This window comes from Protopterus annectens, chromosome 5.part1 (genome assembly GCF_019279795.1).
Source record: "Protopterus annectens isolate FY-2018-M chromosome 5.part1, PAN1.0, whole genome shotgun sequence".
NCBI lineage: Eukaryota > Metazoa > Chordata > Ceratodontiformes > Protopteridae > Protopterus > Protopterus annectens.
In genome coordinates this window covers 666,330,173-666,474,351 of record NC_056736.1, presented here as the reverse complement: position 1 = coordinate 666,474,351, position 144,179 = coordinate 666,330,173, and positions in this window count along the sequence as shown.

Sequence of the window (144,179 nt, the reverse complement as noted above, 5' to 3'; positions counted from 1 at the left end):
TCTTCAAAACTAAGTATCTAGATATTCCAATACAACTTAAGATCACAGTCCTGTAATTCTACATAGGTTCATAGGTTCATGCTAGGCTATCTGCCCTGGGGCAATTATAAGCCTAGCCCGATTCTGTATGGCTTACGCCACCCCTTGATTTGAGTATACTGTGCCCTTTTTAAGGTTTAGTTTACTGTCCCTCTGTCTAATAGTGACACGGGAGTAATCCCTGGGACAAACCTATGATCCCCCATCCACCTATCGAAATTCTTCTTGAAGAGATTCAGTGAGGTGTTCTGCCTCACATGAACTGGAATTCTATTCCAGAGTGAAGGGAGCCTCTGGGTTATGAACCTGTCCCTCCAGCAAGTTCTATTTATTTCTGTGCTGAGGTTCAAGTCCCTCGAGCGTGTGGCTCTAAGGGATTTAGATTTACTGAGGTGGAGCATGTCCATTAATTCTGGATTTGACATAGCTTTGTATGTCAGGCATAGATTGCCTCGAAGTAGGCGGTATGCAACTGAGTAGAGCTGGAGTTTTTTTAACCGAGCAGCATATGACATCTGTTTGAGACCCTTGATCCTCTTGGTGAGATACTTTTGGGGTCTTTCTAATTGCTGCAGGTGTCGGGTAAGGTACATCCCAAAAGGGGCATTGTATTCTATGATGGGCCTGATGAGGGATGAATAAAGGGGCACGATTACCTCTCTTGATCTAGATGTGAAACCCTTCGTGATGAGGTGGGCTATGTAGAAGGTCTTTCTAACCACTTTGGCAATGTGGTTTTCAAAGGAGAGATTGCTATCAACTTGGGTCCCCAGGTCCCTAATAACTTTCTCTGTACTTAATGGGTTTCCACCTATGTGGTAATTTGTGGGCACATTGTTTTTGCCAAAGGGTATGACTATACATTTTTTGGCATTTAGCTTTAAACCATGGTAGTTATCTGTCTCTGTGAGACCTTTTTGAAGGATGTTTGTGTCAGCTGGAGAGTTGATTATGGCACCCAGTTTGCAGTCGTCTGAGAACTTGGTGAGCCATAGTCCTCCCATGTTTGCCTGTACCTCGGAAAAGTATATACTGAACAAGAGTGGTCCCAGGACAGAACCCTGTGGGATGCCACTTGTGACCGGTTTCGAGTCTGACATGGCTCCAGCAACTCTCACTCTGTGGGTTCTGTCTTTGAGCCAGTTTAAGCTGGATAGCTTATCTATGATGCCCGAGTGGGGTATTGTGTCAAATGCCTTTGCAAGGTCCAGATAGGCTGTGTGGACTACCTTCCCTTCATCAATGGCTTTGGTGACTGTTTTGAAGAAGTCAACCAGGTTCAAAAGGCAGGATCTGCCCTTGACAAAGCCGAACTGGGTAGGATCTAGTGTCTGTAGGTCCCCAATGTCTTTGTTTATGAGCTCCATGATGATCCTCTCCATAGCCTTGCAGACTAAGCTAGTCAGGCTTATGGGGCAATAGTTACCAGGGTCCGTAGAGGCTCCACCTTTGTGGAGTGGGACCACTGTTGCTGTACGCCATTCTGTGGGCACATATCCTGTAGTGAGGCTGAGATTGTGTAGCTGTTTTATTTGAAGGATTAGTTCCTCTTGGAGTTCATGTAGGACGCAACCTGAGATGCCATCTGGTCCCATGGAAGCAGTGTTTTTTGCTTTGGAGAGGGCAGCCTTCACCTGAGCATCAGAGATGTTTGGGAGGCAGCCTTCTGCCGGGATAGATACTTGCTCTTTTGGGGGGGGGGAGAAGTTTGCACTGAACCTGTCTGCCAGGATATTGGCAATGTCTGTGGGTTCAGTGTATTTTTTGTCGTTTAGAATCAACTCAGAACAAGTCTGGGAGTTGCATCCCAGGTTTCTAACATAACTGAAAAAAGCCTTATGATTGTCTTTGGTGTCCTGTGCAATTTTTCTCTCGAAGCTGGCCTTGGAGGATTTTATGAGGGATCATAATTTTTGCTAGTACTGATCAGAGATGCCTTCCCTATTAGGGATTTTGCTCTATCATGTAGTAGCTTCCTCCTTCTGTTGTACAGTTTATTTATGGCAGGGGTCCACCAGACTGGATGCCTGCCTTTGGATGATTGGGTCTTGGTTTTGTTTGGGATAGCATGATCCATGCATTCCTGGAGATGTCCATAGAATGCATTTATATAGGATTCTGCAGTTTGGGCCGTAGTTTCCACTGGCCCTGGGGCCTTGAAGGATTCCACTTCGGTTTTGAGAAGTGAGAAGTTCACTTTTGAGAAGTTTTTCACTGTGGTTTTCTGGGCTGGGGGTGGGGTTGGGATGTGGACATCCAGTAAAATTAATTTATGGTCTGATCTTACCAATGAGGGATATAATTCTGGTGTGGAGCATAGAGTCCCCATGTTGGTAATGATCAGGTCTAGTATGTTGTCCACTCTTGTGGGAGTGGTGACTAGTTGTTCCATAGCATTTGAGTTTATAATTTCCAGGAATCTTTGGGCTAAGGTGCTGGGGCTTGAGTAGTGCTCCCAGTCAATGTTTGGGTAGTTGAAGTCACCCAATATAATGGTGTTCGGAGAGATCTTCACGTTCTCCAATGTTTTCAGGAAAGCCGAGTGGGATTCCTGACTTTGAGAGGGTGGTCTGTAGGATGCTATAAACTGAAAAGCAGTCTTGCCCACTGTTAGTTGCACATGGATGGACTCCGATACTTTGTGCAATGCCACTAACCTGGAGGTGTGGATATCCTTGATAAATATGGAAACTCCCCCTCCTTTTGTGGTTCCGTCTGGGTTTTGGGGCCGAAAAGCATGATATGAGGTATAGCCTGGTAGTGCTGAGGTGCTCTCTGGAGCCTTGAATCAGGTTTCTGTCACTGCACAGATATCAATGTTCTCCATACTGAGGAGAGCTTCGAGTGCGTGCATCTTGAGGTTAAGACTTCTGGCGTTTAGCAGCATTACCCTTAGTCTCTTGTTCCTTGTTCTGTCTATGGGGGTGGGTTTGACTTTTGAGCCTTGCCTAAAAAAGGCACTATGGGGTGGCAAGAGCCTTTGCCAATATCCGAAAGCCCAGTGGTGACAGGTGCAAGCCATCCCTAGCGAAGCAATGTGGCTTGTCGAGCATGTCATCCCAGGCTGACAGACACTGGATCCCCTTTGAATGACACCAAAATTTTAGCCAATTGTTAAAATCGATCATTTTGTCTTTGTACTGTGGCATCATTCTAGGTGAGGGTAAGATGCTGCTCAAGGTCAGGGTCATACCAGCCTGGGCTACATGATCAGAGAGCTCCTCTATGTCTCTTTTCATGTAGTCCAGGGAGGTATGTCTCAGGTCATTCACACCAGCATGTACAATGACTGATTCATATTTGTATTTGCTTTGGAGTGACCTGAGTGCTTGCGTTATGTGGCGGATCCTAGCACCCAACAGGCAGCTCACCATGACCTTCTCTTTATTCAGCCTGGTGAGTGGGACATCAGTGTGTCTGACAATAGAGTCACCTATTACAAGAGTATCAGGTGTGTTATTCAGCCTTAAGGGCTGTGACTGCTTGGCACACTGACTTTGTGGGCTATGTGTTGTGCGTGTTTTGTTTTGAGGTAGCGTTTGCTTGGATGTCTGCTTTGGAGGTCTCTGTTGCTTAGGTAGATTTTTATTTAGAGCCTCCGAGTATGTTTCTGTGTATTTATGTGTTTGGTTCGCTGATGAGGTGGGACTATGTGATACTTGAATTGTGTTGTGTGAGGTTACCTTCTCCTCCTGACTGGTTACACCAGTTTTGAGATGAGAGAGCTCAGCCTCCAGTTTGGCTAAATAGTTGCATCTCTCACGTATATTTGAACCTGTTTGGAGGAGGAGAGGGTTGTCCATGTACATGAGACAGTTGTAACATTGCCTCAAAATTCCCAGATTCACCAGCTGGACTGGAGAGGAAACCATTGACTGACCTTTGGACATGCTAGAGTGATATAGGGAAACTGAATTTAAGACGGACCAATAGAGGACAGGGTAATCGTAGAGAGTATAAGAGTAAGTAGTGCTTATGGTTTAATAGTGCTTATGGTTTAATAGTGCTAACTTGTAGAATTACTTAATTGGACCAGTGAAGGGCCTTAGAATGAGAATATGGTGTTTAAATTGAGAGATAGAGCAGTTCTAAGGGAAAAAGTGAAGAGCAGACTTTGTGGAGCCAGGAATAGTTTAAACCCAATTAGGCGGCGCTGCAGCGGCAACCAGGTTTTAAGAGAGGAAGATGAAGGAGTTTTGGAATTGACCCAAAATGGCCAATAAAACTACAGTTTCAAGTCAGTAACCACTCCCACAGGGGCAGGCAGGCTGCTCAATGTTTTTCACTGCCACTGATCAACAGAGAGACTTCCCTTTACCCAAGCAAAAAATGGCCTCACAGAAACGTACAAACAGTTCAAGAACAGCAAGCCTGTAACTGAACTTTTTTAAATCTCAGAAAAGTGGGAAAAAAGCAAGATTTTTTTTTTGTTTTTTCAGAGATAGCAGAGGTTCACAAGTATCAACAAGTTATAACAGTGCAGTAAATGACCCTACACAAGAGTGCTAGGCCAAAGACAGATAAAATGCAAGTTTTGAGAAAAAAACGATTTTAAAAATAAGTGCAAACAGGAAATTCAGTAAACAGCTCTAGGTTGTGCTCTAAATACAGTTACTAATGCAGAAATCAAGTTTAACAAGCCAGAAAATGCTCAAAATAGGCGGCTATGCAGAAAAACTTAGCAAATAAACAGAGGAAAAATACTTAAAATCTCAAAAGTGTCTCCTTTCTTCTCTCAGCATTTTCTCCTCTTGGTGGGTGCCTCACCAACAGCCAACAAGCCTGAAAAGACACCAAAACCACGAGGCAACCAGGTTTTAAGAGAGGAAGATGAAGGAGTTTTGGAATTGACCCAAAATGGCCAATATAACTACAGTTTCAAGTCAGTAACTACTCCCACAGGGGCAGGCAGGCTGCTCAATGTTTTTCACTGCCACTGATCAACAGAGACTACATAACTAAATAAACACCCTATTAACCTTTGAAAACAAAATAAATTCTTTACATGCCTTCAAACATTAAACTCACTTACAGTAAACTAATAATCAAAGACAAAAATCACATTTGCTCAAAGTAGTTGTAGTTTTGTGGGTTAGATACAAATGCAAAGTAATATAAGCAGTGATAACTGTATCAGTAGAGAAGTCATTATATGCAGATAATTTTATATACACTTGGTCAGTGTATAACTTATTATATATAAAGTGCACGTCTAGATATCATAAGTAAATATGCTGAACTCAGAGAAATACTTCCGGTCCATTACCCTAGAATAAAATGCATTTTTTACAAGAATGCACTGTAAACTTGACAATAAACAGAACCTCAAGACAGTGATTTTGAACACATTTTCTCTTCAGTAATCAGTTTACCAATAATAAAAGTCCAGAAAAACAATGAATGTATACAGCACATTTCATAATCTGAAATTTTGTGGCTCATGGAAACATTTGGACAGTACTTCTATTAATTTATTTATTTAATTATTTGTTAGCCAGGTAGGTAAGCTTGTCAAAGAAACATTTCAGCCACAACCTTCATAATTCATAATAAGACAACAATGATTGTAATCCATTAAAATCAAGTAAAATATAAAATATATATCAAGTATAACTAAAGAATTTAAGAGAATTATAATAACCATACAACAATCAGTATTTAAAATGCATAAATACAAGCTCATAATCCTGAAAGAAACCAGATAAAGTGAAACAAATGTTCATAGATTTGTCTTGGTTAGATATCCTCTCTAATGTTTGACACAGCATCTTTACACACACACACACACACACACACACACACACACACACACACACACACACACACGCACACACATATTTTAAAGAAATGTTAATCCACCTTTGGCATTTTCCTGGGAAGGGGAGGTAAATATCCATGTGGATATAGGGAAGATGTATAGATTCTACACAGAAGGCATGCAAGCTAAGAATTAAACTGGAGAATCAAGCACTGAGAGCAATCATTGCTAACCAATGCATCATTGTACCACCATACAGCATTACAGCTGACTTCTGTTGTTATACAGATGGAGCAGAGATGGACCACATGACACTGACTGACTGTGTGGATACTTCAGACTGAAAAAGCAGGTACCTGCAGATAATTCTGTCTCTTGTGCATGCTTACTTCCTTGCAAGGCCAAGAATATCTGTGACTATGCAAGGAAAGCTTTTGACCCTTGACAAAACTTATTTGATAGGTCATTAAAATAGAACCTGATAATCTGAGGTACTACCTGCAGAATTGCTGGAACTAACACTGTGACACTGCTACCCTGATGGCTTATAATTTGTTTTGTGCTAGGCCTGAAGAATTTATTTACGTAGTGCACCCACAGATGTAGCTGAAGTAGATATGGGTTCCTTCCTAACTGACTCTGGTAACACCCCTATTAGGCCTAACACACCAAGGTGGCAAGAGTGACAGATTTTTTTCAAGGTGACACATCCAGATTAAAAGGCAATAGCACATCCACAAACTATTTCAACATTCAACAGTGCACCAGTTAGCAATAAGGCAAGGTGAGATATGCATGAAATGAAACCATACATCCACCTCTTCCCCAGAACTCAACAGAAAAGGTCTTGACATTCAAACATGCACAAAGAAGGCAATATCACTGAGCAGTAAAGCGTTATAATGCAGCAATACAAACACAGGAGAAAAATGCAATGTCATTAGGCAATAAAAGAGTTATAATACAGCAATACAGATATGAGAAAATGCAATGTCATTCAGCAGCAATATTCTTGACGGCAACCGTACTAATACGAGAAAAATGCAATGTCATTGAACAATGAAGATTTATAATACAACAATACAAATATGAGAAAATACAATGTCATTGAGCAGAACTAATACCTTCAACCCCCTTGATCAATTCTAAAAAAAAAAAAACAACTATGAAACACTCTATTGTGCCCTGTTCACTGGCCAGTGACTACTTACAGCCTTGCTGCTGGCATGATGGGGCCCAAGTTGTAGCTCATACGGATCCCAGTTATTTGCAATCTACAAAGCATTTGGGGGGAAATCCACAATCTTATAAAAATATAAAATGATGGCCAAAGCCTTTCACCACTCCATCCAAAATATCCTAGTGACCAGGCAGCATGCTCCCTCTGATGAGAAAAGTAGAAAAATCACCTGCCAGAACTCTGGTAATCACCTATGGCTTCTCTGTACTAGGCTCAAAGGAACTCCTTTCTTGCTGAATCATATGCAGGTGTGGAACTACTGGTTTCAGACTTCTCTCCTGATTCCACAAAATACCATCATCCAAGATTTCAGAAAAAGACAGACACAATCTGCTACTTCACTTCTCCCCAAAGCACTAGAAAAGAAAATCCAGTCATGCTGCAAGGCCCATGTTCCCTTCAGCTCACTGTTTCAGTCTTCCCTCCTTCAGCTAGTATTCCAGTCTCGTCTTTCACTTTCAAAATTGTCTTTTATATTCCTGAAAAGAGCTCCACCTTGTGGTGTAATGAAAAACTACAGTCTATTACTTCTACAATGAAATACAGTGGGAGCTACACTCTCACCCCACTTGAAAATCTTGGATCCCTCCAAGTCAAAGGTAGATTAACAGCAAAATATTTAGAAGCACTAATGCACCATCAACTGAACAATATTTTTGCATTCAAAAGGTACATTCCACCAAGGGTAATCAGCCTTATGCGTAACTTGGGAAGGGGTGTCACCACTGGAGTAGGAGGCATAGGGATTATGGGTGCAGACTCTATGATGAGCTGTGGTCACAGGATTCTGTGTACTATGTCCCAAACTGTTATATGGCTCTGCAGTTTTGTTTCGGAAGAGACAGCTAAGGGATTTTGCTCAGAAGGTTTGTCACCCACATCACATTCAGTGTCCAGTTCTTTAGTAGGCATATTGTCTGCTTCTAAGATCTCCTCTTATATGACTTCACTTTCATTTTCCATAACGGCATGACTGTCCTTGGCACTATTTTCTGAAGTTTGCATAGCAGGGCCTCCATCAGTATCAGGTTCTGTACGAAACACAGAAACATTACTCAGTCTATTGTTAGGTCTGGGCTGCTCAAAATGATAAGGAACAAATTCCGGTGAATTTACATTGAGATTACAGCCCATGGGGTCTTGAACATCCTCATAAAAAAAAACTCACTGAAACCCCAGTCATCATCACTGTCCTTCTCTCCTTCAGCAGGAGGGAGCATAGGCTCTTGAACATTGGTGGGGATAGTTCCTCTCCACCTTAGCCTTCTGGATCGCCTTGAGTTAGGCTTCCGCTGAGCCATTCTGGTTTCTGGATTCATGAGTCTCACTGATTTTGCCAAAGGCATTAATTTGTTGTGGTGCCAGGTTTTAATGGGTCCTTCTTTCCCCTCAGGGCAAACTTTATAGACAGGGATATTAGGTAGCTGAGAACAAATTATGTAAATCTCCGATCCCCAGTTATCAGCTAGTTTATGCTTTTCTTGTAGTTCCATATTTCTCAAAAGAACTCTGTCCCCTGGCTTCAAGTCATGCATCTTTACTTTTTTTTTGTCATAGTGAGCCTTGTTTCACTGATGTCTTTGTCCTGTTGATTTTTCAGCAAGCTCATAAGCCTGTCTGAGGGTCTTCTTGAGTCTCTCCACATAACTGCCATGAGATCGCACTAGTGTATCATCAGCTGTGACTCCAAAGGTGACATCAACAGGAAGATGAGCTTCTCTTCCAAACATTAGGAAGTAAGGCGAGAGTCCTGTAGCATCATTTTTAGTACTGTTGTAAGCATGCACCACTGTGGCTACATGTCTACTCCATTGACTCTTCTTCTCAACAGATAGTGTCCCCAGCATGTCTAGTAAAGTTCTGTTGAAATGCTCAGGCTGAGGATCCCCTTGAGGATGATAAGGAGTGATGTGGCTTTTTTGGACTCCCAACAGAGTGAGTAGTTCATGGACAAGCTTGCTCTCAAAATCATGTCCTTGATCAGAATGTGTTAGAAAAATATGTATTTAAATATATGTGAAATGCTAGTTTAAAAGCAAGGTAGTTTATAATGCATTTTATTCTATTAATCATATAACAGAAGGGATAAAATTCATGTGTAAATGCAAGTAGCTTCTGAAACTGCAGTGTGCTTTGACCCCTGACCCTGGCAGCTGCCAGCTCAGCAAGCTTAATGTTATGCTTTTCATAAGTGATTATCTGCTGGGTCAGGAAATTAAAATGTGTAAATCTTCCGCTCCTTCCTGATAAGATAACGTGTCCTTGTAAATAATTAAATCTTCCTTTCCTGATGTAGTAACTTGTCCCTGAAAGATAAAAACACAGCTGGTGGGAAAGTGAAACAGTGAACAAAGAGGTGAATTTAAAGTCTGAATCTGCTATTGTATTCAAACTGATATGAGACCTTTAAGAAGTAACTTTACAGAAAGACATTATGACTGGCCAGCTGGATAGCAAGGCCGTATTGTATCTAAAGGAAAAGTTTTTTTTAAATGTACTGCATCAGCATTATTAGATGAATAGAATACTGTTAGTAAAAGTGATGTAGATGCCTTGTGACTAACCACGTCAGTAAGGTGGGCATAACTTGAATGTAAACACTATAAAATATTCTGTACTTCCTGCATCATGTCAGACAAAATTCTGTACTTGTATGGTTTTTTGCCTCCTGGTGTACACTAGTAAACTTTTGAATCTGAACCTCCTGTGTATTGAATTCTGATTTTTTATTTAACAGTTTGGTCCTTTCGAGACGGAATTCCCTTGGTAAGCTGCAGATCAGAGTGTATCGGTGGTCGAATACTGCGCAGGAGAAGTTACCAAAATGGTTCTTCTTGAGTGAAAAGACCTCCGACTGAATTGTCGTGTGTAAAGAGGCTGGCCACTTTCTGATCTGTGGCCGAAGAGTGGAATTAGAATGAATTTCAGAACCAGGAGGCTCAGGTAGGAAGAATTTGCCTTTTTTCTCTTTTAGATCAGGGACTAGGTTACAGTATATTATTGTCAAGATTTGTTTTGCAGATCAGGGACAAAAGGAAGTACTGTATATTTTGTCATAGATCAGGGTAACAGAATAAGGTAGACAGTTATTCTAGATAAACTGTAAACAGGAACTAAGAAATTGACATCACGTGATAAAAAAGGGTTACGTAACATTTTCTTTGACATGGGTAATCAGTGCACTAAAACCTCACAAGATCCGCCCCTAACCGAAGACGCAAAATACATGCAATTACAGCGTGCTGATAATGTTAGGTATTATACGAAATGGGTTAACAAATATGAATTTGATGGTAAACTAGATAAACTTACACTAGTTAAACTCCTTAAACAGCTTAAATCTGATGCAGGAGGTCAGGCAAAAAAGCAACGCCAACTAGGCATACCTCAAGCACACAGGTGGATTGAGGAAGCAAATCGTAGGGAACAGAAGCTTAAAAATTCAAAAACATTATTTTTAGACAAAGAGGATAATAACTTGGTAATAGCTACAGCTCCTCCTCCTCCTCCCTTACCCCTCCTTACCCTTTTCAGGATATGAAGCGAGTGGACAGGCTGGTCCGCCTCCGTTATCCTGAAGTTTCAGTAAGACCACAACCATTTGTTAGAGATCCTATTGAGACTAGGTCTCGAACACGTAAAACACATAGGGACACAGAATCATACCAAATAGAGAGAAATCTACAGGATGAGAGTGAGGAAGAAATATGCCCACTTATAGAAGTTCCAAATCCTCAGGCAGGACAGGAAGGGCAGGATCCAACACTCTTAGTATATAGACCATGGACACCGGAAGATATCCGGAAGGCTACTGAGGGAATCCCCCATCCGAAAGTTAATTTTACGAAATTTTTAGAAGATTTACAAGGCATGAGGTTAAGTTACCACTTGAATGGGGAAGAAGTAGAAAAGTAGTAAGACAAATTATAGGTCCAGATTGGCACATGATTTGTGGCACCTGGAATCCTCGTAATGCAGAACTTAGGCCACTCCCACATAGTGACGCAGAGTTAGACAACAGAGTGAAAGGTCTGACAGACAGAATCTCTGAGAAATGGAAACCTAGAGCAGACTGGACTTGCATTAATCAATGCATACAACAGGAAAATGAGACAATAGATGGATATTATGCTAGATTATTAGAATGCTTTAATAATCATAGCGGTATGTCGGTTCCTGAGAACCAAACAACTGATTCCCGTATGAACAACAATTAAAAATGCATTTTGAAAGGTTGCATTGCACCTATTAGTAGCTTCATTACGAAGCATATGATAGATCATCGAACAGGAGGCTACAAGCCTTACTCGAATACGCTAGACATGCTGAGAGACATTTTAATAGTAAAAAGAAAAGAAGGCAAGTCTTCACTGCTGAAGATGGAGCTGAAGTATTTGTATTGCAGTCAGGTGAAAAGGGCAAGAAGAAGAATGCCCAGGGAAACAAGCAGTCTGACAAACGATCAGAAGATTTTGAAGAGAGGAAAAAGAGAGGTGAATGCTTCAAGTGCGGAAAGAAAGGGCATCTAGCTAGGGACTGTAAACAAAATAAGAAAGCAACGACGGAAGATAAAGGGGATGAGGACTGACTATATGATAGTGAGGATACATCATATGAAAGTCAGGAATCACCAGTAACAGCTAGAATAGAAAAGACAAATGCCAATGTAGTAGAAGGAGTAGAGGAAGTACAAATTGACTTAGATGAAAATGGAAATGAAATTTTAGATTTAGCATTGTTGAGCCTGGAGCTCTACCTAGCAGATACAAAACCAGAAGTGACACTTCTGGTGGAGGGAAGGGAAGTCAAATTCCTGTGTGACTCAGGATTGTCACGGACTTTGATACACCCCTCCAAGTTACCAGAACATTCCGAATCACCTGATTATATATTAGTAAAAGCAGCAAACGGACAGCTATACAGGGAGCCACTCTCCCATGATATAGCAATAACTGACCCTGTTTCAGGTATGACCCAGAGAAGTAAAATAGTTGTTTCTGCAAAGTGTCCAGTAAACCTATTGGGCAGGGACCTTATGCAGATATTTGGCATAGCAGTAGTTCCAACTGTACAAGGTATGGAGGCACAGAGACAAATGGATACCTTTGTAGTGCGATCGGAGGGTGAAACCTTTTATTGGTACAGCCAGGACCTAGTCACGACTGGTCCAGGGGCAGTGACCGAGGAGCTGATGAACGTAGCCATCAGTAAAGCCCCCTCCCTTGACACTGATCAACAGCATTTGTTACACTGTACTCTATATTACTGTACCACACCAGGACCTGATAGAGAGTATGAGCAAAAACTGTTTAGAAATCGTGCAACTAGATTGGTTTTGCGTACTTTGTACTGGGATACTGAGGGGAACAGTGTAGTTAGCTGTTCATTACCTCAAGAATTCCTTGCATTGTATAGATCAAATCGGTTGCCACATGTCAGCCTGACAAAGAACAAAAGTGTTAAATGGGCAGACTTAGGAGAAAAAGTAGCAAGATGGGAGAAACAGACTGATTTAGAACTGTCAGGACAAGGGATACAAAAACAAAAACTGAATTGGTTGACACAGACACATCCAGCTGTACACTTGCAATCTAGCGAGGACAGCTGATTAGCATTTTTATTAGAAGAAGAAGAAAAGGCCTTGTGTGAAATTCCAACAACTCTGTGGTCAACAGGCAAGTCAGATGTAGGACTTATTTGAACAGCAGGACCAGTTACAATTACCCCAAAGTCAGCTTTTAGACCACAGAAAAGACAATACCCTTTGAGAAAGGATGCAGAAATAGGAATTAAGCCTATAATAGCAGCATTACTCAAAGAAGGAGTACTGGTAGAATCTCCTGATTCACCATGTAATACACCCCTATTTCCTGTTAAAAAGCAAATGGGGAATGGCGGATGGTACAAGATTTACAAGCTGTGAAAATAATGCAGTAATACCTAGAGCACCTATGGTGCCAGACTCACATACCTTGTTAAATGATTTAGAACTGCAACAGAAGTATTTCTTTGTGGTAGATATTAGCAATGCTTTCTTTTCAATACCTATACATCCTGATAGTCAATATTGGTTTGCATTTACATTTCAGGGTAAAAGGTATACATATACTCGACTACCACAGGGATATTGTGAGAGCCCAACAATATTTGCACAAGAAATGGCTAGCAACCTGGCAGGGTTTACCCCACCGGGAGGAAGTCAAATTCTACTTTACGTAGATGACATCTTGCTAGCAGCCCCACCCAGCAACAGTGCAGGGAGGATACAGTAGCATTATTGAAATTTTTAGCAATACAAGGACACAAAGTAAACAAAAGTAAGTTACAACTTTGGAGAAAACAAGTTAGATACTTGGGATATGTAATATCCAATGAAGGTAGAATACTAGATGAGGAAAGAAAAACAGCAATTTTGCAAGCACCCAGACCAACAACCAAGAAAGAAATGATGTCTTTCTTAGGTACAACTAATTTTTGTCGGAGCTGGATACCAAATTATGCTTTGGAATCTGCTCCACTGACTGATTTGATATATAAGACACCAATGGCAGCACAAGATATTTTACAATGGACAACAGAAGCAGAAACGTCTTTCTGCAGGTTTAAGCAGTTGATAGCTTCTTCATTAGTTTTAGGACTTCCAAATTATCACAAACGTTTTTTTCAGACCGTAGATTGTAAGCAAGGGTACATGATGTCAGTATTGACGCAACAACATGGGGACAAGCAACGCCCCATAGCTTACTATTCATCACAGTTAGACCCAGTGGCGATCTTTGCCTCACTGTGTACAAGCAGTAGTTGCAGCTGCAATGGCAGTACAGGCTTCGGCCTCAGTGGTGTTATTTCACCCTCTCACATTGAGAGTGCCTCATGCAGTTGCAATAATTTTACTACAAGAGAAAATGGCATACCTTTCTCCTGCTAGACATCTTTCATGTATGACTATACTGCTGAGCCAACCTCATATGACAATTGAACGATGTACGACATTGAATCCATCAACATTACTTCCAACTCCTGCGGAGGGCACACCACACAGCTGCCTGCAGGAAATTGAACAGTTAGCTTTACCTAGACAAGATCTTACAGATATGCCCTTGGATAATGCTGAGGTGACATATTACGTGGATGGCTCATGCAGAAGGGGTCCTACAGGGAAGAATCTGGTGGGATATGCAGTAGTTACAGACACTGAAATTTTAGAAGCTCAATCCTTACCACACAACTTATCTGCACAAGCAGCAGAGTTGATAGCTTTGACGAGCATGTACTTTAGCAAAAAACAAGTGTGTAAACATATATACTGACAGTCAGTATGCTTTTTCTACAGTACATGTATTTGCACAACAATGGAAAAATAGAGGAATGATTACATCCAGTGGAAAACCTATTAATCATGCGCAATTTATTTTGGAGCTATTAGAATCTATTCAGTTACCTACCAAAGTAGCTATTTGTAAATGTGTAGCTCATACAAAACAACAGGATAAGATTTCAAAAGGTAATGCACGAGCTGATGCAGCTGCAAAGCAAGCAGCCTCAGACTCAGAAACTTTACTTTTAAATGAGGAATTACAACCCTCTGAGATTTTAGATTTAGACATGTTAAAAACAATGCAGATGCTTACTACAAAAGCAGAAAAACAAAAATGGGTAAAACGAGGTGCAATTCTTGAGAATGGACTGTACATTTCCAAAGAAAGAAAACCGATATTGCCGTCTAATTTATTTAGATATGCAGCTTTGTTGAGCCATGGGCAGTGCCATGTCTCAACAGGGGGGATGGTACAGTTAGTAAATTGAATATTCCAAACATACGGATACATAAACTACACAAAAAAATTTTGTGCAGCTTGTCATACTTGTAACAAGCACCATGCACAAGGAGCATTTAAAACCAAGCAAGGAAGTTTTCCTATACCACCATACCCATTCCATACTATTTGTATGGATTTCATAGAATTGAATAAATGTGAAGGGAAGAAGTTTTGTTTAGTTATTGTAGACATGTTTTCTAAATGGGTAGAAGCTTTTCCAACCAAAACCCGGATGCAGCAACAGTGGCAAAAGCCCTGATAAAATAAGTAATCCCTAGATTTGGCATTCGGAGAGGATTTATAGTGACAATGGCACACATTTTGTGAATCAGACGATTCACCAGCTTGGAAGATTTTTTGGTATCTCCTTAAAGAACCATTGTGCCTACCACCCACAGTCAGCAGGACTGGTGGAAAGGTACAATGGTACCCATAAAAGTAAACTTAGGAAGCTAGTAGAGGAGACCCAAAAGAATTGGATATACTGTCTGCCTTTAGCACTGCTGAGTATGAGAACAGTTCCAAATGTAAAGGGTTTGACTCCCTTTGAAATGGTTTTTGGGAGAGCATATTATGTGCCTCAGTGGAAAGCTCTCATGCCTGCAGAGCAGGAGGCTGACAGTTCGTTAGCAGAATATATGAAAAAATTGTTAAGGAATAAATCTGTTTTGCAGTTTAACTCTTTTTCAGATAAGGAACAGACCAGACCGGTGGAAGCAGTCTTGGCCCCAGGGTCGTGGGTCTGGCTGAAAGTGACGAAAAGGAAAAACTGGGCGAGTCCAAAGTGGGAAGGTCCATACCAGGTTCTGTTGGCAATGCCTACTGCAGTCAGAGTAGCTGAGAGGACGTCCTGGGTTCATTTGACGCATTGTAAACCGGTAAAGAACTTTCAACTTGATAAAAACTTTGAGACTGATACACAACCAGACCAAGATGGCCAAAAGCAAAGCGAATAGAAGTTTAGATCAACCCCAGAGATGTTGCATAATCATTTTGTTGTGTGTACATTTATTAACTGTAATTGTGACAATTTTTCTCTTGCTGTGGTTCATCCTACACACAACCACACAAGTGAAAGTGGGAAGGCGTGATGAAACGTCTATAGACTGGCATCCAAATTTTAACACATACCTGGCCATGAAACGTGTGTATGCAGAGACTATGAACATTTCAAATTGCTGGGTTTGTACAGCTATACCAACAGCATATGGAGGACTGATAATGTCTGCTGTCCCTTTGGGGATAAATGAGACTTGGGAGAATTTACTTTTCGACACAGGAACTGTGAGATCACAGGACAAAATAGCTTTATTTTTACCTGTTACACAAAAGAGAATTGTGTGTTTTTTTAAAAACTATACCCTCCAAGTAGGATGGAGTAATTGTAATATTACGATATCCTACAAGTGTTACATTAAAGTTAAAAGTGGAGGTACTGTTTGTAATACTAACTATGATTCATATTTGAGCACAATGAAAACAACATTGAATGAAGTACGACAAAACCCTGTTTTGTTTAAACAATTGTCAGTTATAGATCAAAAAATGTTTCATGCAGGGCTGATGCGTATTAGTACTAAAGTAGAAAACTGTTATTTTATTTGTGGGAAAAAGGCATATAAATGGTTACCTGAGAATTGGTCCAGCAGTTGTTTTTTGGGTTATCTGGTTCCAGCAATAAGACATACTGCAGAATTACCTTTGGGTAAGATATGAAATGTAAGGGAAATAGCTCGAAAATCTGAAGGTCCAGTTAAGAAACCTGTGAATCCAGTTGGGAAGATCGAAGCTGGTTGGAAAGACCATAATTCAGTAAAAGACAAAAGTGAATTGACTCATATGGACTTGGGTGACAGTGTTATATCCTGGGCAGGAATACTACCAGCCTATGGAGCAGTCAAATCGATCTGGGAGCTGAGGAAGTTGTCGAAACTTCTCGAAGTAATGAGTAATGCAACTTTTTCTGCCCTAGATTTGGTGACTGATGAACTGAATGCAATGAGAACTGTTGTGCTACAAAATTGGATGGCTCTTGACTTCACCCTAGCGGCGAGAGGTGGTACGTGCGCGCTTATCAAAGAAGAATGCTGTGCTTTCATCCCTGACAATCGCCACAAGATAAATAATCACCTAGAGGTAATTCAGCAAGTATCAGCCATGACTGAACCAGGCCCAAACCCACTGACGGACTTCTTCCAGAATCTGTTTGGGGGGTGGGGTTCCATCCTAATGAACATTCTAATTGCTATTTGTGTGGGTATACTCCTAATAGGAGCATGTGTTTGCTGTGGAATTCCCTGCATGAAAAGATTAATCAAAGATTTTGTTGATGTATCTGTTACTGAAACTTTCTACCAAGATATTGAAATTGAAAGATTGATTTCAGATGACGCTTTTTCTGAAGTATAGATTAAATGACTCACCTAGCTGAAAATCCTGAGTGGAAAGGCTAGGAGATGAAATGACACTATGCATACTTCAAAATAGAATAAAAAGTATTAATAGGGGGAAAATGTTAGAAAAATATGTATTTAAATATATGTGAAATGCTAGTTTAAAAGCAAGGTAGTTTATAATGCATTTTATTCTATTAATCATATAACAGAAGGGATAAAATTCATGTGTAAATGCAAGTAGCTTCTGAAACTGCAGTGTGCTTTGACCCTGACCCTGGCAGCTGCCAGCTCAGCAAGCTTAATGTTATGCTTTTCATAAGTGATTATCTGCTGGGTCAGGAAATTAAAATGTGTAAATCTTCCGCTCCTTCCTGATAAGATAACGTGTCCTTGTAAATAATTAAATCTTCCTTTCCTGATGTAGTAACTTGTCCCTGAAAGATAAAAACACAGCTGGTGGGAAAGTGAAACAGTGAACAAAGAGGTGAATTTAAAGTCTGAATCTGCTATTGTATTTGAACTGATATGAGACCTTTAAGAAGTAACTTTACAGAAAGACATTATGACTGGCCAGCTGGATAGCAAGGCCGTATTGTATCTAAAGGAAAAGTTGTTTTTAAATGTACTGCATCAGCATTATTAGATGAATAGAATACTGTTAGTAAAAGTGATGTAGATGCCTTGTGACTAACCACGTCAGTAAGGTGGGCATAACTTGAATGTAAACACTATAAAATATTCTGTACTTCCTGCATCATGTCAGACAAAATTCTGTACTTGTATGGTTTTTTGCCTCCTGGTGTACACTAGTAAACTTTTGAATCTGAACCTCCTGTGTATTGAATTCTGATTTTTTATTTAACAGAATGTATCCTTTTTGGCAGGCCAATAATGTACAAAGAACTTCTCAACTAGTAGTTTTGCCACTATAATAGCTTTCTGATCGCAAGTTGGAAATGCTTGAGTGTATCTGGTATAATGGTCTGTCACCACCAGCACATTACTGATCCCGCCTTCATCCAGTTCAATGCACAGAAAATCTATACAGACCAGTTCTATGGATCCACTACTTTCCATTTGACCCAATGAGGCAGCTCTGGTTGGCAGAGTCTTTCTGTGTATGCAACGAAGATAAGTACGACAATAATCTGAATGGAACAAAGACATGTATGACAATAATCCTCAACATCTTGCTTCATGCATGGCCAGTAGAACCTGTCTCATACCAGACCCATAGTTCTGTCATAACCAAGATGACCATGTTCATCGTGCAATGACCGGAGTACTACTTCTCTATACTTCTGAGGAAGCAACCATTTTTCACTGCCGAGTGCACTTGGAGATCTCCTATACAATAGTCCATTCTTTATCTGGAGTCGGTCCCATTCTTTGGTCAAAAGTCTTGCCAGAGGATGAATATCCATGTGAAGCATATTAACTTGTTTCTTCTCTAAAGCAGCTACCATCAGCTGACCTAAGGGGTCTTCTCTTTGATCTCGCCTGAGGTCACTGTTATTCAAAGCTGGTAGCGATGAAGCCTGTAAAGTGACCAGATTACAGTAAGCTTGGGGTATGCTTTTTGCAGACAGACCCAACTTCTGGGCCCAACATTCCGTGTGTTGATAGGTTGCAATCTGACACATAGCTCTCACCCCTGATGCTGGAATTTCTACCCACTCATCGTCGGGGTGTAAATCTCCCTGAGGTCTTCTGGATAGACCATCAGCATCTCCATTTTCATGTCCTGGGCGGTATTTCAAACTGAAATTATAGTTGCATAGAGCTGCCATCCATCTGTGGCCAGTAGCATCTAGCTTTGCAGTGGTCTGGATGTATGTCAGAGGATTGTCAGTCTGCACTTCAAATTCAGCCCCATAGAGATAGGTATGCAGCTTGTCCACTACTGCCCACTTCAAGGCAAGGAATTCCAACTTGTGTGCAGGGTAGTTTCTTTCTGTGGGGGATAAACTCCGACTAATAAAAGCCACAGGTCTCAGCTTCTTGTCATACTCCTGGTAAACAACTCCTCCTAAGCCATCCCTGCTAGCATCCACATGTAAAGTATATGGCTTGGTTGAGTCAGCATATGCCAGTACAGGGCATGTGTGAGGCAATACTTAAGCTGTTCAAATGACTCTTTGCATTCAGGAGCCGAATGACTCTCAATGAGTTCTTTAGAACCTCTCGGTCCCTTTGTTTTTTTCACAAGGATATCTTCATCTGTTTCATCTGCTTTCTCATCATTTCAGAGCAAATGGTTGAGGGGTTTTGCTATCTTTGAAAATCCTTCCACAAACCTTCTATAGTAACTGCAGAATCCCAGGAAAGATCGCAGCTTTGTGATAATTTTGGGTCTGGGCCAAGATGTCACCACTTCAACTTTGCTAGGATCGGTGGATATTCCATTTGCAAACACTACATGTCCCACATAGGTCACTGAAGGTTGGAAGAACTTGCATTTGTCCAATGACAACTTCAAGTCTTCCTTCTCAATCCTGTCCAATACCTTTATCAGTCTTTCTTCATGCTCCTGTAGGGTCCTCTCAAAGGCAATGATGTCATCCAGGTAGACTAAGACTTCCAGGAGATGCATGTCTCCAACTATTCTTTCCATGATTCTCTGGAAAGTTGCCGGTGCATTTGATAAACTTTGAGGTAGGCGATCAAACTCATAAAATCCCAAAGGGTTGATGAAGGCAGTCTTCTCTTTATCTTCTGGGTGCATAGGGATTTGATAGTATCCACTCCTTAAGTCTAGCACACAGAACCACTTACTGCCCACCAGGCAGTTTAGAGCATCTTCAGTCTGGGGGGCTGTGTACTAGTCTGGAATGGTTCGCTGATTTAGAGTATGATAGTCAACACACATGCAAATTGACTCATTCTTTTTCCTGACAACGACAATGGGAGAGGCATATGTACTTCTTGATTCTAAAATTATCCCTATGGCTTTTAGTTCTTTCAAATGTTTTCTTAAGTCCTCCAGGTCTCCTGGAGCTACTCTTCTGGGACGTTCCCTGAAAGGCCGGCCCTCTTTTACTCTTATTCGGTGTTCTGCACTTTTTGCACAGCCCACATCTAGTTCACTAGTAGAAAAACAACTTTGCTTTTTCATTAATAGCTCTTTAACTCTGCTTAGCCACTCAGGGGGCAAGAGACCACCTCCTATCTCAATATCTTCCAGCTTCAGCTCATTGGCTCTGCTCTCACTCCTTGTCAACACAGAAGCAGGTAAGGGAGTGGCAGCATAAACATTTCCCAAATGCACTTGTGAATGCAGGACAATAGGAGTACTTCCTTTATTCTTTAACCCCACAGGCAAAGTGTCATAAGGATGCTTTAACTTGTCCGCAGGCCAAACTTCTGAGAGTAGTTCCGGCCCCAGTGGCAAGTCACTTTCTGGATCCATTTCCATCATGAGATGAGAGGAAACTGTTTGTCCACACATCCTCACTTTGGCTCTCAAGCAGGTGACCTGACCAGGATGAATTATATGCTCTTTCTCCAACAGGGTCCACACATGACCAGTTTCATCTTTCTTACTATCCTTCTCCCTTTGAAGGGCACAGAAAACTGATCTCAGGAGAGGATGTAGTGTTGGGTGTTCCTGGGTCAACTGAAGCATTAGCATTCTTCTGATGAGGTCAGTATTTGTCCCCACTAAAATAGATGCTGAATCCCTTCCTTTTGGCCTGGAGCACACAACAGCGAGTGTTTCAAAAACTGCTGTTGACCCAGCAACTGAAATGGAAAATTCTAACTTGAGTGAGACATAACCATCATAAGGGAACTTCATGTCACTTAGACCACAATCTCCAAATCTTCTAACTTTGCAAGTGGTAAATGCTTTAAGTATTTTTGGTAGAAGTCTCTGTACAAAATGGTTATTTGTGCACCAGTATACAACAGTGCTTTACTATACACTCCTTCTATTTTTACTGACATGACAGGGGACGGTCCCAGTAGGCCATCAGGTAGTTTGTTTCTGGTGCTGTTCAGCTGTACGGCAGTCAACATGTGATTGAGGTACCACCGGTTGACCTTGCCATTTTAACGGATAAGTCTCTTGCTTAGTAATGCTTTGCAGTCTCAGATGCTGAGATTTTGGCTGAGATGGCTTTCCAATTCAGTTGTTCACCTCAGATGAGCTAGAAGTATGCATAGTAGGTAGTTTCTCTCCCCTATTGCAAGGGTTTGTGGGGAAATGATTCAGGATGCTGTCTCTTGATGTTAGATTTTATGGAGCTCTTTGTAACTGGGCACTCACCTGGCTCCTTCACTGAGGCCCTTTGAAGTTTCCCTGCATTGCACTAGCCAATAATAGTTTGTTCAGTTTTTTCAAGTTTTCTGCATTAGGACACTGTCGCTTTATATGCCCTGCATCCCCACAGTGAAAACAAAACCCAGTAGGAATGCTGAACATTGGCTGATTCGGTTCTTCCCTGAGTCCTTTTGCGGAGGTTCTAGCTGGTGTATTTCTCCCTTCAGCTAAAGTTACCATGGCTTTCTGCAATTCTGCAACTGTCTGGGTGACTTGAGCTATGGCATCAGTCAGGGAAGACATCTGCATCTGCAAATGTGACACCTGTACATTGTGGACACTCTGGGCCATGACTCCTGTTTGAGTAGTGAGCATGGCTATAGGCTCCTGCTCGTGTTCACTCACTGTTTTAGTTGCTGTTGAACACTGAGATTTGGCTTCTGACAGGGCTTCCTCTTCCCTCACCTCTTTAACCAACTGAGAATAAGTTAGAGTCTCTTCCCTATTTCTCATCCTCATTTTCCACACAATGGGGTCCATAGCTTGAGCTCCCTGTAAAATTTGTCTGATCCGTACTTGGTCAGCTACTTTCAGATCCACCCCCTTCTTTTGGACGATCTGGATGAATATTTTATCTAATTGCTTAATGTAATCAGATAGTTTCTCACCAACTTCTTAGTATGTATGTTCAAACTGATACAGTAGGTCAGCAGCACTCTCAGTCATTCCAAATACATCCTGCAGTACTCCTAAATAGTCCTTGGCTGTGCAGTGTTGCTTACCCATCCTTAGGTTGCGTACAGTATCCGCATCTAATCCCTTTGGACTTTAAGCTATCCACTGCTTCTTCTGAGATTCTGGGATATCCCACTCCTCTAGGGCTTGTGAAGCTTGATCCATCCAGGATTCAAAATCTTCCTCTCCCTGAGGTGTGGGTTGTTTTCCAGAAAAGAAACACAATTTGTGGTAGCCAAACCCAGTGAATGGCTGTGTAGGCTTTAAGCATTTTTTTACAATACTTCCCAAAGCATTCAAAACTTCAGGCCCTATAGTATTTACGGGCAGTGAAGCTGCAGCTTCTGGTGTAACGTTCTGACCTACTTTGATAGCTTCCACAGATATTTTCTCTGTTGCTGAGGTAGTGCAATTCTCAAGCATTACCACACGGACTGCACTCTCACCTATAATTTGTACACTCGAAGGTATGTGCTCATACACTAAAGGACTTTTCCATTCTAATAAGGCCAATGTGCTCTGCTCAGTAGGGTCCATAGTGCTGTCTAATAAAAATCCATGCCCTACAACTGGTAAGGATCCTGTGATTTGATGTATTTGCATATCAGTCCATGTGAGCCCTTGCAACACCAGAACTAAGCAATGCTCTGAGCATTGTGTTGTTTGCATCACTTACTTCTGGGTCCATGTTTCTGCTAGATTTGCTTTCCACAAACACAGGGGAGTAGGGTGGAGTCCAAGGCAGGACAGGCAATCCTAGATGAGCCCCCAAATGTAGCGCACCTGCAGGTGTAGCTGAAGTAAATATGGGTTCCTTCCTACCTGACTCTGGTGACACCCCTATTAGGCCCAATACACCAAGTTGGCAAGAGTGACAGATTTTTTTCTAAGTGACACATCTAGTTTAAAAGGCAATAGCACATCCACAAACAAATTATTTCAACAGTGCACCAGTTAGCAATAAGGCAAGGTGAGATATGCATGCAATGAAAGCATGCATCCACCCTCTTCCCCAGAACTCAACAGAAAAAGGTCTTGACATTCAAACATGCACAAAGAAGGCAATATCACTGAGCAGCAAAGCTTTATAATGCAGCAATACAAACACAGGAGAAAAATGCAATGTCATTAGGCAATAAAAGAGTTATAATACAGCAATACAGATATGAGAAAATGCAGTGTCATTGAGCAGCAAAATTCTTGAAGGCAACAGTACTAACAAGAGAAAAAATGCAATGTCATTGAACAATGAAGATTTATAATATAATACAAATATGAGAAAATGCAATGTCATTGAGCAGAACTAACATCCTCAACCCCCTTGATCAATTCTAAAAAGACCAACTATGCAACTCTCTATTATACCCTGTTTACTGGCCAGTGACTACTTACAGTCTTTCTGCCGGAATGATGGGGCCCAAGTTGTAGCTCATACAGATCTCAGTTATTTACAATCCACAAAGCATTTAGAGGGGGAATCTACAATATTATAAAAATATAAAATGACGGCCAAAGCCTCTCACCACTCCATGCAGAATATCCTAGTGACCAGGCACCATGGTCCCTCTGATGAGGAATGTAGAAAAACACCTGCCAGAACTCTGGAAATCATCTATGGCTTCTCTGTACTAGGCCCAAAGGAGCTCTTTTCTTGCTGAATCATATGCAGGTGTGGAACTACTGGTTTCAGACTTTGCTCCTGATTCCACAAAATAATATCATCCAGGATTTCAGCAAAAGACAGACACAATCTGCTACTTCACGTCCCTGTCCCCAAAGCACTAGAAAAGAAAATCCAGTCATGCTGCAAGGCCCTTTTTCCCTTTAGCCATAGCCGGCCTTAGGCATAGGCCAACTAGGCGGCCACCTAGGGTGCCAGTCTAGCAGGGGCACTTTTCTAGTATTTATTTGATGTAGTTAGACCAGGATGGGGGCACCAGGTAGTGTGGTGGGGGGTGCCGTGGAGCTCTTTTGCCTAGGGCACCAGTTGACCTAAGGCCACTGCTGCCTTCAGCTCCCTGTTTCAGTCTTCCCTCCTTCAGCTATTGTTCCAGTCTCCTCTTTCACTTTCAAAATTGTCTTTTATACTCCTGAAAAGAGCTCCACCTTGTGGTGTAATGAAAAACTACAGTCTATTACTTCTACAATGAACTACAGTGGGAGCTACACTTATTTATTGACATTTGTTGACCAGGAAAGTCCACTGGGTCAGAATAACCCATTTTCAGTGGAGGCCTGGGGAGAAAAGCTCCAGCAACAAATTAAAAATTATTACAGCAAACAACTAAAAAATTATTATACATCAGGATAAGATTTACAGTAATAAGAAACCATACAAATATAAATATCATTTCTTAGTGATAGAAATATGCAGAGTACAATGTCATTATGCAGTGAAAATAAATGACAGTAGAACTTGCACAGTATATGAATGGATAACTTGTTGAGGACATTCAATATAAACAATCATGACACACAGTATATTCTGTGCAATATGAAGGAGATTATACTTTTGCCTTCCGGAAGTTTCTTAAGGATTAAACATTGATTAGTATACTTTGTTTAAAAGAAAGTCACAGACGTATAGTTGGTTTACTAGTATTTCTGTTGATCTAAAAAAGGGGTATTCTAGTCAGTAAACTCATTGGTATTGGTTTATGGTGGTATGAAGTTCTGAATGATAAGCTCAATGGACATAACTGTTCCTTTTCAGTGATGACCCAGGAATACTGTCTGATCAAGCAACTAGTTCAGTCATACCACAGGTAAATGGTGGTGGAAAGAATCAAACCTTGTACCTTAACCAAAAGGAGCAGCTTATTAATAGCTCAGAACTTTACTCCTCTTCACTAGCTAACAAACTCAAAACAATCTATGAGCATTAATATTCTTTAAAATGAAAAAAAAAATTGAAAGACAAAAACACAAACAAATAATGCTTTTATAACAGCTCTGATAATATGGATGGTTATAAATTCATAAGAAATATAAATATTTTTAATATACCCAGTCTGAATTACATTTATCAAGCCTTTGGTCATGATACTAGAACACTAATTTATAATTCTTGTTTTAATGCAGTGTAAAATAATGTTCTATCACTTATTTAACACTAATGTCGCTCACAATAAATGTTACATATTAACACATGCTTAGGCTAATACAAACATTTATTTGCTCATCTGAAAAAAATCACTTACTTAATTTGCTATTTCAAATTACTACTCTCTGAAACAGAATTCAGTGCTAAAATTATTTCAAAGCATGTCTTAAATCATTTGGAATAGCATACATTTAGGAAGCCTGTTTGCTTTTCTTGTTAGTCAATGAACAGTTAAGTAGTCTGTTGACAAGAGAAGCAGTGAAAGTAAAGGTCACTAATGATGGTATTTTTAGACAAACACAGCTAAGCAGTATGTTCATCAATAGAGCTTACATTCCCGTTTTATATAGTCCTTGCAGAGGTAACACTGAGGTTTTATCTGTTTCTCAAGGGATAGTGAAAGAAGCCATAGAGTTAAATAAGTGCCTTACATTAATGTTATCTTAAGTACAAGTGGGAAAAGGGTGCTGCAGATCAAATTTACTTGCTCTATGGCCTAAAGGCTTAAACATATAAATATGCTTTCTAAGGAGGCAGCAAAGCTCTTGAATAGTATTGTTGACCGAACAATTAATGGTGTCCTAAGATAAAACTTTGCTTCACAGAAGAACAGTTTTATTTTTTTTTTAATGTTAGGTTCAGTAAATGTATATAGTATATGTTTAAGTATAAGCATTTCACTTTTATAATATACATGCTAAACTGTCATTAAATAAATCAGCAAATATTCCAGAATTAGGAGAGATTAGATGCATTACCTGCTCTTTTAGTCCGATGCATTACTGTGAATATGTGTTGTATAATAAACAGGTTTGATATATATGTATTTTTTGCCATATTAAATAGTGGAACACATGGTCTCTTCTCTTCTCTTCTCTTTTCCAAATAATTCAGCATATTTTCTTTGACTTGTGAATTATGATGCATCCCCTTTCTAATTCATAAGACACAAACATTTTAAATGACCTATTTCTCGCAAGCCTCAAAGATTTCATTTGTCACTTGACAACACACAGAGACACTTATGCTCTGCTGTCTGCATCACACATCTAAAATATTCCCTTCCCTCTCAGATGGTGATCTTCCTCACACCTTCCCCAACCTTATGGAATACATTTCCTAGTTCTAGTATGCCTCCTCAAAATTATGCAGACCAGAACTACAGTGCTCAATGGCAAGTGCATAAAACATCACAGTTATGCAATCTGCACACATATACTCAATGCTATATAGGTTTGTGAAAACACAATATATATATATATATATATATATATATATATATATATATATATATATATATATATATATATACATATATGAATTGAATACTAAATAAGTAACCTGAGAAGTGACCACAGAACCATTCAAATGCCAGGATAATCTTGTCTCCAGACAGTGGTGTGAATTAAATAGTCCAAAAAGGAAAAAAATACTGAACGTAGTACCGGCATTTAAAATAAAACTGAAAATGTTTTATTAAAGCATGCTACAGGTAAGCACTTTTACAAAGGCTTTGTCAGACCATTAAAATTCAAAAACATTCAATTAAAGGTTTTTATATACAGATTAATCACATGTAGTGTCACCTGATTAAACCAATTCAACGTTTAAAGTTACATCCTAATCTTCGAGCTAATGAACTTTCTAAATTTCAAAAATACATCCCATCTAACATAATATATTAAAACTTAGCTGCAATATATAAATTTGTATCCCGCTGTCTATGCATATAAAGAGCATCATAAATACTCAAGTGTAAAAAGAAAATTAATTGTTATATAGAAGGCATAAATATGTCCGATATCTTCATGGTGTAAACTTTGCATCCATCCTGTAGGGATCGTTAAAAGTTAAATCTTGGCATAAGCCTAAAAAACAAATTGGAATGTGCACCAGACAGCACTCTAACAAGTCTGAAATGCTGTGAATTATCAGGTGGATAATCCATCTACCCAATATTTAAACTTCATACAGTGCATTGATCAAATAGAGTGGTAAACCCGTACTTCCGTCCTTAAGGATATGTTTCTATGTAAAAAATGGAATAGCATTAGCTATTATGCTTACAAATACTAAATGATAAATACGAAAAAGCAAAAAGCCACCAGCTGGAATCAAATGAATTTATTTTACTTAAACAAACTATAAACGCACAAACGTTCAAAAACAAATATAAAATAGAGTAAAAGTAAGCGCTTTCGTTTAATTAATATTAAACTTCCTCAGACACTACCTTAAATTACTTCACTTCCTTTTATAAACTTTCCTAAATTCAAACAGAACCACATGACTCATAAAGCCAATGCATGCCTACTAATAGCATTTTGACACTCTAAAAATATATGCCATGATCCATTCTATTTCTTCATAACAAATCTAGCCAAATTACATTATAAATAAATTTCACATTTTATATTAAAAAACTTATAAAAACATAAATAATATAACAAGTATATGTTATATAATAAATATTTTGAATATTAAATAAATAATTATATACTAAAACTTATATTATTTAATTTAAATGTTTATATATTTTCATTTATTATCTTCTAAATCCATTATATTCATTAATTATTTAATTTAAAAATATTTTACTAATAATCGCCTTAAATATCATGAATATTATGATAATTATTGCACAAATACTTATTAAAATAATGTTACCAGCCTTATAAGTGTGGACAAATCTATTTTTATCTATTACTATTAATAAGTACTTAAAATATTGAAATATATTAAAAAATATATATAAAAAGAATTTTATTCAAACATTAAAATAATATCTATTATATATTGTACATACTTAAACAATAGGGGGAAGCATATATATCTTCTATACTTATCATTAAACAATTATAAATATTAATTAATAAGTGCTATTTAATCTTTAAATTTCTTTCTATTTAATGCCATTAATTTTAATATAGGGGCTATTGTACTTCTTTCATTTATTCCCGGCCATGTATCCGCTTGTAGTTTAATTTGCCATTGTAATTCTTTTTGTTCAAGTATTAAGCCCCAAGGACTTCTGTCTTCTATTTCAACATGATCTATAACTGTAAAATAAAATTGATGATTATTAAAATCATTGATATGTTTTGCTAAAGCATTATTTATTTTGTTTTTCTTTATAGAATATTCATGTTCATAAATCCTTTGAGATAAAGCTCTTGCTGTTTTTCCTATATAAAATATAGGACAAGAGTCACACATTGCTAAATAAACTATTGCTTTCGATTTACAGTTATATTTATTTTTAAAAAATATTTTTTGTTTCTCAAATAGAAGGATTGCCCTACTTTAATTTTAAGACACCAATTACAAGCTCCACATTTATTCCTTCCATTAGATAAGTTATTATTTTTTATATTCTACTTATTTGATTTTAATATATCTTTAAAGCTTCTCCCTTTTCTATATACACTTTTAGGTATATGTTCTATATATTTTTTACATTGGGGGTCATCCACTAATATTGCCCAATTATTTACAAATATTTCTCTTAAAATTTGATGCTCTTGGGAAAAAGTGATTATTAGGGCTCTTGTAAATTTATTTTTATCTTCCTTGAGTCTCATTGAATTATCTTGCACTATAATATTAGTCATAATTTCATCATTTATACTCACTGTGAGACTTTTATTTTCATTATTTATATTTATTCCAGTATTTTGCTTATGTAGAATAGGGCAAAAATGGCCATTTAGTCTTTTTTGTGTTACTTCTGCTATTAATCTATCTATTAGAGCTGGTGGATAACATTTATTTATAAACATACTTCGCAAGAAATTATATTCTATCTGAAATTGTTCAAAATTAGTGACCATACGTGCCGCTCTAACTAATTGTCCCTTTACTACAGATTTCTTCTGGTATTCGGGGTGAGAACTACTATAGTGAAGAAAACTATTAGAATATGATTCTTTTCTATGGATGACCGCAATGTACGTTTCATTTACATAATCTTTAATAAGATTAATATCTAGATAATTAATCCTCTGTTCATTTATATTCCATATAAATTTAAAAAAGAAGTAGTTTCATTAATATAATTTAAAAATGAATTTAAAACATGTTTAGTGCCACTCCAAATAAGGCTGATATCATCTTGAAAGCGATGATAAGATTTAATAAATTTATAATATTTACTACTAAAAATACATTTTTTCTCCCAAAACGCCATAACTAAATTAACGTATGTGCCTCCACACGGTGAACTCATTGCAATTCCTTTTTTCTGTAAAAAATATTTCTTATCAAATATTATATAATTATTGCTCAAAACTAGTTCTAAAAGTTTGATTATAAGGTTAGTTAATTCATGGTTTATACTATATTGAATTAATAATTCATTAACCCATTCAAGCCCTATATCTTGGGGGATCACTGTGTAGAGGTCACATACATCGATAGTTACTAAAATATCTTGTTTATTAAATTCTACTTCATTCACGTGTTCTAAAAAAGTCCATGAGTCTTTACAAATATATTTTTCATTTTTCACAATCTTTTTTAACTCATATTCAACATATTTAGCACATGCTGAAGTAATAGAATCCCTTCCGTCTACTAACGGATGCATTGGGGGATCATTTATATCTTTATGAATTTTTGGATTTCCAAAAAATATGGGAATTCTGGGTGATATAATATTAAGATAATTATATAAATCTATATCAATTCACCTTTCTAAAAACATATAATTTATTTGTGCATATATCTTTTTATATGCCAAATTTAATTCATTTAAAGATAGCTGTTCATATGTATCAGTTTCTAAAATAGAATTTAATTTTTGATTATACAATTCATTACTCATTATAACTGCCCCTCCTCCTTTATCAGGCTTCATAATTCTAATTTTTTCTTTCTGCAAAGCCCTTAATGTATTTTGTTCATCTGTATTTAAATTTGAAGGGTAACCAGTCATTTTACACATTTTATCCAAACTTTTTAGCTGATATTCACACATTTTCTCATACAATAATAATTTCGGATATAAAGGCGGATTAAAAGTACTACTGATGTTAAACTTATTAGACTCACTATAAATGGTATCATGATACATCAAGGAGAAATTAATTTTCCTTAGAAACAATTTCATATCAATCATAACAGTAGTAAAATCAAATGGTTTTGAGGGAACAAAAGTGTAGCCCTTAGATAGTAAATTTGCTACATCTTGGTTAACTTCAATATGGGAGAAATTAAAAACTTTAAAATCTCCACCATTATTTGCTATAATATGTTTAGGTTCATCATTCAGTATTTCATCATTACTTATTTGAAAATCATTTGAATCATTGCCATCATTTAAGTCCAATAAGAAATTATTATTTAAGTTCTCCATTGTTTGTCCTTGGGTCTGGCCCCTTGAAACCCCGCTGCTTGATGGTTCAAATATGGGGTTTTATTTTTCAGTCTTTCGGACCTTCTCAGTTCTGGAAATTCTTCATTATACACCAAATCATTGTGTTGTCCAATGTCACTATGATCTTTTATTCTAATTTCATTATTTGATTTGTTATTACTATAGCCATAAGGCTTAATTCTTCTTTGCCCTTCAGGAGGCTTAGGATAAGCTAACCTGTTTGCATACTGATTCATGTCTCTCTCTAATTTATGCATTTTCCCATTCTTTAACTTAAATATTTGCTGTTCGATACTATTATAGATTCTCAGCATATCATATTGAATATTGTCAAAAGAAATGTCAGCTCTAATAGTCTAGTCGTTCCAAATCAACCATATGCTGATCTATTTCTAATTGATTATATTTAATTAATAAATTCAATAATTCCCTGCTGCTTCTATCAAACAGCTGCAATAATTCAGTATGCAATGGAGAATTGTAAACTAAACCAGTAGGGTAACGCCAAAAGCATAACCCTTTTGGTATAATATTGTCTTTAATGCATTCTTTTAAATAAGCATTCTCCAATTGTAACTTTCTACATTTAAGTAGCTTATAGTCATAGTCATTAAGCTTTGAGTCTATTGAATCAGTACCTTGAGTTGGGTTTCCTGAAAATGCAAAAGACGATTTCAACCATTCGGTTAGGACTGGAATTGTTTTCCGTGTACCTTCCTTATGCACCGGAATATGTTCCTGACTGCGATGCAATGGTACCTGGTGTATTCTATTATTCGAATTTCCATGTGTACCAATATTTTCTTTTGAAGAGTCCACACCATGTCTAAAATTTTTTCCATTAGAGATGTTCCCGTTGTCAAGGCATGCTGGCGTTAAATTAAAGTTAAAAGAACTGTTTGTTTTTGAACCATGCAAGCTTCTGCTTGCATTATTAGCTTCTGAGCTGTTCAGTCTCTCATACAAGCCATCTACTCATTGTGTAAGTTTCATAATTAGAGCTGTTAAATTCCCAATCAACCTTTCGGTCATGTTGATGGAATCATCCAGTTGTACGGCACTTTTGCTTGGATTAACTGACAACATAACTCCCAAAACAAACAAACCAATAAATACGAAAAAGCAAAAAGCCACCAGCTGGAATCAAATTAATTTATTTTACTTAAACAAACTATAAACGCATAACCATTCAAAAACAAATATAAAATAGAGTAAAAGTAAGCGCTTTCATTTAATTAATATTAAACTTCCTCAGACACTACCTTAAATTACTTCACTTCCTTTTATAAACTTTCCTAAATTCAAACAGAACCACATGACTCATAAAGCCAACGCATGCCTACTAATAGCATTTTGACACTCTAAAAATATATACCATGGTCCATTCTATTTCTTCATAACAAATCTAGCCAAATTACATTATAAATAAATCACCCCTTGGAATTAAATTCCTTCTTTGCAACAATTAATCATCCCTTCGAGCAATTTCTGTTTTTGTAGCAATTAATCACCTATCTTTACAATATTAAATCAACCCTTGTTTTTAAACTTCTACCTTTACAACAATAAATCACCCCTTGAAGTAGAACTCATATATTTACAGCAATTAACACTCTTTGGAGTTAAACCCCTATTTTTACAAAAAACAAGTCTGCATTGTGCAGCCATATCTTTGGCTAACTGTTCCATAGGTGCACTAGATTGTGCTGAGTATACTGCATAGCACTGTTATATACCGTGCAACTCAGTACTGCTCTCTGCTGCACACACCAGCTGTAGTTTGTAACACCGAACAACAAGATGGCTGGCATTCAGGTACTACATTGTGTTGGATTTATTTGTTAAGCCTTCCTTAACAGTGTTGCTTCTTTGCCTCCTAAGGCTGCCTGTTCTGATGATCTAATGTACTATTGTACTGGACTATAGTATGTTATACTGTAATGTGTGTAATATTATGGTCCATGAGCCTAAAGATTGTAATGCTCTTGTAAATTGTGCTGTGTTGTATCCTAACACTGTTATACAGTTATTTGTTATATTGCATTGCAGTGTGTATTATCCACTAGCTGTGTCATGCAAGCCAGCTTGTTCTGCTGTACAATAAAGTGCTATACTGTTTCACATTGTACTGTATTGCATATAACCTGCCTGCTGTGGCACCCAAGCCTACATAAATTCAAAGGTAGGTACTAGGCTAGCCATGTTGTTATGACCTGGTAATATTGTGCTGTGTCATACAGGGATATACTGCTCCTTCTCACATTGTACTGTATTGCAGATTATCTGCTTTCTGTAGCACCCAAACCTGCATGCTTTTATTACCTGGTATACTGTGTTATGTTGTGCCATACAGGGATATACTGCTTGCATTACTGTGCACTGTATTGCTTGTTATCTGTAATCCTGTTACATAGCACTGTGCAATATTCTAGTGTTTTGTACATCATTCACATTTTGTGCAGTGCGAGTACTGTTTCATTATTCACGGTATCGTGCTACCAACACTTTTTATTGTGCTGCTTAGTATCTAGTACTTTGTTGTCTAGCCTGAATGAGTTTGTATTATATTTCTGTGTATATCTATTTCACAGGCCATTTGTTTTTGTGTGCCCCCAAGCCTGTAGAAAGCCTCATATTCTTTATGGCCATATTGTGTTTTACAATTTTTTATTTATTTATTCATTTTTGAGTATAGCTTCTACCTGAGGTCTGTCCTTACATTATGGATCTCTGATATTATGGAATCATAGTCAAGTCTTACTTCATTTGCTGCCAGCCAGCTAGCAGTAAGCATCATGTTGCAATATAGCAACTTCCTTATGTATAAAAAGAAATGAAAAAAAACAACCAAAGAACTAAAAAGCGGTATTGCTGAGCTCATACTGTGAATACCATAGTTATAACAACAGGATATTAATATATATATATTAGAAGATTAATATAACAACAGGATATTAATATATATATATATTAGAAGATTAATATAACAACAGGATATTAATATATATATTAGAAGATTAATATGACAACAGGATATAAATTCGAAAATCCATTAATGCACTTTTCATAACATTAAAAGTGAAAAACATAAAGTTATCAAGAACACCAAAAACGTGATATAAGCGCTTTCGTTTAAATCATGTTAAACTTCATTAGGCATACAACATTAAAAATCACAGATTTAAATAGCAGCAGCAAGCATCCGATTGGCTCTCAGACTACCCACCTTTCATTTCATCATAAAATTAACTCAAACTGATCCAGTTTTCTTATAACGTGTTTCTCACCATAATAAATAATAATACAAATATAATATAAGAAATATATATCAAATCTTTTCTTTTATAATTTCTTTCTTTTTAAGGCTTTTAACTTAAATATACAAGAAATGGGACACTGTTCGTTTATGCCTGGCCACCTATCAGCATTAAGCTTTACCTGCCATATTAATTCTTTTCTCTCCAAGTATAATTTCCATAGGCTCCTTTCATTTTTCTCTTCTACTCTATCTATAACCATATACTTAAAATGATGGCCCGGGTTGTTTTGAACATGTTTGGCCAGGGTGTTATTGAGATTGGATTTCCTAATATTATATTCATGTTCGTAAATCCTCTGATTAAACCTCCTTTCCGTTTTACCCACATAAAAACTTGGGCAATAAATGCACATTGCAATATAAACTACGCCCCTAGTATTGCAATTATACTTCTCTTTTAACTCATATTTAACATCCCTAACAGTAAAACTGGCTCCTGTATTCACTTTTGAACAATAATGGCAGATTCCACATTTCACCATGCCAGTATTGATACCCAATCTTTTTTGACCCATACACTTGAATAAATTCTTAAAATTTAACCTTCTACGAAACACTGTCTGTTGATATTCTCCCACTCTATTTCTTATATGGGGGTCATCACTCAAAACAGGCCAATTTTTATTTAAAATCCATCTTAAAATCTTATGACCCCACAGTATATTGTAACAAAAGCATTATTAAAATTATACTTTCCCCTTATATTACTATGAAAAATAGTCACCTTCCCATAATTAGGGTCCAAGTGTTTATTAAACCTATTAATTGCATGGATTTCTTCTACTTGGTCAATAACCACCTCCTTTCTATGATTAAAGGAAAACAATGATTTAAAATATCCATTACCTCTATTTCTTTTCACCTCTCCCACCAATTCTTCCAGCAACCGATCAGGGTATCCCCTCTTTTGGAACATACCCATCAAATTTCCACATTCACATAAAAAAATGACTGTCTTTAGAAACCATTCGGGCAGCCCTTACTAATTGTCCTTTGACCACCAATCTCATTTGGTGGTCTGGATGTGAACTTGTAAAGTGCAAGAAACTATTAGAGTAAGTTTCCTTCCTATGAATGTGTGAAATATATCCACCATTAATTCTATCTTTAATGAGACACACATCCAAATATACAGTAGTTTCTGTATAAATAAAGTGTTCCATTTCTTGTATATTAAAGTTAAAAGGCTTAGAAAGAAAGAAATTATAAAAGAAAAGATTTCACATATATTCTTATATTATATTTATATTATGATTTATTATTGTGGAAACAAGTTATAAGAAAAGGGGATTGGTTTGAGTTAATTTTATGATGAAATGAAGGATGGGTAGTCCAGGAGCCAATCAGATGTTTGGTGCTGCTATTTAAATCTGTGATTTTTAATGGTGTGTGTCTGATGAAGTTTAACATGGTTTAAATGAAAGCACTTATATCACGTTTTTGGTATTCTTAATAATTTTAAGTTTTTTCACTTTTAATGTTGCGAAAAGTGCATTAAAGGATTTTTGAATTTATATCCTGGTGGTATATTAATCTTCTGACTATGGTATTACAGTATCAGCTCAGCAACTTCCTTATGTACACTGGCAACCACATGTTGCTAACACAGAATCTACTTGTGGGAAGTGTAAATGCTTGTTCAAATTGGAGTCCAACTTCTGTTTCAATGTTATTCAGTCTTATCAGCCTTCTGTATTATGTTAGGACATTCCAAAGTAGTTCTCAGTATTTTACCAAGATGATCTCTAATTCTGCTAAAGTTTCAGATCTGGAATGCATTGCCAATGTATTTGCAGACAAATTTATTCTCAATTTCTCCCCACACTTTCTGCCTGCTTACCCACCATTTTTAACACAACCTTGCTGTCTTTCAGAATTATTTTGGGAAAGGTCTCAAACATTCTCCAAAATCAGATACACTAGGCCTTTGGGATGCAACAACATACTCTGCTGTCTCTTGGTCAGTACTAAGCATAGCTTCACTGATCTCTGTAAACCTTTTTTTAACTTTTTTGTCAAGCACAATATGTGAAACTCAATCGACTGAAAGCAGAGCATCAGACATGCTCCTCTTTCCAGATCCATGAAAAAGTGTGTCAAGGAGGTGATTGCAAGCCAAGAGCGGGAGATGCTCCTCCAGCAGGGCACATGGCAAAATTCATCTCAGAGATGTGATAGGCTGTAGCTCGATCATATTGTTTCGGTCAATTTCATTTCAATTAACTGCAGTTTGGTCAAACAATATTCATATCTATCTATATATTTTATACACACACACACACACACACACACACACACACACACACACACACACACACACACACACACACACACACACACACACACACACATTCAGAATCTAAAAACTGAGCCATTGACATGGTACATAAGGTTTAATTTGAAACATTTTATGCACATTACTACGTCTTCTATTAAGCACATTTCATCCTGTGTTTAAAATTGAAAATGTTATTACTGATGGAGGTAATTTTAGTTACATTGTACGGAAGAACATTGTGCTATATGATCACAGTTAAAAACAGGATCCAGGAAGCTGAAAAAAATGCTGACAGTGGTATGATAAAACCAAAAGAAGGGGGCATTGTCATTTCATTATTTGAGATGGCACTGGAAAACAGTTTTTATGTTTCAAAGTGGGTATTCTGAACCAGTCACAAGCATAGATGTGGTGGGTCACAGTGGACTCCAGATTTGTTAATTTATTCATGGAACACATACATCTCAATCTCTTATTGCAAGAAATCTGGACAAAGCCTAAAATAATTAGGGGACAAATGCCCCAAAATAGGGTCACATTTTATATATTGCTCTTATAAACTTAAAAAAAAGGTTCCTAGAATAAAAGTATTTGTGTTACCATGTATTTTCTGAAGAATATGCAGTTGTTGTTGTTGTCTTTCGACTTTTCCTGGTTAGGGGTCGCCATAGCAGAACTCCGGTCCACTAATGATTGGCAGTAGATTTTCACGGTGCCGAGTTGCCAGCTTGATGCTCAACCTTCAACGAAGGCACGCCCATTCACGCATGTCTTTCGGAATGCCACTCGACCCACAGGGAGGACATGCAGACTCCACACAGAAGGCACTCCCCGCACACTAGCTGAGAATCGAACGGGAGAACCTCTTGCTGTGAGGCAACAATGCTACCGCTGCACCACTGCGTGATTGTCAAATGTATGTCATTATTTAATTGCTTCAATCCATAGTGATATGGCTGAAGAAACTAAAATTTTATGAGGAACAGTCCTAAAATATGAGGCAAAAGTCCGGATATTCTGTGAAAATCTGGACAGTTGAGATGGCACAGTGGGAGGACAAAGTTTTGTTTTTTGTCATATTTGCATTCATCTAATACTACAGGTGTTTTATTGACTATTTATCTATGGTTTGACAAGATGTATATAATATTGTAAACATTTTCATTGAATATAGGCTATTACTACTTTTTTAGGACTTTCTGCCATTACAATATGGTCATACTATCCTGAATGTGTCTGATCTCATCTTATCCAGGATCTGTACAGAACTGGGCTTAATTCGTACTTGGAGGGACAGGTGGTGTGTTCTAAGGCCTGTTACTGCTGACCTACAGGTTAATGAGTTTTTGGTGTTTTACCATAACTAATTGGATTGTTTTTATATGTCGTCCTTGTTTCATTTGGGTTTGGATCTAATAGTGGGTGAATGACTTTTGTTTTGTATATGATGAATGTGGTCTTAAAAAACTTCTTTTGACTAAGGAAGCAGTTTACATTTTGAAATTCAACACTCTGCACTCATTTGGGTTGAATGAGGAATTAAATTGGAGTTTGTTTAATTACTTGATTATCTCATTGTTAATTACATATAGTGTTTAGGTTAGTAGTTTTAGGATGTTCTTCACTCCTTGAAGGCTTTTCAGCCGAGACGTCAGAGAGAATTTTCTGTGAAGATAATTTTGGTGCAATAAATTTCTTGGATCTGTGGCTGATCGTATTTTTATTCAGTTGCTTTTGTTTGGTGGTATTCCAGAGTGACTTTGGTTTGTCTGTTGCTGACTTTTGGGCCTGGTGGTTGTGGTAGCTCTATCGAGTGAGAGGAGGAATGATTCCATGCCTAGCTGCCTGAGTTGGTTGCTGGCTTTTCATCAGCTGACTTACAAATTGGAAGTTTGCTGCTCCTTTTTTGTTTTTGATTGGAGATTTTGTTTGTTTATTTGTTCTTTTTGCTGCTGATTGGAGAATGTGTTTGTCACCTGTTGTTCTTTTTGTTGTTGATTGGAACTTTCTCATTTAGATGGGGATTGTCTGGCTTATAAGGAGCTAGTTTGTATGGCCCCGTACCTTATAGTGCAGATTACTAAGCTCACTAAGCTTGTTGGAGTTTTGATGTACTAAGCGCCTTGTTCATAGTTTCATAGGTAGGTACTAGGCTATTGGCCCTAGGGCCTATATAAGCCTAGCCAAAGGTACCCTGGCTTTCGCCACCCAAGAAAATTATTTTCCTGTGCCACTGTTGAGCAGAGCCACAGAAGTGATCCCCGGGGTGAATTTCCTATCTCCAATCCAATGTGTTTAAGTCTTGATGTTATTTCATCTGGGTTTGGAGTACAATCGGTGTTAAGTACAGTGGGATTTAGTGAGCAGGATTGCCATTTACTACTGTGACAGTTATATTTTTGGCTAGGAAATATAGGATGGAACTGTGTGTGTGTGTGTGTGTGTGTGTGTGTGTGTGTGTGTGTGTGTGTGTGTGTGTGTGTGTGTGTGTGTGTGTGTGTGTGTGTGTGTGTTGTGTGTTGCATGTGTGTGTGTTCCTCCTGGCTCTTGAACCTGTAATTGAACTCTGTGGTTAGTTAATGTCTTCTCAGTGTAAATGACACTTATGGAGTCTTTCCACCTCCTCCTTATAGCAGTTCATCATTTAAGTGTTTACTGAACATCTGATCACTTACTAATCTCTGTTAACATGGGTGTTCAATTTGCTATGTCTATTTATGTTGACAGACTGCTTCCTTAATAAACTTGGGACTGTGTAGAAATTATAGATTCTAGGTACTTATGAGTCAATAATCTGAAATTTTTAGACCTTATATTTTAAGTACAAATTACCCAAAGATGAGTAGAACTTTTACATGTTGCACTTATCCATGAGGGAAAAGGGAGCTAAAGCAGGTTTGAATTTGTGGTTACCTATCCATTTATCCAGATTACATTTGAATAGTGTAAAAGAAGTACTTTGCTTTATATGGAGAGGAAGACAATTTCAAAGAAGTATTCACTGTGATAGATAGCTATCCCTCCAACAGAGATCACCCCTCAATAGCCTGTACGACACTGAGAAGAGGTACAAGGCCTTAATATGGTATGCATAGGTTTTATGATTTAGGTCTATGATTTTCTTAGTAAAAAAGTGTGGTGGGCATTTGGGTTTTGTAAAATGTTTGGGCAGCTACGTACCAGATGGGGGATTATACTCAATGATCAGTCTGATGAGTGATGAATAAAGTGGTATCCCTGGACCTGGATGCCATACCCTTTATAATAAGCTGTGCAATGACAAAGCACTTTTTTTACAATAGTGGATACATGGTGATCAAAGGACAGTTTGTTCTCTACATAGGTTCCCAGGTTGCTAACTACTGGATCAGTTTTCAGGTGGTGTGTTATTGATGTGATAGTTATGAGGAACTTCTTGATTGCTGAAGGATACTATAACACATTTCTTGGCATTCAGTTTTAGTCTCTGGTTTTGACACCGGATATTGATTTTGAAAAGCCCTTTTGGAGGATCTTGGCATAATCTGGAGATTTTGTCATGGCACCAAGTTTACAGTAGTCAGAAAACTTGGTCAGCCATAGCCCTGCACAGTAGCTTTGAGCTCCAATAAGTCAATGCCAGAAAGGAGTGGCCCAAGGACAATCCCTAAGATGGACAAGCCTTTTTGAGGAGGTAGAACAACCCATCCTAATTTCCTTGGCTCTATTTGTGAGGTAGATGAAGAAATGAGGACATCAGAGAAGAAACTCAAGTAGCTCCAATTGCAGAGAAGGTCAAGAAGAACAGATTACAGTGGGCCAGGCACATGTGTGGAAAAGCAGATGAAAGTGTGGCAAAGAAGATCTGGGACAGACAGGAAAAATGCAAGAGGAAATGAAGGCATCCTGCAAGGATATGGATGGATTATGTGAGATGATACCTGTGACAGTCAGGCATGACTGTTGAAAAAGGTACTGAAGTGAAGGAGGTGGTGACAGCTGAAGTGAAACCCCAGCCCCATGTAGAACATGTGAGAAAGAGGGTCCATGATAGTGATGATGATGATGATTATAATTTGTCAGCTAATTTGGTATCTAATAAGTTAGACAGTGATTTACATTTAGCTGGGATATCTTATTGATGATATTGGAGTGTGGGATGGTGTTAGACACCTTTGCAAGGTCTGATTTGCCTTCATCCATTGCTTAGTAACTTTACCAAAGAAGTTAATCAGATTAAGTAGGCAGGATCTGCACTTAACATATCTGAACTGGCTTAGATCAAGAGTTTGTAGGCTACCTATATCATTATTTATTAATTTCATAATGATCCTCCCAATAACCTTACAGATGAGGGAGGTCAGGGTTATGGGTCTGTAATTTTCTGGGTTTGTTGATGCCCCACCCTTGTGCAAAAGGATGACAATTTCTGTTCTCCATTCATCCAGCGCAATGCTTGTTTGGAGGCTGACACTGGATATCCCCTAGAGGGGGTCTGACAGGTCCTGTTTCAGGCTGGCCAGTGAGCAGCCCAGTATGTAATCTGGCCTCATAGAAGCAGTGTTCCTGGCCTTGGATAATGCCTTGTGGACTTGTTCATCAAAGATTTGAGGATGGAGGGTATAGATGGGGTATGAGATCTTTAAATGTTGGAGGGGAGAGGGAAGTAAACTTAGCCAAGCTACTGGCAGACAAATTTAGGTCTATACCCTCAGAGTATGAGTATCTGTTATCATTTACTGTGAACTCTGTACAGAGATGGGCATTGTTTCTATGGTTTCTAACACATTTAAAGAAGGCTTTTGTTATCCTTTGCCTCAGTTACAGTTTTTACCTCATATGAGGCTTTGGTGGATGTGACCAGGTTCACTTTTGTAAGTTTAGTAAGAGCTTTTTTTTGGATCTTGGGAGCTACGTTGATTTTTATATGTAATGAGTTTTTTTTCCTTTCTTTTTTATAGAGTCTGTTTATTTTTACGTTTCACTGCTGGGGTTTATTTTTAAATCTGACATTTATTTCAGAGGGAGAAAGCTGATTCTATGCAGTGTTTCACTACAGGGTTTTATTTTTGAATTTGGCATTATATTTGCCTCAGAGGAAGAAAGCTGCATCTATGCAGCTATTCCCATGTGCAGAAGTTGGCAGAAAAGAAATCTGCATAAGCAATATGGCCATCTAGTTGGAAGAGGATGTTGACTTTAGCCAGGTCATCCCTCAGTTTCAGTAGATTAGTCCTGGCATAATCTCCAAATACAGACATATTCAATGATGCTTCTGACTTCAGTTTTAAGGTAAATATGACTGATTTGTGGTCTGCTTTGACCAGGGAGAAAGGTACAATTGGTAAGGAGCAGACCTGTCCCATAATGGTGAGGACCAAGGCCAGGATTTTATTGCCCCTGGTTGGGGTGCAGACTAAATGGTTCAGAGAGTTTGTATTGTTAAAGTTCAGATATCTCTGGACATAAATGTTAGAGAATGTCTACTTCTCCGAGTTAAGTAGGGCTAGTTGCATTTCCCTAGGAGAATGCTGTTTGGCTTAATGCATAGGAACTCCATACTGGTTAGCTAGGAGTTATGGGGTGAGGGTGGCATAGAGGATGTCCTGTAGTTAGTTGTGATGTGATAAGTGGTCTTATTAATGGCAAGTTGGATGCAGAGGAGCTCCAAATTGTTGTCTTGTCCAGCTAATGAAATATGGAAATACCCTGTCTTTAGTATTTTCATGTAGTGTCGTGGGATTGAATATGTAGTACAAGGTGAAACCCTGCTCTGATGGGGTGCCCTCAGTGGTCTTGAACCAGGTCTCCATAACAATGAATACATCACTGTTTTTTTCAGAATAAGGAGTTCTGACATCATTGTTTTTCAGGATAAGGAGTGCTGACATCACTGTTTTTCAGGATAAGGAGTGCTGATATCACTGTTTTTCAGGATAAGGAGTGCTGACATCACTGTTTTTCAGGATAAGGAGTGCTTGTAGTGGGTGGAGGTTTATGTGAAAGTAACTCGTGTTGAGCAGCAATACCTTTATCTTATCCTGATTCTGTTAAGTTTGAAGCTTTTGAGGACTGATGTTGCCTAAAAAAGCACTATGGGTGGACAAAGTTTTAGCTAATATACAAAAGCCATTGGGGGATAGGTGTAGGCCATCCGTGGCAAATTGGTTAGGACAGTCTACTATCTATTCCCAGGCTGATATCTATTGGATCTCCTTTGAATGACAGCAGAAGCTAAGCCAATTGCTGAAGTCAAAAATCTTCTGTTCATATTGTAGCATCATTCGTGGTGGTAGTAAAATGCTTCTCAAGGCTAGGTTCATACCTGCTGTAGACACATATGCCAAGAGCTCCATCATGTCTCTCTTCATGTAGTCCAGGGAGGTACATCTCAAGTCATTTATGTCCATGTGTCCACTTACATTATCATATATGTACTTATAGTACAAGATCTTGAGTGCCTGCATGATGTGGTGAATCTTGGCACCCAATAGGTAGCTGACCGTGACCTTCTCCTTGCCTAGCCTGGTTAGTGATGTATCAGTGGGTCTTACAGTGGTGGTCTGTGTGAAAAGTTTGCTTACGGGCTTGTGAACTGAGACTCTGTGAGCCTTTGATGTATTTTTCAGGGTGGATGCTGCCTGTATTTTGTGTTTGTGAGGGTGCTTAAGGTACTTTCTTCTTGTGTTACTTTTAGGAGGCCTTTGTAGTTTAAGTAAGTTATTTTAAGAGCCTCAGTATAAGTAGGTCTATGTGTTTGTCTGATCTGTGTGTGATAACTTTAGTGTGGTGTGTAGTACTGAGAACATACTTGATATTTATAGTGTCCTCATGTGAGAGTTTTGCCTCAATAGCATTGAATAGTTGCATCTCTCACACAGTGTGTCAGCTTATTTAAATAATATGAAGCTGTCAGTAAATATGAGACAATTGTTACATTGCTGTAGGATGCTCATTTCAACCAAGCTGGCTACAGAGATGGTTGGAAAGAGCAGATACATGATTCCAAGTATTTACTAATGCTGATTGAAGGGAGGGGGCAGAGCCTATGAGGTTTAGATTTGATTATTGGAGATTCTGTCTGATTGGTAGCAGAAATAATACTGGTTTCATAAGTCCATAGGTTCATAGGTTGGTAATAGGCTATCAGCCCTAGGGCCTTACAAGCCTAGCCATAACAATTCCTGGCTATTTCTTCCCACACTATTTACTTCCTGGACCACTGTCTAGCAGGGCGACTGACGTGATCCCCGAGGTGAATTTCCTTTCTCCCATCCAATCGTCAATGTTCCTTTTGAAGAGGGTCAAAGAGGTGCTCTGCTTGACATGTATGGGCAGTCTATTCCAGAGTCTGGGGAGTCTCTGGGTCAGGAACCTATCCCTCCAGCATGTTTTGTTTATTGTGATGACAAGGTTTAGATCCCTGGAGTGTGTGGCTCTGACGGATTGGGATTTCTTTAAGTGTAGCATGTCCAACAGCTCTGGGTTTGAAATGGCCTTGTATGTTAAGCAGAGATTGCCTCTGAGTAGACGATATGTGACAGAGTATAGCTGGAGTTTTTTAAGGCGGTCAGCATAAGGCATCTGCTACAGGCCTGTGATTCTTTTAGTGAGGTATTTCTACAACCTTTCCAGTTGTTGCAGATGTCTTGAAAGGTACATACCAAATGGGGCATTGTATTCTATAAAGGGTCCAATGAGGGCTAAGTACAGTGGGACAATAACCTCCTTTTTTCTGGATGAAAAGCCCTTAGGGATGAGGTGTGCCACATAGAAGGATTTCCTGACTGTTGTGGCAATGTGGTTATCGAAGGTGAGCCCACTGTCCACCTGTGTCCCTAAGTCTCATATCACACTTTCGGCGTTTAGTGTACTGCCACCTATGTGGTAATTCATGGGTACATGTTTTTTCCCAAAGGGGATAACTATACATTTCTTGACATTGAGCTTGATCCCGTGGCTCTGGCACCAAGCATCTGTTTCTGTAAGGCCCTTTTGTAGAGTATCCACATCATTTGGGGATTCAATAATGGCTCTCAGTTTGCAGTCATCTGCAAACTTTGTTAGCCAGAGTCCCTTAGTATTGGTCTGTACTTCAGAGAAGTAGATGCCAAACAAGAGCGGTCCCAGGACTGAACCCTGAGGTACTCCAATTGTCACTTGTCTGGAGCTGGATTTGGAGTCTTCTACTTTTACAATGTGGGTTCTGTCAGTAAGCCAGTTGACAACCCATCGAGTGATGTAGGGATTAATGCCCAGCTTAGTGAATCTGTCTATGATTCCAGAATTCCAGAGTGGTGGATGGTGTCAAAGGCCTTGGCGAGGTCCAGATAGGTTGTGTGGGCCACCTTACCCTTGTCCACAGCTCTGGAGACTGATTTGAAGAAGTCAATCAGGCTCAGGAGACAAGATCAGCCCTTCACGAACCCAAACTGGGTGGGGACCAGTGTTTGAAGGTTGCCAATGTCCTTGTTTATAAGCTACATAATAATACGTTCCATGGCCTTGCAAATCAGGCTCGTCAGACTGATGGGGCAGTAGTTCCCGGGAATCAAGGTGGATCCCCCCTTGTGGAGTGGGATAACTGTAGCTGTGCACCACTCAGTGGGCATAAAGCCTGAGGTGAGGCTATGATTAAACATGGCACTTAGTGAGATGCCAGTTCATTTTGTAGTTCATGTAATACACAGCCCAGGATGTCATCTGGTCCCATGGATGCTCTATTCTTAGCTTTGGAGAGTGCGTTTTTTTACCTGTGTGGACGTTATTACCGGAATTTGGCAATCTTCCGGTATTGAGATGGGCGTGATGTCTCAACACAACTGCATGCAGCTAAGAAGCAATGATCCTTAGCTCCTTCTCTCACCAGTAGTAAAAAAAGTATCATAAACCCAAGTTGCTTTCTGAGAAGTAGTGATACCTCTCAACCTCTTAGCACAATAAATCTGGACAAAGATTGACATAATGGGGGGACAAAGGCCCAAAAATAGTGACAGATTTTAAATACTGCTCTTATAAACTTAGAAAATTGCTATAATAACATAGGTTGTGTTAGAATGCATTTTCTTAAGGATATGAAGTCTGAAACTCAAATGCATGTCATTATTTAGTGACTTTAATCCTTAGATCATCCCAGTGATTTCTCAAAAAACACATTTTTTTATGAAGAACAAACCAAAAATATGAGGCAAAAATCTGGCCATTCTGTGCTGTAGAGGTTTCTCTTGGTGGGTACCCTAGATAGAACCTACAGCAGCTAGAAGGAATGGACATCTGAGCTGTACAAAGACCTAGAATATGTATGTACCATAACTGCAACCAGACCACTTTGTATAATACTTTATATGGTGCTCAGTCAGAGACCAGCAGGAATCAATGTGTCACTGCTCTGTCTCTCACCAGTAGCCAAGAAGTTACATTCAACCCAACCTGGCTCCTAAGATGCAATTTTATGGCTTTCTGGTGATTGGTAATCTCTAGGAAGGACAGGAAATAATGTCCCTCTGCTATTTCTTTTACCAAGAGCAAAAAAGAAACACTACTCCCAAGCTGATTGCTGGGAAGAAGCTCTTAGGATCTCTAGTGAATGCCTACTTTATGCTTATGCTTGCTGAGAATCACCTACTTTTGTCATTCACAAATACATTTTGGAGACTTGCCTCTCCATTACCACACAAGTCACTACACAGCTTAATCTTAGACTACAACCACTTAAAATATACCCACTTATGCTGAGGTTGTTATGAAATCAGCATCTCTTCCACCTAGACCTTATTTTAAACAAACCTTGGACACATAATTCTAATCAATGTAATACGTCCACATTTCCACCTTCATCCATACTCATTTTGAGTCACCCTGGATCCAAGGCTATGGCTATAATGACTTCTGAAGCTTTGAGCCACACATTACTGGTAAATTACATTGAAGGTGACTCTGTAGTCAGGTACATTGATGCTCCACTTACCAGGCACAGCAGGATGGGGCATGGTCAGTTGTCTCTTTGGCACCTGGACTGCTGATGTGACCAAAGCTTTTAGGTCTTTTACCACAAATTGTGAGTATGCCGTCATGGTTGCCCATGCTTTGGTAAATGATCTTAAATGCTTTACCCTGAGAAAGAGAGAGAGAAATACAGAGAGATGCTACTGAGCTCTCTATGCATGAGCCAGTGGTTTGAAAAACAGTTGTCTTGAGCAGTATTTTACCTTTTTCCAAGAACAATTCCACAGTTTCAGTAAAAACATTATTGATTTTAATAACTGGTGATATTCCTGGAGAATCCAATGCAAGTCAACATGGGAGGTGATGAATTATACTCTGGACCTCCTTGCTAGTGAAGAAATTTGCCTTTTTCCTCAAGCCTTCTGCATCTTGTCTTAGGTCCAAAGTTTATACATGCAAATGTATGGATCTTTGGATTTGAAGAGTATAATTTGAGCTAGTTTTCAAAGTGAGGGGCTCATTTTGTAGGAAACTTTGATTAAGTGTATGGATGATGATTCGCAAGATGGTGGATGACTGAGAAGTAGTCTAACTAGAGCTCTCACAGTATGAGGATGGAGAAAGTCTTTTAAAGAAGCTGGTAAAAGTTACAAACTTGGAAGAAATAAAGTTATTGGCTAGCAGATACAGTGTTTGATTGACAGCAAAGGAAAAATATGAGAAAAGTAAAAAAGGCAACTGGACAAAGAAAAAGAAAAGCTCTGAATGAGAAGAATCTAATTTTGGTCAGCAAGAAGTAGACCTATTCCAGTAAACTAGATGAAAAAATAAATCAGATTTAGATCATCTACAACAAATAACACTGAATGTATAGCATCCCAATTTAACTCTCATTTCATCACAACTACCACCTCACTTTTAAACAACTCTAACTAACCCCTTACCTTTACTAACTCTAAACCCAACTACTTCTCTTTTAAACCCATACAAACATCTTAGATCAAAAAACTCCTATCAAAACTAAGACCTACCTGTCTAGCAGCTGACCAACTCCCTAATGACTTCTTAAAAACTGCTGCAAGCTCCATCACCTATCCTGTATCTATCTTAATCAATTGTTCCATCGCAGAACAATACATCCCCATACTATGGAAAATATCCCATATCATTCCCCTCCACAAGGGAGGCCCATCTAAAGATCTCTCTAATTATCAGCCCATTGCCATTCTCTCACCCCTGGCCAAAATCTTAGAGAAATGTATCCATAAGCAGCTCCTAGACCACCTCACTACAAATGACCTCTTATCTAGTTCACAACGTGGCTTCCGTCCAAAACACAGTACCTCCACAGCCCTCATAAGTTTCACTAACTACACTGACTCCTCAAAAACAATGGACAACTAGTCTCTACTATATTCCTTGAGATGTCCAAAGCTTTTGATACAGTATCCCACCAACTACTACTCAACACCCTAGCCTCCTTCAACCTCAACTTTACAGCTCTCAACTATTTTTTTAGCTACCTTACTAATCGGCAACAGGCAACTAAATGCGATAATAAACTCTCCACACTCCTCCCAGTCTCTGTTGGGGTTCCTTAGGGTTCCATCCTTGGCCCTGCCCTTTTTATTATATTCACAAATAGTCTAAACACTGTCACTAAATCTGCTTCTATCGTTCAATACGCCAACAATGCTACTCTTATTTGCTCTGCTCCCATGACCCAAAAACTCCAAGATAAACTGCAAAAGTCATTTCTAGATATTGAAAATTAGGTAAATGAACTTCAGCTCATCCTAAACCCAAACAAAACAAAAGTAATGATCTTCCCTAATAGGAAATCCAAAGCAAAACCACATCCTCTCTCCATCTACTCCACTAATGGCACTATAATAGAACCAGTTAACCAAAGAAAACTACTTCATGTCACAACAGACAACAACCTAACATTCAATAAACACATATCACTCACAATTAAGAAAGTTCACATCAAACTTGGCGCACTATATAGGGCCAAAGCTTACCTTACTCAAAATGCCAGACTAGCCACAGCCATATCCCACCTCCTATCTACTCTTCTTCACTGTTCTCAACTTTTCACTAACCTGTGGAAGTCTGATTTACATCTACTTGATTCCTGCTATAACAAAATAGCAAACGTTGCTGTTAATATACCCAAAAGGACCCATCATTGCCTTGCTCTTCAAAAACTACACTGGCTTGAATTTCCCAATCTGTTATGGCTCAATCAGCTCACCACTGCCCACTCCATTATCCATAAACCTGAAAACTGCCATGCACTCTCCAACCTAGTGCAACTAAATACCAAGCCCAGGACCCTTAGAGCATCTGATAAACTTATACTCAAAGTTACAAAGTCCCATAATTACTTTGGTAACTCTCTCTTCTCCTTCAAAGTAGCCAAACAGTAGAACTATTACCCCAGAATATCTTAAAAAACACAGATTGTCATAGCTTCTAAAACCTCCTAAAGGAATACCTTACTCAACAGTGGCTATGCTCATGTAATACTCCTGGCTAGTTTCTCATGCCTTCAATCAAATGTTTTCTATTTTGCTATCTTCTTGTCTTACTTCTACCAAATGAAAATACCACAATGTTTTTTAGTTGTATATCTAATGAGTTTCATATTACTGTCTGTAATAAGGCTTAAGAAATATAATGTTTTCTGTTTTACATTCCCCTTTTTGTAAATTGGGATTGTTGGCAACTGTCAAACTTTTTGTATATTGTTTGTAATTTTTTTAAAAAATGTTTGTAATATTTTTGCACTATTTTTATGGAGCTTATTTCCCTGGGTCTCCGCTGAAAACGTACTACTTGCCCAGCCGGACTCAACCTGGTTAACACATTTAAATAAAATAAAATAAAATAAATAAATAATAGACGCACGGATAAGTTTTTAAAATATGTGGGACTTTGGAAGAAATGAAAAATGGCTGGGGAAAATAGAAGTTTTATATAATCAATCTGAAAGACTGCTAAGTCTGAAAATGTCAGAAATAGAAATGAAGGAAAGAAAGACAGATACTGAGACATCAAATGAAGAAATCTTTTAGAAAATGGTAGATCGAAGAATTAGAGGATAAAGAGAAAACCTGGGGGTTTCTGCAGTGCCTGAGAAGTTGGGGGGAGTGTGAACTAATGGTAAATCTGAAAAACATGAGTTTCATTTTATGCCAGTCAAGAGAATCTGGGATTTTTTTATAGAATGCTGATATAATGAGAGGGTAAGGACTGATTAGAGGACTAATAATAAAGTGAACGTGATAAAGAGTGAAGGAATCATACCATTGGCTTCACTATGTGATACTTATTTTAAGGGGTGTGAAATGGAAGGAAAAACACATTACCTTGGAAGAAGTAGTGATGTGTTTGCATCCAAGCCCTGGTGTGTCTTATCATCAGGTAGGTACCAGCATAGGTTGCCACTATGGACAAACTGAGGTTTCTGGGTTTTTTATTCTTTCAGTTGTATGCAGTTCTTCTTTTATACTTTTTTTAATGAATTTTGGGAGGGGAATAGTGAATTGAATTGTTTGGAAAGATGCATTATGACCTCAAATAAATGTGTGAAATTGAAAAGCAACAATTGATGACAGCAGCTTTATTGGGTGCAAATCTCTTGCATATCAGCACAGCCTTCAGATACAATAAAAATAATTACACAAAACACAGTCTATAACAACTATTGTTTCCAATTTGTTGGAACTGTTTTTGTAGATACTGTGGACTATCTGGATGGAAATCTGTTTCCTTGAACAATGAAAGCATTGGTTCTAAAATGTAGAGGAATCCTACAGCTGGTATTGATTTTTCACATAATAACAGTTGTTAACCCCCCCCCCACTATTACATCTTTACCCTATGGAGAAATGCTTAGGGTTAAATGTTATGCTATGACAGGAAAGACTTTCTATTTGAAATTAACTGTCTTCTTAATATTTTTTCTGAAAGAGGTTACCCGAAAGAATCACTTATGAAAACTTTTTTTAGAGTCACCTCCAGTTCTCACTAAGAGGTGGCTGCTTTACCAGTTTTAACATGAATTGTAAGCTGCTTTACATGCAATGCAAAAAACAGTGTTGTACTATATTAAGAACACTAGGGTGGAAATTGTCATGTTGCAAGAAATGCAAAAAAAACAGTGTTGTACTATATTAAGAACACTGGGGTGGAAATTGTCATGTTGCAAGAAATGCAAAAAAACAGTGTTGTACTATATTAAGAACACTAGGGTGGAAATTGTCATGTTGCAAGAAATGCAAAAAAACAGTGTTGTACTATATTAAGAACACTGGGGTGGAAATTGTCATGTTGCAAGAAATGCAAAAAAACAGTGTTGTACTATATTAAGAACACTAGGGTGGAAATTGTCATGTTGCAAGAAATGCAAAAAAACAGTGCTGTACTATATTAAGAACACTAGGGTGGAAATTGTCATGTTGCAAGAAATGCATTTGGATAGAAATTATCATAGGAAAGATACAATCAGTAAAAATTTTTTACCTCCTTTGATCCTATAAATAGCTCAGGCATTGTTTTATCATCCCAAGGAAAAGCTGAGGATGGTAACCAATAACGAGTTGAAGGAATTGATTTGGTAGTGGAAGACTAAAGTGGGATAAGCTGATTCTTCTTCTCGAACAAGGTGGTTTAGAACTACCTGATTTGAATGGATACTTTAACAAATACGTCCTTCAAGCTGTAGCTTCACTTATCAAAGACAATCCCCACCCTCAACCAATCCGCCTCCACCCACAAAACCCCATGGAAGCCCACTTCTCACTCAAAACTGTCCCTCAACCACAAGAAAATATCTCCTAAAACTAAAAACTACACATTCTGCTGTCAACAATCTTCCTCCTGAATTTCTAAAAATTACAGCTGAAGCTCTGTCATATCCAATATCTATAATGATAAACAGATCCATTCTAGAATCTCATGCCCCAGCCATTTGGAAGAAGGTGTACATACTTCCTCTTCATAAAGGAGGACCCTCTGCTGACTACTCCAGCTTCAGACCAATTGCCAATCTGTCACTGTTATCTAAAATATTAGAAAATTGTCTCCATTCCACATTACCTAACCATAAAAAAATCTTCTCTCAGCATACAACACGGTTTTCATCCTAACCAGCCTAACCATAGTCCCAATGCTGACTACTTCATTTTGCTGATACCATTAATAAAAACAGAAATACCAGAAATGTAGTGTTGTCCTTATTACTAAACCTGTCCAAAGCATTTGACACAGACTTTCGCAATAAACTGTTACTAAAATTCTCTTCCTTAGGTCTCTACCCCTCTTCCCTCTCCTGGTTTTACAGCTACCTATCAGATAAATTCCAAGCAGTCAAATGGCAGCAAGAATACTCTTTATTTCTACCCATTACTATAGTAGTGCCACAAAGTTCCATACGTGGACCCCTCCTGTTTAACATATTTATAAATGATCTACACACTGCTTCCAAGCATGATACTCTTGTACAATATACAGCTGACTCTACACTCATCTGCACAGCCTCTAACCGACAAAAACTTCAAGAAATTACTCAAGAATCCTTTATGTCCATAGAATCCTGGCTAGACAACTCGCAACTTCTACTTAACCCCCAAAAGTCCAACTTTTCACTCCTAAAGCATTCTCCCAAACCAAAACTCATGTCAACATCATTTCATTAAATAACACCATGATTGAACAGGTCCCTAACACCAAACTCTTAAGAGTCACCACTGATGACAACATGAAATCTGACCTACACTTACAAAATGCTATAGAAAAAAACACACCAAGCTTGGCCACTTGTATAGAACAAAATCCTACCTAACAAACAAATTTAGAGAAACCATATCAAAAGCCAACCTCCTACCTTCCATACCATATGCCTCCCCACTCTTTACTAACCTACAAACTTCCACACAAACAATGCCACAATAAAATAGCTCACTTAGCTGCAAATCCCTCCTTTAGAACTCATCACTGTTCTGCCTTTAAACTAATTTGGACTGAACTCCTGCATCACCTCCACTACAGTCAGCTACAACTAGTTCATGCTGTAATATACTACCTTGATAAGTATCCAACACTAAAAGGGATGCTTCAACACTCCCACCCTACCAAAGCTCCTTGCTCTAAAGACAAACTCCTCTTCTCCATCACTAAAGCCCAAAATGCATTGGGAGCCTCCTTATACTCAAACTCTGTAACTTCCCTCTGGAATATCCTCTCACGTGCACCCAGGCTTCTTGAAAACCAGCAGGCATTCAAAACATATCTAAGAAAACACCTCTCGATATCCTGGCTCTGTAGCTGTTCCTCTCCAGGATAAGTATAACATCTCTGCTTTCTTCCTCCCATTCTACTACACCTCTGTTCTTTTACCAAGTATCACTCTGTCGTCACCCACCCTACCATCTACCTATACCTATCTTGACTGTTTTACCACTCATTTCATTTATATGTCAAAATTAAATTGACCTTTTGCTTTCCACCCTTTGTTAATAACTCAGTATTCAGTATTGTGACATCTATCGTACTGTATAGTTATTTGTCTAACTATATCTGTATACAGTATAATTAGTATAAGAAGCCTTACTGCTGAATATAGAGTGCCTATCTTATCTGCTTTGAGATTGTAAATTTTAATTTAATTGTATTTGCTATAAATAAATAAATGAATAAATATAAGAAGCCTTACTGCTGAATGTATAGCGCCTATCTTATCTGCTTTGACTTTGTAAAATTTAGTTTAATTGTATTTTGCCTGACATTGTTTGATGTTATACAACTTACAAGATTTTTGATTGTACTGCATGTACTGGAGCTTTTCTTCCTGGACCTTTATGAAAAGGAGTCTTTTTGCCCAACTGGACCTTCCTGGTCAAAAAATGTAAAATAAATAAACACTTTAAAGCTGCACAACTAAGACACACACACACACACACACACACACACACACACACACACACACACACACACACACACACACACACACACACTTTGTATATATATATATATATATATATATATATATATATATATATGGGTTTATGTTAAAACATTGCATCAAAAGTGCAGTTCATCGAACTGCACTATCACAAACCCACTTTAGCGAAAGTGCATAACATCGAACATGCACTTTCGCTAAAGTAAACAAACAGAAATTAAACAATACACACAAAAATAAATGTAAACACTACTATGCAGGGGGACAAACCCCCCTGCGCCCCCCACAACCCCCTACTTTAATATTCTAACTCTGAGATTGCACTACAGTGGGGAAAAGGAAATATTCCCTTATCCCCACTGTATCGCGATCTCCACAAAAGATTTGTTAGTTGTACATCAACAGAATATGTTGATGTACAACTAACAAAACATGCAAACTGCATGTTTTTTCGTTTTTTACTTTGTTTTAGCGAAAATGCATATTCGATGTTATGCACTTTCGCTAAAGTCAGTTCGTCAAAGTGCAGTTCGATTAACTGTACTTTCGACATTCTGACAAGGACCCATATATATATATATATATATATATATATATATATATATATATATATATATACATTTAAATATATAGATATATAGCACAAAGGGATGGCTATAAATCAAAGTGGAAAAAGATGACGGTGGAGTATGAGGGATGCAGAGGAATTAAGGTTTTGGAAGCAGGCCCTTAAGAAGAACAGAAATTACAATACAAAATATTATCTGTGTGTGTGTGTGTGTGTGTGTGTGTGTGTGTGTGTGTGTATAGATAGATAGATAGATAGATAGATAGATAGATAGATAGATAGATAGATAGATAAAGTCGCAGATTACATTATAAACACTAAATCAGTCAGAATGTGAAGAAAGGTGATTTTTCACTTAGGAATATGTACAATTAAGGGCACAGAAAACAGGCAAGAGATGGAAGGAAGTAACTGGAAGAAACTAAAAAAGGAACCACCCTACAGCAAGCAAATAAACTGCAAGGGAACATGATAGTGGGAACACTCAAAGCAGGTGTCTGAGTTGCAGGTCAAAGACTATTAGCTGAATATAGACAGAGAGGGGAGAGTGTCAAGTGAAAAAAACAGCTCTGGTTGGATTTTTAGTTGCATCAAGAACAGAAGATATCATTAAGAAAGGGATAATTAGTATAGCATATACAATGTTACTCAATAATTATATAAAAAAAACAATCTGAGGAGATTAGAACAACCAATTACAAAAGAACAATGAGAGGAAACACATAAGGTTCATAAGTATTCTATGAAATCTAGAACATTTAGGATGTTTGCATGAACATGTTTATGCTGGTACTTTTGTACTTCAAATAGGCTTTAGAGAATTTTCCTCAAGTAGAGAGCAGATGCTGGATATATGAATAGAATGAAAAAGGAAACTGATGACACATTTTATGGGAATGCATAGAGGTATGAATTTAAGGACTCCCTATTTTTTGGGGGTACATATTATATTAACAAAGGAAATTATACTATTTGGTTAGTGCCTATGTTTGGAACTGTAAAGATGCTTAAAGGTCTTATTATATTCTATTGTATTAGCAGACAAAAAGCAATTACATGAAAATGGAAATTAAACTATGAAACTATCTGTAGATGAAATACAGAATATTGAAAAGGAAATAGATGTAGAGCTGGGGTCATTAAAGGATGGAGGAAGTAATTTTCATAGGAACAAATGTTGCATTTAGGAACAATAGATACAAAATAATGCTCAAAGAGATGATTACAATAAGTATGCTGGTAGAAATTGAATAGTATATGACTATGTTCTAATGCCCAAGGATGAAAAGAATAGAGCTATAACGTAAGATGCATGTATACAATAACAGGAAAAATGTGTTACTGTGACCTTTCCTCATTGATATTAATGCATTTATGTTCATGTCAGAAATGTAAAAAGTAATGAATAAATAAAGTTGTTTAAAAACAGTATGGGTGATGATCTTGCTATTTTCAGATCATCAACATATTTACAAGGAATCGCTGAATGAAGTAGATTTAATACACACGCACACACACACACACACACACACACACACACACACACATATATATATATATATATATATATATATATATATATATATATATTCACTTTATAATCTCAAAATACTGAAATATCGAATTTCAGTATCTCGAGACTATAAAGCTGAAAACTCACAAACCCGAAAACCAAAACCACGAAATTCAAAACTGCAAACATCAGCAAAAGACTGCATCACACACACAAACACAAATACACCTACCTCCCAACACTACAACAAAACAAAAGAACACACAAAAACACAACAAAACAAAGATACACACCTACCCTTCCTATAAGCAGAGGAGCAAGCCCCCCTGCACCCCCCACCCCCGCTACTTTATATATATATATATATATGCACTAACTCTGAGGTTGCACTAAACACCAAAAGACAGAAAACCCACTACCACACATTCGACACCCCCTTGCACAAACACACATCACATACATACAAATACTACCACTCTCAACACTGACACATTCACACTCTTACCTACCTATCCTAACCCACACCTAAAACTCCCCAACACACTCACAAACACACAAACCCTCCCAAAAACCCTTAAAAAACATACACTTACCTAATGTGCCATCAGTACCGCGGGTTCGACATTTCCGGCTTCAATATTCTGCAGTTTCACGCAACTGCAGATTCGACAATTTGGTTTTGAGATACTGAAATTCGACATTTCAGTATTTCAAGATTCCAAAGTGAACCCATACATACACACACACACACACACACACACACACACACACACACACACACACACACACACACACACACACATATATTTATATATACATAGAGAGAGAGAGACAGGAAAGAGCTATGGCCAAGCTCAAGTCGTGTGGAGCTCCCATACTTAATTTGTTTTATGAACTTTATGGATCATCTGTTTTAACTTATCAGGTTCTGTCTGCTCCTAATCTGACCCCCTGAGGCATCATTATACCTTGTAAAAGATTTGGATAAATCAGGTAGCACCAAAATGGGTACTACATGAGGACTTTGCTTAAGTCTTTCAAAGTCTACATCCACTTCTGATGTCCATATAATCCTCTCAGGTCTCCTGTCTTCTTAAGATTAGAGTGTAACTGCCATGGAATCACCAATAAGTGTACGACCACCTTGGAATTTGTAAAAAATATGTTTATTCCAGAACAGTAACTAGAACCACGACCTGTATACACATTAAAAAGTTAAGCACTTTCACCCACAGCACAGTGGGCTTCATCAGAACTTCTGATGAAGCCCACTGTGCTGTGGGTGAAAGCGCTTAACTTCTTAATGTGTATACAGGTCGTGGTTCTAGTTACTGTTGTGGAATAAACATATTTTTTACAAATTCCGAGGTGGTCGTACACTTATTGGTGATTCTGTAGCAGTTACACTCTTGTTGGTTCTTCTTAAGATTAGTCAGGGTTCATGCCACTGTAAAGAAGTCTTAGATAAATTTTCTCTACTAGCCAATAAGTCCTAAAAAGCCCAGACTTGCTTTTTAGTTTCACTTAAAATCATCTCTCTCTATGGCCTCTAGTTTTTCTTCTTGGGGCTTAATTAGACCCGGACCTATAATGTAGCCAAAGTGCCACACTTGAGTCATACCTGCTCGCTCTATGATCCGCTTGCCTTACAGAGTTCAATGTTGCATGAACTGTTTGGAGGTGGGAGTCCCAGGAGATGAAATAAATAACAACATTATCAAAGTAGGCTGCAGCTTAGTGATATAGGGGTTCTAAGATCTTATCTAGCATCATATATGCATGATGGCAAATAGGGAAAAGGCCTTCTGAAATGGAGAAAGCTTTGAGATAGAGGGAGTTTCCAGTGACCCAGAGTCATCTACTGTAGTGTGATAATGGACTTTCCCCAGCTGCTCAAAAAAAATTGTTGACTTAATGTACAAGATAGATGTATAATTTTGAAAAGCTATTTAATTTTTGAAAATCATTACAGAATCATATAGTACCATCTGGTTTTGGTACCATCACAACTGGACTGTTCGATTCACTACTGGATTATCTGATCACACATAGTGTCAGCATCATTTTTGATTTCCTTCCATATGGCTTGTTTTTCAGCTTCAAGGCTTCTATAAGCCTGAGAGTCACCTTTTCTCTGTGTGCAGTTTCAGTGTGATGGGTAATAAGGGTGGTTTGTCCTTAAGAGGAATTCTGGTACTTTTTGTTTTTGGGCTTTAGAGAGGGTGATGACCCAAATTACATAGGGAACCACAACTAACTGCTTCTCTTCTTCCTGATCGCCAATGCTCAGTGTTGCTCCTATCACATTGACCTCTGTCTCATTTCTAAGGCTAAAATTCATTAGTGTGGTAGAGGTGTCTGGAACATCTTTTTCACAATTGTTTCATTGTATAATTTACGTCATTGTGCTTCGCAAGGTATTTGTATGAGTATTGACAGATAAATAAAAATCTATTTTCAGTGGTGGGGACTAGGACCAGGAAACAGTCCCACACCTGGAATTCTTTATTTTGCTTATATAATCAAACGTTTTGATTATGTACTCCTTACTGGCTAGTTTGACCCTTTTCCATACACTTCTCATTAGAGGGATTATGGTTCACATCATTTTACATATACTATTACAACGACAATGCACCACTATGCTTCTAGAAGGAGTTCCTTCTTCCTAAAAGGTTTTCTTGAATGCATCTAATTAGACACCACTTATATAATAACTCAAATGGGCTAAAACATATGCAGACTTGAGGAATTTCCCATACAGAAAACATAAGATGGAGTATTAACTGGGACCAATTATTCATGTTAGTGTCTATTACTTTTTTCAGCATGGACTTTAAGGTTGTGTTGAACCTCTCTAATAGTCCATCCATCTGTGGATGGTATACTGAGGTTCTAAACTGTTTTACATAAAAACTCCTGATACAAATGCTTCATAATTTTGGATATGAATGTGGTGCCCTAGTCCATTAAAATCACCTTGAATATTGCCACTCTTGAGAAGAGGTGAGCCAACTCCCTGACTATGACCTCAGAGTCAGCCTTTGAATGCAAAATGGCCTCAGGGTGCATATAGCATTGTCCGGTATAACCACTTAGTATAATTGACCAGGAGACACATGATGTCCATAGCAATCCTTTCGAAGGTGAGGTCTACTATTGGCATTAGTATCAATGCATTACAAAATCTGGTGGTTTAGACTGGTGAACCAAGAAATAAGTGGTGTCTTCTTCCCTATAATTTACTACCTGGTAGGGCTGGTCATTTTGTGACTTAGGAATCTGGGTAGCGAGAAGGTGTGGTTCCATAGATGGATGTGCCCCAAGTACCTTAGCAGTATTCCCACATGCCTGGCTGAGGGTTGCAGCTTTCCACTGAACCTTTTTAAAGTCCCATTGGCTAGTTGGATGGTACAGTAGATTGGGTACATCCTACTGGGCATTTCTTGAGCTGGATGGACTATCTTCCTCTCCTGCTAAGAAAGACACTGAGACATCTGTGTCTTGTTCTTCCTCAAGGAAACATAATTCAGTCCAGTGCTGCCTTTCCTCACCATTATTTCTGTCTGCATAGGTAGTCTGTTTTTTTCACCTCTTCTTTGTTAACCTTCCTTATAATCTCTTCTTTACTGTCAGGGTGCCATTTGTTTTCTGCTGTCGTCTTAGGCCTTTTGATCCCTTCTTGAGTTCTGTGGGTTATTACTTTTTTCTTAATTGACTTGTCCCTCCCTTGATTAACATTCTCAATCTCTCTATGGGAACATGTATTCATATCATACTGTTAGCTGGTGTGTCCATTGTTACTGTAGGTTGAGTCTTGTCTCGATCCTGCCTTCTGTAGAACTGTCAGTTTTCCTTCTGTAGCAGGTGAGACCTTCCCAAACTCTTGGTAATATTCCCCTTCCCAGTCACTTTACAACTGCTTAAAGTGTGGGAAACTGTTTGGTATAATTACGTCATGACTGAGGTGTGGTACTACTACAACTGGATGTCACACTCTTCCAAAAACTCAGGTCTTTGTCTGCACCTGGGTGATGAGTAGCACCTTCTGTCATCTTGACTGCAGATGATCTTTATGGTTTTAAGGGTCTGAACTTTCATTTTACAAAACTACTAAGCTTTAATGAGCATTATCATGCTACCACAAGCTAGGAGCCCTTGCAGCTCTTGGTCATTGACCTTGAGCAGATACTTTGTTAACTTGGCTGTGGTGCATTAACAAAAACCTGATTCTACCAGCCTTGTGGTAGCATGATTATACTCCATCATGATTATACTTCAGCATGATTATATTCCATCATAATTATACTCCAGCATGATTATACTCCATTGTGATTATACTCCATCATGATTATACTTCAGCATGATTATACTCCATCATAATTATACTCCAGCATGATTATACTCCATTGTGATTATACTCCATCATGATTATACTTCAGCATAATTATACTCATAGGTTCATATGTTCATAGGTTGGTACTAGGCTATCAGCCCTAGGGCCTATACAAGCCTAGCCATAACAATTCCCTGGCTATTTCTTCCCAAATTATTTACTTTCCTGGACCCCTTCATAATTATACTCCAGAATGATTATACTCCATCATAACTATACTTTAGTATGATTATACTCCATCATAATTATACTCCAGCATGATTATAGTACATCCTGATTATACTCCATCATGATTATACTTCAGCATGATTATACTCCATCATGATTATACTTCAGCATGATTATAATCCATCAAAATTATACTCCAGCATGATTATACCCCATCGTGATTATACTCCATCAAGATTATACTCCATCATGATTATACTTCAGCATGATTATACTCCATCATAATTATAATCCAGCATGATTATACTCCATTGTTATTATACTCCATCAAGATTATACTCCATCATGATTATACTTCTGCATGATTATACTCCATTATAATTATACTCCAGCATGATTATACTCCATCAAAACTATACTCCATCATGATTATACTCCATCATAATTATACTCAGCATAATTATAGTCCATCGTGATTATACTCCATCATGATTATACTTCAGCACGATTATACTCCACCATGACTATACTTCAGAATGATTATAATCCATCATAATTATACTCCAGCATGATTATACTCCATCATGATTAAACTTAAGCATGACTATACTACATCATGATTATACTCTATGGTCTCTTGTTCTTTTTTCTGTCCCTAGTTACCATGATGGGAATCTCTTGCCTCTTCCCTTCAGTATTTGGCTATATACCCTTGTTTTCTACATTTAAATCAAAGAATAGGGGACAAAGTACCCTTTAAATGTAGGCTAGACTTAGCAAAAAATCTGTTAGTAGTCTCCTTAAATTTACTTTTCTAACATAATGCCTTTTTTAACAATATTACAAATTTATCAGAGTTCTGGGGATTGTCATGATACACCAACTACTTAATAGTAGTGGCTAGTGCGTTCTTAAATTGGTCTGTGACAAAGGTTTCCATCATTGTTTCTTTGCCGTTATGGCCTTCATAGTCCAAGCACTATTTTGCTTTGTGATTCAGCTCCCATAGTCAACCCCTTACTCTCCTAGCTTTTGAAAAGACCCATTCATGGATCTTACAAACTTAGATTTTAGCGGTTGCCCAACCTTATCCAAAAGACACCTCTTAACCTTATTAAAACTAAACAGTCAGTAGCAGGAGTATCCATATATGCCATAGGGGCTTCTCCTGTAAGGGCAGCAGCTAGTATACAAGCCCATTATGAGGAGTTCCAATCATCCTGACTAGCAATTCTTTCAGAAGTGACCAAATAGGCTGTAAGTCATTGTCAGAGGTAAGCTGTTTTAACTGGGGTACTGTCCTTAACTGGAATATTGATTTGATTACCATCACCATCCCTTCGGCCATGGTAGCAATGGTCTGCAATAATTGCTGAACCATAACCATGGTTTACAGAACAAGTTCATTGTTAGGGGAATTAATAGTCTCAAGGGCCAACAGGTGGAACTGTGTAGTTGAAAGGTGCAGCTTTAGTAGCCCTCTGCAACCACCAGTTGTAAGAAATTAGATGCAATAAGCAATTGCTCAAGTTTATAACTTAATATTTTTTCTACCTGACATCATTTTTACAGCACTGCTACTCAGTTTACCACATCCACTCTAGGTCTACCAGCTACTCCAATTCCAAACCTCCCAGAACTTACTGTGTAATCTGGTGGGGTCAGTCATTGAACTTATGGGCATTCTGGAGATTTTGGCCATAAACATCTGTTTTTTTTTTTCATTTATACCCTAACCACTCCCCTGCCATGATACCTGTGGTTATATACAAGGGTCAGCTTGCAATGGGGATGTTAGGGTGTATCACCATGCTTCTGTGGCTACTTGGCTATGTTTATCAAAACTTCCTCTTTTTTGGCTCATGACTGCAACCCTGTGAAATCCCTAGTCTCTACCAGGGATCATTGCAGGAGATGCTCACATCACTGCCCTCCCTCTAGGATGGTCACATCCATCCCTCTCCAGAATGGCTAACTGAACCAAGGTCACCTGGGCTGTAGTCAGTGTTTAATCCCTTGACACCATCAGAGTGGCTTATAACAATATATACTGAAGGAAAATAAAATAACTCTGTTATAAATACTGAGAGTTGCATATAACCTTTTAAAGGGCACTTCTTTTTGACCACTAAACAGCTAAATATGTGTTTTATAGGACAAAGGGACAGTTTGAAATAAAAAGTTAACATCCATTCATTCTTTCTAGTTTGGTCAACTTAGTAGTGCAAACTACTCAACAACTGCTTTAGGAGTAAAGTTTTTCTACCGTTACCAGTTTTTTCATCAAGTCTGATTAGGCAATATTCCTCTGTATGATCAGGTGATAATTCGCAGTAGCACAAGCAATGTGCTCTCTCTTTCTCCGCAGCAGTATGAAAAGGTAATAGTTCACAATAACACACATGATTTGTTCTCCCTCTTGCTTTATTTTGCTGTATTATTCTTTAAGGTAGTTTATGATCCCTTTATTTCATTCATTTGTTGTTTGTTAACTGGGTAAAGTGACTGGTGGAAGACCTTTTTCAGCCAGTACATGGATCATAAGGCAATAGAGACAATAGTATGTTTGCTGTACTGTCTGCTTCTTAGCAAATCATTAGTTAGCACATTGTGTCCTATAGTGTTACACCCATTCTCTTTTTGCATGTATAAAACTCACGTAGTATCCATTGAAATCAAATAGGTTATACATGCAACACCTGCCCCCATGAAAAAAAAAATACTTACTAAACCATGGCTTAATAATGCCTAATACTTGTATTCTAACACCAGTATTCCAAATGTAATTACTATGTATCTTGCTAAAGTGTGAGTTCCAATCACTTATAATTAAGTGCTATCAGGCAATGAAGCCCGCTAATGGACTGAGTTCACCTGAAAGCAGTGCTTCATCTGTATGTTGTCAGCAAGCCCCTTTAGTTTTTATCTCTGCGGCTGTTAATCATGTTTTGCACATTGATTGCTGATTGATCAAAGCAGGCTGTATCCTCAGTTCCCCCCTCACTTTAAACGTGTCTTTTCCCTGAATCAAGAATTCTGAAGCTTTGGTTAGTTGAGAATGCATAATGAAAGACATTTTGCACAGCCTGGTTAGCAAGAAAATCTTGACCTTGCCTGCATGACAGTACCTTACCTGTGAAATGTGCTTATTCCATTCTACTGGTGTTAAGAATAGCAGATTGCTGGGTTTTTTTAATTCAATATATAATAAACTGCTAAAAAAATATTTCACTCTGCATAAAAGATGAGATGTTCCAAAGCAAAATGTGAAAAGCAATCAGATATTAATGCTGAAAGCTGAGTATACTGGTCACAATTTTTAACAAAGGAATCAGGAGCAAAGCTAAATATAATATATATTACAAAGGTTTAAATCCAGAGACTCTTTTTAAACACTAGTACTACTCACTTAGAAAATCAAAATGGTGTGAGGAACTTAATTAACATGTAGCTTCAGTCTTTACTTAGTCGCAGATTGTATGTGGGACAGTACAAAATTCAGAACCAGAACCAGAGACATTAAAGAAAATCAGTGACAGCTCAAAGGCAACCTGAGTCAAGTTACACTTCTTCCATTATTAAACTAAGCTAAATGAACACTCATACTCAGCCTGCAAATGTCACTGTTATAGTGGAAAATGTTGACCTGTAAACTATCAGGAGAAACAATCTACTGCCATCCAGCAACTAGTAAAACAATGCAGTAATCACCTCATAAGGCTAAACAAACAGGTGTAAAAGTATTGTAAACTTTATTGTGAAAACAGTTAACATTTTCGTCTATGTGGACTTCGTCAGAACTACTTTAAATCAACAATACATGGTTTAAATAGAAGCAAACAACCAATCCAAATTAAACTGCAGTTAAAAAGATAATTGATTAATTAAATAAATGTTTTAAAAGGGCCTAGACTTTAAAATTAAACAATCAGTGTTGTAACAAAAACTATACACTAAAGGGGACTTGGGTTAATTTTGTAGCCCTCACTTACAATAGTGGAACAATGGAAATATAGCCATTAATGCCAGGATAATTGTGAATATTTAACCAGAATTGCTAAAGCAATTCCTTACATTCTAGGGAATTTTCCAAAGCACCACATCTAGGATCAAGACCCACAGTTTTCAATATCCCAAAGACAAATGGATTAAAATTATGACAAACTAAGGAATGACAGTATAAAGCATTTCTATCATTAGCCTTCTTAATATCATATAAATGCTCATATATTTGGTTTTAAGCAGGGGCTCGGTTTTACCCACACACACAAGGCAGAACAGGATGTACATTTAGCCAGATACACTAACTCCTTAGACAGTTACCACTTTTAAAATAAATCTTAAAATTAGCATAATTATCAAATATGCACACTTCTGAATTATTAATATAAGTACATCGAGTGCAAGAACCACATTTACAAGTACGTCCTTTAATAAAATTAAAACCTTCTTTATCAAAATCATATTCAAATAGTTGTTTAAAATTACTGGAAATTTTATAAACAAAATTTGTTTTTTCACCTAATTTCCTAAAATAGAGTCACTTGGTCTAAAAATTTGCCAATTATGAATAATAATGTCCTTTATTTTATAAGTATCATGACCATGGGCTAAAATCATAGAATTAATAAACTGATGGTCAACGTTGTCATTTTCTACAAAATAACTACAAGTACTAGGATGCCCAAGAAGGGGAAAATATCTTGTGTGGTGGTGTTTAGCAGCATAATATAAAGTATTGTTTAATAAATCTTCAATAACATACCTCTTAATTTAGGAAGCTCATCTAGAAAAAATGAATTACTAAAAATCATTTGTGAAAGTCTAACAGGCTGCCCCTTCACAAACTACTCTTCTGATGATACAGATGAGTACACATAAAGTGCAGAATTACTAAAAGTTGTTTTCCTGTAAATTAGTGATACACAGCCTTTTTGTGGGGAGGGCCACTACACAAACTCTTAATGCATCTGCGGGCCACCTCAAAACATAGTAAGTTGTTACATGTTAACAATAGGTACAGGTGACTGGCATTTTTACATACAACAGCAGTCATAAACTTGCCTGTTTTCTATATCAACTTTGCATTTAACTTTATTCTGGCTTGCAGCCATGATTTATTACAAACTCTTGCAGAAAGTTACTACTGTTTACAGACTACAAGTAATAAACAACAAAGAAAAGTTACTTCCGCAGCTAAAATCAGATGCATGCACAACTGCAGTTAATTAGGTAAGTAAGCATGTGTTGGAAAGTTTGTGTGACTGGAGTAAGGCATAGCATTTTTTCACTTTTTTTTAAAAAAAATTTGGTTACTCTCTGGGGGCCAGATGGTGTTGCGTTGAGGGCCGGATTTGGCCCCAGGGCCAGACTTTGTACACCACTGCTGTAAATAGGTGTGAATGCTCCATTTTCCTTAGTAATAGTAATATCTAAATAATTCATAACAGTATAATTGATAGAAAAAAGTGATCCATTAATGTAAAGAATGAATTTTTTTTTAATTCTTCTTCAGGGTATTATCACAAAATAAAAATATCATCAAGAAAATGTAAATATACTTTACAAAATTAAAAAAAAAACTTAATAGAAAAAAACATATTTCTCTTCCCAAGCTGAGGTTGACATCCTTTATCATGTAGGGTTATTAACAGCATGATGCTGAACTGTTTTCATCTTCATATACCACATTTTAAGCTGCCATTCTTCTAGCTCACTGATGTTTTCCTTGTTAAATCTTAGAGATAGCCTTGATATTGGCATCTGTTTGATTAGTGACAACAGTTAAGTAGTGAACCAGTGTTTTTGTGAAGGTCAACAGTTATGTACTAATTTTCCTGTCTAATTGCTTAATAACTCATTTTGTGTGTGTGTGTATATATATATATATATATATATATATATATATATATATATATATATATATATATGTACTGCAATATTTAGTTCAATAAGCAGTTAACAATGTTATAACATGGATGGTAAAATAGAATTATGTATAGCAGACCTTTATGGATGAGGTGTGACCATAATGACTGAGATGACTTATGCTGCAGGGATAGAAGCATATCAGTATATAGAGGTATGAATATATTAGAAAAGGTAAGTGAGAGTAGTTGCAAAAAAGGACACCATGAGGAAAATACAGAGAAAAGGTATGAGAAGGATGCAGAGGGAAGAGGAGTAGAAAGGAGATGCAAAGAGAAGATGGAAGTAGGATGAATGAGAGCCAGTAAGCAAAGGTGAGGACAAGATGAGATAAGAAAGGATGAAATAGGGATAAAGGGGTGTGTGGGAGAGCCGGAGAGATCATGTAATATGACCTGAGTGAGTGCAGATGCATTTTGCTTGGGTGAAGAGATGTTCCTTGAACTGTTGTTTAAAGCCAGAGTACCTCTGGACTTCTCAGATTGAGAGAGGAATGGAGTCACATAGTGTAGGTGCTAGAATGAATAGTGCATGGTCAGTGCAATAGAGTCTATGTTTTGGAGTTAGTTGGGTGGCTTGAGATTGAGAGATACCACTGAGATAACATTTGGGGGTTTTGGTGAATACATTATGAGTGAGAGGGGACCATGTCTCAGGTGGAAGGGCTTTGTGAATTAGTAACTCTAGTAAGAGGTTTGCTCTCAAATGTACTGAGAGCCATTAGCTGTTATAAATACTGAGAGGGTGTATTTAACCTTTTAACAGTCACTTCTTTTTGACCAAATAAACTAAATATGTGTTTCACAGGACAAAGGGGGAGTTGGAAACAAAAAGTTAACATCCATTTATTCTTTCTAGCTTGGTCAACTTAGTAGTGCAAACTACTCAACAACTGCTTTAGGAGTAAAGTTTCACTACCGTTACCATTTTTTTCATCAAATCTGGCTAGGTAATATTTTGTGTATGATCAGGTGACAATTCACAATAGCACAAACAATTTGCTCTCCCTTTGTCTGCAGCAGTATGAACAGGTAATATTTCACAGTAACACACATGATTTGTTCTCCATCTTGCTTTATTTTTGCTGTTGAGGCTTTGGCAGCTGAACGTCTTTCCTCCTTTTAGGTCTTCTTCAAGTGGACAACAGCAGTTTAATAAACAGGCAAGCATTCAGGTACTTCCCATCAGGTTAATCCCCCAACCAATGCTAAAACTTAAATGAAAAAGATAAATAAACCAAAATTTCTTTTTTAATACATCTTCCCATTGACAAATGGGATGTTCTAGCAGAATAAAAGTTCTTATTTTAAATAAGTGGTACAATAGTAGTATTTACTTCTCCACCTCACATAATCTCTGGGTAAAAATCAACATGTAGATAGTATGATGAAATCAGAAAGACAGTCTTTAGGCATAAAACTTAAAAAGAATGAAATAAAAGGTTTCTTTTCACTTGTTCAGGCAGTCAGCTTTGGCAAACAAGGAAAATAAACAAAAGACTCCTGCGGGCAACATGAATAAAATGAAGCATTTTATCAGACTGGCTCCAGTGCAGACAAAAAATTTGGTAGATTGCCTGAGGGCCAGCAACTCCCTCCAATGAGTCAAAAGCTGTTCATTTTCCTCATACTACTCTAAGGTACATAGTTTCTATTCCTCTTACTCTCATAGGTTCATAGGATGATACTAGGCTGTTGGCCCAGAGGCCCTTATAAGGCTAGCCAAGAATTTCACTCATGGTCCCACAAAGTCAGCACCTGCTTCCCCTGTCCAGCAGAGACACAGGTGGGATCCCAGGGGTGTATTTTCTGTTTTCCATCCAGTCAGCCAGGTTCCTCTTAAAGTGGGCTAGAGAGGTTCTCTGCTTAACATGGAGAGGGAGTCTATTCCACAGATGGTGGAATCTCTGGGACACAAATCTATCCCACCAACAAGTCCTATTAATGTCACAGATCAGGTTTAGCCCTTGTGTGTGGGTTGCCCGAGTGGAGTTTGATGTATGGATATGCAGCAACTTCATCAAGGCTGGGTCTGAGATGGCCTTGTATGCCAGGCACACGTCACCTCTGAGCAGTTTGTACGAGACTTAGTAGATGGGCAAGGCCTTTAGCCTATCTGTATAGGACAGATGTTTGAGACCCTGGATTTTTCTGGTTAGGACCCTCTGTGGTTTCTCCAGCTGTTGCATGTGCTTGGCAAGGTACATGCCGAAGGGGGCATTATACTTGATAATGAGTCTGATAAGGGAGGAATACAGGGATGTTATGACCTCCTTGTTCCTGGAAGAAATACCCTTACTTATGAAGTGGGCCATGTAGAAAGCCTTCCATACAATAGAGGCAACGTGATGGTCAAAAGTCAGGTTGCTGTCATCCTGGGTGCCCAAGTCCTTCACAAATGCTTGCATGCTTAGTAAACTGTTATTAATGTGATAATTAGTGGGGATTCTATTTTCCTCAAAGGGGATAATGATGCATTTCTTGGCATTCAGTTTGAGGCCATGCTCCTGGCACCAACCCTTAGTCTGGGTAAGGCCCTCTTGGAGGATGTTCACATCACTAAGGGAATTTAAGACAGTACCCAGCTTGCAGTCATCTGCAAACCTGGTGAACCACAGACCACTGGTTTTGGCTTGCACATCAGAAAAGTATATCCCAAACAGTAGAGGCTCCAAGACTGATCCTTGGGGTACACTGTTTGTTATGGGCCTACTACTAGAGGTGGCTTTCCCTATTTTGACTGAGTGAGTTCTGTCAGTGTGCCAGTTAGCTACTCATCTGGTAACATACAGGTTGATGCCTAGCTGAGAGAGTTATCTACTATGCGTGAGTGGTGAATAGTGGCGAATGCTTTGGCTAGGTCAAGGTAGGCTGTATGGACCATCTTCCCCTTGTCCATGGCTTTGGTGACTGTTTTGAAGAAGTTTGAAAAACGCAACCTTGAAACCAATGGAAAACACAAAAGTCCACGGGATCCTTGCTCCAGCAATCAAACAGTCGCAATACAGTGAAAGTCTTAACGCAATTTTATTATTGTCCACAAGCGTTTTCGCCACTCACAATATAGTGGCTTCTTCAGAGAAAACAAATAGCAACTGCCACAATAGCGTACACTTATTTAAAATATTCAAAAAGGAAGTGATGTAACAAAACATGAAAAAACATATACTCTGGCAATTTCCTTATCTCTTACCCTATATTGCTTAGATTACCATAAAAAGGTACATGGAGAGATTTAATATTTAATATAGTTTTAGGCATCTTTAATATTGGAGATTTCTTCAATGGATTTTATCTCTCCATGTACCTTTTTATGGTAATCTAAGCAATATAGGGTAAGAGATAAGGAAATTGCCAGAGTATATGTTTTTTCATGTTTTGTTACATCACTTCCTTTTTGAATATTTTAAATAAGTGTACGCTATTGTGGCAGTTGCTATTTGTTTTCTCTGAAGAAGCCACTATATTGTGAGTGGCGAAAACGCTTGTGGACAATAATAAAATTGCGTTAAGACTTTCACTATATTGTGACTGTTTGATTGCTGGAGCAAGGATCCCGTGGACTTTTGTGTTTTCCATTGTTTTGAAGAAGTTGTTCAAGTCTAATAGGCATGATCTCCCTTTGACAAAAACAAACTGTGTGGGGTTAAGTGTTTGGAGGTTGCCAATGTCCTTGTTTTTAAGGTCCATGATAATGCATTCCATGGCTTTGCAGATCAGGCTAGTTTGACTGATGGGCCTATAATTGCATGGGTCAGTGGATGCTCCACCTTTGTGTAGAGGGATGACAGTGACTGCCCTCCATTCAGCTGGGATGTAGCCAGTGCTCAGGCTTTGGTTGAATAGGGTGCCTAATGGAGCTGAGAGCTCAATGCCTGAGTTCATGTAGGATGCCACCAGGGATGCTGTCGAGTCCCATGGAGACTGTATTTTTTGCCTTTGAGAGGGCATTGAAGATCTGCTCCCTGGTGATGAGGGGAGTGGGCAGGTGCTAGGGATGTCCTGGTTTACTGATGGGGGGGACAGGGAGGTGAAGTTTTCACTGAACCTGTCTGCCAACAGGTTGGCTATATCTACAGCATTTGTGTATGTGGTATTCTTGACCACCAGTATAGAACAGATTTGGGTGTTACCTTTGAGACCGTGGACATATGTGAAGAAGGCCTTGTGATTGTCCTTAGTGGATGTTGCCAATTTGGACTTGAAGTTAGCCTTAGAGGATTTCACCAGTGACTTTATTTGCTTGTTCAGACAAAGGACAGATTGCTTCCAACTCAGCACCTGCTCCTTCTTGGTCCTGGAGAGCAATTTTTTCCTTTTATTATAGAGTTTGTTTATTGCTGCTGTCCACCAGACAGGTTTACTCTTCCTTGAGGAAGATGATTTGGCCCTGTCAGGTATTGCTGAGTCCATACAGCTATGTAGGTGCTCATATAGCTTTTTGGTGTAAGCTTGGACATTAGTGCTAGTTCCAGCTGAAGGGATGGTGGCTGTGAAGCTGCTTATATCTGCTGTCAGGAGATTGTAGTCAGCTTTGGAAAAGTGTTTTTGTTTGACCCTGACAAGGGTGGGGTCAAGGGAGATGGTGACTTTGAAAGTGATCACGTTATGGTCGGATCTTACCAAGGAGGATGACACTGTAGGGGTGCTACAGTGGCTACTCATGTTGGTTAGTACCAGGTCCAGGATATTTTCACCTCTCATGGGGCTGTCGACCAGCTGATCCAATGCATTGGCACTGATGAAGTCAAAGAATCTCTGGCCATTCATGTTTGAGCTAGAATAGGTCTTTCACGCCATGGTTGGGTATTTAGGTTCATAGGTTCATAGGTTTATACTAGGCTATCTGCCCTAAGGCATTTATAAGCCTAGCCCAAATTTTTGTGGCTTACACCACCCCTTATATGAAAAAATACTGTGCCCATTAGTTTGTTGTGCCTCTGTCCAGCAGTGACACAGAGATGATTCCCGGGATAAACCTACGATCTCCCATCCACAGGTCAAGATTTCTCTTGAACAGAGCCAGCGAGGTGCTCTGCCTCACATGGACCGGGATTTTATTCCACAGCATAGGGAGTCTCTGAGTGATAAATCTATCCCTCCAGCACGTCCTATTTATATCCGTGCTAAGGTTTAAGTCGCTTGCTCTAGTGGTTTTGGTGGATTTGGATTTTTTGAGGTGGAGCATGTCCATTAATTCCGGGTTGGACATGGCCTTGTATGTCAGGCACATGTCACCTCTGAGCAGACGGTATGCAACTGAATAGAGCTGGAGTTTCTTCAATCTGGCAGCATATGACAGATTTTGGAGTCCCTTTATCCTTTTGGTGAGGAACTTTTGGGGTCTCTCCAATTGCTGCAGATGTCGGGTGCGATACATCCCGAATGGAGCATAGTCACCCAGGATCAGGGTAGAGGGTTGAATCTTGATGGATTCAAGTAAGTCCAGGTAGGTAGAGGGGGCGTCCTGAGTCATGGTTGGGTGTCTGTAGCTGGATATGATTTGAATAGGTGTTTTGTCAACAGTTAACTGCACTTGGAGTTTCTCCTGTGCATCATACCATTTGATCAGCCTGGAGGTTTGTATAGCTTTGATAAATATTGAGACTCCACCTCCTATGGCTTGGTAGCCTTCCATTTGGGGTCTGAAAGTATGGTTGGATGAGTAACCTGGTAAGACTGAAGTGCTGTCCACAGCTTTGAACCAGGTTTCAGTGACTGCACAAATGTCAGCATCCTTCAGGGTGAGGAATGCTTGCAATGAGTGCAGTTTCATGCTAAGACTCCTTGTGTTTAGCAGCATGAGCTTTAAATTTCATTGTAGGTTCTGTGTAGGTTCTCCAGATTCCTATAGATATACCATACTCAGTAAGTTTTTTCACTTTAAAATCAGCATCATGCTTTTCAGCTGTGGTTATACAGGTAGCTGCCTCTCCCTCTACAATTAATTGTCTGTCTAATAGGGAAGGCTTATGGTGCCAGCTATCTAACGTACCTCATGCAAATCTTAACACCTGAAAGCATTTCCAAATAAAGTCTTAAACTATTCCCAGGATCTAATTTTCTTAGTAGTTTTGTAGCCACCATGCCAATACAACTTGCCAGTAATACCATTGTGTTATGTTACAATTGATACTGAATATTTACATGGAGAAGGCAGTATTACATACATAATCAGTATCCGACTGTTTTTAAGTTCCCAAAATATGCAGTAGAAAGCATTTATTTTGCATACAATCTGACAATTAAATCATGCAGACAATATAAATATAAGATGGTCTTGATGCTGTTTAATGACCATATTTGCATACATTATAGCTAGATTTTCTAAAGAATTCAATGTTGTTTACAGACAAAATCAAGGAAGATAAGACAATATCATATTTATATTGTTGGAATTAATCCCTATGTTCTCCTTTAGAAGTTAGCACTTCAGTGAATAATTTTCATTCTGATCTAACAGAAGCATAAGTAATTTTCCTTTTTAACTTGCTGATTAAAGCCCTTACACTTGCTTTCTTATAACAAATGATTCTTATAACAGACTTTAAATAGATCGTCTGAATCTCTCTTTTTGTGTAATATTATTACACGTTGTTTGGGGGAATCTGTTGATAACTTTTCTTCTACTGATAGGGTGAATAGTAGTCTATTTAAAAGTGTTTCACCTTAATGTCTTAGACTGGAAGCAAAGCAACTGATTTAAAGTTTATTCTTTAGTGGCAGACAATAACTTTCATGTATACTTTTTGTAATAATAGTGACTGCCTGGCCTGTTTTGAGACTAGAGGAAGCAGTCAGAAAGTTAGAGAATCTCTGACTGAATCCATGTTCCACACTAGAGCACTAAAGGGTGTGTTGCTTGTAATAAATACAAGCTTTACAGACAAAGAAAGGGAAGTCATGGAGGGCAAAAATTAACTTCATTTTAGGCCCGAGCTTAGTAGGCTTGGCATTACTGTTTACCACAAACCTTAGAGATATTTCTGGGAAGAAGTGTCGAGATTCCTCAAGTGAAAAAGTCGCTTTAGCAGAATGGAACTGCTATCTGGCAAAGGCTAGTAGGATGACAGCTATTGTACCTTTGTACATACCTCTCAACTGTCCAGATTTTCACAGAATGCCCAGATTTGTGCTTCATATTTTTGGTCTGTTAATTAATACAATTTGTGGTGTTCTGGCAAGTAACTGAGGACTGAAGTAACTAAATAATGGCAAATAGTTGAGCTTCAGACTTCATAGCCTTCAGAAAATGTATGATAATGCATAACCTGTTATTCTAGAACTTTCTATGTTTATAGGAGCAATGTTTAAAATCTGTCCCTATTTTTGGGACCTTGCCCCACCATTATTTTGGTTTCTCCAGATTTGTTGCACTAACAGGTTGAGAGGTATGCCTTTGTAGTTTGATTTACCTGTGTGAGAAACCATTGACAGCATTCTGTACCCACGAGATTGTAATAACCTTTGCTGTGGAAGAGATGCTAAGTGGAATACCTCTGGGTCCTGATATTTAGGGCCAGTTTTATTAGATCCTTTATATATTCTGTGTCATGAGAGTGAAGCTGCCTTGAAATGCTATTTTCCTCAAAGCTGTAAGTACTGTTCTAAAGATTACGTTTCATTTAAGATTTCTGTTGAAAAGTATTTTGCCAAGAGGAACAAATTTTTATTCATTTCCCTTGAAAACAAACCCATGTTGTACCTTGAAAAAGTGATGATTTTGTGTCCCTGTGACTACTATTGAACTGAAATACAACAATTTGTTAGTAGATTTAACAAGAAGGTGGTTCTAGTTATTAGGAGTAGCTAGTCTAATTTAATGACTGTGATGCAGTTATGTTCTCTTGAAGGACTATGGTGAATGAATCTTAATATTTTATTTTTCATTTTCTTGCAATAAGGTAAAATTTGGTATGGACTGTAGGGCATTGACTGGCAAGGGATATTTTAATTTAGGATGAAACGCATTTATTTCAATAGATTTAATAGCTCCTGTGTTAAGCAAATGAGAGATTTCATAAACAATATTTAACTGAGTTAGACCTTTTTGTGATTGGGTTTTGACATGAGGGAAGAAGGTTAGATTTTGGTCCAGTATTAACCACAGGCACTTCTAAGTGTTAGCTTCTGGAAGGTCTTATCCATGAAGATTTTTTTGTGTCTAAGGGCTGTATTTGGATGACACCTTTCTTACTACTGAACATCAGAGTGGTTTACTTGTTGTGTGCTAAGACATAGTTTGTTGGTGCAGCCAACTTCATAATTTCACTAAATCCTCTTGTAGTAGTCTGGTGAAATGAGATGAGTTCTTCCTTTTGCTAGAACTATGTCATTTGCACACTGTTAAGGTTAGGTGGGTCTCATGGAAGAACATTTATAAACAGAGTAAATAATAAAGGACTAAGTACTGACCCCTGAGATGCAGCTATGTTAATTGCACTTATATCTGAATGTGTAGTATGTATTATTGTTTAAGGTAGTTTATGATCCATTTATTTGTTGTTTATTAACTGCGTAAAGTGGCTGGTGCAAGACCTTCTTCAGCCAGTACAAGGACCACAAGGCAATAGAGACAAAACAAGAAAAGAAAGGTCAGGCTAACTAATTAAGCAGAAAGGACAACATTGGTAGTATACACTGAAATCAAGAAGAATATCAGCAAAGTAGCAACACAAGTAACAACATTAAAAATAAACCTTGAAACCACATATATACAAGATATTATAGACTGAAATATGGAAAGATGTTCATTAAGAGAAGAAAGAGATCTGGAGAAGAGTGGAAACAAGTAGAAAATGCACAAAAGAAAGAGAAGATAATGCTTCGGTATGATGTTGTTATATGTATAAAATGTAAAGAAACAAAAGTATTCTGAAAACTATAACATCTATCTGTAAATATGCAAAGCATCCATAAATGTAAACATAAGCATGCTCACGCAGAGAAACCACATTTAATAATTTATGTTGTTATCAAATAAATAAGTACATATCAACTAGCTGAATAAATAAATAGCTGGTAAATAAATAGACAATTGCATAAGTTACAGCTCAGATCTGTCTTGATCACTATATCAGTGTAATAGTATGTTTGCTGTACTGCCTACTTCTTAGCAAATTATTAGGTAGCACATTGTGTCCTACAGTGTTACAAACATTCTCTTCTTGCATGTATAAAACTCATGTAGTACCCACTGTAATCAAATAGGTTATACATGCAACACCTGTGCCCTTGAAAAAAAGAAATACTTACTGAAGTATGACTTAATAATATCTAATACTTGTATTCTAACACCAGTATTCCAAATGCAATTACTATGTATCTTGCTAAAGTGTGAGTTCCAATAACTTGTAGTGTTATCATGCACAAAGTCCACTAATGGATATATTTAACCTGAAAGCAGTTCTTCATCTGTATGTTGTCGGCAAGCTCCTTTGTTTTTTTATCTCTGTGGCTGTAAATTATGTTTTGCACACTGACTGCTCATTGATCAAAGCAGGCTGTGTCCTTAGTTCCCCCCATCACTTTAAACATGTGTCTTTTCCATGAATCAAGAAGTCTGAAGCTTCGATTAGTAGAGAATATATAACAAAAGACATTCTGCACAGCCTGGGTAAGAAGAAAATCTTGACCTTGCCTGCATGACAGTACCTTACTTTTGAAATGTGCTTCTTCCATTATACTGGTGTTAAGTATTGCAGATTGCTGAATTTTTAAATGCAATATACAATAAACTGCCAAAAACTATTATTTCACTATGTATAAAAGTTGAGACGTTCAAAAGCAAAATGTGAAAAGCTAGCAAATACTACTAATGCTGAAGGCTGAGTTCATAGCTCAACATTTTAACAAAGCAATCAAGAGCAAAGCTAAATATAATATATATAGCAGCTGTTTAAATGCAGAGACTCTTTTTAAACACTAGTACTACTCAGTTAGAAAATTAGGTACTTTTCTGTTAATTTATTATTAAAACAAATAATTTTTACAGATATGTGGTTAACAGACATGTGAAGGAACTGGATTACAGCTGAACAATCGCATTGAAAGTGTTGCCCCGATAACGTAAAACTACCGAAATTTAAAATGGTATGAGGAACTCAATTAACATGTAGCTTCAGTCTTCACTTAGTCATAGATTTTTATATAGGACAATAGAAAATTCAGAACCAAAACCAGAGACATTAAAGAAAATCAGTGACAGCTCAAGGGCAACCCGAGTCAAGTTACACTTCTTCCATTATCAAACTAAGCTAAATGAACACTCATACTCAGCCTGCAAATGTCACTATTATAGAGAAAAAGGTTGACCTGTAAACTATCAGGAAAACCAATCTACTGCCAACCAGCAACTAGTAAAACAATGCAGTAATCACCTCATAAGGCTAAACACACAGGTGTAAAAATATTGTAAAGTTTATGGCTTAAACAGTTAAGTACTTTTATTCATACGGACTTCATCAGAACTACTTTAAATAAACAATACACAGCTTAAATAGAAGCAAGCAACCAATCAAAATCAAGCAACAGTTAAACAGGGTAATTGATTAATTAAATAAATGTTTTAAAATGACCTAAACTCTAAAATTAAACAATCAGTGTTGTTACAAAAACTACACACTAAAGAGGACTCATTATAATTTTGTAGCCCTCATTTTTAATGGTGGAACAATTGAAATATATCCATTAATACCAGGATAATTGTGAGTATTTAACTGGAATTGCCAACTCAGTTCCTTACATTCTACGGAATTTTCCCAAGCACCACCTCTACGATCATAACCCACAATTTCCAATATCCAAAGACAAATTTATTAAAATTATGGCAAACTAAGGACTAACAGTATAAGGCATTGTTATCATTAGCCTTATTAATATAATAAAAATGGTCATATATTTGTTTTTTAAGCAGGCGCTCAGTTTAACCCTCATAAAAGGCAGAACAGGATGCACATTTACCCAGATACACTTAATCCTTAGAAAAACAGTTACCACTTTTAAAATAAATGTTAGAATTAGCATAATTATCAAGTATGCACATTTCTGAATTATTAATATAAGTACATTGGGTGTAAGAACCACATTAATAAGTACCTTCTTTAATAAAATTAAAACCTTTATCAAAATCATATTCAAATAGTTGTTTAAAATTACTGGAAATTTTGTAAATAAAATATTTTTTTTCATTTAATTTGCTAAAAATAGTGGTCCTAAAGATTTCCCAGTTATGAATAATAATGTCCTTTATTTAATAAATATCATGACCATGCGCTAAAACCATGGAATTAATAAACTGATGGTCAATGTTGTCATTTTCTACAAAATAACTACAAGGACTAGAATGTCCAAGAAGTGGAAAATATCTCGTGTGGTGGTGTTTTATGACATAATGGAACGTATCATTTAATAAATCTATAGGATATCCTCTCTTCAATAACATATCTCTTAATTTAGGAAGCTCATCTAGAAAAAAAAACAAATTAATAAAATCATTCATGAAAACCTACCAGCCTATCCCTTCACAAACTACATTTCTGATGATACAGATGAGTACCCGTAAAGTGCAGATATGAATTACTAAAAGTTGATTCCTGTAAAAAATAGATGTGAATGCTCCATTTTTCTTAGTAATAGTAACATCTAAGTAATTCATAACAGTATAATTTTTTACAAAAATGTGATCCATTAATGTAAAGAATATTTTTTTAATTCTTCAAGTTCTTCCCACAAAATAAAAATATTATTAAGAAAATATAAATATACTTTATAGAATTAAAAAAAAATTAATAGAAAAAAACATATTTCTCTTCCCAAGTTGAGGATGACATCCTTTATCATGTAGGTTTGTTAACAGCATGATGCTTAACTGTTTTCATCTTCAAATATCACATTTTAAGCTGCCATTTATCTAGGTCACTCATGTTCTCCTTGTTAAATCTTTGAGATAGCCTTGATATTGGCATCTATTTGATTAGTGAAAATAGTTAAGTAGTGAACCAGTGTTTTTGTGAAGGTCAACAGTTATGTAGTAATTTTCCTGTATATCTAAGTGCTTAAGAACTAATTCTGTGCGTGTGTTTGTGTGTGTGTGTGTGTGTGTGTGTGTGTGTGTGTGTGTGTGTGTGTATATATATATATATATATATATATATATATATATATATATATATATATGCTGCAATATTTAGTTCAATAAGCAGTCAACAATGTTATAACACGGATGGTAAAATAGAATTATGCATAGTAGACCTTTATGGATAAGGTGTGACCATAATGACTGAGATGACTTATGCTACAGGGATAGAAGCATATCAGTATATAGAGGTATGAATATATTAGAAGAGGCAAGTGAGAGTAGTTGCAAAAAAAGACACCATGGGGAAAAGACAGAGAAAAGGTATGAGAAGCATGCAGAGAGAAGAGGAGTAGAAAGGAGATGCAAAGAGAAGAGGGAAGTAGGATGAATGAGAGCCAGTAAGCAAAGGAGATGACAATATGAGATAATAAAAGATGAAATAGGGATAAAGGAGTATGTGGGAGAGCCAGAGAGATCATGTAATGTGACCTGAGTGAGTGCAAATGCATTTTGCTTGGGTGAAAAGGTGTTCCTTGAACTGTTGGCTAAAGTCAGGGTACTTCTGGAATTCTCAGATTCAGAGAGGAATGGAGTTCCATAGCGTAGGTGCTAGGATGGAGACTGCAGGGTCAGTGCAGTAGAGTTTACTTTTTGGAGTTAGTTGGGTGGTTTGAGATTGAGCGATACCCCTGAGATAACATTTGCATGATTTGGTGAAAACTTTATGAGTGAGAGGGGCAATGTCTCAGGGAAATGGCTTTGTGAATTACTGATCCTAGTTGGAGATTTGCTCTTAAATGTACTGACAGCCATTATGCTTTGGAGAGAGTTAGGTTGTGGTGTTAATTATTGTGGGAGTTAGTTATGATCCAGCAGATTTTATTGAAGATGGTTTGTAAGGTGGTGGCATTTTTCTTTTAGGCTGCAGCTATAATGGGTAGACATATTTAAGCAGTAATAAGAATATGCCTTTGCCTACAGCAGTTTTATCTGGCTTGGACAGAAGAGGTGATAGCTTGTTCACCCAGAACAGTAGTGTGTTGATATTTTTGCATGTCATTTGACAGGTCTACTTCTAATTATTGAAATACCACTTAGCTAAATCTCATTAGAGCATGACAACAGCACAGAACTGTTATTCGTTTGTGAAAACACAGAAAATTCACTTAAACAAACATTCACATCACCGGAATTTTAAACAGGGAAAGGAGGCAGTTGGCCAACATGGGGAAATTTGCCATTTTCCCCACTATAGTTTGATTTTGGCATTGGGCTATATAGTTGAGGGATTTGAGGGGCACAGCCCCCATGTGGATGGGTTTGACATACTTCAGTATGTTTGTTGTTGAATGTTGGCCAACTGCCTCCATTCCCAGTTTAATATTCCAGTGATGTGAATGAATGTTCATTTAAGTGAATGCTTGGTGTTGTCATCTCGAGCTAGTGAGATTCTGGTAAAAGGTATTTTGGTAATTAGAAGTAGACTCATTTTGAATATGTAATTGAAAGTTAAGAGACTGGTCTAGCCAAATGCCAAAGGTTTAAAGTTTCATAAATGTCTTGGGAATCTACCTTCTTTTGTTATATTTTCTCTTCTAGGTCCCCAGATACATTCTCACTATTGAAGATCTGAAAGCTGATTATTTTTCCCAAAATGTTCTTAAGTTCCATAATAGCAGTTTTAGGTGGAGTATAAATACATACCAGTGTAATCATTCTCCCTTGTCAGTAGCTCCTTACTACACAAATCTACCATTGCTATCTTTTTTTCTCTATTCTATCAGTATTGGGAACTCCTGTAGCAATTAATATAGTTACTGCTCTTTTCCTTTGTCCCTGATTTCCCTGATTTTCTGCTAAATATCTGTCCTGAAACCCTTTCTTTATCAAAATTATTTGCACTCTGCATTTCTTAATACAATACTCTTACATTTTTGATTATACTTGTGAGGCCATTTATGTTCCAAAATAATATGGATAGCGTAGTCATTATGTAAAGAAGTTATTCTTACCTATTATACATTATAGCTTTTTAAAATGTCTATTTCTAACTTTTGTCTTACAGCATCCACTACTATTTGACAGGTTAATCTTTTATCCAGTTGTTTCTTGTCATTTCCATGTGTACCCATCTCACATTTTTCATGACTTTTTGTTTTAATGACCCCCCCCAAAACACACACACCCCAGAACATATTAACTTAAAACAAGCACTCAAAATTATGTACATATTTACATAATGACATGCATCCCTCCTGATTGGAATAATTGTTTCAAATTAACAGCTGTACCTACAGACATTACATAACCTAAATCAAGACCCATGCCAAAGCACATGTCACAGCCTGTGCTCCCACTTACACTAATTGTTCTGTCTTCTTTTTTATCTCTTTACCCTCCCAAATGTTAAAAACAGCTTATATGCTGCCAGAAAACGTTAACTTTTAACCTTAAGAAAAAGTGCACTGGCTATCTATAAGAAAACTAAGTTATACACTGTTTTAGTAAATGAATCAAATGATTTAGACTACTTGAGAAGCTGTTATCTCTTATTCATGTCCAATAATTTCAAACTTTATTTCTTATTGAGCTGTTTGCCCTTTTACCTTTTAATTTTACAGTTCTGTCAGCAAACAATGTTCAGAACTCTCAAGATTTATTGCCTGCACCTGTAATTAGCTTCTCTCCATGGAAACATAAGAATAGAATGTACAACTGACCTCAGCTGCTGACTTCTCAACTCTCAATGAGCATTTATTTGCTAAACGAAAGAAAAATGCATTCACCATGTTTTCTTATTTTTCAAACCCACATGCTTACACATGCACAAAAAATGTTTTTATATTAAGCCAAGGGCATTAATCCAGGCATTCACCTAATCAAAGTAGGAGAAAACATCCCAACTCTACATATATTATAATCAGTGCATTTTAAACCCAATCCCTCACCTCAACAGGCCAAGATTACAGCATATTAACTTAAACATATTTTGTCCAGCCTTTCTTCTCTTTTTACACTGCAATGCCTACATTTCTTAAAACAAAAAGTACTTTTTACTTTAGTATCTTTATCACATTCAGCAATCACTAAAAAGATTCACCCTCACCCCTTCATTTTTATACCCCTGACTACATACTGCACAAATCTGCTTTACTATATAACATGCAATGCATACCATGAAATGTTTATACAAATGTTATTAAAAATTTAAAAAATGTTTTATTTACAGTTACTTTTGTTTGCTTTTAAGTGTCCTTCTAAACATTAATGGCAAGAAGTGGGGTATATGCTTTTCAGTCCACCCACAAGTTTGACAAAGTCAACAAAAGTCCCATCTTTCTCAGCTACTTTTTCTCGTAAGCATTTATTTCACAAATTTGACTGATGTTTTATAATCTCATATTTATTCATTAGTTTCAATAGCTGTTCTTCATTCCTGATAATTTCCATCTCTCAACACCACACACTGGTTCAAGTCCGAGGTACTCACAATTCTTCTTGTGAACTCCTGTGCTTTTTTGTCTCTCTCTAGCACTTAACTTTGGAATATTGGAAAATGTTTCACTAGCAAAATCTCTCTATCAGATTTATTGTCAGAAGAATGAGAAGCAGAGTTCCTTTCTGTTTGGTAGCTCACATATTGTTGGACAAACTTTTGTATTTCCTACTTAGCCTGTTCTGCATCAAAAAAATGTCTTTGATCTTCCAGAAAAAAATATTTTGAAGACAGTTGGATACAGCAAATTGAATCTCAGACCTGCTTCTCAACATTCTCTAGTTGCTGGGATATTTTTTTTCCTCTTCTGTCTGGTGTACAGTGAATAATCATTTTCCACAAACACCCTACTGCCTCTAATATTTAACACGCTGCCCTTCTTCCATGGTTTTGTCAGGATCATCTCTTTCTGCTGGTATGATTGCAGCTTTAACAATAGAGGTGGTGTTGGCTACTCTTCCATGGCCAGGTTTGGAGCATACACTTAAAGTGCACTTTCAGTTAACATTCTGCTGTGAAATACCAGTCCAGTTAATTATTTGTGCTTGCATAAAGTTAATTCCAGTTTCTATGGTTTAGCAGAAAATCTCAGGTTTTCTCTGTGTGCTCTTTTCACTAACTCTACCATATTTTGAAGCATCTCTGCTTGAGAAACCACATACTCACTCAGCCTTTTCTTCATTTTAACCTCTGATTTTTGCAATTTTTTCAGTTAATCTAAATAGCTGCTTAAAGCTTCTTCTGCTTATTCTAGCCTTTTGTTATTTGCGTTGATATATACTCCTTCAAGGTTTTATTTATTTTGATCAGCTCTGAGAACATTTGATTTATTTTTTTCTTCTAAATTAATGGAAGTCATCACTTGCACTAAATCTGAATCTTGAACTGCTTTTTGCTGAACAGCTGCACGGTTCTTAACAGTCAGTGTTTTCTCTTCACCTTTTCCTAGTTGATTTTCTTTCAGGCCTTTGTGTTTCTTCTTTGTTGGCATCCAAGCAGTATACATACTAGCCAGTAACTAAATTTTAATACATCTGTCAGAATTACTAGCCCTTGTCTCAGTTTCTGTTTTTACACTGTGAAAGCTGAAATTAAGCTGTTGTACAGTGTGTAACCATCTTGGAAGTCACCAACAAAATATATTTTGAGGTAAAGATAGTGTCCCAGGCCAGGGACAAGCATAAGGCCTTCTTCAGCTATATTCAAAACATAAAAGTCAGCACACACTAATGAGCTGAGCTATTAGTAAATGTCTCTATGTTCATAGAACCAGGAGATAGAGCAAATCCAATGACTGACAAATTCAGCTCCAGCTTTACCTCCCTCTTATCTCTCCCTAGCACCACCACAGGGAAATGCTATCTAACATAATCCCTGTAACTATCTTTAGGGAGCAGGTCTTGGACGTCACTCTCAAAGGCCAAGAATACAGCTTCAATGGGCCCCAGTAATATTCCAGGATGCCTCCTAAATAGCCTGAAATATGACATATCAGGATCACTAGTGTCACTATTCAACCATAGCCTCAGCACAGGTTTTGTACCATGTTAGTGGAAGACTGCAGTGGTAATCCCTCTGCATAAAGGTGGACCGCCAATGGATATTGGGAACTACAGATGCATAAATTTGACTAGTCTCATATGCAAAACCAGGGAAAGAATTATTTTGGAAATGATTAACAATGCCATAGAAACATTCAGACTCTACCCAGCCCAGTTTTGTTTAATTAAAGGAAGGTCATGCCTACTGAGCCTGGTGGACTTCTTTGAGAAGGTCACCAAGGCAATGGATGAGGGCAAAACAGTACATACTGCCTACTGTGACCTAGCATTTGATGCAATATTCCACTCTGGCATTGAAAAAAACTCACAAAATTAGGCACAAACCACTGTTTACCTCTCTGGATTGGGTTGGGAGGGTGGCCTAATGGTTAAGGTGTTTGCCTTACAAACACAAGGTGCAGGGTTTGAATCTCACAAGGGATAATTGGCTAGGCTTAAAATGGCTCGCAAGGGCAGTTAGCTTAGTACTAATCTATGAATCTATGAATCTATGGATAATCAGTTGACTCACAGACAGGACCCAGGAAGTTAGGATTGGAGAGCCTACCTCCACAAAAGGCCATTCACCAGTGGATTCCCCCAGGACTCTCTACTGAGCCTGCACCTCTTTTACATCTATTTTTCAGAAGTTAAGGTCAATATCTGGAGCTTCTGGCTAACCAGGTTTGCAGATGACTGCATTTTAGGAGCAATCACAGGTATCCCCCAAGATATTAACATCTTAGAGGAAGGTTTAACATGGATATATGACTGGTGCCAAAGACACAGGTTAAAAAAATCAATGCTAAGAAATGTGTAATAGTAACTTTTAGGAAGTTGACCACCCAGGGAAATTACCTTAATGATAAAATACCCCTAAATGTAGACATAGTAGTTAGGGATTTGGGGACTCATGTAGGTAGTAACCTGGATTTTGACCAACATTTGTCTAAGGTTGTAAGAACATTATTCTATGTCACTCACTTTATAAATAAGGGCATACCATCTAGGTCCACAGAAGTCATTGTACCACTTTACTCGGCTATCATTTCACCCATCAGACTAATCATTGAGTATAACACCCCCTTTGATAGGTACCTGACCAGGCTCATGCAACAACTAGAATGTCCACAGAGGTTCGTCACAAAAAGAATACAGGGTGCAAACACAATGCCTTATGCACCTCAAAGCCCTGTCTCTATACTCTGCTTCCTACAGACTGCTGACAGGCAATTTACACCTTTGGATCCTGCTCTGATGCATCTTTTGCATATCAGCAAAACAAACTGCACCAGAACTACTAGATCTAAGGATTTAAACTTTCCTTGCAACTCTGATAGAACATGTTGGAGGGACAGGTATGTATGTCAGAAAATCACCATGCTCTGAAATAGGTTTCCAATCCATGTAAAGCAGAATGCTTCACTAACACTATTCAAGTGCAACCTGGACCAGTGGATGGAAAATCAGAAATTTACCCCTGGTCCGACACCTATGTCTCTGATGGATATTAACGGCCATCAAATCATGCCCTAACTAATCTACATCCCTTAAAAAACCTCTAAGGTATAATAACTTGAAGGATGCATTTAATTTGCAGTGCTAGGCTTATAAACAACTCAGTGGTCATTAGCCTATTATATACTTATGAGCCAAGCACAATGTAAATGTTTCCATAATGATGTAATCACCTAACCTAATCTAGCTCTCCTGCTACTTATAGGTTCATAAGTTCATAGGTGTTTACTAGGCTAACAACCACAAGGGTCTTTTTAAGCCTAGCCATGCATCCCAAATCTCTGACAAGTTCTGATACCCTTGATAAGTGTAAGCATGAGCTTGGGAGATGAACCATTTACAGGTTAGCTATGTCCATTAGAGACATAGGTGCCAAACCAGGGATGAATTTTTGGTTACCCATCCAGTTGTCTACATTGCATTAGAATTGGGTTATGGAGGAACTCTGTTTCATATGGATGGTCACCCTGTGCAATAGATGGGATAATCTCTGGGATACTTACATGTCTTTTCATCAGGTCCTAGTTATATCACAGGCAAAGTTTAAGTCTTTAGAACATGTAATTCTGGTGCTGTTTGTTTTGTGGATATGCAGGAGGTCCATTAGAGTGGGGTCTGACAATGGCCTGTGTGCTAGGTATAGGTCTCCCCTCAAAAGCCCACAAGAGACAGAATACAGGACTAGGGCTTTGAGGTGGTATACATAGGGCATTTTACTTATGCCCTGTATTCTTTCAGTGAGAAATCTCTGTGGACATTCCAATTGCTGGTTATGCCTGGTTGGGTACATACCAAAGAGGGCATTGTACTCAATGATAGGTGTGATGTATGTCAAATATGGTTGAATAACAACTTCCTTTGACTTAGATGCCACATCTTTGTTTATAAGTTGTACAACATAGAATGATTTCCTCACCACTGTAGATACATTATGGTCAAAGGTGTCCTTAAGTCCCTGACTACTGGGTCAATTCTAAGGGGTGTGTAATCAATATGAGGGATGGATGACTTCCCAAATTATACTATTATGCACTTTTTGGCATTAAGTTTTAGTCCATGTCTCTGATAGCAGTTGTTTGTCTGTGTCAGCCCCTCCTGGAGAACATTTGTGTCAGTGTGAGATTCAGTCACAGCTCCTAACTTGCAATCATCTGCAAATTTAGTCAGCCAGAGACCACTGACATTGGCCTTGACTTCTGAGAAGTAAATGCCAAAAAGGAGCGGTCCAAGGACTGATCCCTGAGGGACTCCATTTGTGACTGGCCTCATTGTAGAGGTTGACTCCCCAATACTAACTTCCTGGGTGCTGTCTGTGAGCCAGTTGTCTATCTACCAGGTGACATACAGGTTTGTACCTAACCTCTTGAATTTGTCAACAATGCCTAAGTGTGGTATTGTGACAAATGCCTTGGCGGTGTCAAGATAGGCAGCGTGAATGATTTTGACCTCATCCATTGCTTTGGTGACCTTCTCAAAAAAGTTCACCAGGCTGAGTAAGCATGATCTGTGCTTGATGAAACCAAACTGGGTTGGGTCCAGTGTCTCAAGGTTAACTATATCTCTGTTGATCATCTTCATATTATACTTTCCATGGCTTTACAGGCCTGTAGTTTCCAGGGTCTGTAGATGGTCCAACTTTGTGCAGAAGAATGACTGTTGCCTTCCTCCATTCATGAGGTATGAAGCCTGTTTGGAGGCTACAGTTAAATAGTAATTCCAGAAGCCCTTATAGATCATGTTTCATGCCATTTAGAAGGTATCCTAGGATATTGCCTGGGTCCATTGATACAGTGTTTTTGGTCTTAGAGAGACCATTAAGGACCTGTTCCCTAGTGATAGTAGGGGGAGTTATATTTGACGATATTTCCTGAGGGAATGTTGAGGGGGAGAGAGGGGTAAAGTTGGACCTGAATTTATCAGCCAGGAGGTTTGCTATATCTTCTGGATCAGTATAGGTGGCTCCATTTACAATGAGCTCTGCACACAATTGTGTATTGCCTTTGAGGTTGTGGACATTGGTAAAGAATGCTTTGTGATTGTTCTTGGCCTGAGAGGCCAAATGTACCTCAAATATGGCTTTGATATTATTTGTCCTCTGAGTTGTTTGTTTAGTTTGATAAGAGTGCTTTTATCCTGCTGGGTGCTGCACCTCCTAATTTTTGCCACTATCTGATGGTGGTGTTGTTTCAGAGTAGCAATACAGGCATATTTGCTATACCTTTACCTGTAACAATTACTCATCACTTTACTACACATCTGCTATATTTATTCTCCTCACTTAACACTCTTCACTTCCCCTTCCAGTGTTACTGTTCTAGCATCATAACCTCTACTATTATTAATTAATCACACTTTAATTGGTACATCTGTTAGACATTTTGATTTTAATGTCTTGTTATAGTAACTAACTACTCCACCTGTCCACTGTGTTACTTTTTGTGGCCACTGCTTGTTGATACTTATATTGCAACGATGTTCTTGTATCTCCAGGCTAAGCCCAAAAATTGTCCAGGGGATCCAGGCTTTACTGTGGTCAACAAATGCAAAGTAGTTAAGTAAGTACACAAATAAATAAAGCAAAATAAAAATGTCCACTGCCAGTAGGACATTATGTGCCTTATATACTTAAGAAAATATAAACCACCACTAAACCAAAAGGTAGGAATCAACAGGAACAGCAAAGGAAATAATCCAAAACAGTTTAATTTAGTGCTTTTGTCTTGTCAATACTAGACTTCCTCAGAATAAAATGCTCAGCAAATGCACAACAATTTAAACAGCCGACCCCTCCTCTCATTTGCTAGACAAAAATGACTTCATTTCCTTTAACTACAGCATACAAAATTAAATCAGATAATGTGCACTTAAAGGAATACATATCCATGTGTTAGACTGAAAAACATATAGGGTACACACACTAAATGCAGTTGTTCTTAAAAATCTAAAAAATATGTACATGACATTAAGTTGTGAAACCACTAGTCATAAAATGCCATAACTATTCTTACATATAGAATAGAGATTTTAGTTTTAAAAAAAGAGTTATAGAAAATCTGTCATTCAGACCAGGTACTATACAGGCATTAGTTTTTATCTGCCACTACAGTTCTTTAAATTCTAAAAAAGCATCAGATGGCCCCCCGGGGGCCCATATCAACTTGTTCAATTACATGAAATCTAAATGAATGCGTAGGATGTCTCTCAATGTGCCTATAAAGTGCATTAGTTTCTTTCTTGTTCTTAATGTCATAAATATGTTGATAGATACGCTTCCTTAATGCCCTAATGGTTTTTCCAACATATAATCCATCATAGAAGGTGCATACAGGAATGTAAACAACTCCTTTTGAATAGCAGGAGAACTTTTTATGTGTTTTTATCCTACCTACAGTTTTAATTTTAATTTCCCTCGTGTTGGTAATGTAACCACATTGCGCACAGCTGCCGCATCTAAATGTCCCTCCTGCGTCACTCCTTACCGTTCTTTTTTGTTCAACTCGCCCTTTAATTGGGGTGTTTTTTTATACACGGTCAATATTTTTTCTCCCACTTTTTTAATGGTGTCGGGGTCCAAGTGGAAAATGGACCAAAACCTGTCCACAATATCTTTAATACCATAAAATGCAATGGTAAATGGAAGTGTAAATGCCCTACCATACCTATTCACCCTGTTGTTATCATGTGTATTGGGGATACCTTCTGGGTAAAATAATAATGCTTTGGAATGACTGTTTTCACTTTTGCTTAAAACTTCTCCAGCTATATTATCAATAAAGCTCTCGTGATATCCCCCTCTCATCAACATCGCTTTAAGTGTTGAGCATTCTTTTATGAAATCATTTCTTTCAGAGACCATTCTGGCCAGCCTTATATACTGTCCCTTGACCAATGATCTCTTTTGATGCAAAGGGTGCCAGTTATTAAAATAAAGCAATGAATTTGAGTAGGTGAGCTTCCTATATAAATGGGAGCAGAAACGTTTCATAACATGATCTTTCTTAATGGTCACATCTAGATAATTAATTGAATCATCACCTTTATTCATAGTGAATTTCAAAAAAGTAGTAGTTTCATTAAGGTACTTGAAAAGCCTATTCAGGTCATTTTCTCTACCATTCCAGAAAAGAACAATATCATCCAGGTACCACCGATACAGTACCCATGAGTTTTTAAATCCAGAATTCAGCACATAAAGATCCTTTCATTGTGCTAAAACTATGTTGGCGAAAACAGGGGCACATCACGCCCCCATTGCCTAACCATGCATTTGCTTAAAGAGCTGGCCGTCATAACTAATAGAATTATTTTCCAAAACCATTTGCATACATTCTGTAATTGTCAAAAGAGTATCATGGTCAAGCGAGGTGTTCAAGCATAGATGGTCATAAAACCATTCCAAATCTTGGTCATGTGGAATCACGGAAAAAAGATCACATATATCTATAGTAACCAATATTAAATGGTCATGATACATATCAGGTTTAATTTTACCCAGGAAATCCCAAGATTCCTTTATAAGAAATTCCATACCAGCCAACAAATTCGTGACTTGGTTGTCCACAAACTGAGCCAGAGTTAATGTTTTGGAGGCCTTAGCGTCTACAATAGGGCGCATAGGTGGATTACCAATATTTTTGTGGATATTTGGGATTCCAAACATAGTGGGAATCCTTGGGTGTGGAATCTCTAAAAAATGAAATATATCCAGGGTAATCTGCTCATTAATCAATAGTTGTTCTAAAGTTAAGTCTATATTTCTATAGGCATTATTCAATTAATTTCATGAGACTTTGGTGTATGTCTCACTATAAAGAATTCTATACATCCTACTATTATAATCGTTGTTATCCATAATCCCCAGGCCTCCTCCTTTATCTGGCTTCATAATTCTAATGTCAGTATTAGCCAAAATATCCTTCAAAACAACACATTCCTCATCAATCAAGTTGTTAATCTTGGCAGTTTTTGGTCCCTATAATGTTGTCTGTATTTCTTGCTCACATAATGCCTCAAACGTCTGGACCATAGGGTGCTGGTGAGGAATAAAAGTGCTTGGTCTATGCAAATTAAAATTGTACCCTAAATTGCTACTCTGCATATTAGGTTCAGAAAAAAATAAAGCCAGATTGAGTTTCCTCATATATACTTTAAGCTGTAATATTGTGCTGACTATATTAGCATGCCTAGCTGGCACAAAATTCATCTCTTTGGAGAGCAATTCAGCCCAACCATGTGTTTTCTACTGCATCACTATAGTTAAAAATATTAAAGTCCCCTAATGCATTTTTAATAATAAAACAACTGTTGTGATTAAAATTATTAGTAGTAGCTTCTACCTCCAGTACGTTTCCCATCTCCCTTTTCATTGATTCTGCCCCTGTTCATGGTTGTATCTTCCACTCCCATGTCTCCCCCTTCTCTGATTCATTAATCTCTCTGATCTCCTCGGGGGGGGGGGGGTTGGTTCCTAAAGGGACGTCATTGGGGTTGTTGTCAGTATTGTTCTCATTTTCCCTAAAATTATCAAAATTTTATGTTCCTTCAACCCACCTATGTTGTTGCCTTCTAGGAGGATCAGGATAAGCTTTACCAGCATCGTAGTCATTTTTATCTCTGGATAGTTTTTTAAATTTTCCTACTTTTTAACTCAACAAGCTCTTTATTTACGTTACTAAAAATATTAAAAAATTCAACACTTTTCTGTTCAAACAATAAATCGGCCTGAATGGCTGCATCAAGTCTATTAATGTCCTTTATAATCAATGCCATTTTTCTATTGTTGTCAGTGATTAAAATTCAAAGCAACTCACAGCCTTGTCTGTTGAAAAACGCCAGTAGATCTTGATAAAGCATGGAGTTCTCTAATCCCGTAGGGTATTTCCATATTCGTAAACCCTTAAGAATGTGTTCACATTTTACACATTCTAGCAAATATTTATTCTCGAGCTGCAGTTTTTTATATTTGAAAAGCAACAACTTAAAATTAGTAAACTGCTGCTCGAGACTGGCGTTAATAATGGTGTTATTGGTTTCAGTTCCACTGAAACCTATCTCAGATTTTAACCATTGCTCAACAGTAAAACCGTTCGCATCACCGTTGCTTGCATTCTGAGTGCTACTAAAAGTTAGTGCAGCACTGTTCAAGCTAGTGTGACCTCCACAAGCTCCTCTTAAAACATCGTTGTCTTGACGACCAGTCCTTTGTGCAGGAGTAATACCGGAGGGGTCAAGGCTACCAAAATTAGAACCCGAATTAGGAATCACATTGCAAGTCTGCTTCCCTGAACAGTCTGATGCTAACAATTTGTCCACTTTGGCTGTTAAATCAGCCACAATGTTCGTTAAAGTGGAAACGGATCTTAACACAGTTTGTAGATCCATGTTGCCATTACTCTCAACCTGTTCAACTCCTTCCATAACAAAAATGACAAACTAGAGAAAATATGAACCACCACTAAACCAAAAGGTAGGAATCAACAGGAACAGCAAAGGCAATAACCCAAAACAGTTTAATTTAGCGCCTTCGTCTTGTCAATAGTAGACTTCCTCAGAATAAAATGCTCAACAAATGCACAACAATTTAAATAGCTGACCCCTCCTCTCATTTGCTAGCCAAAAATGATTTAATTTCCTTTAACTACATCATACAAAATTAAAGCAGATAATGTGCACTTAAAGGAATACATATCCATGTGTTAGACTGAAAAACAAATAGGGTACACACACTAAATGCAGTAATCTAAAAAATATGTACATGACATTAAGTTGTGAAACCACTAGTCATAACATGCCATAACTATTCTTACATATAGAATAGAGATTTTAGTTTTAAAAAAGGAGTTATAGAAAATCTGTCGTTCAGACCAGGGTACTATGCAGGCATTAGTTTTTATCTGCCACTGCAGTTATTTAAATTCTAAAAAAGCATCAGATGCCCCCCCCCCCATTACTTGCCATTACTCTCAACCTGTTCAACTCCTTCCATAACAAAAATGACAAACTAGAGAAAATATGAACCACCACTAAACCAAAAGGTAGGAATCAACAGGAACAGCAAAGGCAATAACCCAAAACAGTTTAATTTAGCGCCTTCGTCTTGTCAATAGTAGACTTCCTCAGAATAAAATGCTCAACAAATGCACAACAATTTAAATAGCTGACCCCTCCTCTCATTTGCTAGCCAAAATGATTTAATTTCCTTTAACTACATCATACAAAATTAAAGCAGATAATGTGCACTTAAAGGAATACATATCCATGTGTTAGACTGAAAAACAAATAGGGTACACACACTAAATGCAGTAATCTAAAAAAGATGTACATGACATTAAGTTGTGAAACCACTAGTCATAACATGCCATAACTATTCTTACATATAGAATAGAGATTTTAGTTTTAAAAAAGGAGTTATAGAAAATCTGTCGTTCAGACCAGGGTACTATGCAGGCATTAGTTTTTATCTGCCACTGCAGTTCTTTAAATTCTAAAAAAGCATCAGATGCCCCCCCAGGGGCCCAAATCAACTTGTTTAACTACATGAAATCAATCAAGTTTGTAGAAGACTGTAAACTGTGAGTCATTGCCAAATCACTACTGGACACCCAAGCTCTACAGCCAGAACATACATTTGTAAACATCTGGATCTGGTCTTCACCAACATGTCAAACAGATGCACTGCCACAACCGTCAGACTTTCATTAGTTAAAACTAACCACAGATCAGTCATCTTTGAGCTGGCACAAACTCCAGAATTCACAAAGGGTGACATCAGACTAAAAATCTTCACCAAGCCAAACTATACCTTCCTAGGTAAAGGGATGAATGCATTCCAAGCCCCATCCCAAGCTGGAAGTGGTAACTATGCTGAAAGTTACACTAAAGCTCTGTCATAGGTTCATAAGTTGGTACTATGCTATCGGCTCTGGGGCCTATATAAGTCAGGTCAAAAAGGTTCCCTGGCTTCACCACCCAAGAAAATTATTTTCCTGTGCCCCTGTCAAGCAGTGCCTCAGAAGTGATTCCTGGGGTGAATTTTCTATTTCCCATCCAGTCGTCAAAATTTTTCTTATGAGGAGCTTTGCTTGACATGAATGGGTAGTTTGTTCGAGAGTATGGGAAGTCTCTGGGACAGGAATCTATCCCTCCAGCATGTTCTGTTTATTGTGGTGACAAGGTTTAGGTCCCTGGAGCATGTGGTTCAGAGAAATTGGCATTTCTTTAAGTGTAGCATGTCCAACAGCTCTGGGTTTGACATAGCTTTGTATGTTAGGCAGAGACTGCCTCTGAGTAGATGATATGCAACGGAGTAGAGCTCAAGTTTTTTGAGATGGTCTGCGTATGGCATCTGTTTGAGGCCGGTAATCCTCTTAGTGAAGTATTTCTGTGGCCTTTCCAATTGTTGTAGGTGTTTTGTGAGATACATGCCAAATGGGGCATTGTACTCCATAGTGGGTCTGATGAGGGATGAGTAGAGAGGAAAAATGACCTCCTTTTTTCTAGAGGAGAACCCTTTTGTGATGAGGTGTGCCACGTAGAAGGATTTCCTGACTACTGTGGCAATATGGTTATCAAAGGAGAGACTACTGTCCAACTGTGTCCCGAGGTCTCTTATCACACTTTCAGTGTTTAGTGAGCTACCGCCTATATGGTAGTTCATGGGTGCCGAGTTTTTCACAAAGGGGATGACAATGCACTTCTTGGCATTGAGCTTGAGGCCCTGACTTTGACACCAAGCATCTGTCTCTGTGAGGCCCTTTGGTAGAATGTCTACATCATTAGGTGATTCTATTATGGCTCCCAGTTTGCAGACATCTGCAAACTTTTTTAGCCAAAGACCTTCTATGTTGGCCTGCACTTCAGAGAAGTAGATATCGAACAGGAGAGGACCCAGGACCGAACCCTGTGGTACTCCACTCCTCACTGGTCTGAAGTCGTACTTGGGGTCAGCTACTTTTAATGTGTGGGTTCTGTCAGTGAGACAGTTGGCCACCCATCTTGTAACATAGGGATTTATGCCCAGTTAGTGAGTTTATCTATAATTCCAGAGTGGGGGATAATATCGAAAGCCTTGGCGAGGTCAAGATAGGCTGAGTGCACTAACTTGCCCTTGTCTACGGCTCTAGTGACTGCCTCAAAGACGTCAATCAAGTTTAGTAGACATGATCTACCTTTTACAAACCCAAACTGAGTGTGGTCCAGGGTTTGGAGGTTACCTATGTTAATATATTGTTTTACAACCATTTTTTGGACAACATATTCATATTGTGGAGAGGTGATGAGAAAGAGGCTAAACAATTTGTAGATTATTTAAACACTACTACCTATTTTTTTATATTTACTAGTAATTGGAATGATGAGATGATAGATTTTCTTGATATTCATCTCGCAAAAGTGCTGCAAGGCTTACAAAGTAATATTTTTAGGAAAGAAACTTATAGTAGTTCATTACTACACTATCAAAGTTGCCATCCATTCCACCAGCGTAAAAGTATTATTAAGGGCCAAATGGTATGGTTGTCATGCTTAATTAGTGAAAGCAGTACATACCAAGAAGAAATATATACTCTAATTGGTATGTTTTTGGACAGAGGATACCCATTGAAACCACTTTTGGGGGTGTGAAATTAAGTACTAAGGAAGATAAATACTTCCTTTCCTCCGATTTTATGGGTTGGAAACCAATGTCCAGAGAACAAAGTTGAACTTTACAAATCAGATGCCCTTATATTGAGATATAATCAGCAAACACCCACAATATTAGAAATTATCAGAAGAATATGGGACACAAGTTTTGACATCTATATGAAGCAGAGATTGGGACAGACACCAAGAGTTGTATTTTGTAGAGGAAAAAATATTAAAAATATCTTAGAGAGGCCAATTTCTAAAAGTACACATTCAGTTATGTATAAATGTGGGGCTTGCAAGTATTGCAAATACATTCATGATGGCTCATATGTGACAGTATTTGGATATAACAGGTCTATATCATGCCTGGGCGAATATAGTTGCAATTCAAATATGTTAGTGTATTTGGCTAGTTGCAGCACCTGCCAAGGTTTTTATGTGGGAAAAAACTATAAGGAGACGCAAAGAATAGCAGAACATCTTAGGGAAATTAAGAATAAAGATATACATAATGCCCTGTTTATCCATAGTACCACATGTCCTAATTATCAGAAGTTTAGTTTCTTTGTATTGATCAGGTGATCCCAAGTGAAAGAGGGGGAGATGACAAACTTAAGAGTAGAAAAATTAGAATATAAATGGCAAATTAGACTAAATGCAACCTGTCCCCCTGAATTGAATGATAATATATCCATTATGCCAGTATTAAAGGGCTAATGAAATTTAATGTTTAGCTGCAATTGTATATGTATATATATATATATATATATATATATATATATATATATATATATATTTTATTTTGCACATACAAAACAGGGTATACATTTATATATACATATATATTTTTTCAAGTTATTAGCTGAATATATCATATTTGTTTATGTAATTAACTTTTAGATTTAGTAAACTTGCTTAGATAGAATAATATAAATTGTATATGTATGTTACTTTTTGGATAGGGAGTCTTGTTTTGAATTAATTAAATATTCATGAGTTGTGTAAGTGATTGGATGGATAATATGTTTTTTTTAAGTATAAAGGAAGTGATGATTTTATCTCTTATTAACTCTGAAGAAGCCATTTGTTAATGGCGAAAGCGCTTGGTTTTTAAGAACATTGGAATTAAAGAAGTGGAACTCTTTGTCCGTTTTTAGTTTTTGTCATTTTTTTAGAGGTTATCCATGTCTTTGTTTATAAGCTCCAGGATGATATGTTCCATGGCCTTGCAGACCAGGTTCGTCAGGCTAATGAGGTGGTAGTTTCTGGGATCTGTGGTGGCACCCCCTTTGTGGAATGGGATAACCATCACTGTGCACCATTCAGTAGGCACATAGACTGAGGTGAGGCTATGCCTGAACATGCCCTTTGGAGGAGAGTTAGCACTGAACCTATCTGCCAGTATGTTAGTGTGCCATTGAGATTCTTCTTGACACACTAGTAGAATGCTTTGTGGTTGTCTTTGGAATCAGTGGCGATTTATTTTCATAACATCTCAGCTACTTACTGAGGCTGACTAGGGAGTTCTTCCAGTCTTGGGACTTTATTCTTTTTTGCAACAGCTTCTTCCTTCTGTTGTAGAGTTTGTTTATGGCAGGGGACTGCCAGATTGGCATACTTTTTTTGGAGGATATTGTCTTGGTTCTGTTGGGGATGGCACGATCCATGCACTCGTGTATATGCTTATACAGTGCATTTGTGTAAAATTCAGTTGTACCTCTATTTTCCATCTGCATGGGTGTCGTGAAGTTTGCCACTTCTGTCTTAAAAAGCATGAAGTTGGTTTTGGAGTAGTTTTTGACGGTGGTTTCCTGAATGGGGTGTGGAACACCAGTTACCCATATTGGTAATGACCAGGTCCAGGATACTGCTGCCTCTGGTGGGGATGTGGACAAGCTGATCCAAGGCATTGGAATTTATGAATTCCAGAAAACGTTGAGCGAATGAATAAGTTGGTACATGAGTAGTTTTCCCAGTTGATGGTATTGGGTTGTACCTTAATATTTTCCAGTATCTTAAGAAATGAAGAGTGGAAATCCTGGGGCATGGTGGGGGATCTGTAACAAGCTACAACCTGGATTACAATCTTGCCCAGTGTTAGTTGCACTTGGATAATTTCAGATGCATTATGTTAAGCAACTAACCTGGAGGTGTAGATGTCCTTAATGAATATGGACACGCCTCCACTTTTAGTGTTTCATTTCAGGTTAGGTGGCCAAAAGGTGTGGTATGAATTATAGCCTGGTAATGCAGGGGTACTCTCTGGACCCTTGAACCAGGTCTCTGTCGCTGCACAGATGTTAATGTTCTCCATTTTAAGGAGTGCCTTGAGTGAGTGCATTTTGAGGTTTAGACTTCTAGCATTGAGTACACTTGCATAAGTTTATAAACTCAGCCATACAAAAATGAATCAAAGCCGAAGCCCCAAGTAAAAACAAGCTGCCATGGAGGACATCCAGCATCAACAAGCTTTGCAATAAATGCAAAACATTGCTGTGCAAGAAAACAAAGGCAAGGCCCCAACAATGGAAAAGCACCCTTCTCAGCCTCAACAGGCAAATAAGATGACTTGTCAAATCCTCCAAGGGATTCTTTGAGAGAAACTTAGCAAATACAGCCAAGGATAACCATAAGGCTTTTTACAGCTACGTACGTAACCTAAAGGGTAGGACCAAAGCATGTGCAGAACTAGTGGCCAAAGGTATCACACACACTGACCTCACAGATATAGTAAACCTGGTAGTGAATAGGTCTGGCAAAAATTTCACTCCCTTATCCCCTCCTAACTTACAAAAAAATCTTCCCCAAACTCCCCATCCCACTGTAAATATCTGAAGAGCAGGTCCTCAAAGCCTTGTCCAAGGCAAAAGACACAGCCTCTGTAGGACCAGACGACATCCAGACTGTCTTCTAAACAAACTAAGACATGAATTAGCATCACCACTAAGTACCCTTTCCAATCATAGCCTAACCACAGGCTTGGTTCTGTGGAATGGAGAACAGCGACAGTTATATACCTCAACAAAGGTGGCCTAGCAACAGACTCAGACCCATAAACCTGACCAGCTTCATCTGTAAGTCCATGGAATGTATCATTATGGTCTTCATGAATAAAGACATAGGTGACCTCCAAACCCTGGATCCTACCCAATTCAGCTTTGTGAAGGGCAGATCCTGCCTGTTAAATCTGGTGTATTTCTTTGAAAATATGACCAAGGCCATTGACAAGGGCAAGTATGTGCACACAGTATACCTTGACCTGACAAAAGCTTTCGACACAATCCCATATTCAGACATTACAGATAAACTTAGCAAACTGAATGCAAACCCCTTTGTTGTAAGTCAGGTTACCAATTGGCTCACAAACCGGACACACACTATCAACCAGTAGACCTGTTACCAGTGGGGTGTCACAGGGGTCAGTGCTGGGCCCCCCTACTGTTTGGTATATACTTCTCAGAAGTTCATGTCAAAACTAAGTGGTTGTGGCTGACCAAGTTTGCAGATGACTGCAAACTAGGTGCAATCATTGAATCCCCAAATTATATCAGTATACTCCAGGACGACCTCATGCAGACCAACAACTGGTGTATTAGTCACAGTCTCAATCTGAATGCAAAGAAAGGCATCATCATTCCCTTTGGCACAAACAATTTCCCCTCTCGCTATCAAATCGACAACAATACCCTAAGTACCCATGAAGTGGTAAGCGACCTGGGATCACAAGTTGACTACGACCTTAACTTCGACTACCATGTGTCTACTGTAGTAAGGAAAGCTTTGTATGTAGCCCACTTGATTAGTAAAAGTATTGCCTTGAGAGCAAAAGAAGTTATAACCCCCCCCATACTCGGCACTTATTCAGCCCATAATTGAGTATAACGCCCCATTTAGCATGTACCATACTAAGCACCTGTAGCAATTAAAAAGACCTCAGAGATAACAAAGAATATCAAATTAGAAAGACCTCAGAGGTAACAAAGAATATCAAAGGGATCCAGCATGTACCTTACACAAATTGACTAAAGTCCCTGTCACTATACTCCGTATCATGTAGACTTCTTCGGGGAAACTTATGCCTGGCCTACAGAACAATCCAAGATCCCAACCTAAAAAAAAACTTGCTGCAAATCTGTAAGTCAGACAGGGCTAGGGCTACCCATTCCAGGGATGTAAATATAGCCTGTGACTTAAACAGAACATGCTGGATGGACAGATTTATCTCCCAGCCACTGTTGCATCTTTGGAACAGGCTACCAATTCATGTGAAACTGAGCACTTCCATAACACTGTTCAAGAAGAACTTGGATGAGTGGATGAGGCACCATAAATTCTTACTAGGGCTAGAGCCCACAACCCTCCTGGACATGGGTAGTCTTCACTAAATGCAATCTTGGGTACTGAATAGCATTCTATGCTATTACATTGCGGATGAAATGGCTAGGCTTAAAATGACTTCCGGGTCAACAGCCTAGTAATCTCCTATGATCGGGTCTATATTATATTAGCGAACACCTGAAATTGTGAACGCTATATAATTGACCCAGACAGTCCGAAAATGCAAAATGTTGAACACACGGATCAGCGATTCTTTTCCCAGGGAAAAAAAATCGCTGAACTGTTAAAAAAAAAAACAAACACAAAATAAAGTGGGGGGTTTCAGCTGTGCCCCCCCCCTACAACGCCCCTACTTAAATATACCAACTCCAAGATTGCACCACAGTGCAGGAAATGGCAAAGTCTCGAAAATGGCCCAGTGATTTTTTTTTTTCCCTAGGAAAAAAATTGCTGTTTCGTGCTTTCACCATTTTGCCATTTCATGCAAACATGCTCGATGAAACAGCGTTAGCAACTTTAAGCATTCACTTAAATAATAGGAACCCCTATTATCCTATGGTAGCATTGTGCCACTTTATATCACTTTACTGACTGTTGCTATTTATTATTTTCTGTTTAGGGCCTGTAGCTTTAGTAATTTTACATAATAGCATAAGGTTCCTGGGGCCTGTCTGTGAGTCAGCTGGCTATCCACAGGATGATGTAAGGGTTTATATCTAACCTCTTGAGTTTGACAACAATGCCCAAGTGGGGTAGTGTTTCAAATGCTTTTGCCAGATCAAGGTAGGCAATATGAACTGTTTTGCTCTCGTACATTGCTTTGGTGACATTCTCAAAGAAGTCCACCTAGTTGAGAAAGCATGACTTGCCCGTAACAAAGCCAAATTGAATTTGGTCCAGTGTTAGTACGTTTTGTACTTCATTATTGATCATTTCCATGTTACATCTTTCCATGGATTTGCATATGAGACTAGTGAGAATTATGGGTATGCAGTTTCCAGTGTCTGTAGATGGCCCACCTTTGTGCTGTGGGATGACTGTTGCTGTTCTTCATTCATGAGGTACAAAGCCTGTTAGGAGGCTACAGCAATTCCAGAAGGCCTGATAGGTGATGTTTCAGGATATTTAGAAAGCATTCTAGGATATTGTCTGGGCCCATCAATGCAGTGTTCTTGGCCTTAGAGAGAGACAGAAATAAGGACCTGTTCCATAGAGATAGTGCATAGAGTTATATTTTATGGTATTTCTTGATTGCAGGTTGAAGGTGAGAGAGGGGTAAAGTTAGAGCTGAAATAGTTTGCCAGCAGATTTGTTATATGTTCTGGTTCAGTATAGGTAGCTCCATTAACAATGAGCTCTGTACACAATTATGTATTGCCTTTGTGGTTCCAGACATAACTAAAGAATGCCTTGTGATTGTCTTTGGCCTTGGAGGCCAGATTTGCCTCAAATTAGGCTTTGATAGACATCTTTTGTCCTCTGAATTGTTTGTTTAGTTTGATGTGAGTGCTTTTATCCTGCTGGATGCTACACCTCCTAATTTTAGCCATGATTTTCTTCCTTCTGTTATACAGCATATTGATGTTGCGATTACACCGGGGTGGCCTGTTTTATGAATTAGATCTGTAGTTTTTCTTGGTGGGTACACCTGCCTCTATGCAGTTATTAACATGCTTGTATAGAGTTTCTGTGAACAGTTCTGCATAGGTATCAGTGTTCTGAGGGTTTACTGGGCTTAAAATGTTGTCAGGTTATCACTTAATAGTAGGAAGTTAGCCATTTAAGTATTTCTTGAATCTTCCAGGGTTAGCTGGGGTTCCAGGTTTTATTTTTACTTGAAAGGAGACTGTTTTGTAGTCTGACCTTACCGAAGAAGGCATCACACTAGGGGGTGTGCAGCACTCTCCCATATTAATGAGGATGTGATCCAGTATGCTTGCTTCTCTGTTCAGCATATTGACAATCTGGTCCATGGAATCTGTGTTTAAAAAATCAGGAATCTCTGTGCCTGCTCATTTGGTGTTATATATGATTTCCAGTTAATAGTGGAGTAATTTAAATCACCCATGAAAATGGTATTTGGTTGGATGGCGAGTGTTTCCATTAAGCTTAAATACATGCTATGGGTTTCCTGGGTTATAGAGAGGGAGGTATAGCTTGCAAGGAAGTGGTCTGGGATTTTACCTGTGGTGATTTGGACATGAAGAAGCTCAAGTGCATAGTCCTGTTTGACCATTCTTGAGGTATATTTATTTTTTATGTAAATCGAGACACCTCCACCTTTAGTCCCTGTCTGAGTAGTAGCTGGTCTAAATCTGTGGAAGGCATTATAGCCTTGCACTGCTGGTGTGCTCTCCATGGCTTTAAACCATGTTTCAGTGACCACACAGATGACAACATACTCCAGGGTGAGGAAAGCTTGTAGGGAGGGGAGTTTCTTGTTAAGACTTGTAGCATTGAGCAGTAGCACCTTTAGCTTTTCTTGGTTTTGATTTGCTATGTCAGACGTACTTTCAGTCTGACATTGCCTAAAAAAGGCATTATGGGGAGGGACAATGTTTTAGCTAATATTTGAAATTCTAGATTGGACAGGTGCAGACCATCTTTGGTAAAGCAGCATGTTCTGTTGACTATCTCCTTCCATTATGACAAATATTGCACCCCCCATAATGGCACCAGAAACTAACAATTATTAAAGTCAGTCATCTTCTGCTCGTATTGTGGCCTCATCCTTGGAGAAGGTAAAATGCAGCTCAATACTAGGCTCATATCAACCTTAGACACATCTTCTGAGACCTCCATGATGTCTCTCTCTCTTCATATATTCTAGGGAAGCCTAAGGAGATATGTCACAGGCCATTTATACCCACATGGAATCCTCCCCTGTCCTACTGTCAGTGTGAGGATCTCTGTTAATTTAAAGGTTTTATGGGGCAGAACTTTTGCAAATATTCACTCTTGGAGAAAGTTAAAAATTTTGCCACTTGGCAGGCTTAATTAAATTACTAGCTCAAGAAGTAGCAGTTGCAGAAGGCTATAGGTTGTACTCCTACACCAGGTAGATGGATTGCTGACACCGCAGTGTAGCATAAGAGGGTTTTACTCTCGAGTGTGTCATTCTCCAAATAAAATGTTAAACTGAGGTCTCATCTACCTGATTTGGTGATAGCTCAGGTGGATGTAAATGGTCTCACAACACCTATTAATATGAGTAGGGGGGGGGCTTTATTTTGTACAATATTAACCAAATATATTATTTACACTATAATATACATTTCATGATTCACGTAATGAACTTCTAAAACATGAAGTTCAAGAACACAGTAAGTTTTTGATCCCCACTCCATCTTTCAAACTAAAATCTTTTTCAAAGCTAAAATCTTATCTTTTCCAAAATTTCTGCTATATCCCACTTTAAATTAAACATAATTTCTTTGACCCCTTGGTTTCAAATAGTCAATATAATGACAAATATCCTTTTATCTATCTTATGTGCAAAATCCTTACTATTGTTTTGATTAAAAAAAAAACAAATTCAACCATATCCATAGTAATATTTTCCACACAAATAATTTTTATCAAGATATTTCAAAGCAACCAACTTATTCGATAACTTCATCACTCTTTTACATTTTTTTTTTTTTTTGCATTTCAAAAATACACATTCAGCTGTTTCAAACTCTTTACAATAGTTGCAAAGTCTATTGTGTTTTCTTTCATATGGCATGTTAGCTTTTACAGGCAATTTTCTTATAGCAGAAGAAAAATACAGCAACCGTCCAAAGGTCATAGTCCAAACGAAAAAACAGGATAAATGTAAAACAGAGCACGACCACCACAGAATAATTAATAGAATCCAGTATTTATTATGACAAGCGCTTTCACGTGCAACTCCAGCACGCTTCTTCAGATCTCAATGCATATACCAAAAAATAACTCTTAAATACCTTGCTCAATTATAGCCAATTAATAAATTAAGCAATTGAACAATCAAGTATCAGTAAAAACTTAAAAACACTGATTCTAAAATACTGTCATTAAGACAGAAACAAAGCTGCCATCAAATACATATTAGCTTCACATAACTTAATACAAACATTTAATATATCAGCAAAATTCATAAAATGTCTATTATATAAAACATCTGACCTATATAAATTTAAACAACATTAATTAAATCAACTATAATTTTCTTATAGATAGCCTCCATACAAAATCTTAACATTTAACCATCTGTTTAAGTTTTTCTTTTTCTCATATTTATAGATTTGACCTTACCATCTTGCAAATTTTCCCATGGATATAATGGAGATACATAGTAATAGTTGCACATAATATTTTATACAATAATTTTCTTTCGTTGCCAACCATAGTAATATATTTTCTTGATATATATATATAACTTAGTATTAATAATATATCTTATCCGTTTAAAACTGAAAGCCAGCTTCAACTCTTTGGCATGCTTTTTAAGTATATCCGTTAATAAATCTTCATTATTAACCTTTAACTTTTTAATAACCTTACACAAATTTAATGAGGCTGCATAAACCACTGGATTAATTAATCCTAGACTCTTTTTATCCATTACAACATATAAAATCCCTCTCTTTACAGGGTGTAATTGAGAATCCCATATAAATGTAAATATAATGTTATAGATTTATTTCTCATATTGTAAAGGTAAACTAAAAACACAGGCTAAATAAGCCATTTTTTGCCATTAATACAGAATTAATTAAATACATTTTCTTTTTAAAACATAATGTAAACATTTCCAAAACATGCATGTACTTCACATTTTTTCTGTCACTTACATCCACTGCATATCCCTTTTATACTGCTTACCAAAGTGTATTCACAAAATTATTATTTTATCTCTACTTAATTGCATATTTAAATGATTCAATACTATACAACAAATACTATACAAGAAAAATCTTGATGATTGGATGGGAAATAGGAAATTCACCCCGGGGATCACCTCTGTGGCTCTGCTCGACAGTGGCACAGGAAAATAATTTTCTTGGGTGGCAAAAGCCAGGGTACCTTTTTGGCTGGGCTTGTATAGGCCCCAGGGCTGATAGCCTAGTACCTACCTATGAACCTACTATATCCATTCCATCAATATCTATTGTCACAAGTATAATATCATATGCATAAATTGATAAAATAGGTATAGTAATATTTTCTTTTGTCATACATGCTTCATTATTCATTTTATGAGTTATACACATCACTACAACATATATTAAAACAAAAATCAAACTACTTAATGAACGCCCTTTTCATATACCCCTCTTAATGCATAAACCCAGACTTAACCATCCATTTACCAACATTTTTATTATATTCATAAGAGTGACACATATGTTTCTTATTTATGAACTAAGATTATATGACTGAAAAATATCCCGCAGTATCTCATGCTGTATGGAATCAAAAGTCTTACTTAAGTTTCCAATCATTATTTTCATTTTTTTCTTTCCTGTAAATACAATCATCTACCAGTTTTCTAACTAACAATAATAAACCTTGACATACCTCTCCATTTTATCAGTATTATTTAGAAGTAAAGGCATCCAATTCCAAATCTCTTTTCTATCACATTTTCCATACAAAACTTTAAAATACCACTACATAGTTCTTTCTACTTAATACCTACTCTTAACCATCCATTCATCACTTTCAAAAAGCATTTATTTTGCCATATTAACATATCTTTATACACTTCATATCCTATACCACCAGGTTCCCCTGCTGAGTCAATATTAACAGTTGTTAAAATTGTATCCATCTCCTCTATAAAAATAACTGTTTTAGTTCTAGAGTGTCTTGTTCAGAGAACATTTTTCTATTACAATATTTTTTCATCTCTATCACTTCCTTTCTGAACATGTCTTTCATGCTACAGATTTATTTCTCATATTGTAAAAGTAAACTAAAAACAAATGCTAAATAAGCCATTTTTGCCATTAATATAGAATTAATTAAATACATTTTCTTTTTAAAACATAACATTTTCCAAAACATGCATATACTTAACATTTTTTCTGTCACCGACTTTCATTGCATATTCCTTATATCCTGCTTACCAAAGTATATTCACAAAACTGTTATTTTACCTGTAATAAATTCAATATCTCATATCTTTCCACTATAACCCAAACCTATACTCTTTTCTCTACTTAAATACAATCCTGTGGCATTTAATCACATATTTAAATAACTCAATACTGTACTCATTCCATCAATATCTTTTGCCACAAGTATAATATCACCTGCATAAATTGATAAAGTAGGTATAGTAATATTTTCTTTTGTCATACATGCTTCATTATTCATTTAATGAGTTATACACATCACTACAGTATTAATTAAAACAAAAATCAAACTACTTAATGGACATCCTTGTCAAATACCCCTCTTAATGCATAAACACAGACTCAACCACCCATTTAACAACATTTTTATTATATTATATTCATAAGAGTAACACATATGTTTCTTATTTATGAACTAAGATTATATGGCTGAAAAATATCCCACAGTATCTCATGCTGTATGGAATCAAAAGTCTCACTTAAGTTTCCAATCATTATTTTCATTTTTTTTCTTTCCTGTAAATACAATCATCTACCAATTTTCTAACAATAATAAACCATGACTTCCCCTCCCTTTTATACTATATATAGTCTTCTCTACTATATTATAAGTATTTTTTCATTCTTTTTTGTATAATTCTCATAAAAATCTTAAAATTAGTATTATTTAGAACTAAAAGCCTCCAATTACAAACTTTTTTCTATCAACTTTTTTCTATACAAACTTTAAAATACCACTACATAGTTCTTTATACTTAAAACCTTCTCTTAACCATGCATTCATCACTTTCAAAAAGCTCCTGGCCCAGCATCTTTTCCCTCTGTACCCTGCTCTTCATCGTGCTGTTCCAGTCTATAACTTCTGAGAACCTACCTACCTGGTGACAAATGACCCGTCCAACAAATATATGGTGGTTTCATCTCTCAGCCTCTATTCCCTGCTCCCTCTTTCAAGGAAACAAGAAATACCCTGCTCTTCATTGTGCTGTTCCAGTCTATAACTTCTGAGAACCTACCTACTTGGTGACAAAGGACCCATCCAACAAATATACAGTGGTTTCATCTCTCAGCCTCTATTCCCTGCTCCCTCTCTCAAGGAAACAAGAAATACCCTGCTCTTCATTGTGCTGTTCCAGTCTATAACTTCTGAGAACCTACCTACCTGGTGACAAAGGACCCGTCCAACAAATATACGGTGGTTTCATCTCTCAGCCTCTATTCCCTGCTCCCTCTCTCAAGGAAACAAGAAAGTATGTTATCTATGTCCTGCCTGTAAAGCCTACTACCATCCATTGTTGCTTCAGGGGTTCTAAAGCATGCTCCGAGCCTGGACAGCCAGCAGCCTTTACCCCCCCAACTTTCTACCCTGTAACCAAAACACCTCCACCACCTCATAATACCCCTCTTACTAACTTTTCCCCTTCCCTAATCTGACACTAGCTAACCCCCCTTACTGAATTGCCTGTAATACTAGCTTTGTCCAGCAGGTGGTGCCCCTATCACATCCTTTATTTTCCTGCTTATCCATCTGTTATTCTGCTTTTATTACTCTATATTTCTAATGACCTTGAACTACTCTTAAACCTCACACTTTACCCTTTATTTTAACTTGCTACACCCTCCTGTTTTTCTAATAGACTCCTTACTTATCTCTGCTCTTTCCCACTTTAGACTTACTTAACTTACCTTCAGTAATCAGCTTTGCTGATTGTTTCTCCTCTAGCTGCTCCATTACCTGTCCCTACCAGCTCTGTTCGCCTGGCAGGCTCACTCCACTCCCCTACCCTATCCCCAATTACCACCCACCCCCAGTGCTGTTAACCCTATACTTCTACAGCCATACCCCTTCCACTTATCACCCTATCACAGACTACTTCTACTTAACAACCCCACCCCCAACCTCAATTTCCTTTATCAGTTTTTACATTTTAAGTCCACACCCTAACCTCTCCACTCTACTTCATTCCTGTATTGCTAACATTATACAGCCTTCTCTCCTATACCCACCTCTATTTTATTGTATTGCACACTTCTTCTCTCAACCAGCTCTACCTCTTACAGCACCCTCTCCTTTCTACCACCTCTATTTTATCACATACTAGACACCTTACCTCAATGTACTCTACTACCTTACCTTCACATCCAAATGGCCCTAACACACAAATTTATTCACACAAACCTACTACTCTTAACTACTATTCTAGTTTCACTTACTCTTCCATACACACTAACCTTCTTTGAACATTTTTCTTTTCCTGAACACCACCACCCCTACCAGCAAACTCTACCAGTTTCTCACATACAATCCCTCAACCACATTAACATAACCTCCACTTCTATCTACATACTTCCTAAGTACCACAGAGCTACCCATGTTACTTACTTCCATGGCAAAAAAACCCCCCACACAACTACTACAAAATCCTAAAGTTAATACAATATTCTCAAAAACACCCGCTATTGGATGATGATATTCATCCAAACCTCGGCCCCAATACAGATGTTCCCAGTAACCCAAACAACCTAACATCTCATGCTACCATTACCCCAAAAAGACCATCTAACTCCCTCTTGATAGCTCACCTTAACATCTGTAGAGTGAACAATAAAATTACCCACCTACATGCACTCTTAGAAGTGCATGCATTCGATATTCTCTGTATTACAGAGACATGGCTAAAGCCCTCAACTCAGGACCATGAAATTACCCCTCCTGGGTATAATATCCTGAGATGTGACCACAAAATCAAAAAGGGTGGAGGTGTAGCCATTCTGTATAAATCAGAACTCCAAGTTTCGCTCTTCAATACGCTCCTACCCTCAAATACTAATGCAGAAACCCTTACTGCTAAACTTCAAATCAACAACTCCAAAGCTATCTATCTAATTTGTTCCTATCTTCCCCCTGGAAACAATATCAATACTCTTGAAAACATATTTAGTTGCCTCTCTACTCACCTACCTCAGGAAACCATTGTGCTAGGTGACTTTAATATAGACTGGGCAACCTGTAGCTCCCCTAATCCTATCAATCACATCAATCTTTATGGATTCTCACAAATAATAACCACACCTACTAGAATCCATAAACCAAGCAGCAAGGAAACCACCCTAGACTGGATCCTTCTAAACAGCCATCTTGATACTTATAAACCAGGAACCCTTCCAGATGATATCAGTGACCATGCTCTAACCTATATTATCAAACAAAGAGTTCATAGCCCTAATACTAATATTTTTAAAACCTCCCATTCTAAAAAAAACTTTAAACCAGAAACCTTCCAAAATGAACTGAAAGCATGTGACTGGTCACCATTGTGTCATCTTCAACTTAATGAAGCAGTGACTTACTTTAATACTAGATTCCTACAAATCCTAGATTACCATGCCCCCTATCGCTCTTCCCGAAAAAGTACCAAAATTGCCCCATGGCTCACAAAACAAACTAGGCAAAAGATCCTCTTAAGAAATAAAATGTGGTCCAAATGGAGAGCCTCTAAAAGTCCATCAGATCACCTTTATTTTAAACAGTTAAGAAATACCACCAAAAAAGACATTCTACAAGACAAAAAAAAAACTACTACCTTCACCTCCAACAAACCTACCAACAAAAACCACAAAAGTTCTGGTCAGGCATCAACAAACTACTTCAGCCAGGCCATTCTAAAACTCCTGCACCATCAGGATTCAACCATAATAACTCTAAGCAAATTCCCGATGCCTTTAATAGCTATTTTACTGAAGCCATTCAAACCCTAGCTAATACATTACCACCTATTACCACCTCCCCATTAAACACCATGAATAGTCTATCTCCAACCTTTCATATACAACCTGTACCTACATCTCTCATTTGCAACCTCCTTAAAAAACTCAAACCATGCACCCCTTCTGCTGACTGTCTTCCAGCTGAATACCTACAAATCACAGCTAAAGCCATTGCCTATCCCATCTCCATCCTTATAAATAGAACAATTTTGGAAAGCACAATCCCTTCTATATGGAAAGTCTCCCATATCATCCCACTACATAAAGGTGGGACATCTACTGAGCTTTCCAACTTTCCACCAATCGCCTTACTTTCTCCAATAGCTAAAATAATGAAAAAATGCATCCACAGACAACTACTTGACCACCTTCTCCAGAATAATTTACTTGCCAACTGCCAGCATGGCTTTAGACCTTTCCATAGCACAACAACTGCCCTGCTATCCTTTTCTGACTGTATAAACAAAAATCGTAACAATAACTCTCTTTCCTCTGCACTATTTATTGACCGTTCAAAAGCCTTTGATATGGTTAACCATCACATGCTTATTGATGTACTAAAAGCCCAGTCACTAGACCCACAAGCAGTATGCTGGCTTAAATCTTATTTAGAAAACAAACAGCAAGCAGTGCTTTGGGATAAAAATCTTTCTACACTCCTCCCTGTGAACATAGGAGTTCCACAAGGCTCTATTTTAGGCCTGCTTCTCTTTTCACTGTTTATTAATGATCTACATGCAAAAATTCCTCAAGCCACCTGCATACAATATGCAGATGACTCTACTTTAATATGTTCAGCCAAGTCCATTACCTCACTCCAGACAGTATTCAACACTGTTGAAAATTGGTTCACGCAACACTGCCTCCTGCTGAACCCCCAAAAAAACAAAATTATTGCTGTTTGCTCTTACTCAAAAGTCATCACAACTTCACTTCACAGTAACTTCTAACAATGGAACTAATATATCCCCTGACACTACAACTCGTCTCCTGGGAATAACAATTGACAACAACCTTAGCTATGATGACCATATTAATACTACTATAAAGTCTGTCAACAAAAAAATAGGCACCCTTTATAGAATCAAACCCTTCCTTACCCCTATAGCCAGAACCACTATTGCCCAGACCCACCTGATCTCTACCCTGTTCTATGCTTCTGCAATATATACCAATCTTTCTAAAAGCAACCTTTCCAAACTTTCAACCAGTTACAATAACATAGCCCGATTTGCCACTGGCACCCCCTTTAGAATTCACCACTGTCACAACCTAAAACAACTGGGATGGTTAGAACTGCAGAACCAACTACTTTGTCATCTATTTCTTATCACCCAAAGATTCTTTACCACCCTAATAATACCCCTATCCTCACTAATCTGATTACCCCCTATATAAATCTTGCAACACTACGCTCAGCTAATAAGCTTCTAGTTTCCACTATTAAATCCAACAACAAAGCTGGGGACTCACTTTTCACCAACTCAGTGGAAAAAACTTGGAACCAGCTTCCTAGTGAACTTTCTACCCTTGCTTTCACACTGCTTTTTAAAAAACATCTTAAAGAATATCTTAAAACTCACTGGCTTTGTCCCTGCCCTAACCCTGACTGATATATCATTTCCCCTTCTTGCTCTCCCAATGCTTCTCTACTCCACTGTTCCATGTTGCCTACCTGTAATAAAGATTTCTTCCTAAAAAAAAAAAAATTAATTTTTTGGAATCTCCATATATTTTCTTTAACTCTGAAATGTTGTTTGTTTGTTTCTCTATATTTGATCTTGGCTTAAACACACTAAAGAACTCTGTACAAGTTTATCGTACCTGCAATTTAAACAATGTACTATAACTCATTTTACTATTGATATATATTGTATGTTTTGTCACTGCCGATGCTTGGAGCTTTTCTCCCCGGGCCTCTACTGAAAATGGACATATATCCAGTTAGACCAGCCCGGTCAACAAATGTAAAATAAAATAAATAAATAAATTTATTTTACCATATTAACATATCTTTATACATTTGATATTCTATACCACCAGGTCCCCCAACTGAGTCAGTATTAACCTTTGTTAAAATGTTATCCATCTCCTCTATAAAAATAACTTTTTCTAGTTCTATATTATCTTCTTTTGAAAACATTTTCACATTCCAATGTTTTTCTTCTCTATCACTTCCTTTCTGAACATGTCTTTCATATAATCCACTATAACATTCATTATACTATCTTGACTAGTCTGAATTATTTATGATACATCTTTTATTTTTCTTATTCTACTATTATCTTCTGTAATTATCCTATTCATTCGTCATTTTTCCTTGCAAAAAAAAAAAAAATCTTTATATAACAGAACTCTATTTTTTTCTTGATTCATGTTATACACATACACACTCACACACACACACACACACACACACACACACACACACACACACACACACACACACACACACACACACACACACACACACACACACACACACACACACACACATATATACAGGTCCAGTTTTAAATCCTGAAATACCAAAATCTTGAGTTTTGAGATACCGAACTCAAAACATCGAGATTTTGGTATCTCGAAACTTAAAAGTGGACAAACCCCCCCCCTAAAATAATGTGTTTGCAGGGGGGCAAGCCCCCCTGCACCCCACATGTGATCACGCTACAGGTGCATTACCATTCTCTTCACTGTAGCGCAATCTCAGAGTTGGTTTATTTAATTAGGGGGGGTGTGGGGGGTGCAGGGGGGCTTGCCCCCCTGCAAACACATTATTTTTGCTGTGGCTTTTTTTTTTCCACTTTTAAGTTCGAGATACCGAAATCTCAATGTTTTGAGCTCGGTATCTCAAAACTCGAGATTTTGGCATTTCTGGATTTGAAAGTGGACACATACATATATATATATATATATAGAGAGAGAGAGAGAGAGAGATCTTTTTCTCTACTAAAATATTTTCTAAAATATTTTCTATTTCTTGCAATATCATCAAATACTTAATCAGTGAACTTATCACAAACATTCTGAACCTTCCTTCTGCTCTGCACTTTATTCTCTATATAACACTTTTTATATTTTTCTTTTAATACTGCGGTGGTGGTGCTGCGGTAGCGTTGTCGCCTCACAGTAAGACGTTGTCCTGTTTGATTCTCAGCTAGAGCATCTTCTGTGTGGAGACATGCGTGAATGGGCGTACCTTCGTTGAAGGTTGTGTGCCAGAGCTGGCAACTCAGCACGTAAAAATCTACTGCCAATCATTAGTGGACCGGAGTTCCACTGTGGCGACCCCTAACCGGGAAAAGCCAAAAGACACAACAAGAACAAGAACAACATTTTTCTTTTAATGCTCTTCACCATTCTGACCAGGTTTTTGTACAATTCTCTCATACCTATATGATCTTTCCAAAGCTTTAAAACTGTTATTTTCCCTGTCTGTTCCATTCTTTTTCATGAAGTCTCTTTATACCCTTTGCTATCTTTATATGCTTATTGTTGACTTTTTATTTCAATCCATATAGCAACATGATCTGAAAAACCTACTTCTATCACACCATCTTCAAATATTTTGATTCCAGAAGATGTCAAAAAGTAATCTATTTCTGCTCTAAGGTCATCTTTATTATATGTCCATCTATTAGATCCAGATGAATTAAATTCACAATACATAATTACAGCCATCATTTTATTAACATCATCACATTTCTTCCTTTTTTTCTTAAATCACAGTTAAAGTCACCTACAATAATAATAGCCATATTTACTATAATATATTCTAAAATTTGCTGAAACAAGTTCTCTTTCTTTTTCTGTGACATAAGCATATAAAGCTATAATCCTATATAATTGCCCTTTCCTTTTTACATCTGTAATTGTAAGTCTACCTAATATTATTAATATTACCTCTGAAACTGTTATAGAATCTTTACACAAGATTACATACTCCTGAACATGTATCTCTACCCATGTTCCATGTCACTTTATTACCGTATAAAGTTTCTGTTTGCAATCGTTATCTTTATTTAAAAACATATATCTTCCAATATAATAAGATCAATATCAGGTGTTTTACCCCATTCCAAAATAATCTCCTAACTAAACTTCTCGTACTACTTACATTAATTGTAAGTATTCTACAATTGTCCCTTTTTCACTTGTAAATAATCCTTTACCCTTCTTTTTTTCAAATTGTTACCTATATGCTTTGTTTTTTTTCCCCTACCCTTTTACCAATGGAATTTTTCCGTTTTCTTTTACTACATTCTATTATACGTCTTCATTATCACTTACTTCTGAACCTTCCTATAGTTAGTTCCTTCAATATTTTCTTCCCCTTTGTCTTTATTCTCCATCCCCCTCACAAATCTTGCTCTATATTCATATTCCTTTCCCTTTCAACAATTTCAACACTTTCGTGATAATCCATCCACAAATTACCAGATTTGTTGCATTTATAAAATTCCAAAGCACATTTTATATCATGCCCAATATCCCCACATATATAACATCTTTTCACACAATTGCCTATTAAATGATTTGCCATTCCATAAAAAATAAGTTTTTGGTTGACCCCACACCTCTGTCACCTCTAACATTTGAAATATATTCATTGTTCATGTGCAGTATAACATTACAGTCCCAACCTCCAGTCCATAAGCCTCTGTAATTATAAACCATAGAAATGTCTATAACCTCTTTACGTAATTGTTACAAATGTTTTTTTAAAGTCTATTTTTCAACTTCAGTTCTGAACTGGCTATGTATTTTTCTTGTCTCCCTACCAAATGCCTTAAAGACATATATCCCTTCCACTGAAAACAGTCTTTTTTCTCATATTACACCAACAACTTCTCAATTATATAGCCAGTCTCAAAAATAATGTCATAAAAAGTTTCCTTATTAATGTGAATAAAAGCCCTTACCTTTGTGCCTAATGACATAACCATATCATCCCAAATTTTTCACCTGCCCATTACCTTATCAGTTTTGCTTGAAATTCTTACAGTATAACTTTTCTTCATTTTTGTCACTACAGCACCCAAGTCTTCACTCTTCATTCCTTAATTTCCCCTCACCATCTCAGCATAGGATTTTGTCTTCAATTTTCTTGAATCATCTGGTACATCATCCATTTGTATTCTATTCATAATGTCACCCCAAGAAGTCTCTCTCCCTTGGGCTCACTTGCGTTTACCATTTCCATCAATAATCATCTCTCAATCCTCCCAACTGGGGGGTGTAATAACACATCCATCATCATGCTCCTCATCTTGGGAGAATAATGTCTGTTGAAATATATCCTCTGAATCAGAAAAGAATGTACTGTCTTTTCTTTCTGCACATTCACCTCAGCTGTAACCTGGATACCATTAGAAGACTTGACTGTCTTTTTAGCTCTACTGTTCCTGTTACTTAAAATCTCAGAAGGCAAATGTGCCTTCTCATACTGCTCAGACGTCAACATGTACAAAAGAAGACTCGACTGCCTTCCTAATATTATTCCCAAAATCATCATTATAAATCGAAGGCTCAATTGCCTTATGACTACATCTACACTCGGTCAGAAGCTCCTGAGACACCATAACAAATTGTAACTGTTTCTCTCCAGCAACAAATGGGTTGCATAATGCCATTGTCAAACTTTCCCTAGTAGTATAAATATCACATCATGTCTGCCTTAAAAAGAGGTCACTAGCCTAGTGGTACTAACCCAGTCAATAAAAGATAAATAAAATAAAAAATAAGTATTCCCTGAATGTAAAGAACAGATTGGGGGACATCTAATATTCTGACCAATACACTAGCTGTTACACATCATAATATTTGTATTGTTAATTAGCAGGAGCCCCCATTATGGACTAAACTGGAAAGTGAGCTTTTGAAGAGTGCGTCCCCTAAACGTATTTTGGGTTACAGTCTTTTGTTTTCCTAAGCAGCTCATACCCTGGTGTTCTATTGCTGCATCTCCCAGGGCCATTTTATGTTTAAGAAGAAATAGTGGCAATGAGCCTTGAAGGCCTGTTATGGGGTCATCCTTTAATAAACAATAATGGGTCATTTATAAGGTGGAAAGATTTGGCTATTAAAGGTAAAAATAGATTGCATCATTTGCTTCAAGAAATTAAGGATGAAGGCATTACTGCCTCCTTTGACTAGTTTGCTGTCCATTTTCAGCTGGATTGCTAGCAGAGGTTGAAGTATTTCCATATTCGACATGCAATTTCTCACTCCACATTTAGGGACTATTATAAGAACATGACCATTTGATATTTATGTGGCCTTGAACCTTTGACTTACTCATGCAGGTGAGGAAAAGCCTCTTAGGGCAGCACACATGTACAGATTGATGTTATCTTAGGAACATCAGAACATGAGGACTGGTGTGATGCCGAATTTACCATATTATTCTGATGGAGGAAGGTCAAAGGAATTAGTAGTGATGCAGTCTTAGCTCGAGGCTGCTTAACTTTAGTGACCCTCTCCAGTACTTTTTGAGCATCAGCTACAATTCTCATGTAATGGCTGCCTGTCAATTTCTAGGAGTAAGGATCATGGCTATGTGACAAATATCAGGTATGACAGATGTGGAGATGGTCTCCTAGTAATAGACATACATTTTTGTTGCATAATTAGGGCAAAGCACTTTGGGAGTATGTGGGAGAGAATGTAAAATGCTTTATTTCAGGTTTCCCTTCTATGGTTACATTATCAAAGTGCACCTTCCTCAAACTATTAATTTAGATTATTAGATTCATAGATTATTATTAGGCTAGCTGCCCTTGTGGGCCATTTTAAGCCTAGGCAATTACCTCATCTAAGAATCAAACCATGCACTTTGTGTCTGTAAGATTAACACCTTAACCATTATGCAAACCTCCCACTAATCATTATGCCAGCCTTAGCAGTTTATTATCCAACTGTCAGTAGTTGTTTAAATTATGTATAACTTTCAGGTTGAAGTGTTCTGCCACTCTATCGATAGAAGGATTGGATGATTTTCTACATGTCTAGTTATTAAGAATGCAGTACTATTTGACAGAGTATGTTGAGGCTGGAAACTTATTTACAAAGGGTCTTTGGCACAAATTGTGAGAGCTTTTCATTCAAGTATAATAGCAAGGAATTTCACACTATAGTTGGATGCAATGATCTTGTATGCTTACTTTTATATACATATGTCTCTTAATTTCTTTTATTCTTATATGTTTACATTGTTTTCTCATGCAGGACTGTTATTACGTTTACTATTGTCTTTGTTATAGTTTTTACAGTTATTATAATCCATCTTAGTAGTGCTTCTTTATTCAATCAAGGTACATTGTTCACTTTTCCTCTTCTGTGTAGTTACTGATGTTGTGGTTCATTTTCTGTTATTACTATGTTTGTATCACACGGATGCCCGGTGGGGTTCTGTTTATATAAAAGCTATGTTGATGTTAGCACTTCAGTTTATTGTGTTTGAATTACTTTAGTGTTTATTGTAGTTTACAATAATAAATTAAAAAAAAAATCTGATACCATGTCCAAGCTGCAAGAGAAAGTAACTCGTAACTTATCAGTCTGAGGAAGCAAGCAGAGGCAATGAGCACAAACACATATAGAGGAGCTTCCTGTTCAGACTTTTACTCCCGACTGAAGACTCATCAGCTCTGGTGACTTGACTCACACATCAGATTGACTTCTATTCCCGAAGCTACAGTACTCACATACCAAGCATGCAACATATGAAGTTGAAGTTTAAGCACTGAATTAGTTTCCTGGCTATGTTTTCCAGAGCAATTAAAGTTAAAATCCTCCAGTAGTACACAATTATGCTTGTTGACTCAAGATTCTAGCTCACATAGAACACTGAAAAGTAACAGACTGGACAGTTAGAGCTAGCCATTATTTTTAGGTAGGTCCCTAAAATGATACGGAAAATTATCCAACTGGGGCCATAATTGCCTAGGGAAAGATTAAAGTTTCTTAGGGGAACCTGAAATTTAATTATCTAAAGTGACAGAAGCACCCACCAACTTCTAAGCTAGGTCCATCTCACCCATATACTAAAACTCAGGCTTCATTTAGTTCTCTGAGATACCAGGACAGTCAGCTTATTTAGCTAGAAGCCAAATATCAAGGCCATCCATATTAGTAGGGTATCTCAAGTTAACATGCACATTTTGTAAGAATCATGCCAAGGTCAAAGGTTTTAAGGAGATGAGGGCCAAGATCAAATCTGATGTCAACAGCATATACAAGATTTGCAAATACTTTAAAGTAAACTTGTTTTCTACCCGAAGAAGCCTTTATTTACAAGGCAAAAGTGCTCATCTGGGTGTTTTATTTTCAATCATTACTGTTTACCATTTTTGGTCTAATTGTTTACATATTTTACTAACAATGAAAAATATCAGATACTCATAAACAAAGCAAAAATGTTATAGGGAAGAAAACAATTGTACGGATTACTTTGCCAGCTTGTAGTAAAGACAGCATTCTATAGAAATGTTGTGTTTTTAACCATTCACTGCTTCAGTTCTTGGGTTTAGCTTATACAAGTCTGATTAGAGCACGAGAGAAAGGTGTATACATTTATTAAGGCATTTCTGAAAGTACAGCCAAATAAATATGTGCACCCATGTGAACTGTAAGAATGGGCCTGAGTAAAAGGAAGTTGAGATCAATCACACCTACTATCCCAAGTAGAAACGTGTCCATAGTTAGCCATATATTGATGTGAACCACCCAGAAGCCTTATGGGTAACAAGTCTGATAAATCAAATTGTAAGAACGGATGGGAGCAATAAGAGAATGAGCAGAGAAATTAAGACAGGAAAGACAGAGTAGGAGACCAAAAGTATGGAACAGACCAACCGAAAGTTACTGAGGCAGAAAAACAGAACTGTACAAAAAGGGAGAACAGCAAAGATGCTGAAAAAACTGATGGTAGCAGGAATCAGAGTATAAGAATTCACCAGTCAATGTGTATAAAGAGTGGGGTGTAAACTGAGGAAGGAGCATGTAATTAGTGGCAAGGGTTTGTAGGAAAGTGCAAGATCCAGACCTGCAGGTACAGCTATTCCGAAATGATACAATGCAATCAACATTAAGAAGGTCTTTTGTACAGTGGCAGGCAGTTTATTATAGGGAGCCTTCAGCAGAAAAAAATCTGTTACTCTTGATCGTTTGACATACAGAAAAGTAAATGCAGCTGCTTATTATAATACATAAGTAAATGGCACTTTAGCATAGTACAGTATACATGACCATTTGCTGTGCTCAAGCAGAGATAAAATGATGTGGTAAATCTGTTGAACTTTTGATTAGGAACTAATGAAAGCAGTAGTTTATGGACAGAGAAATAAAAAAGAATCACAATTTGCTGGCACTGGCAGGGGGTGCAGAGGACAGTGTTGTTGGCTCACAGCAAAAAGTTCTCTGGTTCGATCCTCAGCTGGGGTGCCTTCTGTGTGAAGTCTGCATGTCCTCCCTGCATTTGTGTGGGCTTCCTCTGGGTGATCTGGTTTCCTCCCACATTACAAAGACTTTCATTAGGTGGATTGGACACTGTAAATTGGCCATAAATGTGAGTGTGCAAGAATTATCATGGCAGGGCTAGCCACCTGGCAGTGTAAACCTTGGTTCTAGATAATTGTCACTGTTGAAGTGACACCCTGACCTCCTGTGCAAAAATGGGAAAATGGGTTATGGATGGTGGGGAGTTTTATGGTTTGGGAGTTGGAAGGGACTTTTAGGGTCAGGGAGTAGTAGGGGAGTTTTAGGTTTAGTGAGCATGAGCGGAGTTTTAGGTTTGGGGAGCAGAAGCTTAGCAAGGGACGTGTTAGGGGACACAATACAGAAGTGCATATCCTGCATTTCCTGCCTTTTTTTCTGTACCGGCATTTCTGAAGGCCAGTACAGAAAGACTTCAGTGCTTTGTGTGCATAAAGCTAAAAAGGTAGTTCTTTTTTTTGGGGGGGGGGGGCTCTTCACTTGAAGAGCTGAGAGGGTATGTATCTAGCTATAGGAAGCCAATAGGTACAAATGTACAAATCAACTTTCTACACTAAAAGCCAAAGTCTTTTTTTTTCAGTTGAAGAGCGTGGGGTGCATGAGTCTAGCCCTACTGTAAAAAGATGAATGAAGATATGATAAGTCAGCAAGCATAGGAAAGTCATATTGTTGGAAGTGAATTCATCCTCAAGTCTTGGTGAGTACCTTCATGAGGTGGACCCTGTTTTTCACAAAATGTCATCAAGATGACACTGATATATAGACTGTGTTTTATATAGCATATATCATGGATAAAAGTAGGTTAAAGAATAAAAAAGATAGCTGGGTGCTCAAGACCCAGGATAAAAAAGTGCCCAATCCTGGTAGGCATACTGGTGCCAGGACTGGAAAAAATGAGAGTGTAGAATCCTCTAGACATGGACACAGTCCTACAATGAGGCTAGGCCAGGCCTAGGAGGAGGATGGCCCCCTGTTGCAGAAGGAAGTAGCACTCCTTAAAATCACAATAACTGATAGGCCAAAAAAAGAGCCATAAACATGATAGAGTGGACTATTGAGGAGAAGAAAGAAATTATGTATTGTTACTATTCTGCAAGAAGCCCAGAATTTCCAGACAGAAGATATATAAAAAGATTAAGAGAGAAATTAGAGAAAAGAAAAAATACTTCCAGAAGAAAAACTGTCAGAAGCTTCAAAGAAAAAGTTGTGTTCATTAATACAACAGATTTATGAAAACATCATATAGACCAAAAAACAACGAGCCATTTGGAAAAAGAAGCAACTAAGGAAGTGCAAAAATTTAAAGAACAAAATCTAGAGACTTTTGAAGGGTATAAAAAAGAAATATGTACATGAGAAAGAGAGAGATCTGATATGGTACAATATTTATGCAAAGAAGAAAGCTAAATTAATCAACACAAAAAAGCAGTCCCAAAGATATTCAAAGAGAAATAGAAGCAAAGGCATCCAGATATGGAACAATCACAATAAAAAAATTAAGATCACAAAGACAGATGTAGAACAGAAAATTAATAAAGTAGAAGTTAAAAAATGGAAGATGAAGTTATGGAATACTTGCAAAGTGAAGGATTTAGTGCAGAAACTCTAACACATATTACATCACAGCATGATGAAACAAATTCCCAAAGTAAGGAGAAACAGGAGGAGGAGAAGACATTTGAAGAAGAAATATGGACATGGGAAAGAAAAAGAGATTTAATATGATGCAATAGTTATGTAAAGGAGGAAGCAAAACTAATCAATACAAAAAAAGCAGCACCGAAGATTTTTGAAGAGAAATACAGGAAAGGCATCTGGACATGGAAAATTTTACGATACAAAAAACAAGAAAACAAAGAAGAAAAGTAGAAAAAAGGGATTAGTAATGGAGACGTTAAAGGAATAGAAACTGAAGTTATGGAGTACCTGCAAAATTAAAGATTTAGTGTAGAAAGACTAACTCAGATAACATCACAGCAGGATACAGCAACTGATCCCCAAATTAAGGAGAATCCATTGAAGTGGGAAACATCTGATCAGTTGTCATATGAAGATACTTTGGATAGGAAAGTAGGAAATCAGTATAAGTCAATAAAATTCCAAAAGTTAGAAATTTGATAAAACAAATGAACACAGTAATTGGGACGATCTATAGAGATTCATATGATATAACAGAAGTAAATAGGATATATTACTGTGCAGCTAAATTAATAACAGATAAAGTCTCACCACAAAAAACATGGGGTAATAAGGAAAAGGAAGAGAAATCGAATGGCATAATGGAAGTGTCAAATAGAGAAAACTATAAATCAATTAAGACAAGAAGTGCCACTGTTAGAAGAGTACAGAAGAGAGAACAGATCAACAAAAATACCCAGAAAAATGAATGTGAGAAAAGCAATGCGCAGTATCTGAACAGATCAGGATCTGTCATGCACTAATGCAAAATAATAAACTAAAAGTATCAGTACAGGCAGAAAAGCTTAGAAGATATGCAGATAAATATAAAGGAAAAGTACAAAATTAGCAATTTATTGTTGATCCAATAATGTTTTATAGAGAATTGAGAAACAAAGCAAAAGGAACTGAAACACCACCAAAAAAAGAAGAAATAAATACACTTTGGAGAAATATCTATGTAGATCCTGTGGGACATAACAAAAATGCTAAATGGACAGAAGAAGTAAAAGAAAAAAATATGTTAAAATGTGCAGAATATGAAATGGGATGAAGTAATGGCCAGATATTGAAACAAATTTAAGAAAAGAAGATCTTAATTGGAAAACCCCAGGCCCAGATGCAGTACCGAACTTTTGGTTAAAAGGGTTAACATCTTTACATGAAAATTTAGACATGAGTAAGAACTATTTATATGCACACCTGAAACAGAAACCACTATGGTTAACAACAGGAAAAACAATACTTATACTTAAGGGTGAACCTGCAAGCTACCCTAAAAACTACAAACCAGTGACTTGACTTCCGACAACGTATAAACTATACACTGGAAATTATGCTGACAGAGTTTATAGTCATTTAGAAGAAAACTCAATTATGGCAATAGAACAAAATGGGTAATAAAAGAAAGTCATATGGAACAAAGAATCATTTACTGTTAAATAAAGTCATAATGGAGAACTTGGGAAGAATCTAAGTATGGCATGGATAGGCTACAAAAAAAGCATTTGACAGTATCTCACATTCATAGATAAAGGAGTGCTTGAAAATATATACGATACACCCTACACTGATCGATTACATTGCAGCAAACATGAAACAGTGGCAAACACTTTTCATTTAAGCCATTTTAAAGGACAAATTATTATTCCAGGGATAAAAATTCAAAGGGGAATACTCCAGAGTGACTCTGTCACCACCGCTCTTTTATCTTTCCCTTAACCCATTAAGCTGTCTACTTAACAGTATAGGTCATGGCTACAATTTGGCTCCCAGAAAACAACAAAGTGAAAAGACTTCTCATTTTCTTTTTGTAGATGATTTAAAACTGTATAGTTCATCAGATGAGGAATGGAAAGCACAACTGCAAGTGGTCAAAACTTTTGCAGACAATATAAGAATGTCATTTGGTCTTGATAAATATGAAAAAGCAAGCTTTAAAGCAGAAAAGCTGCAGCACTAAGAAAACATCAGTTTGGGACAAGAATGTGATATAAAAGAACTTGGACAAGAGGAAGTGTATAAATATTTGGGAAATGATGAAGTATCAAAAATAAAACATGAACAAATGAAAATAAATTTTAGCAAGGAATATTTTAGAAGACTAAAATTAATACTGAAAATACCATTGACATCTGGGAACTAAGTCCGGGCTATAAACCAGTTTTTCTCTTTTTGTGCTAACTTACAGTTTTGGAGTGACTGACTGGCCCCAAAAGGTGTTGGATAGGTTGGACGAGAAAACAAGAAGGATGCTTCATGCTCATCAAATGATTTATAAAAATCAGTGCATACCACGAATATATATTCCCCATTCCGAAGGAGGTATGGGCCTCCTCAAAAGTGATTGCATGTATAGATCTGCATACATATCTGCTGACCTCACATGAGGCAGAAGCATATCGGTGTCAAGCAGGAATGGAAATCATACCAAAAGTAGATAAAAATCAGGCAGCAACTGAAGGTGCCAAAAAAAAAAAAAAAAAAAAAAACTTAAGAAAGAATAAAAGGTGAAGAATAAGATGAGAAGACAAGAAATGTGGAAAATGTATAAATATAGTTGCAAGTATAGAAAACTCTTGGAACAACCTCATGTTGGTCAGGATCAAATGCAGGAATGGTTAAGGAGAGGCAAATTTAAACCAAAAGACGAAAGGTTAATACTGGTGGCCTAAGGTAGTGGACTACATACACAATGGTTTACAAAGTCCATTGAACATGTGGGAGAAACAGATAAATGTAAGTTTTGTAAAACAGAATTTGGAAACAGTCACACATCTTGTTGCTGGTTGTGATGTACTAATGGCAGAAGGACTGTATACTGAAAGGTATAATAATCTGGCAAGAGTGCTGCATTGGGGATTGTGCAAACATTATAGGTTCATAGGTTCATAGGTTCATACTAGGTTATCTGCCCTAGGGCATTTATAAGCCTAGCCAGAGTGTGTTTGGCTTTCTCCACCCATTTTAAATTAATTTTGCTATGCCCTTTTTCGAGGTTAGCATACTGTGCCTCTCTCTAACAGTGACACAGAAGTGATACTCGGTGTAAACCTACGATCTCCCATCCACTCATCAAGATTCCTCTTGAAGAGAGTCAATAAGGGACTCTGCCTAACCTGGACTGGGATTTTATTCCAGAGTGAAGGGAGCCTCTGGGTTATGAATCTGTCCCTCCAGCATGTCCTATTTATTTCAGTGCTGAGGTTCAAGTCTCTCGATTGCGTAGCTCGATGGGATTTGGATTTTCTGAGGTGCAGCATGTCCATTAATTCCGGGTTGGACATGGCTTTATACGTCAGGCACAGATCGCCTCTGAGCAGGCGGTATGCCACTGAGCAGAGCTGGAGTTTCTTTAACAGGGCAGCATATGGCATCTGTTTGAGCCCTTTGATCCTCTTGGTGAGGTACTTTTGGGGTATGCAGGTGTCTGGTAAGGTACATCCACAAAGGGGCATTGTACTCAATTATGGGCCTGATGAGGGATGAGTAAAGAGCGCGATGACCTCCCCTGATCTAGATGTGAATTCCTTCATGATTAGGTGGGCTATATAAAATGTTTTTCTAACCACTTTGGCCACGTGGTTGTCAAATGAGAGATTGCTATCAACTTGGGTCCCCATGTCCCTAATTACTTCTTCCGTACTTAATGGATTACCACCTATGTGGTAATTTGTGGGCCCTTTATTTTTGCCAAAGGGGATGACTATACACTTTTTGGCGTTTAGCTTGAGGCCATGGCTCTGGCACCAGTTGTCTGTTTCTATGAGGCCCTTTTGGAGGATGCTTGTGTCAGCTGGAGAGTCGATTATGGTGCCCAGTTTGCAGTCATCTGCGAACATGGTCAGCCAGTCCTTCCGTGTTGGCCTGTACCTCCGAGAAATATATACCGAACAAGAGAGGTTCCAGGACTGAGCCTTGTGGGACACCACTTGTAACTGGTTTGGAGTCTGACATGGCTCCAGCAATTCTAACCATGTGGGTTCTGTCTTTGAGCCAGTTTGCAACCCATCTAGTGACATAGGGGTTTATATTTAAGATGGTGAGCTTATCTATAATGCCCAAGTGGGGTATTGTATCGAAAGCTTTTGCGAGGTCCAGGTAGGCTGTGTGGACCACCTTCCCCTTGTCAATGGCCTTAGTGACTGTTTCAAAGAAATTGACCCAGGTTTAAGAGGCGGGATCTGCCCTTAACAAAGCCAAACTGGGTAGGATCCAGTGTCTGTAGGACCCCAATATCTTTATTTATGAGGTCCATGATGATCCTTTCCATAGCTCTGCAGACCAAGCTAGTCAGGCTTATGGGGCAATAGTTTCCAGGATCCATTGAGGCACCACCTTTGTGGAGAGGGACCACTGTTGCTGTACGTCACTCTTTGGGTACCTATCCTGTAGTAAGGCTGAGATTGAACAGTAGTTTTATGTTTGGGTTTAGCTCTTCTTGGAGTTCATGTAGGATGCAGCCCGGGACACCATCTGGTCTCACTGATGCTATGTTTTTTGCTTTGGAGAGGGCGGCTCTTACCTGAGCATCTGAGATGTCAGGGGGGCAGCACACTGCTGGGATAGATATTTGCCCTTTTGGTGGGGGGGAGGAGTTTGCACTGAACCTGTCAGCTAGGATGTTGGCAATGTCTGTGGGTTCGGTGTATTTTTTGTCATTTTGGACTAATTCTGAGCATATCTGGGAATTCCCACCCAGGTTCCTAACATAACTAAAGAAAGCCTTGTGATTATCCTTAGTGTCCTGTGCAATTTTTCTCTCTAAGCTGGCCTTAGACGATTTTATGAGTGCCCATAGTTTTTTGCTAATACTGATCAGAGATGCCTTCCCTTTTTGGGATTTTGCTCTATCGTGTAGTAGCTTCCTCCTTCTATTGTATAGTTTGTTTATGGCTGGTTCCACCAGACAGGACGTCTGCCCTTGGAGGATTGGGTCTTGGTTTTATTTGGGATTGCATGATCCATGCATTCCTGAAGGTGTTCATAGAATGTGTTTATAAAGGATTCTGCGGTCTGGGCCATATTTTCCACAGGCCCAGGGGCTTTGAAGGATTCCACTTCAGTTTTGAGGAGTGTGAAATTTGCTTGAGAAGTTTTTCACTGTGGTTTTCTGGGCAGGGGGTGGGGTCGGGATGTGAATATCCAGTGAGATTGGTTTATGGTCTGATCTTACCAGTGAGGGATACACTTCTGGTCTGGAGCATAGAGTCCCCATGTTGGTGATGATCAGGTCCAGTATGTTTTCCCCTCTTGTGGGAGTGGTAACAAGTTGTTCCATAGCATTTAAGTTTATAAATTCTAGGAACCTTTGGGCTAGGGTGTTGGAGCTAGAGTAATGCTCCCAGTCTATGTTTGGGTAGTTGAAGTCGCCCAATATAATGGTGTTTGGAGAGACCTTCATATTTTCCAGTGTTCTCAGGAAGGCCGAGTGGGGTTCCTGGGTTTGGGAGGGTGGTCTGTAGCAGACTATAAACTGGAAGGCAGTTTTACCCACTGTTAGTTGCACATGGATAGTCTCTGATGCTTCGTGCTGTGCCACCAACCTGGAGGTGTGGGTATCTTTGACGAATATTGATACTCCCCCTCCTTTTGTGGTACGGTCCAAGTTTTGGGACTGAAAAGCATGGTATGAGGTATAACCTGGTAGTGCTGGGGTGCTCTCGGGAGCCTTGAACCAGGTTTCTGTTACTGCACAGATATTGATGTTCTCCATGCTAAGGAGAGTTTCGAGTGCATGCATCTTGAGGTTTAGACTTCTGGCGTTGAGTAGCATTACTCTTAGTTTCTTATCCCTTGTGATACCTATGGAGGTGGGTTTGTCTTTTGAGCTTTGCCTAAAAAAGGCACTATGGGGGTGGCAAGAGCCTTTGCCAATATCCGAAAGCCCAGGGGTGACAGGTGCTAGTGAAGCATCGTGGCTTGTCGAGCATGTCATCCCAGGCTGATAGGCATTGGATCCCCTTTGAATGACACCAATACTTAAGCCAATTGTTGAAATTGATCATCTTGTCTTCATATTGTGGCATCATTCTTGGTGAGGGTAAGATGCTACTCAAGGTCAGGGTCTTACTGGCCTGGGCTACATGCTCAGTGAGCTCCTCTAAGTCTCTTTTCATGTAGTCCAGGGAGGTACATCTCAGGTCATTCACACCAGCATGGACAATGACTGAGTCATATTTGTACTTGCCTTGGAGTGACCTGAGTGCTTGTGTTATGTGGCGGATCCTATCGCTCAACAGGCAGCTCACCATGACCTTCTCCTTGTTCAGCCTGGTGAGCAGGACGTCAGTGTGCCTAACGATAGAGTCACTTATTACAAGTGTATCAGGTGTGTTGTTTAGCCTTAAGAGCTGTGACTGTTCGGCACACTGGCTTTGTGAGTTATGTGTTGCACGTGTTTTGTTTTGGGGTAGCGGTTGCTTGGATGTCTGCTTTGGAGGTCTCTGCTGCTTAGGCAGATTTTTATTTAGAGCCTCCGAGTATGTTTTTGTGCGTTTATGTGTTTCGTTTGCTGTCGTGGTAGGTCTATTATAATATTGAAGTAGCTGAAAAACAATGGAAACATGAGCCACAAAGCATCATAGAAAATTATGAAGTTTATATCATGTGGGGTCATGCATTACCAATAGTTCAAAAAATAGTTGTGAGAAAACCAGATATAGTAGTCCATGAAAAGAAGACAAAAGTAGCATTGATCATTGAAATTGCTACACCCAATGACTACAGTGTCTTATGTACAGAGACACAAAGTCATAAAATACCAGAATTTGCAGACAGAAATGTGGGCAATGTGGAATAGAGATACCCAGACAGTTCCAGTAATAGTAGGAGCAACGGGTCTTATAAAAAAACAATTATAAATCGTACTAAGCTATGTTACCGATGCATGTAACTCTGTATGAATTGCAGAAGGAGACATTACTGGGCACATTGTGCGTGCTGCAAAGAGCATTTCTGACTAAAAATCGAAGAGTGAAACAATATTAATTTCATGAACTTTAATCATATTTTGACAGAGAAATGGGTATTAGAAACTCAAAAGACATGGAGAAATTAAAATAAATAAATAAATAAAACGACCTTTGTCTGGAAACCAAGGACTGGGGAAGAGAGGTTTAGGTTAAGGGAGTGATCGGGGATTTTAGAGCTAGGGAGGGGGAGGGGAGTTTTAGGGGGAGTGGAGTTTTAGGGTTAAGGAGCAGACTCAGGTTAGGAAGTGGGTAGGTGTTTCAGGATTAGAGTTAGAGTTCTGGTAGAGCTATACCATTTACTAGGGTCAGGTGTTGGGGGGTTTAGTAATTAAGTAGTTTGGGCAAATGGGAGTTAAAATTCTTGCCTTTATGTGCGAGTGGAATTGTGCCATTTGTTATTAGCATGTGAGCACTTGCAGTAGGACCAACAGTTTTTAAACATTAATTCACTACAAGAATTAATAGAACAACAGGTTATGCATCAATGTGCAGTTACTAAAGAATAAAAAGTATGAATTTCTAAGGTCTGGCATTACTGACTGACTGTAATCCACAGTGATCTATTAGAAAATCAAAGACTTTATGGGGGACAAGGCAAAAATATCAGGCAAAATTAGGGGCATTTGAGAGCTACGTACACCCCACAGAGCTCCCCACAAAATCACACTGAACCTCTCATTCATACTGCATAAACACTCAAACAATCAGGTATCATAAATTCACAGCCAACTTCCTTCATGCTCACTGTCTTAGACAGAGCGGCCTCTTTATGTTTGCCCTTGGTTAGTGTCTTTACCTAACCTGTAACATGCAGCAGCTACAGGAACCTGCAGATCACATGGTCCCGATTCAGTGAGCATCACATTATTCCTGGATTGTAAGAGCTGCAATTCACAGTCCTAGATATTTCCTTGCTACCAAATAATAGGCTGAGTCAGAAATTTCTGAGAGGTATATTTCCTACTGACTTAGTTTGCTTTTCACAGTCTCTAGAAGCACATAGCTTGTTGGCAAATTGTTTAACCAGACAAACTACAAGGTCCCCCTGAAAAGAAGAATTTGTATTTTGTGGTCTTAATTATTTAAAAAGACAAAATAAAAAGATTTTCAACAAATGAATCATGTGGTCTAACTTTAGGACATTTCTGATTCATAGCATGCAAAAGACGTTTGGTGACAGACAAAAAGTGAGTTGCTTTTGCCTTTTCTAATAGGCTGATATGAGAACAATTTCTGTGTATATTAATTTGACCACAATTCATCTTATCTGGAAAGGTTCATTCATGTCATGTGACACAGTGTTTCCTCAGATTTGGATGTGACAGTTTTACTAATTGAGATAAACTGTGTTCCACAGACATCTCTTTGTGGATTCCTTGTAACTGACATGGCACACCTTTTTTGCACAGGGGTGTATTACCTGAGCCAGACTCATCCTTCATGTGAGTTGTTTGGTCCTATATATTGCCATCAGGGATAAATTATAGTCAGTAAGCTAAGCAGAGAAACATTTGACAAAAGTGCTGAATAACAGTATGAGTTCTGCAACAAGTTGAATATATCAGTCTCTTTATGTCAGCAACATGGATATTTTCTAGTGGTCAGTGCTGTAGAGATTTATTGTGGTGTCATGCAGTTTATATCAATAAATGAAGCATTTAAAGTGTTAATTTCATTTATTCGTTCATTCATTCATAGGTAAGTAGTAGCAATCAGTCTGCAGATCATTACAAACCTAGCCAAAAAAAAATATGCAAAAGTTCCCTCCAGCATTGAGGAAAGCAAAACAGAATAGACTAGAAAAGAATTTAAGGCTGTCCATCCTATTATCTACCTTGAAGGTAGCATGGGCACTACACTGCTGGACAAATAGTGGGAGTTTGTTCCAAAGATGAAGGATATGTTGGGATATGAATCTTTCACACCAGCATGTCTTTTTTATCTGCTGATGAAGGTTTAGTTCCTTTAATGGAGTATTTGGGTACCATTTGTTCTGTGAAGGAAGAGGATTTAAAAAAAGGTTAGATATAACTATAATAAATGCAAATTCAAAAGAAGTCCATTCCAGCTTCTACTTTATAGCTGCTCAAACATTCATTTTCTATATAGTTAATTGTTCTGTGGGATATTGTGGGGGAGGGTGGGTGACTTCTACAGCCTTTGATATTGTTTGTGTTAAACTAAAATTTTATTTGGCTATGTCTGTTGCAGTTATAGTTATGGTTTTGCATTGCTATATTGTTACTATTCTACTTATTTCAAACAGTTTTTAAGTAAAATGTTTCTAAAAAACATTTGGATCTTTCACGGCAGATGGAGGAGTCTATAGGAGACTGAGTAAAGAGAGAAGGTTGCCAGGTTGTCTTAATAATTAAGATCTTTGAGGCCAATGATCTTTTTAGTTCTGAATCTTTGAGGTCTCTCAAGCTGAATGAAATGTTTAGACAAATACATGACCAAAGGTGCATTATATTCAATACTATATCTGATGAAAAAGAGTAAAGGGGAATGAAGACTTCTTTGGCTTTGGTAGGGATGCCTTTTGAAATTAGATGAGCTAGACAGAAGTTTTTAAGTCATTCCAAACTATGTGGAGAAATGATGGTTAAAAATAAAGAATTAATCAACAAGTGTTTAATCATTCTTTTTTTTTTTTTTTTTTTTTTTTAGGTTCTCAGAGGAGACCACCCCTGTCCTGGCAATGAGAACAAGGCAGAAAAGTACCCCTGGAAAGGATGTCAATCTATCCCAGGATGCATTGCATGCACACTCTCATTGATACACTACATGTGTAGCTATAGACACTTAATAGCAATTGTGTTGTATAACTGAAAAGAAAAGAAACTTGGCATTCAGGTGTTCTACTGTTCAGAGTCTATGTGTAGCCTGATACAAAACTGATATACAGTGCAGGAGATTTTAAAATTGCTGAGTTTTTTTTTTTTTTTTTTTTGTTAATGATATACATTTATTGGGGTACAATATTTCAGGGGAAACCAGAAATATTGGTCTGATTAGATAAGTTATTCAGAACCTATCAGCATGTAAGGGCTGACTGAAGGTTTCCAACTCAGGTATATTGGGTGTAGCCTGTTAAAGGCTCATAGTGTTTACCAATGAGTTACTCTGCCATGTACATATTTCATATAGCCCACCAGTTCTTTAGTATGCCGTACTAACATTATTCAGAACCATTTCAAAATCATCAGAGCAATTAACAGGAAATATGCTGAGGTTGTAATGCACATTGCCAATTGATTAGTGTTTGCTATAACACTGCCCTGTTGCCAAAAAAGACAGTAATCTTTGATTCATTCCTCTGAGTAAAATATCACTTTGGGCTGGCAAAGGCACTGCTCATCCAGTTGTGCTGCAATATATTTAAATGTTTCTTCAGTGCTTTGCCCTTCATAATACATGATTCTTTTGGGACAGCATGCAACTCTTTTTTTTCTGTGTCCTAATGAAAGGATGGATTTCATTTCCTGCAGCTGGGAATCAGTTTATTAATAGAGTATCTGCTTCCCAAGGCTACAGAATCACCTTGCAGGGTAGGTGTACAGCTGTCAAGGTCATTATTTTTAATGTAGAGGACAGAAGCTTCTATAAACAGAACAGTAGTGGCTTAGGCTATTCTGTTATTGATAACCCTGATGACCTCTGCTACTGTTTGTCTTTATCTCCTTTAAAAAGGAGTGTGCATGTGCTCTTGGCATGAGGAAAGGCTTGTTTGTAGCAGCAAGTGCCCAGGCTCTTATGAGAAATGTAAGCATTAAACCATTAATTACTTTAGATAGAATAGCTTTGTGATAAAAGCGCAGTCACGGAACTTGGAAGGTCTATAGGCATGCATGGTTTTCTAAATCAAAGCCTGTAATCAGACAGTCAGCAAGTAGCATATGGTACTGTTTTGTAAATGACATAATTAGTGTCATACAAGGGATTTTTCCATACTATGCTGTATAGGTTTCTGTGTCTTTTATGTTAAAAAGATAGGTGTTCACAAGCACTAATAATCTCTTTTTGAGGTCTCCTGTTTAAGACCAATGCCAGATATCCCCCCATGGAATGAAAGTGATGGGTAGCATAGGTTTTTTCATACATGGAACCTGGGATGCAGGAATCAAAGTAGAAAAAAATGTCAATTTCACATCTAAAAATGTGCAACAGTTTATATGGAAATGAATGCTATAATTATTAAATAATGCTACAGTCAGAAATTATGAAAGCAGAGATAATCATAATAAAACAGCTGACATGTTATCTGCATATATATGCATATATTCTTGTAAACATAAAGCAGACTGACTATATTAAATCAAGGAAATGAGAACAGGGTCTAGGAAAAATCCTGGCAATGCCTGTATATCTGTGGTAGGAGGGGTCAGAAATATGGTGCAGGAACTTGGAAATGGAAGAAAAGTTTAAGCAGTGAAGGAATGAGATATGTCAGGAAGCATGGAGTCAGGAAACTGCTCATTCGCATTCTGCATGCCTCATGTTTGAAACTCAATGCAGTCACTGTGGTCACTGTAATAAACCTGAAGGAAGGAAGACCAAATGCTCTGCAAAAACTGTGTTTCCAGAGCTTACATGAATACACCTGTAAACACAGTAGATCCAGAACTTTAACATCGTAGCTCCAGAGCTTATATGAATATACTTGTAAACTTAATAGATCCAGTGCTTAAGCTATGAAAAAAGTGCATAGTGAATAAAAGTAAACTGTACAATGAAATACATTGCAAAATATAGCATATTACTATCCAGTACAGTGCAGATTTTTTAAAAATGCACTGTCACTAAATCAATATATTGAAGTATATTTATGTATTTATTGAGGCAAAACACTGATCCACAGACGTTTTTCAGAATCACGCTGGGAGTACTATATGATTAAGTGAGTTACTCAGAGTCATAAAGTATACAAATGAAGGTTGAGAGAATCAAACCATGGACTACAAAATGGAGCCCATGACTTTCATCCTCTGCACTAACTACCATATCAAATTAATGACAAAGTAATACTGACAAAACTTAGCTAAAACATAAACAGTGCATATTTTAAAATTTAATAAACTGAATTATCAGCTTAAAATGGCATTAATAAGCAAAACATTAAAATAACATTGAAGCATAAAACAGTAGTGGTCAATAAATGCTTACTGAAACAATTGGATTTTCTGATGGGACCTGGATATTTAGATAGTTTGTCAGCCACGTGATAAAATACATTATTCGTTCATGGGCAAGACCTGACCTAAATAAATGCTTACTCCTGATGAAAGTAAAGTACAATTAATTCAATTAAAACAACAAAACAAACATTTTCAATGTGACTGAAGGTTACTCTTTGAATAAGAATAATTCATATTTACTATAGTCAATACTTGCTATCTCAATTAAATGCATTACCAGAAAATGGAAAACTAGCTGCCCACCTAATGTTGAGGATTTCTAGTCTTCAGCGAAAGACCTGGCAATCAAAGAAACTAGGACCAAAGAACTTAGAATCTATCCAAAGACATTTGTTAATATATTTTAGCACTTATTAAGACTTTGCAAATGGACCATAACTCTTTCTGAACTGATACTTATACTAAAGAAGTTGTGTATGTTAGCTGTGATCTGCAGTTTTGTTCAGGCTTGTGTATATATTGTAAATAGTTTTTACTTTGTTTGCTAATATTTTGTCTTACGAATGAGAATACTGTTTGTCATTTCTTGTCTTTTATTTTTCATGGAAAATGTAATAAAATATTTGAATTAAAAATAAACAAACATACCAACAATCCTTGGAACCTGGAAAATCTTGGCCTGAGCAGTAACACTGACACAGTAGTTCAGTTTAATCTAATTTTGTAAATAATAAGTAAGCTAAGATTTATTTAGATTCATGGTTTAAAAAAGATTCTTCAGAGGAATAATGTGCAAAGTTCATAGTATTCAAATTGTAAAGGCAGATGTTGTACACTCATTCAATGTCCTTGCGGTTAACATTTTCCATCGGTGCTGGCAGATGATACCAAGAAAGCCTCCAAAGATTCAAGATATTTTGATAATTACATATAAAGGGCATGAGCACATGCGTTGCTGTTAGAAGATTCTATGGTACAATTCCCGAGATATTTGTGTGATGAAAAGCAGGAGCTGACATCAGCTAACACTTGATTCTGTAGCATTAACTATGAATCACAACAAGACCTCGCAAAGACCCATAAAACGTAACAGGGTGTTCCTTCAGGGGTATTCCTGAAGACAGAGTGGGAGTCACTCAAAGAACTTAAGTACATATTTGTGCTGTTAATAGCTCAAACATCATTTATGTGATTCTAAACTATATGGAAGCATTTGTGGAATGCTTGGCTAAGTGCCAGTGTAATGCCTTTCTTGCTTCTGTGTGATGTCACCTCTCCAGTGGGCTTCCAACCACCATCAGCATAAATGACTCAGCTAAAGTGTTGACCCCTCCACCTTTCCTGTGCATCACACTGACTTGCTGCAGGTTTGAGACTATTGTACTGCTCCATGAACCACACAAAGCTGGCTGTACTATAGTATTCTTTAAATATTACAGAACACAATGTGGGGAAGGTACGTACTTTGTTAGTCCTACCTATATATCCCATGAACCGAATTGCTTTGCCGAAGGTTTTGTCCCTCCCAATTACTTCATGACATGTGTAAAACGTACCAAAAATGGTATGCTTTAGGTTACTCCCAATGCACTAAATGGATGATATGTTTTATATCACTGTGATGACATCATTCTGTCTCATTGTTCTTGGGTAAATACTAGGAAATCAGTCTGCAGACTATTATAGATTGAGTCAGTAAGCAGAAAACAACCAAAGGTGAGATTTGAACTCTGTATCTTGTGTCTGAGAACTAAACACATTAACCATTATGCCAACCCCCACCCTTGTAATATTATAACATAAGTGTGTCAACATATGGACAGATTTCATGGCAGCTATCAGATGGTCCCTGAAGTTTGTATCTTCCACCATTTATTGCAAGTAGTTGAGCTCATTGTGATCAAGTAATTTTGGACAGCATTTACTCCAGTGTTGGAGTTCCATCTCATAATGGTTAATTGTATTACTACCCCCTCCAGAAAAAGGTGGAACCCAAAGAGCTGGCTAAATCTAGTTAGAGCACCATATAAAAACCATAACTCTTTTTTTCTTCAGTTCTCAAAAAACTATCTTCAAATGTAAAGTGAAACCTTTAGATGTCAAAATAATAAACCATATAAGATTTACTGAGATGTAAGAGTTTTCGTCTCTCACAATATTGCAAAGGGCAGATGAGACTTCTTCATATTTTGCCATACTGTACCCTCACAGCCATTAAATAAGTGAATCAAACCACATAACTAAAACACATAACATACAAAATCACATGATCAAGCCATTGCATTCTAAAAGTTGAAAACACATTCATCTATATCTTCTCTTCTTTTTCAAATAACATTTAAAACTGAGGCCTGTATTTAATCCAAAACATCTGCAATCATTCAAAATTGTATACCACTTATATCTCCATAATTTAAATCAGCATGTCTAATCTGCTCTAGCACTACAAACAAAAATGTTTTGAAATTATTGCATTATAAAGTATGTTTATACAGAGCATTCAAACATTTTGCTTCTTATTTGCAAGTGTATGTTTGTATACTCTGTTGTATAACTTCCTGTTGTTTTTTCCACATAAAATAAATCGTGTGGCAAACAAGTTGCAATATAAATGACATACTCAGACATACAATTGTGATAACCTGCGGACATATTCATCCTTGTAGCACTGGCACCATAGAAACTAGGCCCTTAATGAATAAAGCTGCACACATGACAAACCTTTAAATATTCTATTTTGGTTGACAGGCCTACCTGTGCTCTACTTGTCTATTTCAAAAAATGTTTTAAATATTGGCTTTTTTTATTAATAAATCTCGGATATACCCATACTTTATTAAACACTTCAGAGCTAGCACTAAGGATTTCCCAATTGCCCTCTACGATTTTCTTTATTCAAAAGGCCGCAAAAATACCTCACAAAGAGGATTACAGGCCTCAAACAGATGCCCTACGCAGACCGTCTCAAAAAACCCCAGCTTTACTCCGTCGCATATCGCCTACTCAGAGGTGATCTCTGCTTAACATACAAAGCTATGTCAAACCCAGAGCTGTTGGACATGCTCCACTTAAAGAAATCCCAATCCCTCCAAGCTACATGCTCTAGGGACCTCAACCTTGTCACCACAATAAACAGAACATGCCAGAGGGATAGATTCCTGTCCCAGAGACTTCCCATACTCTGGAATAAACTACCTATCTATATCAAACAAAGCTCCTCATTAGCACTCTTCAAGAAAAATCTTGATGATTGGATGGGAAATAGGAAATTCACCCCGGGGATCACCTCTGTGGCTCTGCTCAACAGTGGCACAGGAAAATAATTTTCTTGGGTTTCAAAAGCCAGGGTACCTTTTTGGCTGGGCTTGTATAGGCCCCAGGGCTGATAGCCTAGCACCTACCTATGAACCTATGAACCTATAAGTATAGATGAGCCCTGTTGTCATACCCCAGTTATACTACCATTTCAATATCTCATTAGGGTCTTTCTACTTTTCTAAATTTTCTAAAATATGTTCCTGACATTTGCCTACTTAAACTTCTTTTTTTTTTCAAATCTTGATAAATATCTTCAGTACTTTATAGTCTGTAGTAAGAAGCTTGCTTCTAATAAATGTTTTCCACAATGTTTCTCTTGAAATATATTGGTTACATGCTACCATAATAAAGTAACACATTGCTGCATTCTTAGGTGACACAGAAACTTCCATCCTACATTTGGATACATTCTTGTAAATTAGTCATGATGCTGAAGTCAGCATAACACTTAAATTGCAAACAATGAATGCTGGAATTAAAGCTTAATCTATGAGATAATAAATGTTAAAGGGATAAATAAATAAATGCCTGAGGGAAGAATCAGAGTTTTTTTGTCTTCCAATTTTAAAGACATAGAACAGTCTCCTAGTAATGCCAAAAGTTGCATATTTCATGTTATTCCAATTCCGTTTAAACTGTTTAGAGAGAAGCTTAAATGTGTGCATGTGCGACTTTCACAGTAAAAATGAGGACTATATTTTATTTCCTAATCTCAGAGGTATTCTATTGATAGGGCATCATTATATAAAGATTTGTAGACCGTTAAAATGTGAGGCAATGTTTGCTGATCACTTCTATCAGTTCTATACAGGATACAAGATTTGTTTAAGCTTCATTGATACGAGATTTAAAATAGTTAAATGTTGCTATTCTCAGCCTCTGCCAGTGTGTGAAATGATATAGCATACCAGCAGACACATAGCAGACTGGCACACTGAATGTCTGCTTAAGAGTGCTATAAATAAAAAAACACTGAGCCTTCTGTCTTGCTTCCTCCCATGTTTTGCAGACAATTAGAGCGTAAAGACTTTCAGAGTAGCCCATATATAAATTTTACCAGTTGTTACAAAAAGATGGTCCACACATTTAAGGTTCATTAATATGGGATTTAAACATGCCTTTTCAGTTTGAACAATATATTTTGGTCTTGATGTAGTAGCTATTGCATTCATAATGAGCTCTTACAATGTAGGTACTTTTCAAACACTGCATATTTCCAAACTTACAAGCTTGTGAAATGTGTTAAGCAGCACTGTTTGGTGCACTAGAAAGGAAAGTATGACAAATGATAAAGAAAAGTCAGAAAGACAAAGACAGAAAAATGAGAGAGAAAGAGAGAGAGACAGAGAGACAGAAAGAAAACTCAAATATTTGCAGATTGTTGCCTATACAAACTATACAAATAGTCATTTTAACACATGTTAAAACAAGTTATCATACTACTTTAATATAATAGTCATTTTAATATGTTAAAACAAGTTATCCCACTACTTTAATATAATAGTCATTTTAATACATGTTAAAACAAGTTATCACACTACTTTAATATAATAGTCATTTTTAATACGTGTTAAACCAGTTATCACACTACTTTAATACAGTAGTCATTTGAATACATGTTAAAACAAGTTATCACACTACTTTAATATAATAGTCATTTTAATACATGTTAAAACAAGTTATCACACTACTTTAATAAAATAGTCATTTTAATACATGTTAAAACAAGTTATCACGCTACTTTAATATATTAGTCATTTTAATACATGTTAAAACAAGTTATCACACTACTTTAATAAAATAGTCCTTTTAATATGTTAAAACAAGTTATCACGCTACTTTAATATATTAGTCATTTTAATACATGTTAAAACAAGTTATCACACTACTTTAATATAATAGTCATTTTTAATACGTGTTAAACCAGTTATCACACTACTTTAATACAGTAGTCATTTGAATACATGTTAAAACAAGTTATCACACTACTTTAATATAATAGTCATTTTAATACATGTTAAAACAAGTTATCACACTACTTTAATAAAATAGTCATTTTAATACATGTTAAAACAAGTTATCACGCTACTTTAATATATTAGTCATTTTAATACATGTTAAAACAAGTTATCACACTACTTTAATAAAATAGTCATTTTAATATGTTAAAACAAGTTATCACGCTACTTTAATATATTAGTCATTTTAATACATGTTAAAACAAGTTATCACACTACTTTACTATATAATAGTCATTTTAATACGTTAAAACAAGTTATCACACTACTTTAATATACTACTTTAATATAATAGTCATTTTAATACATGTTAAAACAAGTTATCAAACTACTTTAATATTCTCATTGGATTACTAACTTATGAGCTGATGTTCACCTTAGGCTAAACTCTGAAGCCATCATTAAATGTGTACTAAATAACAAGCAACTTTTCATTAATATATATAGATGTACTAGTGGTGCCATTTGTTGATTATCTGATTATGTCATACGATTACTATTTAAATACTGACATTTTTATAAATGCTTTCAGCATCTGATGAAAAGTGCTTGAAAATGTGGGCACTTTTTTGGCAGCTTCAGTTTAGTTGCTATGTTCACTGTTTTAAGATCCTATTCTGAATCATTAAATGGCAGTGCATAGACTGACTGACTGACAAGGAACAACAGTAAGGAGAAATTAATCTGCAAACCATAAGTTCTTTATTCTGAAGACAGAAATCATTCAGTACATGGTAGAAAAAAAGTAAAGAAAACAAAAATGCATTCTCTCTTTACTTCAGTAATTTCCAAATTGCACAAATGTGTATAAAATGCTTCATAAATATCATCAGCATTGTTACAAACAGTGGTGAATACAAGGAATACTCATCATCAGCATTGCTACAAGCAGTGAACATGAGGAAGACTCATCATTAGCATTGTTACAAGCAATGAACATGAGGAGCACTCATCATCAGCATTGTTACAAGCAGTGATGATTACAAATAATACCCATCATCAGCATTGTTACAAGCAGTGAACATGAGGAACACTCATCATCAACATTGTTACAAGCAGTGATGAGTACAAATAATACTCATCATCAGCATTGTTACAAGCAGTGAACATGAGGAGCACTCATCATTAGCATTGTTACAAGCAGTGAACATGAGGAGCACTCATCATCAGCATTGTTACAAGCAGTGATGATTACAAATAATACCCATCATCAGCATTGTTACAAGCAGTGAACATGAGGAGCACTCATCATCAACATTGTTACAAGCAGTGATGAGCACAAATAATACTCATCATCAGCATTGTTACAAGCAGTGAACATGAGGAGCACTCATCATCAACATTGTTACAAGCAGTGATGAGCACAAATAATACTCATCATCAGCATTGCTACAAGCGGTGGACATGAGGAATACTCATAATCAGCATTGCTACAAGCAGTGATGAACACAAATAATACTCATCAGCATTGTTACAAGCAGTGAACATGAGGAATACTCATCACCGGCATTGTTGCAAGCAGTGGTGAACACAAGCAATACTCATCATCAGCATTGTTACAAGCAGTGAACATGAGGTGGACTCATCATTAGCATTGTTACAAGCAGTGAACATGAGCAGGACTCATCATCAGCATTGTTACAAGCAGTGAACATGAGGAAGACTCATTATTAGCATTGTTACAAGCAGTGAACATGAGGAGCACTCATCATCAGCATTGTTACAAGCAGTGATGAGCACAAATAATATTCATCAGCATTGTTACAAGCGGTGAACATGAGGAATACTCATCACCAGCATTGTTGCAAGCAGTGGTGAACACAAGCAATATTCATCATCAGCATTGTTACAAGCAGTGATGAACACAAATAATACTCATCAGCATTGTTACAAGTGGTGAACATGAGGAATACTCATCACCAGCATTGTTGCAAGCAGTGGTGAACACAAGCAATACTCATCATCAGCATTGTTACAAGCAGTGAACATGAGGAACACTCATCATCAGCATTGTTACAAGCAGTGATGAGCACAAATAATATTCATCATCAGCATTGTTACAAGCAGTGATGAACACAAATATTACTCATCAGCATTGTTACAAGCAATGGTAAACACAGGGAATACTCATCATCAGCATTGCTGCAAGCAGTGTGTTGAATACGAGGGATACTCAACATCAGTATTGTTACAATGAGTGGTGGGCAGAAGAGAAGTGCACATTATCAACATTGTTACTATTGGTGGTCAACATGAGAGGCACACTCATCATTAGCATTGTTAACAGTAGTGGAGAACAAGAGAGGTACAATTATCACCAGCATTATTACTAGTGGAGGTGAACATTAGATGAGTACTCATAATTAGCATTGCTATTTGCAGTGGCGAGCATGAATACCTCTCGACCTGCAGACACTGAAAATAGGAACAAAGGCTCTTGAAAAGTAAGAACATCCATCCAAAAATGTGGATATCTAATTAGCATAAAATTTAAATACCAAATAGCAGTATCCATTTGAAATGTTGGGACCTACTAGAGTGAGTCCCAGAAACATGGAAGACTGAATGGTCAAAAAACTGACTTATACTAAGTCTGAGATTGTCATTTCTTGAAATATTTTCTTTTTTCTGAGGTTTGGTGATCTGGGAGTTAGTATATCTAAGTTTAGGAGGTGGTTTAGGGCTTGCCCCCTGCAAAAAAGAAGTTTAAGGGAGAAGAGTGATGTTTGAGATTTGTTCTCCTACAATTTCTTTCTTTTTTTTCTTCAAGTCAGCAGTTGGCAGTTGGAGTGCCGACATTTCAATAAGGAGTCTGAAATGGAACATAACTTTTCATGCTTCCGGTAGGAATGTGGGATACTGCACAGGAGCACATTTAAAAAAGAGAGTGACACAAATGATGGAAAAATATAAGCACATTCTCAAAGACACAGGGCTGAATTCATGAAGGCACTGAGATCTGCAGTACCTTTCTTTGATTCAACAAGTAGCCTTACATGGTGGTGATCATCAGCACTGTTACCTGGTGGGATGAACATGAGAGGAGTACTCATCATCAGCACTGTTACTAGTAGAGGTGAAAATGAGAGGAATGCTGATTATCAGCACTGTTATTAGCAATGGTGAACATGATATGAGTACTCATCATCAACACTGTCACTAGGAATGATGAACATGTGAGGAGTATTCATCACTGCCATTGTCTCTAGTATTGGCTAACATGAGAAGAATGCTCATCTTCAGCATTGCAACTAGTCTTGGTTTATAGGTATTATGACAATGTGAGGTATTGCCAGCTATGCCAGGAGAAGTAGGGCAGTTGATATGTAACATATACCAGCATAGCTAGCTAGAGTTGTGTAAAGAATTATATGTCCTTTGTATATCAAACTGATTTGTGCATGTGCTTGTGTTGAAAAATGTATTTGCAAAGCTGCTTGTGTTAAAAATGTACCAACAGTGGGTCCTGCTGGACAGAAAAGTACATCCGTATGTCAGACTGTATTGTGGGAAGCTGCGGTAGTGCAGCGGTTAGCATTACCACCTCACAGCAAGAGGTTCTCTGGTTCGATCCTTGGCTGGAGTGCCTTCTGTGCAGAGTCTGCATGTCCTCCCTGTGGTCACGTGGGTTTCCTCATGGTGCTCCAGTTTCCTCCCAAAGACATGCTGTAGGTGGACTGAATACTCTAAATTGGCCCTAGGCACGAGTTTGTGCGTATGCGTGCCTTCTGTGAAAAGGTTGGGCACCGGGCTGGCAACTCAACACCGTAAAACTCCACTGCCAATCATGAGCGGACGGGTGATCCACTGTGGCGACCCCTAACCGGGAAAAGACGAAAGAAGATGAAGAAGTTGTCAGACTGTATTGTAACTGCTGAAATGACTATATTGTAACAGAGGATACTGGATGAGAAGAGGTTAATCTCAGTCTAGCTAACTTTGAAAAATAATTTGAAAGTAAATTACTTGGTTTAGGCCATAAATATGTTGTCTTAAAGTTCTGATTGCAGACAGAGATGAAATGTCTATGAAAACCAGGACTAGGAATCCTACTGTATTGTTCTTATGGGTGAACCAATTGCTACCCTGGAAGGGTGGAAGTTTTGTAATGGTTTTATAGTTTCCAGATACTATAACACATCTTAGCAAAGCTCTATCTGTGTGTATGGTAACACGTGTTAAGTTCTGGTTCAATTTCTAAAAAAAGGGGAGTAGTGTGGGAACCAGAGTCAGATGACCAGATGTATGTGATGTCATTCTGTAATCCAGCACTGAAATTAAGTTTTAATACTAGATGAGACAGAAGTCTCAGGGCAGTCTGGTTTTGAAACCTGACAAAGAAGGATGACCATTCACCCACTTCATCTTTTCTTGCTTTAATAAGTAACCAGTGCATAGTAATTATATCAGTCAGAAAAATACAGTGAGATCAGTTAAATACTGCTTTTCTGTATCAGTGTGAATCTATCCATGTTATTTTTAGTATTTCTTGTGATTGAAACTCTGGTGTTTATTGTAAATAGATATTTAATATTTTCATGTTCTTCTATTATTTATTATTAAATATATTTAAACTTTTCATTGTGGCTGGTCTTTTAGAAAATATTTTAATGTTTGAGAGTACTTATATTTATTTGGTGACACTGTGGCCACTCCTAGAAGCCTTGCTGCATTGGTCAAATACTAACATTTGTATTAGTATTAATTTTACTCAGTATAATTGGGTACACTTGTAAGAGCCTAAGAATAGTTGGCTGGTGGTAGTATAGCTAACTTATAGTCTAGGCAAAGGTAGCAGAGCCAGTAAATCTGTTCCAGCCTTTCCCAGGTTGTGTGTGTGTGTGTGTGTGTGTGTGTGTGTGTGTGTGTGAGAAAATCAAATCTCAAAGAGCATGTGTGTCAGCTACTTGGAGCAGGGACACAGAGCACTGGTTTCACAGAGAGGGTGATGGAGAACTTGGCTTGGAACACTCGGCTGAGGACTCAACTCTACAGCTTTGTCAGTGGGGAGTCTTATTGGGAGCCCTGAGAGAGAGAGAGAGAGAGAGAGAGAGAAACCTATCCCCTAGACTGAGTGTGCTCCCTGTGTGCTCTTAAGGGAAATTGCGCTTGGTGCAGAGACCTGCATCTAAAAATACTGCTTGTATCTATTTTTGTTCCAAGTGAATGTCCTTCTCCCATGTCAGTGGTGAGGATTCAAGCTCCTTGATTACTGGCCCAGATCAGGGGCATCACATGTTTATACTAGGCTAATGACCACCATGGACTTTATAAGCCTAACCATGCAGCCCAATCCAATTTTATCTCTGTGTAACAGTGGAGTTTATAAGGAGGGGGTATGTTAGGAAGTTTCTAGAGGCTATTGTTGTGTATCTTGGTTTGGTTGTTACTGTCTGCCTCTGTGCATCAGGGACATGGGAGCCAGATCTGGGGTGAATTTCCGATTTGCCATCCATTGGTCAAGGTTACACTTAAATAGGGTTAGGGATGGACTCTACTTCACATGGATGGGGAGCCTATTTCAGAGTATGGGGATCCTCTGAAAACCATATCAGTCTCACCAACAGGTCTACTTTTGGTCATAAGCAAAATTTAAATCCTTGGATCTAGTGGTTCTGAAGCTGCTCATTTTGTGGATGTGTAATAGGTCCCATAGAGCTGGATCCGAGGATGTCTTGCATGCCAAGGTTAGATCACCTCTCAGTAACCTGAAAGACACAAAGTACATAGATAGGGCTTTAGGTGATCTGTATAGAACAATGTGTTTATACACTGGATTCTCCTGGTAAGGAGCCTTAGTGGGCATTCCAGCTGTTGCATATGTCTGGTAAGGTACATGCTGAAGGGGGCATTATACTCAATAGTGGGTCTGACAAGAGCTAAATAAAGTGGCACTATGACTTCCTTGGACCTAGATGTCATGCCCTTACTTATAAGATAGTCAACATAGAATGATTTTTTACTAGCTTAGCCACATGTTGGTCAAATGCCAGTTTACTGTCTACATATGCTTCCAGATCACTGACTACCAGGTCAACACTTAGGGGGTGCCTTATTGATGCAGTAATTAGCCTAGACGGTACTTTTTCAAAACGCACTATAATGCATTTCTTGTCACTGAGTTTTAATCCATGTATTTGGCACCAATCATTTGTCTGTGTTAGACCCTCTTGTAAGACGTTTGTGTCATGGTGAAATCTATGACAGTTCCCAATTTGCAGTCATCTGCAAACTTGGTCAGACAAAGGCCCTTGACATTAACCTTTACTTCGAGAAGCAGATGCAAAATAGGAACAGTCTCAGCACAGAGCCTCGAAGTACTGTGCTGGTGACAGGTCTCTTAATGGAGGTGGTCTCACCAATTCTGACTTCATGGCTACTATGAGCCAGCTGGCACAAGCTATGTAGGGGTTTATGGCCAACTTGCTGACTTTGTCAATTATACCCATGTGGGGTATTGTATTGAATGCCTTAGCCAAGTCCAGATAGGTGGTATGCACCATTTTCTCCTCATTCATTGCCTTGGTGACCTTCTCAAAGAAGTCCACCAGGTTTAGTAGGCATGGCCTTCCCTTGACAAAGAACCACAAAAACATGCAAGGTGTAGCAAGAAAATGAATTAAAAACAAAATACACCGAAGCCATGAACTAAGAAACTACAAGAAATGCAAAAATTAGCGTAATCCTCCTTTAATCACCACTTTCATCCACAAGACTTCTTCAGAACAACAAAAAACCATTAGAAGACAAATCCATTTAAATATCACAGTTGAAATCAATTACTAATTCAATTAATTAATTAGCCAAGTTAACAATTAAAATGCACAGCTACATTTAAAAAGCAAGGAAAGAAACACAAAAAAATAAGAGAAAACACATATGTAATAGACATAAAATGTTATAATAACCCATTTTTTTTAATGCATAACCTACGACTAAGCCAAACTGGGTTGTGTCCAGTGTAGGAAGGTTCCCTATGTCTTTTCTGATCATTTTTATGATAATTTTTTTCATGGCTTTGCATATTAGACTAGTCAGACTAATAGGTCTGTAGTTTCTGGGGTCAGTTGACGGGTCACCATTGTAAAGTGGGATAAAAGCTGCAGTCCTCCATTGTACAAAGTCTGTTTTGGGGCTACAGCTGACAAGTGACTCAAGTGGGCTTAATAGGTCATGTTTCAAACTATTTTAGAGGCATTCTTTCCAAGGTGTGGTAGCTTTGTGTGTAAACTTTCCCACAGTAGATTACCTGCCAAGAGCTAACTTTACCACTGACTTTCTGGCCAGAATGTCAATTTT